At 39.6% G+C, this 144179-nt stretch overlaps 3 protein-coding genes and 1 long non-coding RNA gene across 5 annotated transcripts; 2 read left to right on the top strand and 2 right to left on the bottom strand.

Annotated features, from left to right (window-relative positions):
- LOC102176530 (etoposide-induced protein 2.4 homolog) lies at nt 9132-10902 on the top strand. The gene has a single exon (XM_013965878.2). The coding sequence runs from the start codon at nt 9335-9337 to the stop codon at nt 10355-10357; it is 1023 nt and encodes a 340-aa protein (XP_013821332.1). The 5' UTR covers nt 9132-9334; the 3' UTR covers nt 10358-10902.
- Nucleotides 46836-71907, bottom strand: LOC108636541 (cyclin-dependent kinase inhibitor 2A-like). 2 transcript variants are annotated; one of them, XM_018051900.1, is made up of 3 exons: nt 53097-53430; nt 49594-49900; nt 46836-47002 (listed from the first exon to the last, which is right to left on the bottom strand). In XM_018051900.1, exons 1-3 carry the CDS (start codon nt 53220-53222, stop codon nt 46977-46979), a joined length of 459 nt encoding a protein of 152 aa, XP_017907389.1. In that variant the 5' UTR covers nt 53223-53430; the 3' UTR covers nt 46836-46976. The 2 variants fall into 2 exon arrangements, with proteins under 2 accessions (XP_017907389.1, XP_017907388.1); XM_018051899.1 differs by lacking the exons at nt 46836-47002; nt 53097-53430 and adding exons at nt 71259-71414; nt 71781-71907 and having other exon boundaries at nt 49600-49900.
- Nucleotides 71882-138496, top strand: LOC102173187. Its single transcript, XR_001918424.1, has 4 exons — nt 71882-72214; nt 73575-73667; nt 129574-129696; nt 137528-138496. It is a non-coding gene; the product is annotated as an uncharacterized LOC102173187 (long non-coding RNA).
- On the bottom strand, nt 81644-86706 carry CDKN2B (cyclin dependent kinase inhibitor 2B). Its single transcript, XM_018051898.1, has 2 exons — nt 86178-86706; nt 81644-83860 (listed from the first exon to the last, which is right to left on the bottom strand). Exons 1-2 carry the CDS (start codon nt 86310-86312, stop codon nt 83600-83602), a joined length of 396 nt encoding a protein of 131 aa, XP_017907387.1. The 5' UTR covers nt 86313-86706; the 3' UTR covers nt 81644-83599.

Genomic DNA, 144179 nt, shown 5'->3' with positions numbered 1-144179 from the left:
TATGCCTATACATCAATAATCATGTTAAATGTAACTACATTAAACAATTCAAAGGCAGACACTGTCAGACTGAATTACAAACAAGATCCAACTATATGCTATCTACAGAAGATATTTTAGATTCAAAACACAAACAAAGTCAAAGTAAACAGATGCTAAAAGATATATTATGCAAACAGTAACCACAAGAAACCACAAGTGGCTATACTAATGTCAGAAGAAACAGACATTTAAAAAGTACTGCTAGACAAAAAGAGTAGCATTTTACAATGATTAAAGAGTCAACCCATGAGGAAGACATAACAATTATAAGCCTATGTGCACCTAATAGAACATAAAAATATATGAAGCAAAACTGCATAATGAAGGGAGAAATAGGTAAGTCAACATAATAGTTTAAGATTTCAACACTCTCATTTCTTTAAAAGAACAATTAACTAGAAGATCAACAAGGAAATAAAAGATTTGGACAACACTATAAACCAACCATTATTTATACAACATTCACCACACACCCCACAAAATAGGAACAAAATACACATTCTTTCCAAGTATACATGGCCTACCTCTAAGACAGACCATAGACAGACCAAGACAGACAGACCATAAAACAAATTACAGTGAAGGTACAGAAAATAGAAATGATTAAAAGATTAAGAGGATAAAACTGAAAGCATTTCCCCTAAAGTCAGGAACAAGACAAGGGTGCCCACTCTCACCACTACTATTCAACATAGTTTTGGAAGTTTTGGCCACAGCAATCAGAGCAGAAAAAGAAATAAAAGGAATCCAAATTGGAAAAGAAGAAGTAAAACTCTCATTGTTTGCAGATGACATGATCCTCTACATAGAAAACCCTGAAGACTCCACCAGAAAATTACTAGAGCTAATCAATGAACATAGTAAAGTTGCAGGATATAAAATCAACACACAGAAATCCCTTGCATTCCTATACACTAATAATGAGAAAATAGAAAGAGAAATTAAGGAAACAATTCCATTCACCATTGCAACGAAAAGAATAAAATACTTAGGAATATATCTACCTAAAGAAACTAAAGACCTATATATAGAAAACTATAAAAAACCGATGAAAGAAATCAAAGAGGACACTAATAGATGGAGAAATATGCCATGTTCATGGATTGGAAGAATCAATATAGTGAAATGAGTATACTACCCAAAGCAATCAATGCAATCCCTATCAAGCTACCAACGGTATTTTCCACAGAGCTAGAACAAATAATTTCACGATTTGTATGAAAATACAAAAAACCTCGAATAGCCAAAGCAATCTTGAGAAAGAAGAATGGAACTGGACGAATCAACCTGCCTGACTTCAGGCTCTACTATAAAGCCACAGTCATCAAGACAGTATGGTACTGGCACAAAGACAGAAATCTAGATCAATGGAACGAAACAGAAAGCCCAGAGATAAATCCACGCACCTATGGGCACCTTGTCTTTGACAAAGGAGGCAAGAATATACAATGGATTAAAGACAATCTCTTTAACAAGTGGTGCTAGGAAAACTGGTCAACCACTTGTAAAAGAATGACACTAGAACACTTTCTAACACCATACACAAAAATAAACTCAAAATGGATTAAAGATCTAAAGGTAAGACCAGAAACTATAGAACTCCTAGAGGAGAACATAGGCAAAACACTCTCTGACATAAATCACAGCAGGATCCTCTATGACCCACCTCCCAGAATACTGGAAATAAAAGCAAAAATAAACAAATGGGACCTAATTAAACTTAAAAGCTTCTGCACAACAAAGGAAACTATAACCAAGGTGAAAAGACAGCCTTCAGAATGGGAGAAAATAATAGCAAATGAAGCAACTGACAAACAACTCATCTCAAAAATATACAAGCAATTCCTGCAGCTCAATTCCAGAAAAATAAACGACCCAATCAAAAAATGGGCCAAAGAACTAAATAGACATTTCTCCAAAGAAGACATACGGATGGCTAACAAACACATGAAAAGATGCTCAACATCTCTCATTATCAGAGAAATGCAAATCAAGACCACAATGAGGTACTATTTCACACCTGTCAGAATGGCTGTGATCCAAAAGTCTACAAGCAATAAAGGCTGGAAAGGGTGTGGAGAAAAGGGAACCCTCTTACATTGTTGGTGGGAATGCAAACTTGTACAGCCACTATGGAGAACAGCGGGGAGATTCCTTAAAAATCTGGAAATAGAACTGCCTTGTGACCCAGCAATCCCACTGCTGGGCATACACACCCAGGAAACCAGAAATGAAAGAGACACGTGTACCCCAATGTTCATTGCAGCACTGTTTATAATAGCCAGGACATGGAAGCAACCAGGAGTCCATCAGCAGATGAATGGATAAGAAAGCTGTGGTACATATACACAATGGAGTATTATGCAGCCATTAAGAATACATTTGAATCAGTTCTAATGAGGTGGATAAAACTGGAGCCGATTATACAGAGTGAAGTAAGCCAGAAAGAAAAACACCAATACAGTATACTAACACATATATATGGAATTTAGAAAGATGGTAACGATAACCCTGTATGCAAGACAGCAAAGAGACACAGATGTATAGAACAGTCTTTTGGACTCAGAGGGAGAGGGATAGGGTGGGATGATTTGGGAGAATGGCACTGAAACATGTATAATATCATATATGAAATGAATCGCCAGTCCAGGTTCGATGCATGATACTGGATGCTTGGGGCTGGTGCACAGGGAAGACCCAGAGGGATGGTACGGGGAGGGAGGAGGGCGGGGGGTTCAGGATGGGGAACATGTGTATTACTGTGGCAGATTCATGTCAATGTATGGCAAAACCAATAGAATATTGTAAAGTAATTAACCTCCAATTAAAATAAATAAGTTTATATTAAAAATAAATAACCAAGAAAAACAAAAAAAGATTAAGAGGATAGACATGATACAAAACTATGCTTTTCAACAGTAGAAATCAGTAACAATAAAAAGTAGAAAATTCAGAAACATATAGGAATTAAACTATATACTCCTAAATAATCAGTGGGTCAAAGAAATAAATAGGGAACTTAAGAAGTATGTTGAAATGAATAAAAATGAAGACACATACCAAAACTTAAGGGATACAGCAAAAAGCAGTACTCACAAAGACATTTACAGCAGTAAATACTTGTTTTATGGAAAAAATAAGATCTCAAATCAGTAACCTAACCTTCTACTTTAAGAAGCTGGAAAAAGACGAGCAAAATAAACCTAAAGCAGGGACTTCCCTGGAGGCACAATGGATAGGAATCCAGCTGCCAATGTAGGGGATCCAGGGGATTCCACACTCTGTGGAGCAACTAAACCCGTGCACCACAAGAACTGAGCCTGAGCTCCAGAGACTGCAAGCCACAACTACTGAAACCGTCAGATAACAACTACTGAGTCCCACACGCCTAGAGCCCATGTTCTGCAACTAGAGAAACCATTACAATGAGAAACCTGCACACCACAACGAAGAGTGGCCCCTGCTCACCACAACTAGAGAAAGTCCTTACAAAGCAACGAAGACCCAGTGCAGCCAGAAATAAATGAATAAAAGAAAAAAACCTAAAGTGAAAAGAAATGGTAGATTAGAATGGAAATTAATGAACTAGAGAATAGAAAAATAATAAAGAAAATAAATTAAACAGAAAGCTGATTCTCTAAAGAAAGAAAGAAAGAAAACTGATAAAACTAGCTTTAGTAATCAAGGCAAAAGAGATGGGACTCACATGCTAGAATTAGAAATGAAAGAAGGTACACTCCTACTGATCTTACGGAAATAAAAGGACCATCAAAAAATACTATAAAAACTGTATACTAACAAATTTGACAACTAGATAAAGGGGGAAAGTCCTAGAAACACACAACTTCTAAAATTAACTCAAAAAGAAAAAGACAATCTGAATAGACCTATAACAAAGATATTAAATTGGCAAAAAAAAAAAAACCACTATCCAGAATGATGATTTAAACAGATGCAGAAGCAACTTTGACAATATTTAATAACCTCTTAGAATGAAATTCTCAACACATTAGAAATGGAAAGAAATTATCTTAACATAATAAAGACCATACACAAAACCCATAATTAACATCATACTGAACAACCTGAAAGCTTTCCCTGAAACTAAAAGATGAGGAATAAGGCAAGATGCCCATTCTTGCCACCTCTATATAATTCTGTACTATGAGTCCTAGCCACAGCAATTACATGGGGGCAGAGGATGAGGAGCATCCAAATTTGAGAGAAAGAAGTAAAATTATTTCTGTTTGTAGATGAGACAATCTGATATAGAAAACCTTAAAGACTAAAGGTACACACACACACACACACACATCAAAAACAAAAACAAAAAAACCTGCTAGAACAAATGAATTCAGAAAAGTTGTAGGATACAAAACAAACATTAGAAAATCAGTTCTATTTCTATATGCTAAACAGCAAACTACCCAAAAAAATAAAAAAATCATTTGTAATAGCATTAAAAAGAATAAATGGCTTAGAAGTAAACTCAACTAATGAGGTGAAAGACACTTATACTGGAATCTTCAAAACACTGATGAATGACATTAAAGAAGACACACATTAATGAAAAGGTTTCCTGTGCTCAAAGATGGAAAGAATTAATACTGTTAAGATTATTCTTATTTCCAAAAGTGATCTACCAATTCTGAGAAATGCTTATTAAAATCTCGATTTTTTCATACTTAGAAAAAATATCCTAAAGTTCATATGAAACCACAAAGGACACAGAATGGCCAAAACAATCTTGAGAAAAAAGAACAAAGCTGGAGGCATCACACTTCCTGAATTTAAATATATTATAGAGCTACAGTAATTAAAACAGCATGTTACTGGCATGAAGAAAGATAAACCAACCAACCAAAATGGAGAGCCCAGAAACAAACTCACACATATACAGGGAACTCATCTTCAATAGAGGTATCAAGAATTTTGTTATTGCTGTTGCTCAGTCACTAAGTTATGTTTGACTCTTTGTGATTCCATAGGCTACAGCACACCAGGCTCCCCTATCCTTCACTATCTCCCAGAGTGTGTTCAGATTCATGTCCATTGAGTCGGTGATGCTATCCAACCATCTCATCCTCTGCCTTTTCCTTTTGCCTTCAATCTTTCCCAGCATTAGGGTCTTTTAAGAGTTGGCTCTTCATATCAGGTAGCTAAAGTATTGGAGCTTCAGCTTCAGCATCAGTCGTTCCAATGAATATTAGGGACTGATTTCCTTTAGGATTGACTGGTTTGATCTCCTCGCAGTCCAAAGGACTCTCAAGAGTCTTCTCCAACACCACAGTTCAAAAGCATCAATTCTTTGGAGTTCAGCTTTCTTTATGGAGCAACTCTCACATCCACACATGACTACTGGAAAAACTATAGCTTTGATGGACCTTTGTTGGCAAAGTAATATCTCTGCTTTTTAATATGCTGTATAGGTTTATTATCACTTTCCTTCCAAGGAGCAAGTGTTTTCTAATTTCATGACTATAGTCACCATCTGTAGTGATTTTTTGGAGGCCAAGAAAATATAATCTGTCACTGCTTCCACTTTTTCCCCTTCTGTTTGCCATGAAGTGGTGGGGCCAGATGCCATGATCTTAGTGTTTAATGTTGAGTTCAAACCAGCTTATTCACTCTCCTCTTTCACTCTCATCAAGAGGCTCTTTAGTTCCTCTTCATTCCTGCCATTAGAGGGGTATCATCTGCATATCTGAGGCTGTTGATATTTCCCCTGCCAATCTTGATTCTAGCTTGTGATATATCCAGCTTGGCATTTCACATGATGTATTCTGTATATACATTAAATAAGCAAGGTGGCAACATACAGCCCTCCCTACTCCTTTCCCAATTTGGAACCAGTCAGTTGTTCCATGTCTGGATCTCACTGTTGCTTCTTGACCTGCATGCAGGTTTCTCAGGAGACAAGTTAAGGTGGGCTGGTACTCTCCTCTCTTTAAGAATTTTCTGCAGTTTGTTGTGATCTACATAGTCAACGTCTTTGGCATAGTCAATAAATCAGAAGTAGATGTTTTTCTGGAACTCTCTTGCTTTTTCTAAGATCCAACAGATGCTGGCAATTTGATCTCTGGTTCCTCTGCCTTTTCTAAATCCAGCTTGTATATCTGGAAGTTCTTAGTTCATGTACTGCTGAAGCCTAGCTTGAAGGATTTTGAGTATACCTTTGCTAGCGTGTGAAATGAGCACAACTGTATGGTAGTTTGAACATTCTTTGGCATTGCCCTTCTTTGGGATTGGAATGAAAACTAACCTTTTCCAGTCCTATGGCCACTACTGAATCTTGGAGGACAAAAGAAGCAGGGCAAAGGCTAATAGTTTTGTGAAGATAACACACTAGTCATAAACAACCACCCTTTTTCAACAACCCAAAAGATGACTCCACACACGGACATCACCAGATAGTCAACATGGAAATCAGATTATGTTCTTTGCAGCTGAAGATGAAGAAGCTCTATACAGTTAGCAAAAACAAGACCTGGAGCTAACAGTGGCTTAGATCATGAGCTCCTTATTTAAAAATTCAAGCTATAATTGAAGAAAGGGAAAACCACTAGGCCATTCAGGTATGATCTGAGGTGACAAATATATTCAAGGGATTAGATCTGATAGAGCACCTGAAGCCCTATGGATAGAAATTTATAACACTGTACAGGAGGCAGAGACCAAAACCATTCCAAAGAAAAACAAATGCAAGCAGACGAAGTCGTTGTCTGAAGAGGATTTATAAATAGCTGAAGAAAGAAGAGAAGTGAAAAGCAAAGGAGAAAGGGAAAGATAAACCCAACTGAATGCAGAGTTCCAGAGAATAGCAAGGAAAGATAAGAAGGCCTGCTTCAATGAACAATGCAAAAGAAGTAGAGGGAAACAAAGATTGGGAAAGACTAGAGATCTCTTCAAGATAATTGGAGATACCATGGGAGTATTTCATGCAAAGATGGGCATGATAAAAGACAAAAATGGTAAGGACCTAATAGAAGCAGAGGAGATAAAGAAGAGGTGGCAAGAATACACAGAAGAACTCTACAGAAAAGGTCTTAATGACATGGATAACCACATTAGTGTGGTCACTCACTTAGAGCCGGACATTCTGGAGTGTGAAGTCAAGAGAGACTTAGGAAGCTTTACTAAAAACAAAGCCAGTGGAGGTGATGGAATTCCAGCTGAGCTACTTAAAATCCTAAAGGATGATGCTGTGAAAGTGCTGACTCCATCAGTTCAGTTCAGTTCAGTCGCTCAGTTGTGTCCGACTCTTTGTGATCCCATGGACTGCAGCACACCAGGCTTCCCTGTCGATCACCAGCTCCCGGAGCTTGCTCAAACTCATGTCCATCCTTTTGGTAATGCCGTCCAACCAACTCAGCCTCTGTCATCCCCTTCTCCTCCTGCCTTCAATCTTTCCCAGCATCAGGGTCTTTTCCACAGTGAGTCAGTTCTTCACATCAGGTGGCCAAAGTATTGGAATTTCAGCTTCAGCATCAGTCCTTCCAATGAACTCCATATGTCAGCACTCCATATGTCAGCAAATTTGGAAAACTCAGCAATGGCCACAGGACTAGAAAAGGTCAGCTTTCATTCCAATCCTAAATAGGGGCAATGCCAAAGAATGTTCAAACTATAACCAACAACATGACAATACAAACTGAATTAATTTTTAACATGGTGGCAAGGACTTCCCTGGTGGTCCAGTGGTTAAGAATCCACCTGACAATGCAGAAGATACAGGCTTGATCCCTGGTCTGGCAAGATTCCACTTGCCTCAGGGAAAGTAAGCCTGTGTGCTGTCAATCTACTGAGCCCTCGCTCTAAAGAAGCCCCCGTTTGCCACAACTAGAGAAAGCTGGTGCATAGGAACCAAGACCCAGAGCAGCTAAAAATAAATAAATAAAAATTTTTTTAACAGTAGAGATGGGGGGAGCAAAGGAAAATGAGCTAATTATACTAATTTTAAGAGTTTCTCTCTGTACTATGGTCAAGATCAAAATTTGACCTGAGATTTTTTTAGCTGCCAGGAATAGTAAAAACGAAAGTATGACAAGTGTTATAGTGCTCATTACTAGAAATGAAGCAACATGTTAAGTTCACAATAAATCCCTAAGTAAAGTGTATAAGAAACAGCTGTCAGTTTGGATTCTTACATGCAAGAAACAGATGTCATCTCCAGCTAAGTCATTAAACAGATAGTGGAATGGCTCACAGAATCTACTATGAAGAACTTATATACAGACTCAATATGAAACCACAACATGAAAAATGAATGCAAGCATGTTTCAGAGTTGATATGGAGATAAAACTGCTCCTGCCAGCACCACTGGACACTGTCACTGCCACCGGCACAGCTAGTGCAGCTGTGCAGTGTATCTGGCAGCATCTGATTGGTAGAGCCGAGGTCACATGTCTGTGCTCCAGATGCAAAAGAGAAAGGGAAAGTAAGCATCTGGCACTGTTAGCTCCTATAGCATACTCTACCCTATGAATCAAATAATATGGGGGTAAGGAATTCCTCCAAAACAGATGATATAAATCTGGACAATAACCCTAGCTGTCTTATGAATTTGCTCTATAATAAATGAAATCCACCCTGGGAGGGGCTTAACAAAGAGACAGCTAATTGTTCCTTGTTTCATACTGACTTACTGATCTAACTATTCTCAATCCAATGATGTATTATAATCCTGCATTTATTTACTGTTTTCAGTGGAGGCTCTTAATATATACATGTTTGTAGTTTTAGTGAATCAATTTAACTTGATCAAAACGTAGAACCCAGCATGCCTGCAGGAGTGGCTATACTAGCAATCCTTCTTATCTCAAATGGCTCTTAATAAAACTGAATCCATCAGTTAAAACAGCAAATGATTAGGCTAAGAACAAAAATATCAACATATAATAAGTACTTGTTTACCTTAAAATGAAATTAGCCATTATCCAAATAGAAACTGAAATTCCCACCAAAATATGAATTTCAAAAGTGACAGAGATACATATAAAGAACTGAAAATTGAAGTAATAAAAAAGCTACTGGGGAGAAGATTAATTCTACTACATGCATGACCATCTCAAAAGACAAAGTGGAGCCGCCCCGGCCCTGGCAGTGCCCGGGCGGGAGCGTGCGACCCGGTGCGGAGGGGCTCGGAGGAGACGAGCGGGCCCGCGGTGGGCGAGGGACCCGGCTGGAGCCGGAGCCGGAGCCGCGGCGGCGAAGCCGCCGGGTCCTTCATGATGAGAAATCTGGGGACACTTCTCTCTCCTTTGTGTAGTTGATAGTTTGGGCAGTAAAGAGATGGCTGACAGTGTCAAAACCTTTCTGCAGGATCTTGCCAGGGGAATCAAAGACTCCATCTGGGGAATTTGTACCATCTCAAAGCTAGATGCTCGAATTCAACAAAAGAGAGAGGAGCAGCGTCGAAGAAGGGCAAGCAGTGTCCTGGCTCAGAGGAGAGCCCAGAGCATAGAGAGGAAGCAGGAGAGTGAACCACGCATTGTTAGCAGAATTTTCCAGTGCTGCGCTTGGAATGGTGGAGTTTTCTGGCTCAGCCTCCTCTTGTTTTATCGAGTGTTTATTCCCGTCCTTCAATCAGTGACGGCCCAGATTATTGGTGACCCATCGCTACATGGGGATGTCTGGTCGTGGCTGGAGTTCTTCCTCACATCAATTTTCAGCGCTCTCTGGGTGCTCCCCCTGTTTGTGCTCAGCAAAGTCGTGAACGCGATTTGGTTTCAGGATATAGCTGACCTGGCATTCGAGGTGTCCGGGAGGAAGCCTCACCCGTTTCCTAGTGTCAGCAAAATAATTGCTGACATGCTCTTCAACCTCTTGCTTCAGGCACTCTTCCTTCTCCAGGGGATGTTTGTGAGTCTCTTTCCCATCCATCTTGTTGGCCAGCTGGTTAGCCTCCTGCATATGTCTCTCCTCTACTCACTGTACTGCTTCGAATATCGTTGGTTCAATAAAGGAATTGAAATGCACCAGCGGTTGTCAAACATAGAAAGGAATTGGCCTTACTACTTTGGATTTGGTTTGCCCCTGGCTTTCCTCACAGCAATGCAGTCCTCCTACATTGTCAGTGGCTGCCTCTTCTCTATCCTCTTTCCTTTATTCATTATCAGCGCCAATGAAGCAAAGACCCCTGGCAAAGCATACCTTTTCCAGTTGCGCCTCTTCTCCTTGGTGGTTTTCTTAAGCAACAGACTCTTCCACAAGACAGTCTACCTGCAGTCAGCCCTGAGCAGCTCCACTTCTGCAGAAAAATTACCCTCACCGCACCCGTCTCCTGCCAAACTGAAGGCTGCTGCAGGCCGCTGAGTCGGTCACCCGCCATCTGGAGGGGCCGGGTGGGATCGGAAGGATGCTGTGGCAGCTCTTCTCCTGGTTCACCTCCATCCCCTCCCAGGGAAGGCAGGGCCCACCCTGCCAAGGGCCCTGCCCACATTCCCTTCTCTCTGAGGAATCCAGATTTTTGTCTCTGGTGCATGTAAGGCAGAATCTTCCTGCGACCAGTATGGATTTTAAACACTGGTGAGTCTGAAAGGACCACAGGTTTTTCTGCAGCTCTTTTCTAGCATTTGCCAGCCCCGTGCCTGGACTGATTTGAATACTCTTTCTCCCTGTGCCATTTCCCTTCCATTTTCCCTTTCTGCCTCCCACCACCCTTGGATGAACGGATTTTTGTAATTTTAGCTGTTGTGTTTTGTGGACCTGTTTTTTGTTTTTCTGTGAAGCACATATATTGGATGTGGGAGGGACAGGAGGCTCCGCTGCTCCTGGTCACTCCCTTTATAGCCATCACTGTCTTGTTTCTTGTAACTCAGGTTAGATTTTGGTCTCTTGCTCCACTGCAAAAAAAAAAAAACACAAAAACACAAGCCTGAAGACATGGGACAGAAGAAAGACCTCACAGCCAGATCTCCGCTGGGTTTGAGGAATGACTTTCTTTCTTCCCCTTGCAGGGGAAAAAGCTTTTTTCACTGGTACATTTAAAGCTCCCCAAAGATAGGGAGGTACCAATTTCGGACAAGTGCCACTGCAACACAGAATGCTCAGAGAACCTGAACTTTTAAACTCTGGAGGTCTGATCTTGACTCTTGGCCACTGCTGGGTCTGTCTGGTGTTTCAAAGGAATATTGGGTGCTGCAAATAGGAACTGAAGGGGTAAACTTATTAAACCCATTAAACCTGTAAAAAAAAAAAAAAAAGACAAAGTGAGCTCTGTTGTCTTCCTCCTGAGTAGTGACTGCAACTGATGAAGGAGGAGTCCATAATGGCCTGTTTCTTTCCATGGCGCTGAGTGGAGCCTGCTTTGCTGCTGCTGCTGCTGCTGCTGCTAAGTCACTTCAGTCATGTCCAACTCTGTGCAGCCCCACAGACGGCAGCTCACCAGGCTCCTCTGTCCCTGGGATTCTCCAGGCAAGAATACTGGAGTGGGTTGCCATTTCATTCTCCAATGCATGCATGCATGCTAAGGTGCTTTAGTTGTGTCTGATTCTGTGACCCCATGGACAGCAGCCCACCAGGCTCCTCTGTTCACGGAATTCTCTAGGCAAGAGTACTGCTTTGCTAGGTGACTTCAAATGTAGGCTATTTCAAAAGGTGGATTCAGGGACAGCATATTTTTTTAGAGTATGACTGCCAGTGAGCATGGGTGAGGCATGCTTAGGCTTGCTGCAGGATGATGATCCTTTGATTATACGGACAAATTAGCCTGAAACAAGTAACCTAAGACTGTCTCTCAAAAATCTCAAGGTGCAACTCTGAACCAGAATTTAAAATATCCTCTACTGATAATATGTGGAAGTAGAAGGAAATGCTCCTGGAAAGAGAAGAGATGGAAAATATGAAGCTGAGTTTCTGGGAGAAGAAAGCCTTTTTCTGCTCGCAGAGCTGCTGTCTATTCCAGGGGCAGTTGGCCTTCTCTCTGTACCTTCATCAAAACTGCTTCTCTACTGCTCTTGCTTAACAAACCTAAATGCTGTGAGTCACTTTTACCAGCAATGTAGACAGGTCTTGGTAACTGCTGAACATCCTGAGCAAACAATCGTGACTCACCACAAAGAAAAAATATATACATTAAACACCATAGTAAGGATGAAGCAGAGGAAAAAAAAATTCAGGGCACAGAGAATTATCTGATAATGCATGAGATTGTTTTGGTTGATACTGCTGATTAATAAGGATTTATTTTTAATGCCAAATTTTCAACATACAATTTTCTCAATTCACTTAGAACAATTCTAGGTTTAGTACTATTCAGAGGTTGTTCTTTAACTGGAAATGGAAAATCACTTAGAGCCAATATGAAATTTTGATTTACTTATTATTTCTTAATTAATAGAAACCAAAGTTAAAATCAACAAACCTTCAAAAAAAAATACTGGTTTAGGCTGCTCATATTTTTTCCCCAAATTTTCTGTTAGTATTCCTGATTTTAATACACACACACACACACACACACACACACACAGCCTTTTCCAAGAATATGGAAGACTAAGTAAAAGATGTGAAAATTTTTTACCATAGAAAGTTAGAAATGCTGACAAAGGTAGCACTCTGTTAAGTGCATAGATGTGATGTCAATATAGTGAAAGAATTTCCAAAGGCCCCAAAACAAGAAGGAACAGAAAAACAAAGCAGTGATAGAATGGGGACGGGGAGCATTAGTAATCTGACCTTAGCAATGAAGATTTGGATTTCTGCAATAGCCACTCACTGATGGAGATAAGACTTTGAGACTAAGAAAGCAAGACACTGGAACTGAAATTCTCACAAAAAACTGGATCTCTTAAATAGCTATAAACTGATGGCCAAGAAGTCCTAGGATATATGCATGAGAATGCATAAGATTGTGCCATTTTCTGCCATTAGTGGCTCTGAGTCGAGAGAAACATCTTGTGAGGAAGTCTGCCTTCAAGTTGGTTTGGTATTTACTTAGTTGTGTGGTCTGAGTACCTCCATATAAAGAAATTAACTAACTACAGATTAATCATTTGTGAGACCTGATAAAAACAGACAGAAGTTAGGAATTCCCTTGAGGTCCAGTGGTTGGGACTCCACACTTTGACTGCAGGGGGCATCCGGGTCAGGGAACTAGGATCCCACAGGCCACACAGCATGGCCAAAATAATTTTTTTTAATAAATAGAAAGAAAGAAGCAAAATGCTTTAGAAAGATTCACCTAAAACTCAGGCTACATAGGATTTTTATGGATAAGGCCCCATTTAAAATGAACTCATTTTCCAAAATACAAAGCTCAAAAGGGAACAATCTTCCATTAGAAATGTCAGCAAAGAGAAGTGAAAGTGAAAGTCACCCAGTCCTGTCCAGCTCTTTGTGACCCCCATGGACTATACAGTCCATGGAATTCTCCAGGCCAGAATACTGGGAGTGGGTAGCTGTTCCCTTCTCCAGGGGGTCTTCCCAACCCAGGGATCGAACCGAGGTCTCCTGCATTGCAGGAGGATTCTTTACCAGCTGAGCCACAAGGAAAGCCCAAGAATACTGGAGTAGGTAGCCTATCCCTTCTCCAGAGAATCTTCCTGACCAGGCAATCGAACCAGAGTCTTCTGTGTTGCAGGTGGATTCTTCACCAACTGAGCTATCAGGGAGGAAGAGAGCCAGATCATATTCCTAAGAATGTGAGATAATGGAGAACTTAATTACATAAATCCTATTATAAAAATATTTTTGAACATAATGGAAAATATGCTAATGTATATATATATAGAGAGAGAGAGGGAAATTTTTCTGGAGTTAAATTGTAAAGAAACTAATTATGTAGATCCAATTGCATAAAGGACTTTGAAAAACAAAAAGAGCTGTATAACCAACAGTTGTTGGGCAGAAAATAAAGACTGTAGTGATGGAAAACAGATCAGTGAATTGCCAGGGGTTAGAAGTGAGCGAAAGGTATAACTACAAAGCAAAGTTTTGGGAGTGAAGGCATTGTTTTGTATCCTGATTGTGGTTATGATTCACATGACTCTGTATAAGTGAATGCACTGTACACCCACAAAAAATCAATTTTTCTGTATGGTAATTTAGAAATAAAAGATAAAGAAGAGTTGGAGGGACTTCTCTGGTGGTTTAGTTGTAAAGAATTTACTTGCCAATGCAGGAGGCAAGGGTTTGATTCCTGGCCAAGGAAGATCCCACATGCCTTGAAGCAACTAAGCCTGTGCACCACAACTACTAAGCCTGTGCACCACAACTACTGAGCCTGTGCTCTAGAGCCCAGGAGCTGCAACTACTGAGCCCAGATGCCACAACTAACGAAGCTCATGCGCCCTAGAGCCTGTGCTCCACAGCAAGTGAAGCCACTGCAATCAGAGGCCTGCATACTGCAACTAGAGAAAAGTCCTTGCAGCAGCAAAGACCCAGCACAGCCAAAAATAAATAAATAAATAAATAAATAATTTATAATTATTAAAAACAAATTGTTTTAAAATATACTTTAGAAAAGTAGAAATTTTTATATTTCTAAAATATACTTTAGAAAAATAGAAATGAAGGCTATAAAGATATAGTTATTAAAAAAAATCACTGGAAGGATTAAACAGCAGGTAAACACAATAGAAGAGAGTTGGTCAACTGTAAGACAGACTTAAAGAAATTACCCAGAATGAGGAGGCGGTCCTAAGATGGTGGAGGAATAGGACGGGGAGACCACTTTCTCCCCGACAAATTCATCAAAAGAACACTTAAACGCTGAGTAAATGCCACAAAACAACTTCTGAATGCTGGCAGAGGACATCAGGCACCCAGAAAAGCAGCCCATTGTCTTTAAAAGGAGATGTTTTATCAACGGTGCTGTATAGAAGGAGAAGTCTTGAGACTACTGTAAAAATAAGACTGAAAACCAGAAGCAGGAGGCTTAAGTTCAAACCCTGAGAACACCAGAGAACTCCTGACTCCAGGGAACATTAATTGACAGGAGCTCATCAAACGCCTCCATATCTACACTGAAACCAAGCACCACCCAAGGACCAACAAGTTCCAGAGCAAGACATACCACGCAAATTCTCCAGCAACACAGGAACACAGCCCTGAGCTCCAATATACAGGCTGCCCAAAGTTACTTCAAAACCACTGACATCTCATAACTCATTACTGGACACTTCATTGCACTCCAGAGAGAAGAAATCCAGCTCCACCCACCACAACACTGATACAAGCTTCCCTAACCAAGAAACCTTGACAAGCCACCTGTACAACCCCACCCACAGCGAGGAAACTCCACAATAAAGAGAACTCCACAAACTGCCAGAATACAGAAAGGCCACCCCAAACTCATCAATATAAACAAGATGAAGAGACAGAGGAATACCCAGCAGGTAAAGGAACAGGATAAATGCCCACCAAACCAAACAAAAGAGGATGAGATAGGGAATCAACCTGATAAAGAATTCCAAATAATGATGGTGAAAATGATCCAAAATCTTGAAATCAAAATGGAATCACAGATAAACAGCCTGGAGACAAGGATTGAGAAGATGCAAGAAAGGTTTAACAAGGACCTAGAAGAAATAAAAAAGAATCAATATATAATGAATAATGCAATAAATGAGATCAAAAACACTCTGGAGGCAACAAATAGTAGAATAACAGAGGCAGAAGATAGGATTAGTGAATTAGAAGATAGAATGGTAGAAATAAATGAATCAGAGAGGGGAAAAAATGAATTAAAAGAAATGAGGACAATCTCAGAGACCTCCAGGACAGTGTTAAATGCCCCAACATTTGAATCATAGGAGTCCCAGAAGAAGAAGACAAAAAGAAAGACCATGAGAAAATACTTGAAGAGACAATAGTTGAAAACTTCCCTAAAATGGGGAAGGAAATAATCACCCAAGTCCAAGAAACCCAGAGAGTCCCAAACAGGATAAACCCAAGGTGAAACATCCCAAGACACATATTAATCAAATTAACAAAGATCAAACACAAAGAACAAATATTAAAAGCAGCAAGGAAAAAACAACAAATAACACACAAGAGGATTCCCATAAGGATAACAGCTGATCTTTCAACAGAAACTCTTCAAGCCAGGAGGGAATGGCAAGACATACTTAAAGTGATGAAAGAAAATAACCTACAGCCCAGATTACTGTACCCAGCAAGGATCTCATTCAAATATGAAGGAGAAATCAAAAGCTTTACAGACAAGCAAAACCTGAGAGAATTCAGCACCACCAAACCAGATCTCCAACAAATGCTAAAGGATATTCTCTAGACAGGAAACATAAAAAGGGTGTATAAACTCGAACCCAAAACAATAAAGTAAATGGTAACTGGATCATACTTATCAATAATTACCTTAAACGTAAATGGGTTGAATGCCCCAACCAAAAGACAAAGACTGGCTGAATGGATACAAAAACAAGACCCCTATATATGCTGTCTACAAGAGACCCACCTCAAAACAGGGGACACATACAGACTGAAAGTGAAGGGCTGGAAAAATATTTTCCATGCAAATAGAGACCAAAAGAAAGTAGGAGTAGCAATACTCATATCAGATAAAATAGACTTTAAAACAAAGGCTGTGAAAAGAGAAAAAGAAGGCCACTACAAAAAAAAAAAAAAGGACACTACATAATGATCTAAGGATCAATCCAAGAAGAAGATATAACAATTATAAATATATATGTACCCAACATAGGAGCACTGCAATATGTAAGACAAATGTTAACAAGTATGAGAGGGGAAATTAACAATAACACAATAATAGTGGGAGACTTTAATACCCTACTCACACCTATGGATAAATCAACTAAACAGAAAATTAACAAGGAAACACAAACTTTAAACGATACTATAGACCAGTTAGACCTAATTGATATCTATAGGACATTTCACCCCAAAACAATGAATTTCACCTTTTTCTCAAGCGCACACAGAACTTTCTCCAGGATAGATCACATCCTGGGCCATAAATCTAGCCTTAGTAATTTAAAAAAACATTGAAATCATTCCAAGCATCTTTTCTGACCACAATGCAGTAAGATTAGATCTCAATTACAGGAGAAAAACTATTTAAAATTCCAACATATGGAGGCTGAACAACACGCTGCTGAATAACCAACAAAGCACAGAAGAAATCAAAATATGCATAGAAATGACTGAAAATGAAAACACAACAACCCAAACCTGTATGACACTGTAAAAGCAGTGCTAAGGGGAAAGTTCGTAGCAATACAGGCATACTTCAAGAAACAAGAAAAAAGTCAAATAAATAACCTAACTCTACACCTAAAGCAACTAGAAAAGGAAGAAATGAAGAACCCCAGGCTTAGTAGAAGGAAAGAAATCTTAAAAATTAGGGCAGAAATAAATGCAAAAGAAACAAAAGAGACAATAGCAAAAATCAACAAAGCCAAAAACTGGTTCTTTGAAAGGATAAATAAAATTGACAAACCATTAGCCAGACTCATCAAGAAACAAAGGGAGAAAAATCAAATCAATAAAATTAGAAATGAAAATGGAGAGATCACAACAGACAACACAGAAATACAAAGGATCATAAGAGACTACTATCAGCAATTATATGCCAATAAAATGGACAATGTGGAAGAAATGGACAAATTCTTAGAAAAGTACAACCTTCCAAAACTGAACCAGGAAGAAATAGAAAATCTTAACAGACCCATCACAAGCATGGAAATTGAAACTGTAATCAGAAATCTTCCAGCAAACAAAAGCCCACGTCCAAAAGGCTTCACAGCTGAATTCTACCAAAAATTTAGAGAAGAGCTAACACCTATCCTACTCAAACTCTTCCAGAAAATTGCAGAGGAAGGTAAACTGCCAAACTCATTCTATGAGGCCACCATCACCCTAATACCAAAACCTGACAAAGATGCCACAAAAAAAGAAAACTACAGGCCAATATTACTGATGAACATAGATGCAAAAATCCTTAACACAATTCTAGCAATCAGAATCCAACAACACATTAAAAAGATCATACACAATAACCAAGTGGGCTTTATCCCAGGGATACAAGGATTCTTCAATATCTGCAAATCAATCAATATAATACACCACATGAACAAATTGAAAAATAAAAACCATATGATTATCTCAATAGATGCAGAGAAAGCCTTTGACAAAATTCAACATCCATTTATGATAAAAAACTCTCCAGAAAGCAGGAATAGAAGGAACATACCTCAACATAATAAAAGCTATATATGACAAACCCACAGCAAACATTATCCTAAATGGTGAAAAGTTGAAAGCATTTCCCCTAAAGTCAGGAACAAGACAAGGGTGCCCACTCTCACCACTACTATTCAACATAGTTTTGGAAGTTTTGGCCACAGCAATCAGAGCAGAAAAAGAAATAAAAGGAATACAAATTGGAAAAGAAGTAAAACTCTCACTGTTTGCAGATGACATGATCCTCTACATAGAAAACCCTAAAGACTCCACCAGAAAATTACTAGAGCTAAAATCAACACACAGAAAGACCTTGCATTCCTATACACTAATAATGAGAAAATAGAAAGAGAAATTAAGGAAACAATTCCATTTACCATTGCAATGAAAAGAATAAAATACTTAGGAATACATCTACCTAAAGAAACTAAAGACCTATATATAGAAAACTATAAAAAACCGATGAAAGAAATCAAAGAGGACACTAATAGATGGAGAAATATACCATGTTCATGGATTGGAAGAATCAATATAGTGAAATGAGTATACTACCCAAAGCAATCAATGCAATCCCTAACAAGCTACCAACGGTATTTTTCACAGAGCTAGAACAAATAATTTCACAATTTGTATGGAAATACAAAAAACCTCGAATAGCTAAAGCAATCTTGAGAAAGAAGAATGGAACTGGACGAATCAACCTGCCTGACTTCAGGCTCTACTACAAAGCCACAGTCATCAAGACAGTATGGTACTGGCACAAAGACAGAAATCTAGATCAATGGAACGAAACAGAAAGCCCAGAGATAAATCCACGCACCTATGGGCACCTTGTCTTTGACAAAGGAGGCAAGAATATACAATGGATTAGACAATCTCTTTAACAAGTGGTGCTGGGAAAACTGGTCAACCACTTGTAAAAGAATGACACTAGAACACTTTCTAACACCATACACAAAAATAAACTCAAAATGGATTAAAGATCTAAAGGTAAGACCAGAAACTATAGAACTCCTAGAGGAGAACATAGGCAAAACACTCTCTGACATAAATCACAGCAGGATCCTCTATGACCCACCTCCCAGAATACTGGAAATAAAAGCAAAAATAAACAAATGGGACCTAATTAAACTTAAAAGCTTCTGCACAACAAAGGAAACTATAAGCAAGATGAAAAGATAGCCTTCAGAATGGGAGAAAATAATAGCAAATGAAGCAACTGACAAATAACTCATCTCAAAAATATACAAGCAACTCCTGCAGCTCAATTCCAGAAAAATAAACAACCCAATCAAAAAATGGGCCAAAGAACTAAATAGACATTTCTCCAAAGAAGACATACAGATGGCTAACAAACACATGAAAAGATGCTCAACATCACTCATTATCAGAGAAATGCAAATCAAAACCACAATGAGGTACCTTTTCATGCCAGTCATAATGGCTGCAATCCAAAAGTCTACAAGCAATAAATGCTGGAGAGGGTGTGGAGAAAAGGGAACCCTCTTACACTGTTGGTGGGAATGCAAACTTGTACAGCCACTATGGAGAACAGTGTGGAGATTCCTTAAAAATCTGGAAATAGAACTACCTTATATAGACCCAGCAATCCCACTGCTGGGCATACACACCAAGGAAACCAGAATTGAAAGAGACACGTGTACCCCAATGTTCATCGCAGCACTGTTTATAATAGCCAGGACATGGAAGCAACCTAGATGTCCATCAGCAGATGAATGGATAAGAAAGCTATGCTACATATACACAATGGAATATTACGCAGCCATTAAAAAGAATACATTTGAATCAGTTCTAATGAGGTGGATGAAACTGGAGCCGATTATACAGAGTAAAGTAAGCCAGAAAGAAAAATACCAATATAGTATACTAATGCATATATATGGAATTTAGAAAGATGGTGACGATAACCCTGTACACGAGACAGCAAAAGAGAGACAGATATATAGAACAGTCTTTCGGACTCTGTGGGAGAGGGAGAGGGTGGGATGATTTGGGAGAATGGCATTGAAACATGTATAATATCATAAATGAAACGAATCACCAGTCCAGGTTCAATGCATGATACTGGATGCTTGGGGCTGGTGCACTGGGACGACCCAGAGGGATTGTACGGGGAGGGACGAGGGAGGAGGGGTTCAGGATGGGGAACACGTATATTCCTGTGGCAGATTCATGTTGATGTATGGAAAAACCAATACAATATTGTAAAGTAATTGACCTCTAATTAAAATAAATAAATTTGTATTAAAAAATTTTTATTTGCACACAGGATAATAAGAAAAGAAAAGAAATTATCCAGAATGAGAGAGAGTGAGCAAAAGAGCAAGAGAATGAATATGCAAAAGATGTTAAGAATCCAGGAAGACTAACATAAAATTTAATAGAAGTCTAGGTAGAAAGAACAGAGAAAATGAGAGAACAGAGGACTGACAGACAATATCTGAGAAAAGTAGAAAAGACTGAAATGTTGACCAAAATTATGGAGAAACATGAATATTTAGATTCAGGAAACAAATTAAGGTCCAAGATGGAGAAATTAAATTCATACCTAGACAAACAGTGGTGAAAATGTTGAAAAAAATTTAAAAGCAATTAAAGATAAAAGATTACCTACAAAAGAACACTCATCTGTACACTGGCAGATCTGTGATCATCTGCAATATAAGTCAGAAATCAGTGGAAAAAATTACCAGAATATACAACTGAACTATGCCCTATGATTTAAAAAGTAAATTCTTTTGAGAAGGAAAAAAGGTGAGTCATCTCTTTTCCTGTCTAAGATTGCTTAGCAGTAATTCTGTAAATCAGAAGAAAAACCTGGCAGCTGAAAACTGAACCCAGCAATTGAAACAAATGTTAAATCACAAGTATTTTCCACTAATTAAGGCTATGAAGAAATGTGGTTGGGTTAATGGACAAGTGGAAAAAACTTACTGAAGAAACAGCATATGATATCCAAGTACAATGCCAGACGCTGGGGTCAACTATCCTAGATTTTGACTATTTAGACATGAGATGCAATAGTGGTCAGCAGTGTTTAATTTATATAAGGTTCTAATGTACTGACTTGTAGAGGCTGTCAATAATCTTAATGCGTAATAGTTTGTATATAATAAAACAAAGCTATCAATGTATTTCAAATAGTTTGATTAAATTTTCAGGGCTATTCTTTCTCATCAATGACAATTTTTTTTAAACTACAAAAGTAAATTCTGTGTGCTGCAGAAAATTTTAAAGATATAAGCTGCAAGAAAAAAATATTTGTATTTCCTTTAATCTTACCAAAGAAGACATTTATCGGTTTTTTAGAATATTTCAAGTATACCTTATTTTATTATTTTTTAATTAAATTTTTTATTTATTTTTTATTTTTCAGCTCTTGTGAGTCTTCCCTGTTCTGTGGGCTTTTCCCTAGTTGCAGTGCATGGGCTCCTCATTACAGTAGCTTCACTTGCTGCAGAGCACACGACACATGGGCTTCGGGAGTTGTGGCACCTGAGCTCAGTAGTTGTGGCTCCAGGGCTCAAGAGCACAAGCTCACCAGTTGTGGTGCAGGGGCTTAGTTGCTCCTTGGTATCTGGGATCTTCCCAGATCAGGGGTAGAACCTGTGTTTCCTGCATTGACAGGCAGATTCTTTACCACTGAGACACTAAGGAAGCCCTAATTAAAATTTTCATTCTGAGAGACTTATAGATTCACATGCAACTCTAGAAAATAATGCAGACAGATACTGAGAACCTTCCATCCAGTTTCCCCTAACATTAACATCTTGCAAAACTATAATACAAAACATAGCTAGGATGTTTACAATAATACAGTCAAAACACAAATGTTTCCTTCACCACAAGAATCTTTCATATGGCCCTTTCAAGATGATTAAACCTCAATATTCCCAAGTTTTATACTTAATAGGAAAACCATCACAGAGTACCTCACTATAACATAAGCTTAATTCTACTATGGATTATTTTCAATCTCTCACACTGTCTCTAAACTTTGGACATCTCACTTATTCCTCAACATCAACAATATAAATGGTTTCTTCTATATTTGTGAGTAACTGATCAGTCACTTTCTCCCTTGTTACAAGGGGGAGAAGGATCTATAATAAGCATAAAAATACTAAGTGATAAGCATAAAAATAGCTAACATTCATTCTATAATTTCCATGTGCCAGATAATATGCTATTCATTTAGCAAGTATTAAATACTTTGATTCTTACAACACATCCATGAGGCAGATACTATTAAATTCCCCATTATGTAGATGAGGAAACTAAGGCTCAAGGATATTAGGTAACTTGACCAAGTCACACATAGTTTAACAGTGGCATTAGTTAGTTAGTTCAGTCGCTCAGTCGTGTCCGACTCTTTGCAACTCCATGAATCGCAGCACACCAGGCCTCCCTGTCCATCACCATCTCCTGGAGTTCACTCAGACTCATGTCCATCGAGTCCTTGATGCCATCCAGCCATCTCATCCTCGGTCGTCCCCTTCTCCTCCTGCCCCCAATCCCTCCCAGCGTCAGTGTCCAGGATCAAACCCATAAGGTCTACCTCTAGATTCTGAAAGTAGAGGTACTAGAGAAAAAGAAAAATAGGGTAGGCTCAGCAGAGAAGGGTGAAGGTTGTAAACAATATTAAATAGAACAGTCAGTATAAGAAAATGACACCTGACGATAAGAGAATTAGTCTCCGGGGAAGAGAAGTCCAGAGAGAGGACTTCTAAGACCCTAAGCTGGGAATGGCCTGGCATATTTGAAGAATGGCAAGGAGGCTGGTGAAGCTGAAGCAAAACGATCCAGTGGAACAATAGCAGTAGGTGAGGTGAAAGAGACAGATATAGGAATGGAAGTCACTAAAAAGTTCAGGGATTTTTTTGAGGGATGGTGGTGTCTTTGTGGATTTTTTCTTTGTTTTTTAGTAACAACTTTATTATAATACAATGCACATACCTTAAAGTTTACACTAATAAAGTATATAAGTCAGTGGTTAAATAATACATTCAGAACTGTGCTACCATCACCACAATCCAACTCTGGAGGATTTTCATCACTCCAAAAGAATCCCCATATCTTAGCAGCTGTTTCTCATTCCCCCTTTCCCCTTGCCTCTGGAAACCACTAATTCACTTCCTGTCTCTATGGAATTGCCTATTCTGGACATTTCATATGAAAAGAATCTTACAATATGTGACCTTCTGTAACTGGATTCTTCTGTTTGGCATAAGAGTTTCAAGGTTCAGCCACTCTGTAGCATACATATATCAGTACTTTGTTACATTTTGGGGCTGGATGATACCACATTTTGGTCTATTAATTTGGCACTGGGCTACACAAATGACAAATATGTTTGCTGATATATTATAAAGGATACAACTCAGGAATAACCAAATGGAAAAGATACATAGGGAAAGGTATTGACAGGTGGTGGTGGTAATGAGGGTTTGCTGAAGTGCTGAATAAAGTTTCCACACCCTCTCAAGGCATACCACCTCCCAGGCCCTCAACACGTTCACCAATTGAGCTCTCTGAACCCGACTGATTAGGAGTTTGTATGGAGGTTTCATTGCCTAGACACGATTAGTTCAATTATTGGTCATTGGTGAGTGAATTCAGTTTATAGTTCCCTTCTCTGAAGCGCGGATAGGGGACTGAGAGGTCCAACCCTCTTACTCTGGCCTGATTTTTCTAGCCCTGAATCTGAAGCTATCTAGAAGCCTCAGTCAGGAGTCATCTCATTAGCAAACAAAAGACAATCATCTCTCAGGAGATTTCGAGGGTTTTAGCAGCTCCGTGCCAAGAAGAAAGTGGGGCCAGCAAGGACCGAATATATTTATTATACCACAATGTACTGTGCTGTGCTAAGCCACTTCAGTCATGTCTGACTCTTTGCAACCCCATGAACTGACTATTGCCCATCAAGTTCCTCTGTCCATGGGATTCTCCAGGCAAGAATAATGGAGTGGGTTGCCATTTCCTTCTCTAGGGATCTTCCCAACCCAGTGATCCAACCAGCATCTCTTGTCTCCTGCACTGGCAAGTGTGTTCTTTACCGCTAGCACCACCTGGAAACTAAAATTTTACAATGTACTAATTATGCAGCTAAATTCTGATATTTTTCCCTCTGATTTCGTCTAGTATTTTAATCCACCATCATTTCTCAAACATCTACACAATACCTGCCACCCTACTCCAGCTGGGAAGAGACATCTATTTTAAAAACCCAAGAAACACCTCATAGATTGTCATTCTCTTGTATTACCTTGTCATTTTGTTGTTGTTCAGTCGCTCGGTCATGTCCAACTCTTTACAACCTCACGGACTGCAGCACGTCAGTCTTCCCTGTCCAACACCAACTCCCAGAGCTTGCTCAAACTCATCTTCATCGAAATGGTGATGCCATCCAACCATCTCATCCTCTGTCGTCCCTTTCTCCTTCTGCCTTCAATCTTTCCCAGCATCAGGGTCTTTTCAAATGAGCCAGTTCTTCGCATCAGGTGGCCAAAGGATTGCAGTTTCAGCGTCAGCATCAATCCTTCCAATGAATATTCAGGACTGATTTCCTTTAGGATTGACTGGTTTGATCTCTTTGCTATCCAAGGGACTCTCAAGAGTTTTCTCCAGCACCACAATTTGAAAGCATCAATTCTTTGGTACTCAGCCTTCTTTATATCACTGAGAATTAAGAGTATTTCCTGCCATATCAGTAAACAAAGATGTCATAATCATCAGCAATTCTAGTCCACCAAATGTGAATTTCTCAGCCCCAAGGGAACCAAGGAAGTACAGTACCTGCTATCTGGGCAGCTCCCTGGGGTGAGCACTGAAGAAAAACTGGTCCCAGATAGCTGAGATGCACATGAAAGGAATGATTTCAGTGAGCCTACATTCTTGCATCTTCTCACACACAGAAAAGCACTAAATTCCTTAATTTGAGATATCTGGTTTTCTTTAATTCACAAAAATACTTCTGATGTTTAGATTACTTGCCCTTTGTTGCAAACATCTATATATCCTGACTCTTCCCCCTACCTCCTCGGAGCAATTCTCTCAGTTACTTGAGATACTGTCTCCCGGGCTTGAAGTCCTAAAAAATCCCCACCGAATAAAACATAACTCTCAATTTCTGCATTGTGACTATTTTTTTTAGTGGACATCACCAGGGCATCGTCTGCCCCAAGTTGCATAATGGTGCATCCCTTGGCTAATTTCAAGATAGCACTAGCTATTGTTAGTACCATTTGAAAAAGAGCAAGCTCCCTACATCTAGGGCTAAAAATAATGGTAGGCCATCTACCTCTTAATGTTCTAAAATCTTGACTAGAAGATAAACAAGCCTAAATGTAGGAGTATGGCCAAGACACCATGTAATGGCTACAAACAAATTAAGATGTGACAACAACTGACTAGAAATCTAAAAGTATCTGAGGCAACTGCTGTTAAAAGATAAGATTTTAAAGACCACAGGGTTGTCAATAAAAAATTCAAATCAGCCAGAAAAAAGTCAATAAAACCATCATCAAAAGTAGACAAAAGCAAGAAATAGGACTCAAAAAGAAGCCAAGTGTCATTTAGGAAGCAATTATCTGATAACACAAAACTCAAGAGTCCTTTTGGACCTAACCTTCATGTACATATTAAATATCAGTTAACTGATAAGGTTTGGTGAATTATATTTGCCAAAGGTTATTTGTATTTCAAAAAGGAATTAACTTCTAAAACAATGGAGTGCTTTAATTCATTCAACAAATATTTGCTGAGCACCTACTCTGGGATATGATGGTGAGCACAACAGAAACTTTTCCTGGAGTCAAGGAGTTTTGGAGCAAGCAGTAAAGCCAAATATCAAACAACTAACTTTGGCACAATTGCAAACTGAGGTAAATAAGTGTTCCAAAAAGAATGAAAATCATTCTGTGAGCACTTATACCAAAGACTCTAATCAAGGAAGTAATCTGAAGCAAATAACCATTTAACTGAGATCCGAAGTATGAGCTGGGTTGAATGATCTGAGCCTTAAAGTGAAACAAGATTTTTACCAGAGAGTTGGTGTGTTAATTTGCTAGGGTTGCCGTAACAAAGTATCACAGACTAGACGGCATAAACAACAGGAATGTATTGGCTCACAGTTCTAAAAAGCTAGAAGTCAGGGTGTCTGTAAGGTTGGTTCCTCCTGAGAGTGATGAGGCAGACTCTGCTCCATTCCGCTCCCCCGGATTACGGCAGTTTGCTGGCGATCTTTGGTGTCCCTTGGCTTGGTTTCTGCTTCACCTTCATATGGCATCCTCCTTATGTCCATATCTGTGTCTAAATTTCCCTTTTTTATAAAGACATCAGTCATATTAAATTAGGGCTTCACCCTAATCCTCACCTTAATTAATTACATCTGCAATGACCCTATTTCCAAACAAGGTCACACTTTGAGGTACTAGAGGCTAGGACTTCAACATATGTATTTTGCAGATATAAAATTCAATCCACAACAGTTGGGAAAGATACAAAGTGAACAAAGAGGGGTCTCAAATTCACCTCCTGACTTCAAATGAGTTGCTAATGAGAAAAAAATTGTCATATCAGAGACCTTCAGGAAATTCCATGTTCTCAAGAGAGAGGTGGGTTACATTTATACTCTTCAAGAAGGAAGCAGAAACTAAAAAGAAATTGAGCCTACGTAGCATTAGCTGATTACAGAGTAGGAATATTAGGAACACAGTGGAAAGTTTGGGAGGTGGGAGAGATTTGGGTTAAGGACAAGAGATTATAGAGCATTATGAGCATGAAGGGTAGAGAGAGGAAATTGGTCAGGAATGCTTACTTACACTGAGGTTTCTGACTGATGAAAACAGGAATAAGAAGCAAAGGTGGCTTTAATCCCAAATGCCTTTTTGAGAAAGGCCTAAAGACCTCCCAGTGTAGAGCAATATCAGGCTCAATGAGCATAGTCCATTCTCCTGGACAGAACTAGGATCAAATTCTGGCTCTACCATTCACTGGATATAAATGGTTGGGCAAGGGTCAGCACCTCTCTAAGCCTTTGTTTCCTCATTTATAAGATGGGGCTTCCTTCATGACTCAGTGGTAAAGAATCTGCCTGCCAATGCAAGAGACAGGAGACGTAAGTTCAATCCCTGAGTAAGATGCCCTGGAGAAGAAAAAGGCAACCCACTCCATAATTCCTGCCTGGGAAAGCCCCATGAACAGAGGAGCCTGGTGGGCTACAGTCCATGGGGTCACAAAAAAGTTGGAAAAATTGAATGACTGAGCATACATGCATAAACATATGTATGTATATATATATACATACACATACATACACATACATGTATATATATATATACTTATATATATATAAAACATCAGAACATCTAAATATATAAAGCAAACATTGAGAGTTTGAAGGGAGAAATAAGCAATACAAGACAAGATAATAACAGTAAAAGACTCCATTCTCAATAATAGAGAGAACATTCAGACAGAAGATCAAAAAGGTTTAGGACTTGAACAAAACTATAGACTAAATGGACCTAAGAGACATAAAGAACATTCCACACTGTATCAATAGAATACACATTCTTCTCAAGTGCACATGGAACATTCTCCAGGAAGCTCATATTTAGGTCACAAAACATGTTTTAAGAAGTTTAAGAAGACTGAAATTATACCAAGTATCTTTTCTGCCCACAATGGAATGAAACTAGCAGTCAACAGTAGATGATAGATGGGAAAATAAACAAATGTGGAAATTAAGCAATAATAATCCTGAACAACTAGGTTTAAAGGAAATTGTAATATACCTTGTGATAAACAAAAACACAACATATCAAAATACATGAGGTACAACAAAATATTCAGAAGATCAGTCCTGAATATTTATTGGAAGCACTGATGTTGAAGCTGAAGCTCCAACACTTTGGCCACTTGATGGAAAGAGTCAACTCACTGGAAAAGACTCTGATGCTAGGAAAGATTGAAGGCAGGAAGAGAAGGGGATGAAAGAGGATGAGATGGTTGGATGCTCGATGGGCATGAGTTTGAGTAAGCTGCAGGAGTTGGTGATGGGCAGGGAAGCCTGGAGTGCTGCAGTCCATGGGGTTGCAAAGATTCAGATGACTGAGCAACTGAACTGAATGACAACAAAAGCAGTACAAAGAGGGAAGTTTGTTGACATAAATGCTTATATTAAAAAAGAAGAAAAACCTCAAACAACCTAATTTTATACACCAGGAAGCTATAAAAAGAAGAACAAATTAAGCCTAAAGTTATCAAAATGATGGGAATAAAAAAGATTAAAACATAAGCAAAAGAGAGAACAGATTAACAACGTGAAAAAAACAACAAAACTAAGAGGTGATATCATGAAAAGATAAACAAAATTGACAAACTCTTAGATGACATAGGAAAAAAAATAGAGATGACAAAATTAAAACATAAACGCCAATCCGTCTCAAACTCTTCCCAAAACTCAAAGAGAAGTATACATATCCAAATTCATTTACAAGGTCAGTGCCACCCTGATACCAAAGCCAGGTATCAGAATTACCCTGATAACAAACAAGAAAAGAAAACTACAGACCAATATCCCAGATGAATACAGATACAAAAATCCTAAACAAAATACCAGCAAACCAAATTAAACAGCTGTTTAAAAGGATCATGAATCACAACCAAGTGGGATGCAAGGATGTTTCAACATATACAAATCAACATTTCACACCATAAGGCCAGAATATAGAGTAAAAATTATAGAATCATCTCAATAGATACACAAAAAGCATTTGACAAAAAAAATCTTAATATGAGGAAATTACCTCAACATAACAGAAGCCATATATGATAAGCACACAGGTAACATCATACTAAATGGTAAAAAAAATGGAAAGCTTTTCCTCTAATATGAGTAACAGATAAAGATGGCTGCTATGCTACTTCTATTTAACATAGTACTAGAAGTTAAAGGTAGAGCACTTTAGGCAAGAGAAAGAAATAAAAGGCATCCAAATTGGAAAATAAGATCTAAAATTATCCATGTTTGCAAATGACATGATCATATATATATATATATATATATATACAGAAAATCCTAAAGATGCCACCATAAAGGTGTTAAAACTAATAAATTTGGTAAAGTTGCAGGATACAAAATCAATATATAAAAATCAGTTGCATTTCTATATACTAACAGTGAACAATCTGAAAAGAAAATTAAAGAAACAATCTCATTCACAATAGCATAAAGACATATTTAGGAATTTAGGAATATACATATAAATATAAATATACATATTTAGTGTATTTAGGGATAAATTTAAACAAGGAGTTAAAAGACTTGCACACTATAAAAACTATAAGACACTGATAAAGACACAAACAAATGGAAAGATATTCATGTCCATGAACTGAAGAATTAATGTTGTTAAAATGTCCATACAACCCAAAGTGATCTACAGATTCTATGTAACCGCTACCAAAATTCTAATGGTATTTTTCACAGAAGTAGAAAAAACAACCCTAAAAGTCACATGGAAACACTGAAGGACATGAATAGAAAAAGCAATCTTGCAAAGCTGAAAATACCCCACTTCCTGATTTCAAAATATACTACAGAGCTACAGAAGTTAAAACAGTACTGTGCCTGCATAAAGACAGAGATCTAACCAATGGAACAGATTAAAGAGCCCAGAAATAAACATATGCATATATGGTCAAGCTGATCTTTAATGAAAGTGCCAAGAAAACGCAATACGGAAAGGACAATTTCCCCAACAAATGGTGTTAAGAAAACTGGATATTCACATGGAAAAGAATGAAACCTTACCCTTGTTTTATACCATATACACAAATCAACTCAAAATGGATTAACATTTAAGAAGAGGTAAGAAAGTGTAAAACTCCTAAAAGAAACTGTAGGGGAAAAGCTTGGTGACACTGGTCTTGACAATGACTTTTTTTGTATATGACAACAATACCTCAGGCAAGAAAAGCAAAACAGTTAACTGGGACTACATCAAACTAAAAAGCCTCTCTATAGCAACAGAAACAAGAAAGTGAAAAGGTAATTAGTGGACTCAGAGAAAACATCTGCAAACTGTATAATTTATATATATATACACACACAGAACTCCTAAATGATGATGCTGTGAAAGTGCTGCACTCAATATGCCAGCAAATTTGGAAAACTCAGCAGTGGCCAAAGGACTGGAAAAGGTCAGTTTTCATTCCAATCCCAAAGGCAGTGCCAAAGAATGTTCAAACTACCACACAATTGCACTCATCTCAAACACTAGCAAAGTAATACTCAAAATTCTCCAAGCCAGGCTTCAATAGTACGTGAACTGTGAACTTTCAGATGTTCCAAGCTGGATTTAGAAAAGGCAGAGGAACCAGAGATCAAATTGCCAACATCCATTGGATCATAGGAAAAGCAAGAGAATTCCAGAAAAACATTTACTTCTGCTTCATTGACTATGCTGAAGTCTTTGACCGTGCAGATCACAACAACTGTGGAAAATTCTTAGAAGAGATGGGAATACCAGACCACCCTATCTGCCTCCTAAGAAATCTGTATGCAGGTCAAGAAGCAACAGTTAGAATCAGACATTGAACAATAGACTGGTTCCAAATTGGGAAAGGAGTATGTCAAGGCTGTATATTGTCACTCTGCTTGTTTAGTTTATATGCAGAGTACATCATGCGAAACGATGGACTGGAAGAAACACAAGCTGGAACCAAGACTGCCGGGAGAACTATCAATCACCTCAGACATGCAGATGATACCACCCTTATGGCAGAAAGTGAAGAGGAACTAAAGAGCCTTTTAATGAAAGTGAAAGAGGAGAATGAAAAAGTTGGCTTAAAACTCAACATTCAAAGAACTAAGATCATGGTATCTGGTCCTATAACTTCATGGCAAATAGATGGGGAAACATTAGAAATAGTGACAGACTTTATTTTCCTGGGCTTCAAAATCACTGCAGATGGTGACTGCAGCCATGAAATTAAAAGATGCTTGCTCCTTGGAAGAAAAGCTATGGCCAACCTATATAGCATATTAAAAAGCAGAGACATTACTTTGCCGACAAAAGTCCATCTAGTCAAAGATACAGCTTTTCCAGTAGTCATGATGTTAAGAGTTGGACCATAAAGAGAGCTGAGCACTGAAGAATTGATGCTCTTCAACTGTGATGTTGGAGAAGACTCCTGAGAGTCCCTTGGACTGCAAAGAGATCCAACCAGTCAATCCTAAGGGAACTGAATATTCAGTCCTGAATATTCATTGGAAGGACTGATGCTGAAGCTAAAGCACCAATACTTTGGCCACCTGATGTGAAGAACTAACTCATTGGAAAAGATCCTGATGCTGGGAAAGACTGAAGGCAGGAGGAGAAGGGGGTGACAGAGGATGAGATGGTTGGATGGCATCATTGGCTCAATGGAAATGAGCTTGAGCAAGCTCCTGGAGTTGGTGATGGACAGGGTAGCCTGGTGTGCTGCAGTCCATGGGGTCACAAAGAGTCAGACACAACTGAGCGACTGAACTGAACTGAGAACTCTATAGCCAAACACCAAAATCTGATTTTAAAATGAGCTAAGGACCTGAATAGGCATTTATCCAAAGAAGATATATAAATGTCTATCAGGTACATGAAAAAATGTTCCACAGTCTATAAATGTAAAGGAAATACAAATCAAAGCCACAATGAAATATCGTCTCATACCTGTAAGGATGGTTATTATTTAAAAAAAAAAAGATCACAAGAGTTGGTGAGGATGTGGAAAAACTGGAACCTTTGTGCACTGTTGGTAGAAATACAAAACAGTATAGCCACTATGGTAAACCGTATAAAGGTTCTTCAAAAAAAAATAGAACTACCATATGACCAAGCAATCCCACTTTTAGGTATTTATCCAAAAGAACTGAAACCAAGATCTCAAAGAAATATTAGCACTTCCATGTTCATTACACCACCATTCATGATAGCCAAGGTGTGAAAACAACATAAATGTCTATCAACAGATGAATGAAGAAACAATACTATACACATACAATGGATTATTATTTAGCCTTTCAAAAGGAAGCTCTGCAATATGCAACAACATGGATGAACTTTGAAGATTTTATGCTAACTGAAATAAACCAGTCACAGAAGGATAAGCATTACATGACTTCACTTATATAAGGTATCTAAAATCATCAAAATCTTAGAATCAAAATGTGCAATGGTGGTTGCCAAGGGGCAGAGGGGTGGTATGAATTATTAATCAACAGGCATAAAGTTTTAGTCAAGCAAGATGAATAAGTTCTAAAGATCTGTTATACAATATACTGTTATCTATCCTATAGTTAACAAGACTGTATTGGACACTTAAAAATTATTAAGAGGATAAATCTCATGCTAAGTGCTCATTCTAAAAGTTAAATTTTAAAAAAGAACTCTGAAATGGGTCAGACTGGGTTAAATCAATTCATTTTTGAGGCTCTGAGGGATAATTTGTTTCTTACTTTTTCTACTCTCTAGAGGCTACCCACATTCCTAGGCTTACTGCCCTCTCTATTTCATCTTCAGAGCCATCAACATCAGCCTAAGACTCCCACTGCTAACTCTGGCTCTTTGCTATGCCTCTCGCTCCCATTTATATAATTACATTGGGACCATCTGGATAATCTCCCCATACATGGGAGAGTGACTAATGTCCTCCAAAGATATCCAAGTCTGAATTCCTGGAACCTATGATTACTGCCATATGGAAAGAGGGACTTCTGCATATGTAATTAAATTAAGGATTTTGAAATAGGGAAATTATCCTAGATTATCTGGGTGAACTGTAATTATAAGTGTTCTTAAAAGAGGGAGATTGAAGGAGATTTTATGAAAGAGATATGACAGAAGCAGAGATTGGAGAGATTTATGCTTCCAAGAGAGAGGAAGGGGCCCCTATCCAAGGAATACAAGTGTCCACTAGAAGACAAGAAAAGGGAATTTCCATTCAGAGACTCCAGGAAAAAATTAGCCATACAAACATTTTTATTTTAGCCCAGTGAAACTGATTTTGACCTTCTGAAATTCAAAACTGTAAGAAAATAAACATGTATTGTTTTAAGCTACTAAATTTTAGTAACAATAGGAAACTATTGTTACTAAATCATCTAGACCATCTCAAGGTCTGCTGATTACCAACCTTAATTCCACCCGAAACCTTCATTTCATTTGCCTTGTAACTTAACATACTCAGTTTCCAGGGATTAGGACATGGACATCTTGGGGGAAGGGCATTATAATGCCTATACCACAATTTCACATAAAGGGAAAATGAAGTACAGGTCAACAAAATACGTAAATGTCAAGTATTAACAGCAAACGTAGGAGAATGTATTCACAATCTTGGGTGTGTCAAAGGTCTTAAGACAACAATATTGTTAAGACTGCTTTTTTAAAAACTGATACATTTATTTCCATTAAAGTTTTAAAACTCTGTAATCTAAATTACATAAAGCAAAAGCACAACCAACAAGCTGGCATAAAACATTTGCAGCATATATAACCAAGGATAGGACTTCCCTGGTGGCTCAGATGGTAAAAGCATCTGCCTAAAATGCAGGAGACCCGGGTTTGATCCCTGGGTCGGGAAGATCCCCCTGGAGAAGAAAATGGCAACCCACTCCAGTACTCTTACCTCGAAAATCCCAAGGACGGAGGAGCCTGGTAGGCTACAGTCCACGGACTTGCAAAGAGTTGGTCCAAAGAGTCAGATACGACTGAGTGACTTCACTTTCACCAAGGATTAGTAGCCCATTTTATACTAGTAAAAATAGAAAATGACTTAAGTGTCTATCAGTAAGGGAATGATTAAATGGTGCGTTTACCCATACAATAGAAAGTCAGTTGCACAGTCCTGTCCAGCTCTTTATGATTCCATGGACTGCAGCCTGTCCCACTCCTCTGTCCATGGAATTCTCCAGGCACAAGAACTGGAGTGGGTTGCCATTTCCTCTCCAGGGGATCTGCCCGACCGGGGGATCGAATCCAGGTGTCCCACATTGCAGGCAGATTCTTTTATCAGCTGAGCCACAAGGAAAGCATACGATAGGCTATCTACAACAATTTAAAAGAATAAGCAAGAATTTGTCTGATTCTTTGCAAAAATCTCATTGATATTTTAGATAGTAACAGAACAGTATGTACTGTATAAAGCTATTTTTAGAGGGGAAACAATATGCACCAAACAAAACCATAAATCATAAAGTATTGTCCCCACTTTTATGAAGATATCAGCAGTTACCTCTGGGCAGAAGAGCAGCAGCAAAGTGAAACATTAATTTTGTTCTATATTATTTGAAGGCAGTCACACTCATGTATAAGCTGCATAATATTTTTTAAAGCACAACTTTGTCTTGTTCATCATTGTATCCAAGCAGCCAGCACAGTAATGTTTGTTTAGTGAATGAAATCCAAGGGGATGAGATTTACTGCTAATGATAAATCCTGAGCTGGTGAGAATATGCCTGAATTATGCCTAAATTCTTTCTGCTTCAAGCCCAGCTTGGTCTTCATTTGGAAACTGCTTTGGGGAAACTGGAAGTCTGAGCCAAAAGTGAGTGAGTGAATATGCACGTGTGTGTGCTTTAGTATGTATGATAATTTATATTCTTTATGCTTCCAGACAACAACTCTGCAAAGTAGTCATCCTCATACCCATTTTACAAATAAGGAAACTAAGGCTTAGATAAGAGACTAACTGAAATGACTTACCCTAAGGTTTTCTTTGTTCTCTTCCTGTAAACGCAATTTTGACAGTAACAGAATTCTTACAAAACAGAATGTGGTGAGTTCAACAAAAATACTTCCTTCTACCAGTACTTTATTTACTTTACTAGGTGTTTGTTTTACTTGTATTAGATAGTTCATACCCTTATTTTTTAAACTGGCAGTAAACTGTATTCAGTACAAAGTAAATCTCCCTCCACACAGCCTGTAGTCATCTACCTCCCCCCTCGAGACAATAGTCAGCAACTTTTTCTGTGTCTTTTCAGAAATATTCCATGTTATACAAGCACACACGCAAATATACCTAAAATCTAATTTGAAGTATTTTACACACATAGTTCTGTACTTTTCTTATTTCACTCAACAATGTACCTTAGGAATCATTTCATATTTGCTAGGTCTGCTACATTCTGGTTAATAGCTGAACATTACTAATTTTAGGGAAAACTCAAAATTTAATTAATCCCTCATTTATGGCAACTGCGGTTGTTTAATATCTTATTACAAAGCTACAGTGGCTATTGTTATACATAGGCCATTTTGCACACGTGTAAATGTATCTGCAGAATAATTTCTAGAGGAGCAATTGCTGAATACAAACAATGCCCCTTAACTTTTTCATGGATACTGATAATTTTCCTCTGTAGATGTTATATAATTTTACTGCCCCCCCCCCACTGTTTATTTATACTCCTCTGCCAACACTTGGTAATATTTTCTTTTTTCTCTTTATTTTTTTCCCTCAAGTTAATACATCTAATCTCAACATTCTAAACTCTTGTTACCTAGAATCAGAAGCAGTTTCAATTTGTGAGGATTCTCATACAGCATTTATATATGAGAAGGGTGGATCAGATGGCCTTTAAGGTTGATTTCAACTCTCAGTTCTATAAATTTATAAATAGGCATGTCCAAAGTGATAGTTGAATTCCTTGATAACCACAGTAGCAAATACTAATAGGATTCTGGGATGGAAACTGGAACATATTCCACAAAGCAATGACTTATTTTCTTTTTTAAAAATTAATTTTTTAATTGAAGGAAACTTGCTTTACAGAATTTTGTTTTCTGTCATACGTAGTGTTTTCTTATACAAGGAAAAGGAAAAAAAAAAAAAGAAAAAATTTATTTCATTTGCATTTGGCACCCAAAGGTAGCTCTTTCAACCTTGCCCAGGGGCAAGGTGCAGTTCCATCAAACCTCCATTTCCTACAATGGTACTACTTATCAACTGAAACTGTGAAACCTTTACACGTGATTGATCTACTTCATATAGGTCTGGGCATGGAAATTATTAATTCTACTCTTTCATTTGAAAGATAACTCTCCTTTCAAGGTGATCAACCCCTCACTACCCTGGGTCACTTTCTGATTGAACTCTCCAGAAACATCCACCTTTGGTTCTAGGCTGGACCCACTGCCCCTTCCTGGCAAGTATTTACATCAGGTAATTTTTTCTGGCAAAAAAAATTGCCATCTCTCTCCTCCCTCCTTTCATCAATCTCATCTCAACGGTCCTTGCTGCTGCTGCTAAGTCGCGTCAGTCGTGTCCAACTCTGTGCGACCCCACAGACGACAGCCCACCAGGCTCCACCGTCCCTGGGATTCTCCAGGCCAGAACACTGGAGGCAGTTGCCATTTCCTTCTCCAATGAATGAAAGTGAAAGTGAGGTAGCTTAGTCATGTCTGACTCTTCGCGACCCCATGGACTGCAGCCTACCCGGCTCCTCCGTCCATGGGATTTTCCAGGCAAGAGTACTAGAGTGGGTTGCCATTGCCTTCTCCCCAATGGTCCTTAGGAAAACATTTTATTTCATTATTATTTCAGTTCAGTTCAGTTCAGTCACTCAGTCGTGTTCGACTCTTTCCAACCCCATGAACTGCAGCATGCCAGGCCTCCCTGTCCATCACCAACTCCCAGAGTTTACTCAAACTCATGTCCACTGAGTCAGTGATGCCATCCAACCATCTCATCCTTTGTCGTCCCCTTCTCCTCCTGCCTTCAATCTTTCCCAGCTTCAGGGTCTTTTCAAATGAGTCAGCTCTTCGCATCAGGTGGCCAAAGTATTGGAGCTTCAGCTTCAACATGAGTCCTTCCAATAAACAGCCAGGACTGATCTCCTTTAGGATGGACTGGTTGGATCTCCTTGCAGTCCAAAGGACTCTCAAGAGTCTTCTCCAACATCCCAGGTCAAAAGCATCAATTCTTCGGTGCTCAGCTTTCTTTATAGTCCAACTCTCACATCCATACATGACTACTGGAAAAACCATAGCCTTGACTAGACGGACCTTTGTTGGCAAAGTAATGTCTCTGCTTTTGAATATGCTGGACTTTCCTGGTAATATGCTATCTAGGTTGGTCATAACTTTCCTTCCAAGGAGCAAATGTCTTTTAATTTCATGGCTGCAATCACCATCTGCACTGATTTTGGAGCCCCAAAAAATAAAGTCTGACACTGTTTCCCCTCTTTCCCCATATATTTGCCATGAAGTGATGGGACCAGATGCCATGATCTTCGTTTTCTGAATGTTGAGCTTTAAGCCAACATTTTTACTCTCCTCTTTCACTTTCATCAAGAGGCTCTTTAGTTCTTCACTTTCTGCCATAAGGGTGGTGTCATCTGCATATCTGAGGTTATTGATATTTCTCCTGGCAATCTTGATTCCAGCTTGTGCTTCCCTCAGCCCAGCATTTCTCATGATGTACTCTGCATATAAGTTAAATAAGCAGGGTGACAATATACAGCCTTGATGTACTCCTTTTCCCATTTGAACCAGTCTGTTGTTCCACATCCAGTTCTAACTGCTGCTTCTTGAGCTGCATACAGGTTTCTCAAGAGGCAGGTCAGGTGGCCTGGTATTCCCATCTCCTTAAGAATTTTCCATGGTTTATTGTGATCCACACAGTCAAAGGCTTTGGCATAGTTAATAAAGCAGATGTTTTTCTGGAACTCTTGCTTTTTCAATGATCCAGCGGATGTTGGCAACTTGATCTCTGGCTCCTCTGCCTTTTCTAAAACCAGCTTGAACAACTGGAAGTTCATGGTTCACATATTGCTGAAGCCTGGCTTGGAGAATTTTGAGCATTACTTTACTAGCGTGTGAGATGAGTGCAATTGTGCAGTAGTTTGAGCATTCTTTGGCATTGCCTTTCTTTCGGATTGGAATGAAAACTGACCTTTTCCAGTCCTGTGGCTACTGCTGAGTTTTCCAAATTCGCTGACATATTGAGGGCAGCACTTTCATAGCATCATCTTTCAGGATTTGAAATAGCTCAACTGGAACTCCATCACCTCCACTAGCTTTGTTGGTAGTGATGCTTTCTAAGGCCCACTTGATTTTTCATTCCAGGATGTCTGGCTCTAGGTGAGTGATCACACCATCATGGTTATCTGGGTCGTGAAGATCTTTTTTGTACAGTTCTTCTGTATATTCTTGCCACCTCTTCTTAATATCTTCTGCTTCTATTAGGTCCATATCATTTCTATCCTTTATTGAGCCCATCTTTGCTTGAAATGTTCCTTGGTATCGCTAATTTTCTTGAAGAGGTGTCTAGTCTTTCACATCTATTGTTTTCCTCTATTTCTTTGCATTGATCACTGAGGAAGGTTTTCGTATCTCTCCTTGCTATTCTTTGGAACTCTGCATTCAAATGGGAATATCTTTCCTTTTCTCCTTTGTTTTTCCCTTCTCTTCTTTTCACAGCTATTTGTAAGGCCTTCTCGGACAGCCATTTTGCTTTTGCATTTGCTTTTCTTGGAGATGGTCTTCATTCCTGTCACCTGTACAATGTCACGAACCTCCATCCATAGTTCATCAGGCACTCTGTCTATCAGATCTGGTCCCTTAAATCTATTTCTCACTTCCACTGTATAGTCATTATTATTTAGCTTTGTGTAGTTTCCCCAGTTCCCCACCCACAAAGATAGACTCCTTGATTTCTAAGGCCAAATTTATTTTTTCTTACTATCGCGCCATTAAAACAAGTTTCCTCAGTTCACCACCTACAAAGATAAGATTCCTTGATTTCCAAGGCCAAATTTATTTCTTCTTACTACTGGGCCAATAGAAAATCTATTTATTCTTTCCTATACAAAGTTTGTGGAGAAGGAAATGGCCATCCACTCCAGTATTCTTGCCCGGAAAACCCTATGAACAAAGGAGCTTGGCGGGCTACAGTGCACATGGTCTCGACGAGTCAGACACAACTGAGCTTGCACACTCATACAAAGTTTGAAAATATGGCAAGAAAATCTTTTCATATATCAAAATAGCTTTAAAATTATATAGCAACTAATGGTGACTTGGATGTTATCAAGTGGAAGGATCCTGAGATTTGCTTCCTAGATTGCCAACTTCAAATGTCATCTGCGACAACAGTTTCCTCACTTGAGCTATTAACAATAAGAATCACTTTATTATATAATTTATACTAAGGGTAACACTATTTCTCTCTCTCTCCTCCAATAAAGAAACAGTAGTCTCAGTAACTTCTTCTGGGTAGAGCTAACATGCTGATTTGTTCTCTTATTCACTTAAAAAAAGAAAAACAAAAAACTTTGGGGCAATCTTTACCGAATCAAGGATATTTGGCTTGACTAGAAACAGTTATGATTTCAGTCTGTTAAGAAGTTTGTATAACAGGAAAGATTTTCTCGGAAGGTAGACAGAACAGAATACTGGAAGATTTATGATCAACACCAGTACTTTATGTTTTATTTTTATCTGTCATTAGAGATGGTGAGTCCTGTAGTCCTATGGCTTGGCACAGTGCCTGACATACAAGAGGTATTCAATAATTATTTATTGCATAAATTAATGAACGAGAAGACTACTTACAGAGGCAGAACTCCTCACATTCTTCCCCTTCAAATCTCACATATCTTTTTTTTTGTTTGTTTTTAGTAAACTGGTAGGGTGTGGGGCAGGTACATTGTCCACCTGAATGGAAGCAGAGTTTAGGGAATGATTATTCTGTTTGCTCAGAAATACCTTAAAGATATAAATAAATAGAGAAGATAAATAATTTCAGGTAGCTGTATATGGGGCAGAAAATATAAATGTAGACTTGTTCCTCAACTGTGATGCCTCAATAGAAACAATTCTCTAGGACCAAGCCATCTACAGACAGAACTGGGGCAACACTCAATTTAGTCTGCTATTTAAAGGAAAAGATTACTGAGAATTCAGAAAACAGTTTAAGTTATTGTAAAACAATTCACTCAAAGAAAATTCAAATAGAAAAAAGCAGGAAAACCACACACACACACACACACACACATATCTTTTTGTTTATTGCTTGACCATGATTGCTTAAGTTCCACAGGTGAGTTCTGGGGGTAGGTGTTGCTTGCTCCTTGGAAGAAAAGTTATGACCAACCTAGAGAGCATATTAAAAAGCAGAGACATTACTTTGCCAACAAAGGTCCGTCTAGTCAAAGCTATGGTTTTACCAGTAGTCCTGTATGGATGTGAGAGTTGGACTATAAAGAAAACTGAGCCCCGAAGAATTGATGCTTAGAGAGGATTCCTGAGAGTCCCTTGAACTACAAGGAGATCCAACCAGTCCATCCTAAAGGAAATCAGTCCTGAATATTCATTAGAAGGACTGATGGGGAAGCTGAAACTCCCTCCAATCCTTTGGGCACCTGATGTAAAGAACTGACTCATTTGAAAAGACCCTGATGCTGGGAAAGATTGAAGGTAGGAGGAGAAGGGGACGACAGAGGATGAGATGGTTGGATGGCTTCACCGACCCAATGGACATGAGTTTGAGTAACCTCCAAGAGTTAGCGATGGACAGGGAGGCCTGGCGTCCATGGGGTCGCAAAGAGTCGGACACGACTGAGCGACTGAACTGAGCTGAACTGGGGCCCTCCCACCGGCCGCCAGGGCCATGCAGGCACCTGGGAGACGCGGTCGAGCCCAGGGTTCTCTGCTCTCCGCGAGCCTGGGACTCTCGGTCCGCCGCACCCTGCGGGCTTCCCACTGACACTAGAAACGCCTCAGTCCGGCAGTACCTTTTTTTCTTTCCTCCACGGCCGGATGACCCCGAAGTTTCGTCCGTTATTACCGTTATTACCGGGAAATCCCCTCCGAGCTCCGGTCCCGGGGCCTCCAGCCAGCCAACGGGAAGGGGCCCACGGTCTAGTTAAAAACCTCTCCCTTTCCTCTTCCTCGTTCCCTTTCTCTCACCTTCCTTCTCGCTCTCTTTCGTTTGTTTCTTTAATCAGAGCAAGCCGCCGATTTTTTCGGGCCGCTTGCACGAGGCCGCCGCCCAGCCCCGCGTTTCACTTCCCAATGGCGCCGGCGGCACTGGCTGCGGGGCGGCGCTGTGAGTGCTCGGGAGACGCGCACGTGCACGCTCCGCTCCGCTCCGCTCCGCGAGCGCAGGTTCCGTAAAGAGCCCGAGACCCGCTCCTGTTGGCCCGAGCCTCTTCGGGGCCTTCGGGAATCGTGGAGAACAGGGTGTGCCTGCGTGTGTGTGTGTGTGTGTGAGAGAGAGAGAGCCTCCTTTTACAGTGCAAAAAAGAGGAAGGCGAGCGGGTGGAGAAAATTTTGGAAGGGGCTAGGTGAATGTTCCTGCAGTAGAAACTGGCAACCCACTCCAAGATGCTTGCCTGGAAAACTCCATCGACAGACGAACCTGGCGGGCTACAGTCCATGGGGTCGCAAAGAGTGGCACACGACTGAGTTCGCAGATACAGCTGGGTGTTAGAGGTAGACGGGGCTTCAGAGACGTGGTGGGGGACAGAAAGTGGGAAGGTGGGGAGGGGAAGACTGAGTCCCAGTCGCACAGGATGTATAGAGAACGAAACCTGGCACATCAGAGTCATTTTGCCATTCGGCTGGAAAGCAAAAAAAAAAAAAAAAAAAAAGAAGGCCTATCAGTGGAAATGGCAGACTAGGAAGCTCCATGGGCCGTCCCGACACAGAAACACCAAAATGGTGTCAGAAATGACTTTATGGGAGCTCTGAGAAATAGTTGATCATTTGTAGCATGCGAGTGACAGCATAATGGAGACATTACTAGCGATTTTAAGGGAATAAAAAAGATTATGAGTAAACTATGAACAATGTACACTAACAAATTAGGTAAGCTAGATAAAATGGACATGTTCTTAGAAACATGATTCAGACCATCAAACCTGATTCGAGGGGAAAAAAAAAAAAGAAATCTGAACAGCCTTATAACCAGAAATTGAATCAGTAGTTTTAAAAAAAAAACAAACACCAACTTCTGATGAAGAAAAGTCCAGGACCAGATCAGTGGTTCACTAGTGAATTGTATGAACTGCTTAAAGAACAATTAATACCAATCCTTTTCAAACTCTTCTAAGGATAGAAAAACAGTTAACACTTCTTAACTCATTTGATGGGACCAATATTATGTGATACCAAAACCAGAGACATCACAAGAGAAAAAAACTGCACACCAATATCCCCTAATGATGCTGAAGCTGAAACTCCAGTACTTTGGACACCTCATGCGAACAGTTGACTCATTGGAAAAGACTCTGATGCTGGGAGGGATTGGGGGCAGGAGGAGAAGGGGGCGGCAGAGGATGAGATGGCTGGATGGCATCACTGACTCGATGGACGTGAACCTGAGTGAACTCCAGGAGTTGGTGATGGACAGGGAGGCCTGGCGTGCTGCGATTCATGGGGTCCTACTGAACTGATGAATATAAATGGAAAAAAATCTGAATAAAATCCTTGCAAACTGAATTCAGCAGACTGTTAAAATAATTACACACCATGACCAGGTGATATTTATCTCACAAGGGGTTCCACAAATAAGAACCAATCAATTATAATATATCATATTAATAGAATGAAAGAAAATATAATAATCTTCAGTTGATGCAGAAAAAGAATTTTACAAAATGCAACACTTTTCCATGACAAAAACATTAAAGAAACTAGGAATAAAGAGAACTTCCTCAATCTGATTAAGAGCATTTATGGAAACAAACCCTACAACTAACATCAATAGTGAAAGACTGAAAGAGTTACACCTAAGATCAGGAACAACGACAATGCCTGCTTTCACTGCTTCTATTCAAAATTGTATAGGAAACGTTGTCCTGAAAGTTATAACTTGAGCAATATGTCAAGAAAAAGGAAATAAGAGACATCCAAATTGGAAAGAAAGAAGTAAAACTATCCCTCTTTGCAGATGACATGATCATATATGGAAAATAAAGAATACACACATGCACACAAAGAAAACTATTAGAACTAATAAATTCAGTGAAATTGCAAGATAGAAGATCAACATGAAAATCAGTTGTATTTCTAAACACTAGCAATGAACAATCCAGATAAGGAATTGATAAAATTCAATTTTTAGTAGCATCAAAAATAATAAAATATTTAGAAATAAATTTAACCAAATAGGTGCAATTAAAGAAGACCTAAATGAATGGAAAGACACCCTCCGTTCATAAATTAGAAGACTTAATAGTGTCAAGATGGCGGTAGTACCTAAGGTAATCTACATATCCAGTGAAATTCCTATGAAAATCCCAATGTGCTTTTTTGTTTTTTAGGTAGAAATGAAAAAGCTGATCCTGAACCATACATGGAATTGCAAGGCACTCTAGATCAAGATACTTTTGAAAAGAAGAACAGAAATAGAATATTTACTTCTCAATTTCAAAACATACTGCAAAGCTAAAGTAATAAAAACAGTGTGGAGCAGATATTAAAAATACATATATATCTCAGTGGAATATAATTGAGAATCCTGAAATAAACCAATACATCTATACTCAATTGATTTTTTAAATTTACTTAAAAATTTTTTTGATTGCACTGGGTCATCATTGCTGTGCACAGGCCTTCTTTAGTTGTGGTTAGCAGAGGCTTCTCTTCATTGCAGCGTGCAGGCTCCTCAACGTGGTGAATGTTTTGGAGAATGTTGTGGAACACAAGCTCTAGGGGCACAGGCTTCAGTAGTTGCAATCAATTGATTTTTGACAAGAATTCCAGACCATTCAATTGACAAATAACAGTCTCATTAACAAATGGTGTCAGACAATTGGATATCCACTTGGAAGGGAAGATAGAACCCTACATTACACCACATGCCAAAAGAAAAAAAAAAAATCAAAACGCATCAAAGACTTAAGTAAGAGATATAAAACTCTAAAAGTCATAGAAGAAAGTACAGAGGTAAATCTTCAATAAGGACCTACTGTACAGTAAAGGGAACTCTGCTCAATATTATGCAACAATCTAAATAGGAGAAAAATTTGAAAAAGAATAGATTTGTGTATGTGTATAACTAAATCACTTTGGTGTACATCTGAAACTACTACAACACTGTAATCAGCTATACTTCAATATGAAATAAAAAGTAAAAAAGAAAACATAGAGGTAAATCTTTATGACCTTGGATTTGGTAATGCGACCTTAGATATGACACCAAAAGCATAAACAGCAAACATAAAGCAAAAGTAATTGGACCTCATCAAAACTAAAATGTTTTGTGCACAGGAACACTATTAAGGAAGTCAAATGACCGCAGATAGAATGAAAGAAAATATTTATAAATCATGTATTTGATAAGAATCTAGGATCTCTAATATACAAAGATTTCTTACAACTTCACAGCAAAAAGAAAAGTAACTCAATTTTAAAATGGGCTAAGAACTCAAAAAGACATTTCTCCTTTGAAAACATACAAGTAATCAATAAACACATGAAAAGATACTCAACATCTGCACTCATTAAGGAAATATAAGTCAAACCCAAAATGAGTTCTACTTAATGCCCAATAGGATGCCTTCTTAAAACACACACAGACACACACACAGAGAAAATAAGGAGGATGTGGCGATGTTGGAATTCTTTTACATTGCTGGTAGGAATATTTAATGGTGCAGCTGCTGTGGATAACAGTTTGGCAGTTCCACAAAAGGTTAAGCAGTATAATGATAACTAGCAATTCCACTCCTAGGCATATACCCCAAAGAATTGAAAACAAGTATTCAAAACAAATACTTGTATACAAATGTCCACAGCACTATTCACAAAAGCCAAAAGGTGGAAACAGCCCAACTGTTCATTACCATATGACCAGATAAACAATGGACTATTATTCAACCATAAAAAGGAGTGAAGTACTGACACATGCTGCAACATGGATGAACCTCAAAAGCATTATGCTAAGTGAAAGAAGATAGACACAAAGGACAATATATTGTACGACCTCACTTATCACCAAGTGTCCAGAATAGGTAAATCCGCAAAGACAACCAGATGTTAGTGTTAGTGGTTGCTAGGGTGTGGGAACAGGGAGGGTCCAGTGAACATGCTATGCTTATTGGGTATGGGGGTCTCCTATGCAGATGATGAAAATGTTTTGGAACTGGATAAAAGGTGATGTTGCACATTTGGAGAAGGCAATGGCACCCCATTCCAGTACTCTTGCCTGGAAAATCCTCTGGACGGAGGAGCCTGGAAGGCTGCAGTCCATGGGGTCACTGAGGGTCGGACACAACTGAGCGACTTCACTGTCACTTTTATGTATTGGAGAAGGAAATAGCAACCCACTCCAGTGTTCTTGCCTGGAGAATCCCAGGGACGGGGGCCTGGTGGGCTGCTGTCTATGGGGTCACACAGAGTCAGACACTACTGAAGTGACTTAGCAGCAATACCACATTAGTGGATTATAAAATTTATGATTGTTGGTCTTACGTGAATTGCACCTCAATAAAAAATGAATAAGCCACGGAGGCCAAGGCAGCCCTAGCTGAAGTTGGAGTCACGTTCCTGCAGCACCCTTGCTCTGACAGAGAAGGCCGAGCCGGTTTTGGCTTGGGTGGTGGTCAGAGCAGCAGACTCACGCCCCCGCCCCGCCAATCCCAGAGCACTGGGCGGGCACTGAGGGCCCTTTCACGCAGGTCCCCAGCGCGCTGCAGAAAGAGGCGGGTGGCTGTGAGTCACGTTCTGCTGGCTTCGGCACCTATTGGCTGTAACACTCCGTGCAAAATACCCAAAACCTTACCGGACTCTGATTCTGGGGCCAGGTAAGTAAGGGAAATCTCAATCTGAGGTCTCCCCTGGAGTTTCCATTTATCAATTTTTAACCCCATTTCATCAATCTAACTTTGCTGCTTTGGCGATTTCGTCATCTGAAATCTGGATTTCTTATTGATCTATGGTATCATGGCAACCCACTCCAGTATTCGGTGCCAGGAAAAATGCTACAGACAGAGGGGTCCATGGGGTAGCCCAGAGTCCGACTGGACTGAAGGGACTGAGCGGTGCACACGCACGTACACACTATTAACTACAGCGGTTTTCCGAAGAGGTACGTGAAACAATGGTGAGTGTCGGAAACAATGTTGCATCTACGATTCAGTGAAACAGGCCTTAAAATTTCCTTATTATTTGACGTCTGTCTCGCCTCCCTTCCCAACTATACTCCTGGCAAGATGCCATAATAGGTGCTTAATAAATGTTGACTGAACGGAAAGAACATGTTTTTAAATTTTTTTATCCTTGGCTCCACCCCTCACAGGCAGTTTGACACAAGTCATGTAATCCATTTAAGCTTCGTTTTCCTAGTTCACAAAATGGCTGTAATAAAACCAGAGCCTGGCGGGTGCGAGGCTTGAAAGAGGAAGTGTCCTTTTTAGACCTGTTCTCTGGGCACGAGTACTCGTTTCATAAAACCCGATGAAAAGACAAGAACGGTGTCAAATTTGTTTTTTTAAGAAAACTTTTATAGCAAAATGTATATGAGAAATTTAAGGGAAAGGAAAATCGAAGCCGTTCCATTTTTTTTTTTTTTTTTAAAAAGCTTTATTTGATTCTTGCCTGCTAAATCTCTTCAGTCTTGTCCGAGTCTTTGCGATCCCATGGACCGTAGCCCGCCAGGGTACTCCAGGCAAGAATATTGGAATGGAGGGACCTGGCATTAAGACAGCTGGGAAGAAGTGGTCGTGAGTGATGTTCTTTCTCGTATTCCAATGATTTCAATAATTCTTTGGGTCCGAGCTGTCTGTAGATGGCAGAGAGAGAGAGAGAAAGACATTAGAAAACGGAAGTCAAAGACTGTAACACCTCCCTCCTCCTCTCTGCCCCTACCCCCTACCCCCTCGGCAATGCTGACGCCTTGTCCAGGGTCTGTCTAGGGCGTTTGGACCTTCCCAGCCGCCGCGGCACTGACTAGCCTCCGGAATTTCGCAGCGCGTCCGCTGCCAGTCTGGGCTGCTCCGGGCTCCCCAGGCACTCCCGAAGCGCCCGACGAGGGCAGGGAGACAGCGGTTGAACAGCCCGCGGGGTTGAGAGAACAAAGCGGGTCTATTACTAGTGCCAAGTTGTTTACCACACATAACTCCAGGCGACTGGGGGCGAAGGTGTCGCCGCCTTGCCTTTCGAACGTCCCCAGGTAGCTCTTGCAACTCAGAGCGATTCAGCGAACTGGCGTAAGCAGAGAGATCAGGGTTGCTCGGGCTCAGGGGTGCTCTGCAGTCCTATTGTCTTTTTTCCCAGACACCCCTTTCCCAAAGCGGCTAATAGCTCCCTAACGTTTCTAGAACAAAATCTGTGTATGTGTTTTAATATTTATTTATTTGGTGCCCAGGGTCTTAGCTATGACATGTGGAATATTTCATCTTCACTGTGGCATGCGAACTCAGTTGTGGCATATGGAATATAGTCCCCTGACCAGAGATGGATAAAATCGGGGTGTCTTGCATTGGGGAGTCTCAGCCAATGGGAGAGCAGGTTGATCTAACATCCTTTTTTGGATTTACTGGTTCACTACCTTATCTGGTCTCTACCCTTCTCTTTGATCTCTCTGTGCTTTCTCCATCTGGCCTTCCCATCTTCTTAACCTGCCACGTTCTTTTTGGAGTTAAGTCTTTGCACTTGAGAGTTTCCCTGCCTCCAGTGGCTAATCTCTTCTCATAAGTCTGGTTCTCTGACCACTCTTAAGATAGCCTCGCCTCCTATTCACACTTCTCTCTTATCCACCACATTAGTTTTACAAACTCACTCTTCCAGATACACGTTATGTTGCTTAAAAAGTCTAGTTTCCCGGAATATAAGCTCAGGGAGGGCAGGACTCCTGTTTTGTCTTGTTCATTTCTGTGCCCTACCTAGACTGGGGCTGATCACACAGCAGAACTTTGAAAAAGATAAGAAAGAAAAAAGAAAGGGTAGGAAGAAGGGGACGTGGTAGGGAGAGAGGAAGGAGGGATCATCCCTACTTGGGTTAAATATCTTAGGCTTGATTATTCATTTGCCTGTGGCCCAATTTGATCATCTAAATCCTTCTCCTCTTCAGCTCCTCCCAGTTCTTACTGCGCTCAACAGCCCTCTGATTGGCCTCTGATCCTTCTCTGGACTTCCCTGGTGGCTCGGACAGTAAAGCGTCTGCCGACAATGCGGGAGACCCGGGTTCAATCCCTGGGTTGGGAAGATCTCCTGGAGAAGGAAATGGCAATCCACTCCGGTTTTCTTGCTTGGAATGGCAATCCTAAGAACAGAGGCCCCTGGTAGGCTGCAGTCCATGGGGTCACAAAGAGTCGTACACGACTGAGCGACTTCACTTTCTTTTCACCTTCCTATGCCACTGCCTTAGGCAAGCTTCAATTTCAGGAGAGAGAGGGTAGCAGGCTAAAGATGCGCGTGCCTCTCATACCCAAGGCGCAGCGCTCAAGACATCTCCCCAAAATCCAGAGCTAGCCTCTACACTCTGTCCTCCTAAGCTCCCCTAGAGCACGAGGAGCCTAGTACCCCAGTTGTGAGCCAAAACAGGATAGGGTTCGGTCTCTTTGAAGTTATGGTTTACCTTAAATTTTCGTGTAATTTCGTATTGATATAATGCTTTAGATAGATAAAACAATTCTGTCTTCAGAAAACTAAGAGTAAAGTTGGTATTTTAGGCAGGTAGGAATGAGGTGGGGGAAAGGGGGCCAAGGGAAAAGAAGTTCTTGTGGTTGTAGAAAAAGGGAAGGAGGACCACATTCCCATCATAACAGAATGCTCAATCAAGGGAGGGAAAAGCGTAAAAGAGTGTTTCTCATAGAATGCAGCAAATCCCAGTGCGCAGAGGTGGGGAGGTATCCGCTCCAGTTGCCCTCAGAAACCACTGGGGGAGCTCTGGAAAACTCCACCGTATTTCGCAACAGCGTCGGGAATGACAGGTGTCTGCCAGATGATGCCACGAGACGCTGACTTTGGAAATCCCAGGCTGGTTCCGCGATCTTGGTAAACTAATGGGAAAAGTGAGAGCCACCGAATGGATGCGGCTGCAGCTCATTTCCGGGAAGAGGGGCCACTCACTAGACCTGGAGCCTCCGGGGTGTTCAGTTCTCCTCAATCTAGTCTAGCTGTGCAGTGTGTTTAGGGGATGGAGGCCCGGTTTCTGCGATGGGCTTTAACGTGCGGAAATCCATCTTGAGATATCCCCGTCCGCAGCCCTAACGTGGTGGCGCGATCGGAGACTGGGGTTGTCCCACAGGTTGGCAGGGTGAGCTAACATCAAATAGCCTACTCTCCTGAGTCCAACTTTCTCTTCTGAAAAGTAAATGCTCTGGGAAGCGGAAGCTCTCTGAGTTCAAACTCGTGGATCCACCACCTCACCTGCGGGACCTTCCGCGGAGTCTGCGCGGGCGTGGCTACCGCCTTCTGTGCTCTCCGTGGCCGCGTGCAGGTACCCGGCGACGTCGCGGTGGCCCCGCTCCTCGGCCAGGTCCACGGGCAGGCGACCCCAGGCATCGCGCACATCCAGCCGCGCCCCGGCTCGGTGCAGGGCCACCAGCGTGTCAAGGAAGCCCTCCCGGGCGGCGTCGTGCACCGGCCGGGTGAGGGTGGCGGGGTCCGCGCAGTTGGGGTCCGCGCCGTGGAGCAGCAGCAGCTCCGCCACGCGGGCGCTGCCCATCATCATCACCTGCCAGAGAGAGCAGAGTGGTCAGGACGGCTGGGGGCAGGGGCAGGATTAAAGAAACTACTTGTAGAACCCGTACTCCCTGCAGATGCGCTTACGATCCGCAAGAATCTAGTTACTACTTTTTTTTTTTCAGTTACCGACTCGCTTAGCCAGTTCTCCTACCTATTCCATTTTTTTTTTTCTGTACACACTGTTATATTCTTCAGCATTTTGCGGGGTTCCAGCCACGAACAGAACACTACCAGAGTCATAGATAACAGCAAAAGGGTGAGGAACAAACTGACTTCTACTACAGCCTAATCTCCTGTATTTTATTTTGATATGAAATTATGCAAGGCCCAGAGACTTTGTATGGTTCACTGCTGTATGTCCAAGCCCAGAACATGGTACTTGTTTAAAAGTAAAAATGAAAAAAAAAAAAAACTTAATTCTTGTAAAACGTTAAGCTACCCTTGATTTCCCTGAACGTTAAACTTCAATTTCTTGAAGTATAAAATGAAAAAGTTTGTCTAACCAGTCCTAAAATTCCTTCTTCTGGTAAGCTAAATAATGTTCCCCAAAGATGTCCATTTCCTGATACTCAAAAGCTGTTAACATACTACCTTATGTGAAAAAAGGGACTTTTCGGATATGATTAAATTAAGGATTTTGCGGGCAATTAACCTGTACTGTCAGGGTGGGCACAATTTAATGACAAGTTTCCTTATAAAAAGATCACAGTCAGAGAAGATATAAGAATGGAAGCAGAGGTCAGAGAGAAAATGCAGGGGCCAAGAGCCAAGGAATGTTGACTGTCACTAAACGTTGGGAGAGGCAAGGAAATGGATTCTTCCTTAGAACTCCCAAAGGGAATGCAACCTTGTGGACCCATTTTAGAATTCTGATTTACAGAACCATAAGATAATAAATTTATGTTGATACTAAATTTGTGGTAATTTGTTATAGCAGAAATAGGAAGACACCTTCCAAGATCACACTCTGAGACTTCATTAAAGAGGAGGTGCTCACTTCATTTGGTTCCTAAATAATCTTTGATGATACAAGAGCATTACCAAAGAGGAATTTTGAAATATTGTTCACAATCACAGCAACTTTGCAATTTGAGTGTTATACATTGGGTGGAGGTGATAGAACATTCTTTTTTAGGGTAACCATTATTTGGTTACATTAGCTACACTATATTGAGGAATTATTTTTTAGTTGAGTTCTGTATTAAACTTGAATTAATTTGTTCAAACCAAGGAATCTTAACAAGTTATACTATGCTTGTTGAGTTCTATCCTAGAGAAAGTGAAACTGATTTAATTTTCAAAAAAAAACCCACAGAGAAAATTTAAGTGAACCAACTTGCAGCTACAAAAAGAAAAACTAACATAGTGCATTAGAAGAAAGAATTTTTTAAAATAAAAACTGGGGAAATTTACACTATTGGATTTCTCATGGATTATGAATTAATTTCCAAAACAAAGGGGCCACACCCAAGGACACCATAATCTTTTGGAAACTCTACTATAAGTGCCAGAGCTCATATATATATATATATGTATGGCTCCTTCCATGCTTGTATATAATGCAGGTGAAAATATATTACATGGGTTGGATAAATGAAGTCCTTGGTCTTAGTCATTAAATTGGTTAAAGGTATTATTATATGCTACAGTATTAAAGTATGAAAAGTAACATAATATTTAAATCATAGTAGCAATCCAAAGCAAAAAGAAAATCATTCAAATGAATATTTCTAGGGTACTTAAGTCAAACTGAAGATATAAATTTAATTTAGTCATTAAAATTTTTCTATAAACTAAGTATTTTTAAACACAAATTTGGTTAGGGTTCAAAACTAAAATCATATCCCTTTTGTCGATGCCCTTATCCTATTTAAAAATAATTTAAAATTAATTATCTAACTTTCTTTTTGTATTTAAACAATAAAGTCTAATATAACATCTTTCAGAACTAGAAGGCTGTAACACCCAGTCTGCAAACTGCTGGTAAAACTTTAGAGATATCCAATTATGAATCATGCATGCATTTTTTAAAAAAAGAACTCATGCTTCTCTTCTACAACCATTCAACCTTTTTATCTCCAAATCTCTCCACATTTCAAATCCCAAATAATCTCAGATTTGAGGATATTTTATTTTTATTTTTGTATCTAAAAGTATATAAAATATATCTGTTCTATGTAGCATAGTTTGAGGAAAGGACGATTCACTTGTGAAATCACTTGTTAAGTTCCAGGTTGAGTTACTTTCCCTTTGTCTTGTTATGCTGGAGTTTTTGCAGTGTACATTTCATATAAATATTATTTTTCAGAATCAGAAATCATTGTCGAAACCTGGAATAAAACTGGAGTGACGGCCAGGAAGAATTTATTTTTAGCCCCAGATTTAGGAAGTTAGTGAAGGCAAAAAACACACACACACACACACACAGAAAAACGAACTCACAACTCATCCTCACACATACAAAACTGGAGTGGGGAGAGGAGAAATGACATTTTTTAAACTATGAGGAACTGAAAACTTCCCAGGAAATTAATGTATACCAAGTAAGTTTAAAATACCCCAAAAGGTAAGAGACACTCAAGTGGTAACTAAATTGGCAGCATTATTTCAGGCATAATTGCATTAATTTTTTTTCATATATGTCTATTTCCTAAACAAGCATATATGTTCCTTACTCTGTTAAAAAAAATAATAAACACGATATATGGTTGCTTCTGAATAATTTCAATCGACCTTTATTCCAACTTACACAGCAGTAGATTTCCACTGAAATCTCCCTCTCACCGCCCCTCCCCCCCCAACAAAGAAGTCGATCAGCTCCATTCACAGTTTTATAAGTTCGGGAGTAAGTGGTCCAGCATGTCTTACTGTCTTTATACTCGTACTCCAGACGTTCGTCAATTTCGCATATCGGTCTATATTAACACACGTAGGTTCTCCCTTCTAGATCTTCACACCGTTTTAGAGATCTGAACCCCACGCGCCTTCTCAGCCAGCTCCGCGGCCGTCCTGAGCCCCCTGAGAGTCGCCGAGAGGTCTCCGATCCCGAACTCGGTCTGAAAAGTCTCCCCTTTACCAAGAAACGCTTACCTGGTTCCGACTCACTGGCGGACCTCGTCCTCCAAAGCCTCTCGCCATCCACCCACCCAGCCGCCCACCTTTCCGCGGCAGACCTGCTGACCCACCTGAATCGCGCTTCGACCGTAACGGTTCGGCGCGTTGGCCGACGCTCCCGCCTCGAGCAGTGCCCGTACCTCGTCAGCCCGGCCCCGCGCGGCGGCGGCGGCCAGCGAGTCAGCCGAGGTCTCCATGCTGCTCCCCAACACTCGCCCCTCGCTCCCTCCCTTCCTCCCGCCTGCGTCGAGCGCGGGCGGCCCGCCCAGGCTGCTCCTGAGCAGCCCGCCCCTCCTCTTTCCTCCTACGGGGCTGGCGGAAGCGGCCCCCAGACTCGGCCCCTCGACTCCTCCCGAGGAGTCTTTCCACCCGGGGAGCGCCCTCCGCGCGCTCTTCCAGGAGGCGCCCTTTGCTCCTAACGAACAAGACGTCTATGAAGTAGCCCCCGCCGGGCCTCCTCGGTCACAGGTCTGCCGCCCGCGCGACCCGAGGCACCGGCCGGAAGCTGTCCGCTCCGGTAGCGCGACGGGACCGCGAAAGGAGGGCTCCCTGGGACCTCCTCCCCGCCCCCCGCCCCGCGTCCTCGCGGCCGGTCTCCGCGCGCAGCGCGCCCCCACCCCCATCAGAGGCGCACGCGCGGCTCCGAGCGAGTTCACTCCAGCCAAGTGAAAATTCCTCGCGTATACACCCTGAGTGGCATGAGACAACTGCATAGGATTCCTAACTGCCAAGTTCGAACCAGTGTGTTTGGAGTCATAGGCAAAGTTATTGCTTCCTCTTTTAATCAGAAGAAACAGCCAGCTTGTCCTGGCCCCGAGCGCCCAGGATAGGTATCAGCCATTCCACCATGAGGCTTTCCTTCTTGGAGAGGATACACTCCCCCTCCAACGCTCAGCACCAGGTTTTCGAGCGCTGGCTCGATTATGCCAGAAATTCTAGCTCAAACGTCCCTTCTGGAGAACTGGCTCACGCGCCAGGCTGTGCCTCCCTCCCTCCACAGACATGTAAAACGGATGTCGGGGGAGAGCGTTTCCTAGGCTTGCACAATGCCTGGTACTAGTGCCCAGTATACGGGCTGGCTCCGAGCAGATGAGGTCAATTTAAAAGGGATGGTGGAGATTTCTACCTGTACGCAGACAGGAAAGTGGCAAGGGTATCCTTGGGCTTAGTAGGCTCTGTTTTCAATAATTTCTCCTACACCAGAAATCATGCTCATTGCTCTAGGGACAGGGCTGCATTCGGAGATGATTCAGAAAGCAGGCTCACACACTGTCTTGGTGCCACTTCTGTCCACCTTTCCTTCCTGTTGGAAAAACCTTACACTTTTCTTAGTTATAAAATGGAGGGGGGGAATAAGAGGTGTCCCTACTTCCTAGGACTGTTTTGAGTTTTAAATGAATTGAAACACACATAAGCATTTAGAACAGTATCACACATCCTAAGCTAATGCCTGTTAGCTCTTAACTTATCCATTTTGAAGATTTTGTTGCAATCTAGGAGACAGAGAAGGAAATGATTTAGGTAGAATTATCAATATTACATATAAAAGGGCAGGCAAGAAAACCTTAATCACTGAAACAATGATGGACATCTTCCAATGACCGACATATTTAATGAAAAGTTAATGTTTAATCTGTCTGCTAGATAACCCAGCTCTGTTTTAAAAGTTATATTTCAATTCCTACTTGACTCCTCTTGAAGACCCATAATACTTGACTATACTTTCAGTGGCTGTTAGCTTAGGCAACACATGAGGTTTTAAATAATGACAATTAAAACACTTATGGGACTGGGACGTCAAGTCCATTATAAAATCCACAATGCATCACTGTGTTATTTATATTTTCCTCCAGGCACCTCTCAAGTATGAGAGCAACAATGATGTGGAAATGTAAACATCTTCTAATGTTGCTTAAGGTATTGTATGATAGAGGAGGGGAAAACAGCAGTTGTGGTAATGAGATGGAGGGAACAGATTTCCCTTGTAATATGTCTGGCTTTTTAGACTAATATCAAAATTAAATTAAACCATTAAAAATAATGGTTCTTAATCTTAGGGCAGGGAGAATAAGCTGTTGAAAGCTATATACCCTCTCCTCCAAAAATAAAATATGCAATTTTATTTAAAAAGTGTGTTCACTGGCACATGTAACTTTCAGGGAATTCAGTAATTCCTCTAAAATTCAACTATAGATTCCTACATCAGGAACTCTTTAAACTCTCATGCAATATATTGGACTGTTGATGAAGGAAACGGGTGCTCGAACAATATAAAAACATCCACTGGATGCATTACATATAGATATAGAGGTTGATTTTCTTCAAAAGCAGGTTTTAGACAGGTATGCACTAGCTCCAACACTTACAGTAGAGTTCGCTAAAGACATGGCATCCTTGAGTGTGGCCCCCTTGTTCTAGAAATTGACCCCATACTCAGCCAGCAATCTTGTATAAATAGGTAACTAGCAATAATATGAAAGATTGCCTAGTTTTTCTTTTAAAGAACTACCAAACTCTCAACTTACTCATGTATATTAGATCAGACCTGAGGGGAAAAAATCTCAGAAGAAATAAAATATAAAACCCAGGATCCTTGTGCTGGTTATGCTAGTCTCAGATCCCCCATCTGTAAAATGGAGTCATATTTTATGGATTGATAAAATAAGATGATACATGTCAAAGAGCTTTAAAAATTCTAAAGTTTGTTGGTTAGTGTTATTACCCTTCTCAAACTTCCTTCTCTTCCTTGAGAATGACATGGCCTTATTTAGGTTTGTGCTGTGCTGGCAGTTTTGAAAATCTACACGATGAAATAAAAATCTGTCTCAATTCTCATCTTTTTTTTTTTCACGATTGCTCACCTCTAAAAATGAATGTTCATTCAACAAGCTCAGAGGTTAAGGGTAGAGCACTGAGTGTGGCGGGGGGCGGGGAAGATATGAAATGTATGGTGCCTGAGTTAGAATGCCTGGGTTCAAACCTACACTTTTCACTTAATCGCTCTATAACAAAGTAACTTAATGTACTTGGAGCTCAGTTTTTTCATCTGTGTAACTGGGATAATAGTACTTGCCTCAAACAGTTGTTGTAGAGATTAAACGAAGTATTATATGTAATATGTGTAGAAGAGCAAAGAGAAGCGGAGGATGACACAAGAAAATGAAAATGGAACCAAGCTCATTCTGTGGCTTAGGCAAAGTATCCATGGATGATGAAAGCTTATCTTAGTCTTAAAAAATGTGAGTATAAAGATATAAAAGTATAAAGATGTTCCAGGCAGAAGTGAATGCAAAGAGGTTTGGGAAAACAGAAAGTAATTTACTGGGATGCATATGAGAAGCTACCCACTCCAGTGTTCTTGCCCGGAGAATCCCAGGGATGGGGAGCCTGATGGGCTGCTGTCTATGGGGTCGCACAGAGTCGGACACGACTGAAGCGACTTAGCAGCAGCATGTGAGAAGCTGGAAAAGTAAACTCCTGAAAGAAAAGCCTGCAAAGGAGTCTGTTAAATGCTGCTTACATGGATCAGAAGGAAAACCAAGAGTGAATGGGATGTTAAGGAAGTGGAGACACTGTGTAGGCCACTCTTTCACAGATTAGCTGCGATAGTTCAAGGCACGTGTGGTAAGAGGAGGCAGAGGGAAGGTAGAAGAGGCCTGAGCACACATGTGCACTAAAGGAAGAGTACCAGGTGACAGGAAGAAGTGTTAGGAGAAGAAAAAGAGAGAGAGAAATTGAGGACACAGGCAAGATAGGGTATTTCTGGGGACCTGAGGCACCTAAAAAGTCAGGAAGAAATGGGGTACAAAGCACACGGAGTGATCATAAATTTGACGCAGGAGATTCAGCTAGATGTGGGAAGGGAGAAAAGGTCAGGGCAGGAAGGAAGTTGAAACACTTCCTTCTGTGAACAAAGAAGCCTGGCTTGTTTACAGTGATGATAAGATGGTGGATTAGGAAGTGAGAGTGGTGAAGATTTAGGATATCTGTTGGGAAGAAAGAGGGATAGGCTAAGACAGACTTAGAAACTGAGAAGCCTTTCCTTCAGCCTGGAGAACCCAGCTGAGGGTAAGTGACACTACCAGAGCAGTAGGTGACTCTTTTATTTAAATTAAAGGAAGTCTTGTGATGATGGTGCTCCTGTGACCCTACAAATCAAAGAATAGTAATTCTAGATGTGACTATTAATTCAACACACCACCAGAAAGAGAAAGAAAGACATTTGAGAAGGTGTTAATAGTATTCTGAAATTAGGTTCTGGTTCTTACAAGCCACTGCAGGATTCACAGGGTATGATATGCATGATATGCCCACACATCACTTGAAATCATTATTTTATCAGGAAAACAGAGGTTATTGGATACATAACTCTGACTTGGTGACAGGACTGTCTGACAACTGAAAGTCTTGATTTCACTAGCTGACATGTTTTTAAAAATTATTTTTAATTGGGGGATAAATGCTTTATAATACTGTATTGGTTTCTACCATATAACAACATGAATCAGCTATAGGTATACATATGTCCCCTCCCTCTTGAACTTGCTTCCCACCTCCCACACCAAACCACCCCTCTAGGTCACAGAGCACCTGATTTGAGCTCCCTGTGTCATACAGCAAATTTTCACTGGCTACCTAATTTTACATATGGTAATCTATGTCTATGTAATGACATGCTTTTCCACTGTGAAACCTTTTGAGACTACTCTTAGCTTCAATGTCCACATCTTTAAAATGGACTCTATTTTGCTCTACCTTTCTATCTCATGAGTGTGTTATACCAAGTGAGGCAATATGCATGAAAGCATACATCTCTTTACTGTATTTAATATTAGTATTGTTATAAAAGAACCATTCAATATACAGCTTGAGGTTAAAAATAAAAAACATACAGAATACCCTTGGACAGAAACAAAGAAGCCTGTTAACTGTAGGGAGAAGAAAAGGGGTACGAGGATAAGCATGTGATTTTCTTTTCATATTCTATGACTTATATCGTTGGAATTTTGTACTATATGCATATATTAACCATCTAATTAAGTAAACAGTATCTTTTATTAGACAAATAAAAGTTGTTTTTCGGAAAGCCATTATTCATAATGTTATTTGACAAAGATTAACTGAGTTTGTACTATATGTCAGGCACTTGGCATATAGTGGACACACTATAATTGTGGACACACAAAAAAGAAGGGTCCTTAGTCAAGAGGGTAAATTGGTAACAACCATCAACATGTTTGATTCTCTGGAGGAGAAAGGTGGTCTGGAATTGGGATGTACCCTTCAAGGGAGCCTACATTCACGGCATAGGAGGAGGAAGACACACTCTGATCTGTGCACGTCAGTGTGCACACTGTAGTGTGCTAATACACTTCAGACTTGTATTATCAGGAAAAAGATGTTGTGTTTCAGGGCCTGGAGAGGTTCCAATCATTAAGGTGATCTCAGTAGGAAAAAGCTTATCAGAGCCGGTATGCTCAGTTAACAGTGCTTCTAGACATATCTGGGTTGAGCCTGAATAAATGGGCTCCAGGGTTGAATGAATGCAGATGGTGACTGCAGCCATGAAATTAAAAGATGCTTACTCCTTGGAAGGAAAGTTATGACCGAGCTAGACAGCATATCAAAAAGCAGAGACATTATTTTGCCAACAAAGGTCTGTCCAGTCAAGGCTATGATTTTTCCAGTGGCCATGTATGGATGTGAGAGTTGGACTGTGAAGAAGGCTGAGCGCTGAAGAATTGATGCTTTTGAACTGTGGTGTTGGAGAAGACTCTTGAGAGTCCCTTGGATTGCAAGGAGATCCAACCAGTCCATTCTGAAGGAGATCAGTCCTGAGTGTTCATTGGAAGGACTGACGTTGAAACTGAAACGCCAATACTTTGGCCACCTCATGTGAAGAACTGACTCACTTGAAAAGACCCTGATGCTGGGAAAGATTGAAAGTAGGAGGAGAAGGGGACGACAGAGGTGAGATGGTTGGATGGCATCACCGACTCAATGGACATGAGTTTGAGTAAACTCTTGGACAGGGAGGCCTGGTGTGCTGTGGTCCATGGGGTCGCAAAGAGTCGGACATGACTGAGCGACTGAACTGAACTGAACTGAAAGCAATGGAAGAATAATTTCAGGCACTCCTTTTAATATACAAAGAGATAGTAAAGTAAAGAAAAGCCCAGGCCTAGCTCCACCACCAACTTTATCACCTTGAGAAAGTAATACTTTATTCTGGTGTTGATATCTTCAAAGTGGGCACAATAACAGCTGTACCTCAAAAGAGATTTGTTCAGCCAAGAAAACTGCCCCTCAAAGTGCCCCCTGGGTAAGAATTCTAAGAGCTTAGTGTCCAAGCTTGGCATTTTAAATGGGAAAGAACTTTCTTGGGTGAAAAATGACAAAGAACACAAGGTTTTCCTTTAATTATTTATTTATTTTCCCACAGGGATAAAATGTAACTTTAGCAGAAGGGGAGATCTCTGAGAAATGAAGCAGATCTCTGTAACAGGTTAGTTAAAAATAGGGAATGTGCCCCCAGAAATGATATCTTTGGAAAATTCAAGATGGAGGCATGTTTTCTTCTCCCCCTCCTGTTTTAAAAACTATTCTCTAGTTAAATTCAATACAGCACAATTACTGAGTATCTGTTATGAATAGGGCACTCTTTCAGGGACTCTATGATTTTTCACTTGCACTCTGAATTATTATAAAATTTATCTTCCTGCTCAAGCAGGATGTGGGCAAAGAGCACAAAACACAAATTCTCTTTAACTTATTATAAACCCGACGCATAATTATAGATAAGTCCCAATTTCTCAGTCCTGGTTTCCAAAGTATTAATTGGGTGTAGAATCTGCAGTACCTATCATCATTTTCCCAAGATGATTTTGAGGACACCTTGTAAGTATATGTTATACAGCAGCTGTCTTTTCCAAAGTGTGTGCAAAACATATGTGATTTTAGATCTGTATAAGGAGTTTACTATTAAAACTATTTCTAGAGTGGACTCTTGTGATATGAGGACTCTATAAATCATGAAAATGATTAATCTCTAACTAAATTGTTTTGTAAATGTCTGTTTTAGTTTGTTGATAAGTTTCTTTTGTTGAGTTACTTATGCTTATCTGTGGCTACTTAGCAAGTTGAAAAAACTAAAAGGTAGCACTGTATGTGTGTGTATGTGTCTCTCTTTATATATATATAGTATGTGTATATATAAGTATATAATATGTATTTGTGTGCATACATGAATAATTTGTTTATATGCACAGAATATGGAGAATTAGAATTAGCCTCATCCTGAGGGACAAAATAAGTAAAGCATATAATTAGAGGAGAGAGAAAGAAGGAAATAGAAACAAGAGAAAATTCATTCCAAATTGCCAAGAAAATCATAATGGCTACCATTATTGAACCCCAACTATGTGATAAGCATTAAGCAGCTTTAGATACATCATTTCTAATCCCACCACTATCCTGTGGGATAGAGAGTATTATCCTTCTTTCCTAAATCAGAAAAAAAGAAGCTCAGAGTGCTTAACTCACAATGCACAAAGAGATGCGGTTCCAGCTCAAGGTTCCCAGTTCCGTCTGAGAGATGCACTAGGTCTCCCTGCTGATTGATTTGTACAGTATGTAGTGGACAACTCAGCAGTGCTTTCTCTTCTTTGAGAACTATGCCATCAGGCAGGTTGTGAATTCTAGACCAAGGTGACAGGATCTCCACTTTTGGGAATTACCATGCTTCTGTGTGATTATTCCTGGCCAATAATACACATGGTGACAGAAATTTGGATCTTGAAGTCCCCTCAAAATCACTTAATCCAGTCCTCTCATTTTTGAATGACTTTTTCCTGATTATAGTTCACATATGCAAAAAAGGTAAGAAACGAGCTTTATAAAGAAAATGAAAAATTATACTACATAGAAACAAGAACAACATTTTGAAATATTTCCTTCCTGTCTTTTATCCTTGCTCAGTTCTTGTGCATATAACACAGTTTTGAAATGAACTTTTCCTCTTACTCATCGTTAGAGCATTTTCCCAAATTCTCCAAAATCACTTTATAAACACTACTTTTAATTTGCTGCAGCATACTCTACTTGGGAGAAAATGTTTACCTACTGATGCCCCTGTTGTCAGATATTTAAGGTTTTTCAAAAATTTTGCAATAAATAGTATTGCAGATATTCAAAGTATAAGTCTTGTGACACATTAAAAAATTGTTTTTCAAAAAGTTACCCCTTTTATTTATAAATGGAGGGGTAATGCATCGCCATGGTTACTCAGCAAGTAAATGTTTCCTGCAGATCTTAAACCCAGTCCTCCTTCATGTTCTTTCTTGGGCCACAGCAACTTACTCTGACCGTGACAAATGTGGTTGGTGAGGATGTCAACCACACCCTTAAATAATGATCTTGGAGAAGACACAAGTGCAACATGGGTAATGGAACAATCTTAGTTTTTATACTCAGGTAGCCCTCATCCTTCACTGACCAGTTCTGTGGACTTGAATAAATGACATAAACTTTCTGAGCCTCCATTTCCTTACCTCTCGAAGTGGGGAATAAAACATATCTCATAGGGTTATTATAAAGAATATAGAATGTCAGATATAGAAAAATCCAGGTACACAGTAGGCTCTCAATAAATGGAACTTATTTTCTTTTTTTTAAAAAAAAAGGATATGACATTTACTATCATCTTATTCATTTAGACCATCTGTCAAATTTTTTTTTTCTCATTACTGTACGTTCTGGCAGGTATCTGTGGATTGAACAAGCAAACTCCTTTCCAAAAGGTGTGATTAATTCTGTCTTCTTTGAATTCTAATCCCATGAAAACAAAGCTTCTTTGTAATCATGTTGGCTGTATTATAATAAAAGTACTTCCACAAAATCTTTCATTAAATCATGGGAAGTAACAAAGGATTGTGTCCCTATGTTCATTCAGTGTTTCCCCTGCATTCATTGCCACCCACCACCATTCCCTGGATTGCAGTTCAAGCAGAAAGTACAATGGAGAAACTATAGGCAAAATTGTAAAGTTTACCTTCTCTAAGCTTCTGTTCCCAACCTCCCTCTTTTTTCTCCTTGATGGGATAGATTTTCTCCTTTCAAACATGAGTTGCTGTCTTAATTGCTAACCTTGAAGACATATAGTATTCCCGCATACAGTATGCTGACGCTTGTATGTGCTAGTATCAACTTGAGAAAGTGAAATTCACAGAGAAGTAACATTGTGTTTAGTTTTTACTCTTGGTGGAAGTTGAGTGTTCATGGTTGATCAATAGGGTTTAACGATGATACTCTAATTTCCAGTAGCCTAATACTTGAGTATTCTAATACATCTATATTGAAGCTTTCCTCTTCAAAGGGAGACCTATTTACCACCCTCCCCACAACTATCCTTTAAGAGCAGACTGTCTTCTTGGGGCTCTAGAGTCTAACTGTTATCTTCATTTTTTTTTTTTTCTTTCCTGGACTTCTGAAAATTCTGAAGCCAAACTACCGTCTGATATTGTAAAAGATCATAAGAAAATTTTCTGTGTTGGATCACTCTTCCTGGAGTCACATTCTTTGCCCACTATGGGATTAAACTGCTCTGGAAGGAATCAACTTCATGATCATATACGTCAATTCTGAATAAATTATAAAATGCTTTCTATTCATGTTTTAGCACCTTTCACTTACAGATTTAACATTCCCACTTATGCTTTTCCCTTGAGACTCTAGATTGAAGATATACTTTTATAGTTCTCTATCTTATGGTTAAGATGATAACTCTCAGACTTTATTTTTCAAAAAAATGATAATGGGATTTTTTTATGTTTACTCTGCACTAATTTTATATACCTAAGTCAATTTTGCCCAAGGAAGTATATTCAGTATATTTTGTCTCTTTGATAGCCTACTAAACGTGAATAAGAATAGTTGGAAGTTATCTTCCAAGGCAGACATTTTGAAGGTTTTGAGGATGACTTTAACGTTTCTTCCCCATTTTCTGTCCACCACACACACTCACACACACTGCTGCTGCTAAGTCACTTCAGTCGTGTCTGACTCTGTGCGACCCCATAGATGTCAGCCCACACACACATGCTCAAATACACACACACACTCACACACACAACCCTATGCATGCACATTTTTTACCAAAGAACTTTTAGGAAAATCTGTGCAAAAACTATTGATTCAGATACACTGCAGCAACCTTTCTGAAGGAATCAAGAACCCATTATGCGTGTTCCCTCCAAAAATTATTTGGGGTTATTAAATTTTTTGATAAGTTAAAGGCAAGCTAATAACTTTTTTCAATTTTCTAAAACCAATTTAATTTCTTATTTTAGAAAACAGAGATTCATGACTATTGTTAATATCTATTTAATAATTATGAATACTAGAAAAGTTTGGGATCACACTACAAAGGCCATCATGCAGGGATTCTTTAAACCTTTATACTGATTTTCTGCATAAACTTACCTGACACCTTGGAATACATCAGGGATTTGAATAAATATACATATGTTTATTATGATATGCATATCCTTTAAAACAGAGTTCAGGAATTCCTAGCTACTCTAAATAATTATAGTTAAGAAGGCATTTACTGTAAAAGTAAACTAATGTGCTTTTAAGGATGTAGTTTAATTAGGCACTTTAATAAAAGCTGACCAATGTATGTGATGGATTGAAAGTTTACAATGCCTCTTTACATATGCTATTTGTACTAGTTCTTACTGGATGAGTACTAGAGGGTACCACCTCAGGTTTACAGATGAGAAAATGGAAGCACTGCGAGTTTTCAGTATTAGTCCTAATACCACACAGCTAGTAAGTAAAAGAAATCACATACCACATATTACAAGAAAGTGACATTTCTACTTGGTGCTTCAACTGATCCCTATGCTGGTTGCATAGGTTTCCTAGTTATTGATCTTAAATTGAAGCGGAAGTGAGTAATTTAATTTATAAGGAAGTTTTGAGTTAGTTTTATTCTGGGCAAGATACAAATTTCTAAAACAAGTTAATCTTGTTTTATTATGAGATTCAGAGGCTTTTAGAGCCTAAAAGGGACTTCAGTTATTAAACTGCCTTATTTTTCAGAACTTTTTCATTCACCTAATCAATATATATTTGCTAGAATATATGTAGCTGATGCTGAATAAAATGTAGATCCAAGAGAGTTAAGCAATTTACAAAATAACTAACTATAAGAGATGGAACTGAAACTATATGTATAGTTATATATAACATGTATATATATAATTATATATAATACACATATATAATATGTGTATATATATATAAAACATGTATTCACTCAAGAGGCAGTTATAAAGGGCTAAGTTAGGGCATTTAGTGCAAGAAGCACACCTGGTTGAATTTGGCATGTTACTAGTCAATGACTTTTGACAGACCATTTGCAACCCAGTCTATGAAATAAGAGAATAAAACCCCTAGAACAAAAGGAAAATGTGACAATTAAATGAAATAATATAAGTTGATGTGCTCTATTACTGTTAATAATCTCCTCATAATTATTTTGAGAGAAAAAAGAAAGCAAACTTGACCATATACTTTTAGAAGAAAGTTTTAACAAGTTTCTTTTCAAAAATTGTGTTACATAAAATAAATTCAGTTTCAACTATTCAGTATGTAAATTGAATGGAGTAAAATTCAAAGTGTCCATGTTGCATGTACATGTAACAATTATTTCAGAGTTAAAATATACTGCTAGTTCTATAGGCTGGTAAAGATTTGCAACTGGGGGGATACCCTGTTTTGGGATAGTTGCTGTTTCTTTAAATTGGGTGAAAGAGTTGTACAATTGCTGAGTCAGATGATCTGGCAGCCAGAGAGATTCAGAGCAAGAAAATGGTGGCACTCAAAAAAAGAAAGTAAAACGTAAGTTCCCCCCCAATAAACCAGCAAACTAATAGGTGTAACATTAGAAAAATGTAGTTTAAAAGCAGAAAAATTATGACTATAATTGGGAAAGCATAATATTGTAGTTTTACCCATAATTGCAAATTCTTTTTAAGCTTACACTATTTCTAAATATATTTTCTCCTCACCAACGTGTTTTTACAGACACAAAGACCCATCATTGTGTCTATAAGTGCTTTATTCTGTTATGGGTACATTTTACTGTAATTTGCCTTGATCATAAATAAATATAATTTAAACCTGTAAAATACTTCTATGTTTTCTTTTCCTTCTCTTAGATAATTTTATTGTGTTATGTTTATTGCTTGGTTTCCGATTTGGAAAATAAAATAAAATGGAAAAAAATCCCATATTACTTATTACTCTATCTATCTAGCACTATCCATCCTATGTAAACAACCGTAAGTATATATAGTGCTTCAAAAAGATATCATTAATGTCTTTTGTGGAAATTTTCTGTCTGGTGCTACAAGCTTTAATGCACAAGTATATCCTATTACATCCTTTCCCCTCAAATGCGTTCTGATTGTAGAGACCTGGCATCTAAGAGATGATCTTTTCCAAGTCACATGGAGAATCACATAATACTAATAAAGGGTCCCCTTCATTTGGTAAAATAGCTCCTCCAATGATTTATTCAGATTCTCAATGTCCTACCTGGGACCCAAAGTGTGATTCTAAAGTTTTAAATCTTATCTAAAAGTCTGAATTTCAATTTAAAAGTAAATAATCAAAAATAAGTTAAAAAAAAACCAATGTTGGCCATATTTGTCCCAAGGAGCTATATCTTAACAGAATCCCTCTCAAATGCTTTAAAATGCAAGTTATTGGGACTCCAAAGCAAATCTGCTCAGTTAGATATTCTGAGAGTGAATTACAGAAATATGTATTTTAAAGAGCAGTCTAGGTAATGATGCTGCTGATAACCTTCGCCTTACTTCTTGAACTTCACTGATTATTCTCATGATTAATTTAAGAAAAGACATATTGATTTACACCACTCTGATGGCATAGCTTTGTTAGTTTCAATTTGCTTAAGAGATTACATATCTTTGTTCATACAATGCTGAACCTCCACAATCTGCAAAACTTTCCTTCCTTGAGAAAAAAAAAAAACACCTCTGGCTGTGCAATCATTTAAATAAATTCTGAGATTTTCTTTTTAAAGGTAAAGGGGGAAACTGAGAGCTAGTTGAAGAAAAATTAAAAAGTCATTTGTAATAAAAATTTAAAAATCAACTTATTCTTTTCCAAAGGACCTCTGAGGCACTGTAATTTTCAATCTTGTAGTTGACACTTTAATTCTTCCTTTCTATTACTTCTTTCTGATTATGTAGTCCTGCCCAACTGCAACAATCACTCCAGTTTTTATGCAAACTGCACTGACAAGCAGAGATTATCTTTGCTCCTTCTTTCTTTAAAAAGCAAATGTTATTGACATATAGTAAATTCAACAATTGTCAATGCACATGGGATTGCTGAACAAACTTTGAAAGACCATGAATTAGGATTCGGAGCCTCTGCGGAGGCCCCCAGTTGGTGGGCATTTTCTAAGGTAGAGTAGTCTTTAAAAAGAACTCCTTTTTCCTGCTAAACAAAATATTTATTACTAAGGTTGTCTCCATCAGTTGGCTTGCTGACACAGAAGCTGACCTTATTTTCAAACTTACTTTTTTTTTTCATTCTGATAAATATCTTTTCAGTGTTTTAACGAAGGAGAAAAGTTTTCAAATACCAGGAAAGCTTCAGTATAAGAAGAAACCTACTGCGAGACCATATCACTGGAATATTACGGACCGTTCTTTATACCACCTTGCATCCCAGACAGAGAAACAAAGAAACCCAGGCCTGTCAACACTCTGGCCGCCCCCTAGCCTGGAAGGTAAAGGAATAGTCACCAAAACTTGGAAGTGCACCTCGGAGTGAACCTGTCCCATCTCGCTCTCACTTTCGCGGGTTGGGGGGCGGGGGGGAGGCCTAGTCAATTTCAAGCTGGAGAGGAGACCCAGAGATGTCCCCTGTCATGCTTTCAACCCTCTGAAAGCCACGAAGCCCACTCAGACTCCACTTGCCCTCACGCCTCTCTCACCTCTGTCAGCCCGCGCCCTGCTCTGCGTTTAACCCTTGCTCTGCTCTGTTACTTTGATGAAATATTACATGCGGAAATAGCTGTGGTGAGGAGGAGCGAGGCCCAGGGAAGGCTAAAAGTAGAAAGGGCGCGTTCGAGGAGTTGGGTGATAAATGGGTCAGCGTCTAGCTCTGGCTGGAGGGTCCTACCCCAGCGGCCAACAACATCCGAAGCATCTCTAAGAATTGATTCGGTGGGGATATGAGTCAAGGATGGTGGCTGGGGTTGAGAAGCGAAGGGGCCGGTACAGAGCAACTTCGAGTCTCACTTCCTTCTAGACCTCACGTTGAGGTCCTGGCAACAACCGCGGAGACCCCAGCCTAGCTTTGGGAAGTGGCAAACCCCACTTTGAAGTCGTCTAGAGAGGACTTGGGAGAAGGGATCCGGAGAAGGAGGCAAGTGCTAGAACTGGAGAGGCCTAACATCCAGGCGCCTTGAAAACAGGTAGAGCCACCCATTTATCAGTTATTTAAAAACGAACTACATTGTGAATAGGGACAGCGTGCCCTAGAGTCAGAACCCTTGCAGACTCTCTCCAGACCTGAAAGTCACCTTCTTTTTTTTTTTTTTTTAGTTTTTTATTTTTTTAATTTTCAAATCTTTAATTCTTACATGTGTTCCCAAACATGAACCCCCCTCCCACCTCCCTCCCCATAACATCTCTGTGGGTCATGAATATTTGTGCAACAGAATACTTTCCTCATCCTTTCTAAGTAAGGTCTTAGTTCGCTGTACTATAGGAAAATAAGGTTTTTATCTTTTCTTTCTTTTTTAACTGGTGATGGTCATAGCACTTTGGAAAACTCAAAAGTATAATGAAAAGATAAAAGACCACCAACCATCTTGAGGAAGCCACTATAAATATTTTGTTATTGTGTGTGTGTGTGTGGAGAGAGAGAAGCAAGAATAAGAATTGTTTACTGTTACTGCTTTAAATCGTGCTTTTAAAAAATCACTTAATTTTATAATGTAATAATTTTACATTCTATTAAATATTCTTAAAAAACATGATTGCCTATAATGATCCAGATCTGAAATATTTCAGACCTAATTCCAGAGTATAATTCAAAATAATTTAACAATGTGATTGCTAGAATTTTAGGCAATTTTCAATTTCTTGCTACTATTTGTTTGTATCAATTTTTGTCAGAAGTTTTCTTTCCTTAAAATGATGCCTACTTGTAGAAAAGCTAAATAAAAGTGTATGGGTATTTAGAAGCTCTTGATATACAATGTAAAAAATGTTCTTGCTGGTGAGGTGTTTACGAAAGTGCATTAATCTTCAGTCAGTAAACAGACACAGTATTCATCATCAGGTATGTGAAAATCAGAATCTAGAGAGCTATAGGTTTTTTTTTTTTTTAAAGCTATTCAATATTAGAATTTTATGTTTAGAAAATGAAACTATACCCATTGTTTACATAATTTAAACTACAGAAAGAAAACACCACTAAAACTTTTTATCAGGCTGGATTTTGGAGCAGAGAGGATTCTCTGGCCTAGAGTGTTTTAGGATGGAGTAGGGCAAATGAGGTTGTTATGCTTTTCAAAAAGGACTAAAGGTTTTAGAAGCAAAAACACTGGGCCAAATGTTTAGCCTTCCTTGAAGAAAGTATATTTTGAGATGATACAGATCACTTTATTATCAGGAGTCACTCACATGTTGGGAAAATGGTTTAGCTTAACTCTATCATGGTAGTTACTAGTGATAAACTAATACGTAATTAGCAGACCTGTAAAATATTGTGGATGCAGACAGCAATAGGCTGTGTTGAGAATGGATAAACTAATACATAATTAGCAGACCTGTAAAATATTGTGGATGCAGACAGCAATAGGCTGTGTTGAGAATGGACATTTTAAAATTCGAGTCCCCAGAGAAGTAAATGAATATTGTCTTATTTCTGATAGCTAAAGATCATGTACACATTGGGAATAATGGTTTAAGCTAACTGTATAGTGCTTACCGTGAGAGAACACTGTGCCGTTAAAGGAGGGGAAAACCCCTAAGAGTTCCCAGATAGCAGTAAACAAATAAATATTTAATTTCAGAAAAGTATGACTATTTTATAAATACACCAAGGTAGAGGTAACAAGTCAATTAGTGTAATTCATCAGGCATGTATGGATAAGAAACTAGTAACATGAAATTTTATTATATACAGTTTCCAGTCATATAAAAAAGTCATAATGAATATATTTGCAAAACTATAAAACTATGTTAAACTAACAATACCATACAGGTCAGCATTAATGTTAAATAATTCATACAAGTTATATTTTTAGCCCTGTGGCTCTCAAGGAATTGTATGAGTCCCAACATAATTACCATCCACATATATTGTTAAATCAGCACAACCGTAGACATAATATATATAATTGTGAAATATAGAATTACATGCCATTTATAATGAATACTTCCAGATGTTTTTTATATATGTGTAAAATTTCATATACGAAGTTGGAGAATTGCACATATTTTCAAAATATTCTATTTTATCCAAGCCATGTGTTCTGACATCAGATATTTGCTGAAAATTGGGCTTTTCATATGATCATTGCATTTTTAAATAGCTTTCATTCCTGAAAATTGACTTATACTTAATAAGAAATAAATGGCTATTTTCAATGAACCTATCATTTTTATATTTTAACTCTTTATACAACAAATATATTATAAAATGAATATTTCTCTAACTTAAAATAATCACAATATTATCTTATGTACTCCTAAAATAGAAATCAAGTAATTACAGTATTTACATAGGTTAAAAATTTCTATCTCATTACTATAGGTTTTTGGATGCAACTTAATAATTTAATAAAATAGCTTTATAGAGAGAATAAAATTAAAAGTGAAGATATTAAAAAACATATCATAGTGGCTAAATGCTTGCTGGTACAGATAAAGCACCGTTTAAAAAATGGGATTCTGTTAGTGTTTTAAAATGAATTGAAATCAAATCCAGCAACACCCCTTGAAATTTTTTACAAGCTACTTCTACCAATGCTCAAAAATAACTGAACTTACAATAAAAATATGAAAAAGAAAATGTGTACTTTCCCTATCAATTGTTGTAGATTTTCGCCAATAGAATTGAGACACCTAATTAAACACGGATAGTGTTAACAGTTTTACATTTACATGTCAAAAAATCTACTAACGTTAAAATAAAAAAATTAATTCCCCCCATGCTGGCCTTTGCTTTTTTCAAAACACATATTCCCAGGGAAATAACGCCACAAAGAAGGCCACAAAAATGAAGCCTCACTAAATTGTTTTTGGATTTTTTATCCTGGTTCTAATTAGGACTCTCTATATTGTAACTATATATATATATTTCAACTATTCTGGTCATCGACTGTGTAAAGAATTATCTGATGTGAGGACACAACCTCCTAGATTTCTGTTTTTCAAGAAGTAGGCCTCATTTTGGGCCTTTTAGTTGGGGCCTGAGATGATTAAAATATGATCGATGCCATCCTTGGGCTCCACACCGTAGTTCTGGCTTCTTCTAAACATATGGGCATTGTCCCGACTCTAGATAACACCAGGCCGCTAAAAAAGAAATCTCCATCTCACTACGAAAGTCAATCTCTCCTTTGACTTGAAAAAGCAAGTGATTGCTCCTCTTAGAAGTTACTGATCCTGCGATCAATATTACTATTTCGAGAATAATAGTAATATTTGAGGGCGCGAGCCCCCACCCTCAAACTTCCCCCACTACTGCAAGGAGAAAGGGTTGACCCGGCATGAAGAAAAAAGGCGGCCTCCAGAAATCTAAGACCGTTAGTAATACTTTCCTTCAGGGCACAATAAAGTGCTTTTGAAATACACCTTGTGTGTGGATGTGTGTGTTTGTTTATTGATTCCCAGTCAGGAGTGACTGACTTCTAGAGTAGGTTTGGAATCTCCCGGTTTCCCCCAGAGTTTCAAGAACTTAAGGAGGTGTGTGAAGGGGGCTCTGGGCTCAACATGCTGGGAGAACTGCACCTCGGAGAAATTGTAACCCGTATGCGGAGAAAGTGGAAGGAGCCTCCAACCCCCGTTACAGCCTCCTCCAACCTCGTCCGAGGTGACTTATCTGTGCAATAGATTACATCAAACAAAATCACCCAAGGGCCGAGTGCGCCCCGGGATTTTCGAGGCCTTTCCTACCTGGTGTAGGATGCGGTTGCTGCGCTCTGCGCTGCCTCCTCACTAGCATCAGCACGAGGGCCACAGCGGCCAGCACACTCGGCGCTGCCCACTCACCCGCTGGCCGCGCGATGTGCACCGTGACTCGTGGTGGGCCGCCCGCGCGCGGAATCCTCACTGTAATCGAGAACCGGCGCACCATGTTCTCGCCGCCTCGGAGCTCGGCGACCGCTGCGCCGCCTTTTGACTTCAGAGGTAGGCAGCTCGGCGCCCGCCCCCCGAGGATCGCAGAGACCCACGCGCAGCAGCCCGCCCATCCCCGCCCCGCAGGCGCGCCCCCGCCCGGGCCGGCGCGCGCTCGCTCGCCCCCAACCTCCTGGGAGCCCAGAGGCACTGCACTGAGCGCGCGCGGGAAAGGCGGGCTGAGGCGCCGGGCGGCGCGCGCGGGAGGCTAGCTTCCTAGGTTTCTCTCTCTTGCCCGCGAACCTCTCCTTTTCCGACCTGTCCACACTGCCCCCCTCCCCTACCCCGCCACCTTCCCACCCAGCGCGGGGGAGCGCCACGCGGTGACAGCTCTGGGTTCCTGACGCCACAACGCATCTCCAGGCAGCCCGCCCCCCTCGCAACATCCGTCACCTGACCCGGCCATATCAGGAACCGCCACGGTCCGGCTCGCGTCCCTGCTTCCCTGACCTCCTTCCTTTATTCCTCGCGCCCCTCGCTGGGGTGGGGGGTCCTCCCTTTCTTCAAACCGGATTATTTAAAAAACAAAAAGAAAGGAAAAAAAAAAAAAACCCGCAAAGTCATCTCTTGGCTCTATCCGCCATTCAGGAGGCTGGATGTCAGTTTTTGAAAGAAATGGCGCTACGCTCCACTTCTAGATTTGGGAAACCAGCGGAATTAAAGGAAACTGTTGAGACATCTGGACACTGCGTGGCGCTGGCGCCACTGGAGCGGCGGGCCCCGCGCCGGACCAGGTAGGCGGAGCCGAACCCCAACTCCCGCTGGGTCGGTGCGCCCCTTCCCCTCCCAGCTCCACGCGCTGAGGAGGGTTCTGGGCTAGGCCAAGAGTCCATTCACCAGGCAAATTTTATTTTCGGTTTTGACATCCCGCTCAGCGAAGCATCTGAACGCTTCTTCCTCTTTCCTCCTCCCGCCGTGCTCCCCTCCCCCACGGCTGATCCCCGCTCTCCGGGTGTCCCTGCGTCCACCGGTCCTTCCTCCCGCAGCCTTACCCCCCTCCTCCCTCCGGCCCCACGCTCGGACGCGCTTCCCTCTGGCTGCCCGACTCCCCAGCGTGGTCCCTCTTCTCTCTCCTCGCCTCCCTCCCTCCCTCCCCCCTCTTTTCCTACACATCACTGATCCTTTCTTTCTGGACACCCCCCAACCCCCTCCCGTGCTGCTGTGGTCCACCCGGCACAGGAAAGCGGGGGAAGGAAAGGAAAGAGCCGCATAAAGGAGGGGGGGGGAGGTTGAGTCGAGGACACCGAGGCGGCCTGGGGATACTCAAGAGCCAGTTCCGGAGCGCAGTCGGACTGGTCCCGGCTCCCGGGCTAGAAAGAGCTTTGACGCGGGCTCGCCGGCTCCCCGAAAGCGAGTGGTCCAGCCCAGGACGCCGCTTGCAGGCGGGCGGCGCTGACTCGATGTCCCCAGCTCCTCGGCTCCGAAGTCGGTTTCCATCGGCCCAGAGCCTCGCGGGCTGGAGGCGCGGCCTGGCCGCTCGGCGTGGAAGAGAGGGTGTGGGACTAGGCCCAGCCTTCCGAGCCTGAAAGGTGGACCACATTGAAGTGGCTTCTTTCTTTTGCTTGTGCCCGAGCCTAGTGGCCGAGCTGCAGAAGTGGATCCCTAGTGAGACAGCCGACAGATCCCCTGGAGCAAACGCCGAGCTCTTCACTATTGGAGGAGGCAAGTGGGACTCGGATGGTACGAGCCACCGTACTGTAACGGTGAGGCCAGGTCCCTCTGCACTCGGGCTGCTTCCACTCCCCATCCCTCACTTCCGCACAGGACGCAGCCTCCTGACTGGCCAGCTGAAGTGAGACTCAGGGGCCAGGCTTAAATGTTTTTGTTTAATCGCTAAGTCGCGTCTGACTCTTTGAAACTCCGTGGACTGGAGTCTGCCAAGCTCCTCTGTCCATGGGATTTATGAGGCAGGAATACTGTAGAGGGTTACCGTTTCCATCTCCTGGGGATCTTCCCGACCCAGGGATCGAGCCGGGGTCTCCTGCGTCTCCTGCATTGGCAGGAGTATTCTTTAGGATTGAGCCACCAGGGAAGCCCCAGGCTCAAATAACCACTCTAAATAAATTACAAATGCACCTCTCTTCTCTCCTTTAGGACTCCCTCAGACTTTCCCGGCCATCCAGGCTCCATGCTGAGGCTGCTTGCCACTCTTGTGTGACAGAATGAATGTGCATTCCTCTTCACAAGGTTAGCTCCTTCTTCTTCAGGTCTCTTCTCAGGTATCCGCCCTCAGAGACTCTTCCTCTAGGCACTGTATCCACCCCCCCCCCCCCCACAGTGCTTACCCTACAGAAGTTATCATGAGTAATTATTTGTCTCTCAGTATGCAACCTCCATGGAAGGTGGATCTTGCTCTGTTTTGCACTATGCCCATGATCCCCTCCTTCACTTCCCCCCGCGCCAAAAAAAAAAAAACAAAAACAAAAACAAAAAAAAACTTCGTAGGAGAGATGGGCTTGTAAAAACTTTAAATTATAATGAGGAAATTTCATTTTATGGAAAACAGAGGAGGGGTACTTTAGGAGATGGGGGATAAAAGAAAGAATCCTGGAGGAGAAATATTGCCCAATTGCAGCTTGAGTGAGTGAGTGAAAGTCGCTCAGTCGTGTCTGACTCTCTACGACCCTGTAGACTACGCAGTCCATGGAATTCTCCAGGCCAGAATACTAGAGTGGGTAGCCTTTCCCTTCTCCAGGGGATCTTCCCAACCCACGGTCGAACCCAGGTCTCCCGCATTGCAGGCGGATTCTTTACCAGCTGAGCTATCAGGGAAACCCAATTGCAGCTTAGTATCATTTAAGAACCCTGGAGACATGGAAGAGTGAACCCAGGTAGTGTTATTAGCTGTGTCAGTAAACTACGGTGGGTGAGGATGAGAAGACCTGTATTACGCATTTCTCTGTTATCATTTCTTGAAATTATTAGTCAGGGTTCTCTAGAGAGACAGAACCAAATGTGTGTGTTTCTATGATTTGTTTTAAGGAATTGGCTTACCCCAGTTGTGGGGGCTGGCAAAACTTGGAGTCCGCGTGACAAATAGGCAGGCTGGAGACCCAGAGAAGAGTTGATATTGCAGTTTTGAGTCAGAAGGCAGCAGCCTGGAGACTGAATTCTTTCTTCTTTGGGCAACATCTCTTTCACTTAAGGCCTTCAACTAACTGGATGAGGCCCACACACATTATGGAGGATAATCTGCTTTACTTAAAGTCTATGGATTTAAATGTTAATTATATCTTAAAAATAGCTTTATAGCAATATCTTGACTGGTGTTTGGCCAAACAACTGGATACCATAGCCTTGCCAAGCTGACACATAAAATTAAACCTCACATTATCCTATTATTCCTGCTGCGCTTCAGTTTCCCAAAGGAAGTTTTAGACTTCAGATCCCACGTTTAAATTCAGGGACTTGTCTGTGTTGATTTGGCCTGTATAGCTTCACCCATAACCATTTCCTCTCCACCTAAACTTATTCTGGGGATAAGGAGAGTTACCCACTTCAGAGGAATGCCATTTGAATGACAGCACAGAGTAAAATGATAAGCTATACAATAAGCTCTATATAGTAGTGAATGAACAGTTCAATGAATATAAAATTAAAAACTCAAACTCCATCTTGGTTTTCCCTTGCTGCCCAACACCTGTGTTTTTTTAGTTGTATACAGGGGAATTCTACCTAATTTTAATATTCAGACTAAGCAAAATATGATTATGAAGGTGAATCTTTGCCAATACAACTAATTTGTGGCATTCCAAAGACGTTTGGAGTTTCACATGACTTTAGCTATGTGCTCTTCAAAAACAGTATGACCAAAAGCTTGGCAGTGTTATTTGCATGCACTTCGGCTTCTTTTACCTATTTTATCCTCACTGTGGCCCTTTGAATTTGGGATTACTACCCTGTCTTACAGGTGAGAAAACTGAGGCCTAGACAGACTAAAATCTTGGATACTTTATGACCTGCAAGTGCCAAGGCTGGTCTCATTAAAAAAGTCTTTGGGCTAAAATCCTTGTGCCCTTTCTGTTGTTCTACAGGCTAGAGTCAACAGGAAGTGAGCTATTGATGGGTCATTTTTGGCCTAAAACTGGACTTCACAGATCTGAGTGTTTGAACAGAGGAAAATGATGTTTTATTTTAAAAAAATGATTTCTATTTTGGATCAGCAAATTCATTCCACAGGCAGAGATAGGAGTGGTCATTTTACTAATGATTTGTCTGTACCATCCAACTCTACTACCCCCAGCCATGATGTCCTAGAGACAACTAGCTTTTTCCCTCAGCCATCTCTTGATTATCAAAATTCTGTGAAAAATTTTCCATGCTCAAACTAAAAATCCCAAAGGTGTAAGACACAGGACACTATAAGCAAGATTTTAAAACTATTATTTGAACATAAATGACAAAAGATTAACTCTTAGAATACATGAATACATAAGTGAGTTAGAAAAATAACCCAGTAAGAATGGTAGCAAATAATATAATGGGCAGTTTAGAATAGAAGATATTAAAATAGTCAAATGGTAAAAAACTATGAAAATATATTCAACTTTATTGATTAGTAAAGAAATGTAACAAAAACACTGACATATACCTATAGGTATGGCAGAAATAAAAAGAGTGATAACATTGGGAAAGTTATCAGAAAACAATCATCCTTACATACTATTGTAACTTGGTACATTCATTTTGGAAGGCAACTTTATAGTATCTACTAAAACTACATACATATACATACCCTTTGACTCAGCAGTCCCACTAAGTTTATGTATGTACATATACACGTACATAAATATAGGTATGGAAGTATGTATACTATTTGTGTAGGGTTTATATGTGTATGAAAGAAATACATATTACATATATATGTATATATGTACTACCCTTTGACTTTGCAATTGTACTCCTATAACTCATCTAAGTATGAGAAGTATATATACATATATATGTGTATATATTATTGGAGATATACACACACACATATATACAAACATAAGTATGAAAAGATTTTATACACACATATGTGCAGACATATACTGTATGCGTGTGTTTGTGTGTGAGAGGAAAAAGAGATGTACCCTTAACCATAGCAATATCACTTCTATAAATTGCTACAGATTGCTCATATAGGGGTGACAAAAAGGTTCTTTGTAGCATCATATGTAGTTGCAAAAAAACAGGAAACAATTTACATGTTTGTCAATAAGAAACTGATTTTTAAAAATTTGGGTTTATCCATAAAATATAAACTATGCAACTATACAAAAAACAAAGTGCATCTTTATTTCCTAATGAAGGTTGTCAAAGATCTACTACCAAACAAAACAAGTTGCAGAATGGTTTTCTAAATGTGTGTGTTGGGAAGGGGTGTTTACAATTATATGTACTTATATTTCTGGAAAGTTGATTAATTTAAAAAAAAAAGTAGTTACTCCTGGATAGTGAGAATGGTGGGTAGGAAAGCTTCAGGAGGTATTTACTTAATTCTGTTTATTTTCTGTACTGTTTGAAAGTTTACTATGAACCAGAATTTTAAAATAACAACTACAGAAATTTTCATCTTCAAAACTAGAGATTCTAATTTTGTAGTCCTGAAGTGGTCAGTGACTTCAAAATTTGGAACACAAATGATTGAGAGTCAGGGTTGAGAATCACTTCCCTACATGTTGGTCTCAAATGACTGGTGGGGAAAACACAATCATTTATACAGATATAATAAATACCTGGGGCACATATAAAATGAAATGTAATTTTCCCCTAGAAAGGGGATGGCATAGTCTTCTGTTCAAGATGGAATTTAAATAGATCAAAAGGCTCCTAAAGCTCTGGAATAGATCCATATATAATATCTTTAACTATCAAAGGCAGTCCAGAGATTAGAGAGCAGTAGAGGATGACAAAATATTTTAGGCAAGGCTATAGCTTATAATTCTAAATTGGCATGTTGGAAGCAGATACAGAAGACGGTACAGGGTACTTACTCTTGTGTCCTAGGAGAGGTGATAGAATTTAGTAACTCATAACCCACAGACAGAATGAGAAGCCAATTTCCCAGAATTCACAGAAGAAAACTCTGTGTGTTATTGATAATCTGTTGACCTACCTGTGGCTTTGTTAATAGAAAAAGTGCTTACTATTTTATGTTTATATGTTATCTCTTACAAACATATCATTAAAGATGTAATGGCACATACTAAAATTATTTACAGCTTAATCTGATAAAGAAAACAAAATGCAATTATTTAGATTAAGAGATGAGTGAAAACTGAAGAACAATGGATAATTTTTACCTATCTGGTTTAGGGGTATATTGAAAACCACTCAAACAGCAGGCACTCATGACTGGTTCTAACTCCCACTCTTAGCCACACCTATTATCTTGTCAGAAGAAAGTGGAATTATCAGTCACATGCAGTTTTCAACTAAAGCAAAGGGATGAAGAAATTTGTGCTGGGATAGGGAAGTAGAGAGGAGTTTGGTTAAAATGAAATGGAGACTCAGAGGTCACACAAGAAAAGAGTTCAAAGGAAGTAGCTCTAATCCTGTCAGAATATAGAGTATGCCAAAGAGAAAACAGATTATGCATTTTGGGAGAAGGCCAAATTTGAAACGGAAATGAGGCATGTTTTAATTACTGTAATTGGTCTTAAAAGTTTTCACCTTAACTCTGTGGTTAAACATTTTACATGCCTGCACTGACTATATAGATCTGCTGGAGGTCTAATGTCAGGGGCTTCTGAATGGGAAGGGGATTAACCGGTGTTTGGGGTTCTTTGTAAACTTCAAAGAAAATGTAGATGTCTGTGAGACAGTCATCGAATCATCTTCATACTTCTCTCTCCATTTCTTTTACCCCCAGAAAAATATTTGGTTTATATTGATTTAAAACTTCAAATTAGAAAACCAGAATTGGGTGCTCAGTTGGGAAATACTGTGCTTAATATGTAGTCCATGCCAGTTGTGTGTTATTTCATCAGTAGTATTGGCTTCAAAGCAAAATTTTCTATATTACATAATTAACAAAGGGGTGATATATACAAGTTATTTCCACAAAGTAAAAAGGATTCCTACCCTAGTGGCTTAGATGGTAAAGAATCCATCTACGAATGCAGGAGACTTGGGTTTGATTCCTGTGTCGCAGTGATACTCTGAAATGGCAACCCACTCCAGTATTCTTGTTTGGAGAATCCCATGGAGTGAGGAGCCTGGCAGGCTACAGCCCATGGGGTTGCAAAGAGTTGAACATGACTGAGGGACTAACACATGCACACATACCATTTGTAAAAGCTGATCCTGAGAAAAGTTTTATAGAAATTCCAGACAGTAGCGTATGAGCAGATTCCCATTATTTTAGGCCTGGAGATATTTCACAAACCCTACCAGCATGTAGATCATATACAGTTTGTTTTGGTTTGATTTGATTAATTCTGTTGAGCTACTCACTGATCCATCTTCACAAAACACCACATGCCTCTCCTCCTTCTATTCCTTTTCATCTCATTCTCTGCCCTCCTGAAATGGCTGACTTATACATATTCAAACAAAAATCATGGCATCCAGTCCCATCACTTCATGGCAAATGGATGGGGAAACAATGGAAATAGTGACAGACTTTATTTTCTTGGGCTCCAGAATCACTGCAGATGGTGATTGCAGCCATGAAATTAAAAGACGCTTGCTCCTTGGAAGAAAAGCTATGACCAGCCTAGACAGTGTATTAAAAAGCAGAGAAATTACTTTGCTGACAAAGGTCCATCTAGTCCAAGTTATGGTTTTTTTCAGTAGTCATGTATGGATGTGAGAGTTGGACTCTAAAGAAAGCTGAGTGCCTAAGAATTGATGCTTTTGAACTGTGGTGTTGGAGAAGACTCTTGAGTGTCCCTTGGACTGCAGAGAGATCCAACTAGTCAATCCTAAAGGAAATCAGTCCTGAATATTCATTGGAAGGATTGATGCTGAAGCTCCAATACTTTGGCCACCTGATGTGAAGAACTGACTTATTTGAAAAGACGCTGACGCTGGGAAAGATTAAAGGCAGGAGGGGAAGGGGACAGAGGATGAGATACTTGAATGGCATCCTTGACTCAATGGACAGGAGTTTGAGCAAGCTGTGGGAGTTGGTGATGGACAGGGAACCCTGGCGTGCTGCAGTCCATGATGTTGAAAACAGTGGGACAGGACTGAATGACTGGACTGAACTATACCTATTCAGGTGATACTAAGCTCTTCTCTGACCAGCTGCTTCCTACTATCACCTAACACTTAGGGACCTAAAACTTCAAACAAATGAGAAAGTGCAGACCTTTAGAAACGGGTTTGTAAAATCCGTGACAGCTATTTACAGTTATTCATCTTCTAATGACATTTCTACATATTTTAGCATTCTCATGCTTCGCACTTTCTTTTTCCTTCCAAAATCCCCATCCTTTTTTCTTGGTTTTAACTCCTATTACCAACTCCTTTTAGGTCAGAATCACTTGTTATAAGCGTACTTAAAAAACATCATTCCTTTCAGAGCATTTAGTTGGCAAATACCTACTTCAGCATTATTTTAATAAATTTATTGGATTTACCTGCTTATCTCACTTAAAGAACTGGGTTCTTTTGGTGGCTCTGAGTGACATGAGATAAATGCAAAATGTGACAACAAAAAATCAGGTAAGATGGAGTAAGAAAGAGCTTAAAATTAAACTACATATTTATTTTACAAAGCATCTTTTTTTTGTGCTAGTTCCCACAAACTTGTCTCTAACTTTTCGATTAACTGGTAGAGGTGGTACTTATAAAGATCCCCCATTCCCCAGGGCTCCAGAATTTAAAAACTATTGACTATTACATATTAACACACAAGTAATTTGTTTTTTAACATTTCCCATAAAGGAAGGGCAATATAGAATCTCAATGTGATTGGTGTAAGTTAAATAAGTTTTATTTATTTGCTGAAGGTCAGCAAATAAATTTCTTCTGTCTCTTCCCTTATATAGCTTTTCTTGGCTCAGACAGACCATGGCAAAATCATTACTAATAAAATATAAGACCCTATTACAGTCATGTATATGACAAACTTATAAAGGGATAAAATGTTAGTGCTGATTGGGAGCTTAAAAATAATCCAGTACCACTCCCATTTTTTATAGATGAAGAAATTGGGGCTAGTCATGTCATTTAATTTAGTAGATCATATATTGAATTAGTTGAAGAACCAATATCAGAATCCAGGTCTCCTATCTAATTTCTCTTTCCTTCATTCCCTCTTTCTTCCCTGGAATTTTAAATAGAACAGGAAAAGATGTTGAAAGTATTGTGATTCAACTCTTGTTGCTTCTTCAAGTAATTAAAAAAAATAAAATATTCTTATTTTCTTATGTATTTACCCTCCCATCTTTTTAAACTTGGTAATTGAATGCAATGAAATTACACCAACCTAGGTTTTCACAAGATAATGAAATAGTTTGTTAATAGTGAAAACCTAGTACTCATATCAGATTTTGGTTATGATTAACTGCTGATGTAAATACTGAAACAGTCTTCTTATATTGTAGATGACACTCACTTTTCCATTTGTTTCAGAAAGTAATCCACAAGAGTGTTACTAAGGTTTTAGAATCACTAAATCTAATTGCTCTTTTTATTTTTTTGGTAGAGTGGCAACATCTTGAATATTGGAAAAGAAAAATAAGCATGTGTTGGTTTTTTTAAATAATTAATAATTACAGAGGTGGTAAAAAAAATCCCTATTGATTATTACATATTAACACACAAGTAATTTGTTTTTTAACATCTCCCATTAAGGAAGGGCAATATAGAATCTCAATGTGATTGGTGTAAGTTAAATAAGTTTTATTTATTTGCTGAAGGTCAGTTACCTAGCTTTATAAAATAAACTTATTTGGTCCTGGACACCATATTCATGTTGTTTTTGTCATAACACAGAAATAAAATATCATTAAGGCATTCCTATGAACACACTTTCCCAAAACTGTTAGGAGCTGTATGGATCTTGAGCTCTCAGAATTTATTTCATTCCTTATATTTGAAATCACTAATTTTAGCCATTAGAACATAGGAAATTTTAAACAGATTTTGCTTTCAGAGTAAAGCATCCTCGTTTTCTCATCCATTCACTCGGCTGAAAAAAGAAATAAAAAATGAGGCCAAATGAATATATTATTGAATTATAAATTTATTTTACTTCCAGATCTTGCAGTGAAGGTCAGGTGATAAAGATTTTACAAACCTTGGTAATATTTTAGATTTAGATACAGAAATTAGCATATATATTTTTCTGTAATTGTAAAATGGAGCCAGAAGCAGGGCTTATGTATATAGAGCTATATTTATTTGCATGTATCCTTCAAAGTAAAATCTTAAACAGAGTCAACATATGTATTTCTTGTGCAGCTGATAAAACACATTGGCCATACCTACCTACCAGGTGGATTTGAAATCTGAATTTATTTTTACATGCATCATAAATATTTCAGTTGCAACCTGGTGGTACTTGATTTTCCAATAATGTATGATGTTTTGGCACACACACACACACACACACACATATATATATATATATATATGTGAATCTCACAATACCCTGTAGTACCCAACCATATTTTCTTGATTTACTTTCCATTAATATAAGGTTGTCACCAGATTCCACAGCTCCCTTAAATTAGGAATGGAATTCACATGTTTTAAGCCAAAACCTTGGTGTCCAATCTCAACTTTTCTTTTTACCATTAAAACAGTGAAATGTCAGTTATTCCAATGCTGTAATGAATCAAGCAACACTGGAAATTAAATCCCCAAACAGTACACCTTTAGTTTGTTCAGCAGATATTAAGACATTTCACGAACCATCATTATGTATTTTCAACAGTTTCACACTCAGTGTACTCTTTCAGCAACCCTTTGGGAAATACCCTGAGATCATTTACTGGGTAAGGGCATGGATCCTCTAAGAAAAACATTTGTAATATTTCATAGTTTGACCCTGGAGACACTCCAGTAAAGGAAACAAACTTTAACAAAGAAATAAATAGGTTAAAGACTGAAGTAACCTGGGAGATGGCACTGTGCCACAGCTTCGCATAAAAGCTGTAGTACTTCACTTCCTTCCCCAGGGCTGCGAGTTACTTTGTTATTTAAAGTCTCCGAATTAAGACTGCTACTGAAGAACAACCCAGAAGTACAAAATATCACGAAGTCATTTCAAGTGGCAATTTACAGGGGGCTCTCTGAATCCTACCGTATAGAGATCAAACAAATCTTTACAGTTAACAGTCTCCCTACAGTCGCTCTCGCTACAGCCCGGACTTCAGTCTGTGCCAGGAGGGAACACCGCAGGAATCTCGCCGTAACAACAGCAAATGAGCGCCCCTTTCGGAGAGCTGTTCAGCATCACCTCGACCTGGGGACTTTAGAATAAGCTGGCAAATTGAGGTGACTTCCGGGTCCTCTCTCACCCATCGCTCTCTGATGGGGCTGGGCAAGAGGCCCCAAGGCTTCCAGTAGGTAGCTTTTTGCTCGCGACCTGCCCCGCTCCTCAAGCCTGTAAAGAAAGCGTTGGTCGCCTACTGAGCCCGTGTCGATCTTCGTCCTCGTCATTGCGTGGTCCTTCATCTCCAGATTTTCCCTCAGGGCCCGACGCCCGACGTGGGGACTTGCAGGGGAGGTCCTTCACGGTCAGTGGGGCGATCGTTATCATCTGCCTCCCACCTGAAGGCTAGTTGCCGCCGCCTCCCACTCCGCCCCAGCACCTCGTGTGTGTGTGAAGATTCACAGCACTTGGGTTTGTTCATGGACTTGTTCACAGGCCGCTTTTCACCAGAACACCCTGAAAAACAAACCTGGGAGTTCCACACTCGGCTCCTACTGGAAATCCATGTGCCCCACCTCTATTCATTTTATTCACGGTGAGTGCCGAGGGGCGGTATCCGAGGGGCGGTATCCGAGGGGCGGGGGGGTGGGGAGAAAAAATTATTCCCAGTCAGCTCCTCCTTCGCTGCCGGGAATCCAGTCGCCCTGGAAGACTTCCGCTGCTCCACGTTTGCAGCCCTCTTTGAACTAAGTTGGGGTGGCGAACTGGAGAGAAAGTCGTTGTGGGCGGTTGTGTACGCGCGCCCTCAATCTCCCGCGGCCGCGCGCAGGTACCGGGCGACGTCGCGGTGGCCCCGCTCCTCGGCCAGGTCCACGGGCAGGCGGCCCCAGGCATCGCGCACATCCAGCCGCCCCCCGGCTCGGTGCAGGGCCACCAGCGTGTCCAGGAAGCCCTCCCGGGCGGCGTCGTGCACCGGCCGGGTGAGGGTGGCGGGGTCCGCGCAGTTGGGGTCCGCGCCGTGGAGCAGCAGCAGCTCGGCCACGCGGGCGCTGCCCATCATCATCACCTGCCAGAAAGAGCAGAGTGGTCAGGACGCAGGGGCAAGTAGAGTCTTTTCCAAAAAAAACCCCTATTCATCCAGGCCCTTACAAGCCTCGGAAATCTGCTGCTGCTAAGTCACTTCCGTCGTGTCCGACTCTGTGCGACCCCATAGACAGCAGCCCGCCAGGCTCCGCCGCCCCTGGGATTCTCCAGGCAAGAACACTGGAGTGGGCTGCCATTTTCTTCTCCAGTTTATACTCTACTCAGACCTAATTCGTACAGTTTTATTCTCCGAACGTGGGAAGACAAGGAAGAGCTGATAACAAAGTGCTTATTGCTGTTGTCGGAAATTTTAAAAAAAATTTCCATTGAAACAGGGGAATCTATGTTGTTAAATGATGTATGAGCATAGTTAAGTTTAAAGACTTAAAGTCTTAAATTTATTTCGCTTGCTCTCCCCTCTCCCCCAGCCATAGTCCCCATCTAAAAAATTTACTAGGCAGTCAGCTGATATATTTATTTTAGGCGTTAGAGTAATGCTTTAGGAGAGAAAATAAGAAACAACTACGTTTAAAACAAGGTTTACTTTGTTTATTTCTTGTAGTAAATCCCCTGTGGGAAGGCTTTTGCTTTTCACTGTTATATGTCTTTGCTCATAAAGTGCGTATATATGGTCCCATAATTTGAGCCACAGTGGGAGATAGAGGGGGGAAAAGTAAAGTCGTGCATAGTTTTATAAGACGATGAAAACAAACTATTTGTTTTCAATCAATGATTCACCACTTTTAATATTTAACATTATAGATAAGGGCTAAAGTTCAGAGGATATTTGATGTAACATAAAATAGATACTATATTTGCATTGTACAGGATTTTATAATGTGCTAGTATTTTATATTGTTAAATAGTAAACATTTTGCTATCTAAAAAGGATCTTAGATTTTAGCAGTCAAATCAGAGCAATGCATAACTTAGAAAAACAATGTTTTGAAGCAGTAATCCTACAGTATCCATTTGTGTACATGTACATTATGCCAGCATTTACTTTCTTATTTTAACAATTTTTGATAATTAAATATTCAAAATGAAATTATATGTTCTTGTGAGTTTATGCTTTAAAATGTACCATGGAATCAAAATATAGTATGCTAATTTTTTCATTGTTCCATGGTTATTGAAAACATCCATCTCCTCCCTTAAAAACCATGATATATTTTCTATTAGTGATGTAAAGGGCATTTCATATATAGAGGAGAAAAAGTGGCTCTTAATATCTCAGAATATGGTGAATTAAAATGACAAATAAAAGCCCCCCCTTTTACAGTTACTAATATAATTGAAGTCTTTAAGGACTACTTTAAAATATTTTTGCTGCTTTTAATAATCCCTCATTTCTTCCAACATTTTCTATGAATTCAAAATGAATACATATATAAAAATTGCACGATTAACAAGATTTCTTATTAATGACTTGGTTCTGGAAGATGATTGTGAAGTGAATACTAATTTTTAGTATTTAATACTGCTGAGGGATAACAGACACAAAGTACTACCTTAAATTTTAAAGAAATTAAAAAGATATATCAGCACTGATTAAAGTGGGATTAATAGTTAAACATATCGAATAAATGAATTTTAACAATGAAGAGGCTAATTATAAAGACCCTTTGCCATTTAACAAAGCTGAAGGAATGTATATGTAATCCAAGCATTCAGTATGATAAAAATCTATAGAAGCATATTTTTTCTTATGTAACACTCAAGAAACACTGCTAACGTAAAATAAAAGGAATTAAGTACTGTGGTTGAGGAATCCTGACATTACTTTGTATTCAATTCGCCTGCATGAGGAAAGAATATAACATTTCATATCGCAGCTTAAAACTTGAGGATGATTTTTTTTTATGTGCTGTGAATGTAGGATTCCTTAAATCCAATCCAAATTGCGTAACTTGAAATTTAATTATCTCTGTCGTTGAAAGTTGATCGCTATTTGTTTAAAGACAAACAGATAAGACAAAGCAGTTCTCCCCAAATAGCCTCTCATTTTCCCTTTTCCTGCCCAGTTGAACCTATCCCATGCATCTCTTATGAGATGGGACAGGCAATACTGGCCTCCCTCCCCCCCTCCCCGCCCCCATTAAAAAGAAAAGCAAACTAAAGTAGTGGGGTTTCCAGTCCCTTTCTTTAGAATTTTTGATGAGTGAAAACCTGCTGCTCCATACTCCAGCAAAGAGAGACACAGGTCTGTTCGTGGAGATCTCAGTTCCAGCCGCGTCCACGGAGGCGGCGGCCCCGTGTTTGTGCGCCCCCTGCCGGCGAGGCCCGGGGCCCCCAGCTACCTGGATCGGGCGTCTCCCGAAGCGGTTGAGTCTGTTGGGATCCACACCGGCTTCGAGGAGCTGCCGCACGGCTTCCACTTGGCCCCGCGCCGCGGCGTTGGCCAGGTCCGCATCACCGCCACCACCACTGAGCATGCCCTTGTCCTCTTCGCTCACTTCGCAGCCCCCAAGCGCAAACTATCCGGGATAATCCACCGCTGGCCGTGAACTTCGCAACACCCTACCCTCCCTTCCCACCTCGCCCTGGAGGGCTCTCCCCACTCGGGAAGAGCTTAGCTCAACTTCAGCCCCTTTGCCGTCCTTCTGCTTCTAGAGGGGTCGGTACAATGGCCGAAAGGTAGTTAAAGCCGGCCTTTTCCCGGATGGCTCCCAGGAAAATGCGCCTCGCGCAGCAGCAACCTTGCGCGAACCCGCTCTGGGGGGTTGCACAGTGCGGGCGCCTCAGAGTCCTCACCGCGGAGCTTCCCTCCGGCGGAGCGGAGAGCCGGCCGGGACTGAACCCGTTCCCAGCTGGCCTGTCGAGAGGCGCTCTCCAACCTCCTTAGACTCCGCCCCCTGCGGGTCCGGGCACGTCCCACTGTGTTGGCGCGGAGGCCAGGCCCGCGGCTGACGTTACAGCCCAAGAGGGTAGGGGCGGGGGAGAGCAGTCCAGAAGGTGCCCGGCCGCATGCGCCGGACAACGCCGAGCGGAGCCCGCTGTGCTACTGCCTGTGGGGTATCCAGCAATTCTAGGTTAAGTTTTTTGGAGCAACTGAAGCAGTGTACTCAGCTCCTGATCTCCTCCTTCCAGCAGGCGGAGCAGAGGATTTCTAGTTCTTCAGTCCCTGCACAGCCGCTCTCACTTGGAGATGTTAGTCGCTGCCTGTGTAATCAAAAGGCCGGGCATTTGAAATAACCTTGTCTCAAGATGTCTTAAAGAGACAGCTCTGCCCCTCTCAGGCAGGTTAAATTCATCCTCAGGCCGTACTTGAATTTCACTTGCTTCACATCTTCCATCAAATTTAGCAATTGGGAAGGGGATGTCTGTTTGACTCAGCCAAAAATGGGTCTGACTGAAAGATCCCGCGAATCATATTCTGAAGGTGCTTTTAATTCTTTTTATCTTTAAATTATGGATGCAATACTAAAAAATAAAAATAACCCACAGAAACAAACAAAAAACTTAGCCAACTACACCCCCGCCCCCTCCACACACACACACACCTAGTTTAGGAGTTGCAGAGCTTGGTACGACGGACACTTAAAAAATATAAATATACATTTTTAAGAACTTGAGATCTCAGTTTCATGATATTTGAACTATTTTTGTTTGCACTCTTACCTATTTAAACCCACCTCAGCAAGTATTTGATTTCCATTTATCATGGGTAATAAAGGAAATTATGCAGTAATAATGAAACATAATAAAACAGGGGTGTGGTGCTGAGCCTGTCATTAAACAGGCTGAACCTGTCATTAAACCCGCTTCTGAAGATTTAAAGGCCAAGTGCTTTGCTTTTCTTCCTAATCTTCGTGAGTTTGTATTAACAGATGCATTGCTTTAAAGGTTAAAAAAAATTTACTGTTGATGCGCTATTGAAATAAGAGAATCACAAGTTATGTATTTGTATTTCCTCACAAAACGTTGGTGAGGAGCTACATTATAATGCCCCTAACAGTTAACAGCTCTTATCTTGGACATCCTTTTAGGTTTAGAGTGCTGAGAAACACAAAGGGAGGACACTTGAAGTAAGAGACTCCACATGTTTCCTCTATAGTGTATCTTATTTTGGACTCTCTTGGTTCCAATCCACTGTAGAATAAAGAAGAGCTCTTTATGGACAGGGTTGGGGTCGGGTGGCATGGAAGTGTGGTGATTAGGCCTATAGATTTGCTGACTGAGACTCAACAGGGTTGAAATTCACCTGGATGGGGAAAGGAAGGGGGCAACATTAATAACATTTTATTTTCTCTCTCACCACACCCTCATTTCTTAGTTTTCACAGTTTTAATTCCTCTTTCACTCTTATTTGAACCTCTACTCTTATCTAGGGGGAAAAAACCCACAACCTTGTCCTTTTATTTGTTGGTGATGATTCTATTCCCAGTCTGGCCAGAAGAACAGAAGTCTGCTGCTGGATGAAAAACATGAATAACTCTTTTTGTCTTAGGAGCCAGTTCTCATGCCCAGTGTATTGAGATTACAGGTGTGCAGGTTGAATGGGAGAAGGAAGAGAAAAGATGGACAGTAGGGAGCCAGAGACTTTGAAATGAATGGCATTGGGTCTCTGCAAGTTACCTTGAGGAGCTGAATCACTAGACTGATCTTGGCGGATATGGTGGCAAATGGGCTCAGACAAAAATATCTTCATCAGAACAGCCTGATTACTCTGAAATTTAGTGCACAGCCAGATGCAGCAAGGCATTAGAGGGAAGAGTGTTGGATCTTCCTGCTAATGAATCCAGCAATTAAATTTAGTTCAAGAGTACTTAGTTCAGCATATGCTATATACTACTTGTTCACAGTTGAACAAGATATTGGTCCTAAATTTTAAACCAACAAATAGAGAGTTTGAGAATCAATGCAATCCCTATCAAAATCCCAATGGCATTTTTCAAAAAAATAGAACAAATAATATTAAAATTTATATGGAACCACAAAAATTCCAAATAGCCAAAGCCATCTTGAGAAAGAACAACAAAGCAAGAGGCATCACACTTTCCTGATTTCAAACTATGTTACAAAGTTACAGTTATTAAAACAGAATGGCTTTGGCATAAATAAGGAAATAAAGATCAATGGGATAAAATTGGAAGCCCAGAAATAAATCCATAGTTATCTGGTCAATTAATTTATGACAAGGGAGCCAAGAATATACAATGTGGAAAGGAAAGTTTCTTCAAAAAATGCTGTTGGGAAAACTGAAAAGCCACATGCATAACAATGAACCTTGACAGCTGTCTTACACCATACCCCAAAATTGACTCAAGATAATTAAAGACTTGAATGTAAGACCTTAAACCATAAAACTCCTAAAAGTGGTAAGGAGTGGTAAAACTCATAGGTAGTAAGCTCCTTGACATAGGACTTGGCAATGATTTTTTGACTCTGACAATGAAAGCAAAGATAACTAAGTGGGACTACATCATACTAAAAAGCTTCTTCACAGAAAAGGAAATCATCAACAAAATGAAAGGCACCCTATGATTGGGAGACAATATTTCCAAACCATTTATCTGATAAGGGACTAACATCCAAAATATATAGAGATCTCATACAACTCAATAGCAAAACCCCAAGCAATCCAATTAGAAAAGGTGCAGAAAGTCTGAATAGACATTTTCCCAAAGACATACAGATGGGCAACAGGAACATGAAATGATGTATAACATCACTAATCATCAGGAAAATGCAAATCAAAACCACAGTGAGATATCATCTCAAACTTGTAAAATCACTATTATTAGAAAGACAAGAAATAACAAGTGTTGGTGAGAATGTGGAGAAAAGGCAAGCCCAGTACACAGTTCATGGGATATAAATTGATGCAGCCACTGTGGAAAACAGTATGGAGCTTCCTCAAAAAACTGAAAATAGAACCACCATATGATCCAGCAATTCTACTTCTGTATATTTATCTGAAGAAAATGAAAATACTAACTCAAAAAGATACATAAATCCCCATGTTCACTGCAGAATTATTTACAATAGCCAAGATATGGAAACAACCTGTGTGTCCACTGATGGATATATGGATAAGCAACTTGTCAAATATATATTTTAGCTACAAGGAGATTTAAATCTTGCCATTTGTGATACTATAAATGGAACTTGAGGGCATTATGGTAAGTGAAATAAGTCAGACAAACACAAATGCCGTATGATCTCTTTTATATTTGGAGTCTAAAATGAAACAAAATCCCTCCCTCAAAAAACAAAATAGAAATAATCAAACTCATTACTATAGAAAACAGATTGTTGGTTGCAAGAGACAGGGAGTAGGGGCTGTGTGAAAAATGGGTGAACTTTTTTTTTTTTAAGCTTTAAATTGTTTAAATAAATGTAAAAAATGTATTCCTACTTTTATTGTAACAGCAGTCTCATCTTTGTCAGCTCTACAATTTCTCCTTTGGTATAGCCTCTTGTTTGAAGTCTTGTTCACCCCTACAGCAAGTTAGAATACTTGTGAAGTTAGGGGGACAAAAATCCAGCCCTTCTTGCTGCAGCTGTTTGCCCAGCCAGTACTAATAATCCTTGTCTCCTTCTTCGAGTACCCATTCTAGATTCTCTCCCTCTGAGCACATGTGGTGATCTAGGTGTCTAACTTAGCAAGTCAAGTAGACCCCCCTTTCCTGAGAGCTGTGACTAGTCCTCATGCTCTTTTCAGAACAAGGTTGGTATATTTGTATATTCACTGTCACAATTGGGCAGACAAATATCAAGAGACATTCCAGTGGATTATCTGAATATCAAATGCTTTTTTCCTTTTCTTAGATTCAGAAGTCCCATCTTCTTCTGATAAACATGATCAATTATCCCCTGTAGGAAAGATGATTCCTTTACATCCTAACTGGTCTCTTAGCATGAAGGGTCTGAAGTGATTGGGCAGCATCTAGAATTTAACTGGGACTCTTCCAACATCTCATGGTGAAATTGTTCTCTCTCTAGGAACCTAGATTTCCAGGCCACAGGTATTAGAATTGTAAGGGTGGAAAATATAAATTTCTCATGTGGGTTACAAAATGTGATAAGCTACTCCTGGCAATGGTCAGAGAGGTAGCAATGTCTAGGTTTCAGAGGAGGGCCATCCAGGATGAAATAGAATCCTAGTTCATGAATAGACACAGAACTGGGTAAGAAGCATTGGGATTGAGGAATTGAAGGAAATGCTACTAGTGATGGATATGATTATTCAGGTACTCAAGAATTCAGATGTAGAAAAACAGATTACTTTCAGATTTCCTTTTTGAAAAGGTAGATGTAGGGATGGATGAAAATAGTGCTTGAATATACTACTATGACTATCACTGCTATTATATAAGTATACAATTTTAACTCTATTCTAAAATGAATGCTAGTATGATTGCATAAAAATATGGCAAAAAATTACAAACCCAGTTGGCCATGATAGCTAAGTTCATAAATTTTCCTTAAACTGGATAAACTTTCTTAGTCTAGTCTTCTGAAATTGCATGCTTCATCAGCATAGGTAGATATGACCTGTGGAGAAGAGAGGGAGAGTGAAGTTGGTACAAGATGGCCAGAGCTTAAAAAAATTGAAAAAGGCTCCTAGATTTTAAGAAACTCTTTCTAGTGACAGTCAAAACTAACAAAGAGCTTCCATTTAATGTAATAACCTTACTGAGAGATGCATCTATAAGGTACCCTGGGAGTTAGGAATAGGGGAACTTAAGAAGTACAGGGAATTTTCTTAGAGATGTTGCAGCTGAAGAGAGTCCTTAAAAATGCATTGGAAGTTGATTGTTTCCTATATTCTTGCTTCAAGCCTTAGATTTCTCTAAAATTTAACAAAAGATTAGTAAAATATAGCATGAGCCAATTTTTGAACTGTCTTCTTAAATGGTAAGGCACGGTCAAAGTGTCTAAAAAATAAAAACTATTTGAAGTTGATAAGGTGGAAGAGAATTGTTGTTGTTGTTGAAGAAGATGTAGATAAAGAATGTTAAGACAGGAAAAGTCCAAAGAGCAGAATGACTGATAATCTTCCGATAAGCAGATATGTGCACTAAACAGATTGACTGGAAAAGAACTTTGCACAGGGAAAATATTGCCAGGGGTATGCGCGGTTACTAGCACCATGGACAGCACTTCTCTATTAAGCAAAATCTGGGTGGTCCTAACCCACTCCAGACTGAGAATTCCTGAGGAAGCTGCAAACTTGGTTTTCCAAAGTCCCTTGCTCCCCTGAAATTTAAAGGAAACCGATGGAAGCTCAATGGACGTCTTTTACAAAACCAACCTGCTCAGCCTGGTTTCCAAGTATTATTGGATAATCTACACAGAGAATTCTATGTAGACAATATTAAATATCCTCTATATTTGAAAGATGAGAGGAGAAATTACACTTATTGTGTACTATGTTGCCAATGCTTTATGAGTATTTTATTCAATCCTCATAAAATTCCTATGCAACATACACTTGTATCTCACTTTTACAGGAAGGACAAAAGAGAAGTTAAGTCACTTGCATACGAGCTAATCATTGGAGGTATGGTCTAACCTGTGTGGCTTCAGAGCCTCTACCATTTACACTACATAGGGTTTTTTGCACCTGTCATGATAGGCTTAACTGGAAAGAAAGCACAACAAACTGGTTTATAATTATTTTTCAGTCTACACTGTGTTTTCCAGATGGCTCACCTCATAACACAACCTTAATAGACTTCAAAGATGATATTTCACACATAATACAGTAGCACATTTGTCTTGGGCAATAGAGGGAGATAATGAAACATTTTACCTCTTCCTGAAACCCAGCTGTCTCTAGGATGAAATATAACTTGCTGTTAATGCTTTGAACACATTTAAGAGATGAAATGGATGGGAACAGAGTGGGCAATTGAAATTAGGAATTAAAATAGCTCTGCCTTTTAATAGAGTGGATTATTTGCAAGTGAAAAGGGAGAGAAAGTAAACAGTAAATTGGCATAGAATTTTGGAAGTTAATAGAAGGGAAGGAGTAGAATCAGTTCCAATATTGTAGACAATTCAGATCCCTAGTGAAGATGTTTGTATTCTAGTTCGTGAAACTACAGGGTTTCCCAGGTGGAGCTACTGGTAAACTACCCGCCTCCAATGCAAGTTAGACATAAGAGATGCAGGTTTGATTTCTGGGTCGTAAGATCCTCTGGAGGAAGACATGGCAGCCCACTCCAGTATTCTTGCCTGGAGAATCCCACGGACAGAGGCTCCAGGCAGGCTGCAGTCCACAGGGTTCCGCAGAGTTGGACACGATTGAAGCAACACTATATATGAACTCACTTGAGAAGTATGAATAAAATCAGTTGAGTGACCAAGAGAAGTAGTGACATAATTATGCCCTCATAACTGTCTCTTTCTTTTTTAATCTAAGACGGTTGTTCTATGTTGGGAGAGAAAGAAATACAGAATCATATTCACAGCTTCTTCAAGCTACTGTGTATATGACCCACAGCTCACCAGGAGACTTAATTCTCTCCATTTCACCAGTTGAGATTTATTGCCTCAGGACCCACAGTACCGCTCCTTCTATATCCCCATATATGGTTATAAGTTTAATTGAATGATGGGCATATATATCATTTTTGCATCAGTATTAGTTTTCTGGGGCTGTGTGTGCATTCTAAGTTGCTTCAGTCATGTCTGACTCTTTGGGACCCTATGGACTTGTAGCCCACCAGGCTCCTCTGTCCATGGGATTCTCTAGGCAAGAATACTGAAATGGGCTGCCATGCCCTCCTCCAGGGGATATTCCTGATCCAGGGATCAAACCTGCATTTCTTATGTCTCCTGCATTGGCAGGCAAGTTCTTTACTGCTAGCACCACCACAGACAAGGCGGCTTTAACAACACGGTTTTTTTGTTTGTTCTGGTTCACTCCTCTTGCCTTGCAGATGGTCTCTTTCCTACTGCTGCTTTACATAGTCATCCTGTGTACATGCAAGTCCCTGGTATCTCTTTTGTGTGTCCAGGAATCCTCTCCTTATAAAGACACTAGTCAGATTGGATAATAGTCCACCCCAGGAGCCTTGTTTTAACTTAATCCCCTTAATGCGCTGTCTTCAAATACAGTCATTCTGAGATACTGGGGGTTAGAGATTTAACATATGAACAGTTCAGTTCATATGGAGTCTCTTCCAAGTTTTACACATATCACTTTTCATTGTTTTATAAAAAACTGTTGTTAGTAATTTATTTATTTGAATAAGGATGAAAGTAAAATCAACACATTGAAATTGGTTGAAGTTTTTACTAGTCTCTTTTGTCTCTTCTAATTTATCAGCTCCCCTCTTTCTTTCTTCTTTTTTCCCTCTTTCAATTTATTTATTACAGTAATTGGTTTGCTAATTTTGTAGTTTTCTAAAGTCTGGACTTTGCAGAATGCTTCTTCATGATGACATTTAACATTTTTCTCTGTCACTTGTATTTCTTATCATTTGTTATTAGATCCAGAGTTTGGGTGTCATTCAGGCCTGATATTTTGGCAAAAATACTTCATAAGTAGAATTATAAACTTCCACTAAGAGGCAGATAATCTGATTGTCTCTTTTTCTACAACTTCGACAGTCATTAATAATTATTTCTTATATCTGTAATTTCCTTAGGGGTTGCAAAATGGTGATATTTTAATCCTTTCAATACTTCTTCATCTACTAGCTGGGCTACTTCTATAAAGAGACATTTTTCTTTATTATCTACTTGGTTGCCCTCAGGTACATCTAAGAGACAGAATGAATACTCTATTTTCAAGTTTTCAAAATGATGAGTTGAGTCCCTAGCCTCTTCCAAAGGTGATTACTGATTTTTAAATTATTGTAGATGTAGGCATTTAAACATAATTGGTTTGTTTCAGTTTATTAAAATTATCATTCCTACTGATGCTCAAGCCCTATCTTTGGCCAATGGGAGCTCCTGAATGTTGGCTCCTGAGTCTTTTTAACATGACTTCAGTAGTCTTTGACAGAATCTTTTATTTCTGGCATGATAATATATTCTACTTTTATCTTGTATATTTCCCTCACTATACATGATATCAACCATTTCTCAAAGGAGCACTGATTATTTTTTAGTGGCAATTGGAATTTTAAAAATACAGTCTGAGTGCTACGGATTTTATTGCTACCCAGTCAGTGATTATATTTTTAGGCCTTTGTGTTTATACATTAAACATAGTTTCTTAGATCAGAATATTTACATACATTTTCACCAACATGAATTTACAGAGGACTTACTGCTCAAGTTAGACATGATGAATAATACAGCAGTATCGGAGTCAGTAATTATTTGTGACATGAAGTTCTCTCTCTTTCTTTTATATTGACTGTCTAGTTTTAATGTTAGTATCTAGTGAATTTCACAGCTCTTACTATTGTAGATGGAATATCAGGAAAGGGAATGAAAGGTTGAGTTACCTGAAAAGCATTTTCTCAAAGTAGAGATAGTTGCTAAATTTCTTGAAATATGCTAAAAAAAAAATCAATGAATTGAGAATTTTACTTTATCTTCATTTTCTCTTGAATATTGGTATTTAGCATAAATTACATATTTAACTGTTTTTTCTCAGAAATGTGTTATTTCTGAGCTATATGTAGTACTAATTTTCATTAGGGATAATTATACATTTCTGATAAAGTATATTTTTTCTTTATACATATTTGGCAGGTATATATAAAGGACTCTACATAAAGGCATAAAATTTTATAGTGATTTTTTAAAACTTAAAATATAGTGATTTTTTTAAAACTTAAAAAAATTACAAAAGCTTATTTGTTTAAAAAAATGCAAGTGCATGTACAAGCACATATAAACATATCTCAGCAGAATGAATTGGCTTGAAGATTTTATTAATCTGATATGTGGTGGATACACCTCTACATTCAAGCCTCCATCTTTATGAGTTTTTGTGAAATGAAAAGTGGATCTTTTTCTCATCTACAAGAGCAAGAAAACGTTGCTCTTGTAGATCTAGTACAGACACAATCAAATCATTACCCTTTACATTGTTGCTGCCGCTGCTGCTGCTAAGTCACATCAGTCGTGTCTGACTCTGTGCGACCCCATAGACGGCAGCCCACCAGGCTCCCCCGTCCCTGGGAGTCTCCAGGCAAGAACACTGGAGTGGGTTGCCATTTTCTTCTCCAATGCATGAAAGTGAAAAGTCAAAGTGAAGTCGCTCAGTCGTGTCCGACTCTGTGCGACCCCATGAACTGCAGCCCACCAGGCTCCTCCGTCCATGGGATTTTCCAGGCAAGAGTACTGGAGTGGGTCGCCATTGCCTTCTCCATGAGAAGCTACTTATTCAGAATGTAAGCTCTTTGAAAGAGGAATGTTATTTCTCTTTCAATTCATTCCTCAATCTTCTGCAATCTGGCTTTCATTCAGAATCTACATAACCATTTGTGAAAGTAATCAATGATTTTCTTGTCACTTAATTCAATAATCTGACTATAATTTTTTATAATCTTCATTTGACTATAGTTTCTTCCTACAGTTTTGTATCCGGATTAATTCTCTTTTCTTGTGGCTTTTAAATTTCTTGCCTCTCACAAAACCATCCTCTCATATATTTACAATATGTCTTGTGTGTGGTGTAAATAATACCAACATGTTCACATATTCCAACAAATGTATGTGTATGTATGTATGTATGTAGTTTGTTTGCTTGTGCCTTGTGGCATGTGGGATCTTAGGTCCCTGACAAGGGATGGAACCCGTGGTCCCTGCATTGGGAGCATGGAGTCTTCACCACTGGACTGCTGGGGAAGTCCCCTCAAATATATTCTTATTTCACATTTAACCCATCCATATTTTTAGTGATAACAACAAAGTGAAATCTTGAATTATTAGCTCTCTGTAAAATATCTACTTATCCATTATGAAATTTTATATTGAGTCCCTACTAAATATCAGGTACTATGGGCTAGGTATAAGTGATGAGCAAATCAGAGAGTATAACTATAAAATTTGATAACTGCCATTATGTAAAAGTCCTGGATGCTCTCTGAATGCATAATGAGGGAATTGATCTGGTCTGGTGGTCAAGAAAATTAAGGGATATTTGGGTTGAGATCTGTAAGATAATGTTGCTATTAATTAATCAAAGGAATGGGGCTGTAGTTGCAAGGAGGAACATTCCAGGCTGAAAGAACTGCATGTGGCAAGCTCTGAGGTAGGGGTAAGTATGGACAAAACCACTAGATCATTCAGGTATGGCCTAAATCAAATCCCTTATGATTATACAGTGGAAGTGAGAAATAGATTTAAGGGCCTAGATCTGACAGACAGAGTGACAGATGAACTATGGAATGAGGTTCATGACATTGTACAGGAGACAAGGATCAAGACTATCCCCATGGAAAAGAAATGCAAAAAAGCAAAATGGCTGTCCGGGGAGGCCTTACAAATAGCTGTGAAAAGAAGAGAAGCAAAAAGCAAAGGAGAAAAGGAAAGATATAAGCATGTGAATGCAGTGTTCCAAAGAATAGCAAGGAGAGATAAGAAAGCCTTCTTCAGCGATCAGTGCAAAGAAATAGATGAAAAGAACAGAATGGGAAAGACTGGAGATCTCTTCAAGAAAATTAGAGATACCAAGGGAACATTTCATGCAAAGATGGGCTCGATAAAACACAGAAATGGTATAGACCTGACAGAAGCAGAAGATATTAAGAAGAGATGGAAAGAATACACAGAAGAAGTGTACAAAAAAGATCTTCACAACCTGGATAATCACAATGGTGTGATCACTCATCTAGAGCCAGACATCCTGGAATGTGAAGTCAAGTGGGCCTTAGAAAGCATCACTAGGAACAAAGCTAGTAGAGGTGTGGCATTCCAGTGGAGCTATTTCCAATCCTGAAAGATGATGCTGTGAAAGTGCTGCACTCAATATGCCAACAAATTTGGAAAACTCAGCAGTAGCCACAGGACTGGAAAAGGTCAGTTTTCATTCCAGTCCCAAAGAAAGGCAATGCCAAAGAATGCTCAAACTACCGCACAATTGCATTCATCTCACATGCTAGTAAAGTAATGCTCAAAATTCTCCAAGCCAGGCTTCAGCAATACTTGAACTGTGAACTCCCTGATGTTCAAGCTGGTTTTAGAAAAGGCAGAGGAACCAGAGATCAAATTGCCAACATCCGATGGATCATGGAAAAAGCAAGAGAGTTCCAGAAAAACATCTATTTCTGCTTTATTGACTATGCCAAAGCCTTTGACTGTGTGGATCACAATAAACTGTGGGAAATGCTGAAGGAGATGGGAATACCAGACCACCTGACCTGCCTCTTGAGAAACCTGTATGCAGGCCAGGAAGCAATAGTTAGAACTGGACATGGAACAACAGACTGGTTCCAAACAGGCAAAGGAGTACGTCAAGGCTGTATATTGTCACCCTGCTTATTTAACTTCTATGCAGAGTACATCACGAGAAACTCTGGACTGGAAGAAACACAAGCTGCAATCAAGAGTACCGGGAGAAGTATCAATAACCTCAGATATGCAGATGACACTACCCTTATGGCAGAAAGTGAAGAGAAACTAAAAAGCCTCTTGATGAAAGCGAAAGAGGAGAGTGAAAAGTTGGCTTAAAGCTCAACATTCAGAAAATGAAGATCATGGCATCTGGTCCCATCACTTCATGGGAAATAGATGGGGAAACAGTGGAAACAGTGTCAGACTTTATTTTTGGGGGCTCCAAAATCACTGCAGATGGTGATTGCAGCCATGAAATTAAAAGATGCTTACTCCTTGGAAGAAAGGTTATAAGCAACCTAGATAGCATATTCAAAAGCAGAGACATTACTTTGCCAACAAAGGTCCGTCTAGTCAAGGCTATGGTTTTTCCTGTGGTCATGTGTGAGAGAGTTAGACTGTGAAGAAAGCTCAGTGCCAAAGAATTGATGCTTTTGAACTGCAGCATTGGAGAAGATTCTTGAGAGTCCCTTGGACTGCAAGAAGATCCAACCAGTCCATTCTGAAGGAGATCAGCCCTGGGATTTCTTTGGAAGGAATGATGCTAAAGCTGAAGCTCCAGTACTTTGGCCACCTCATGTGAAGAGTTGACTCATTGGAAAAGACTTTGATGCTGAGAGGGGTTAGGGGCAGGAGGAGTAGGGGACGACAGAGGATGAGATGGCTGGATGGCATCACGGACTCGATGGACGCGAGTCTGAGTGAACTCCGGGAGTTGGTGATGAACAGGGAGGCCTGGTGTGCTGCAATTCATGGGGTCGCAAAGAGTGGGACACGACTGAGTGACTGAACTGAACTGAACTGAATGAGTTATGGTTAAGCACATAAACATAGCATCATTAACTCAATAGACATAAATTTGAGCAAACTCTGGGAGATTATGAAGGACTGTGTGCTGAAGTCCTTGGGGTCACAGAGAAGGACATGATTTAACAACTAAACAATAACAATAGTTAAGCATAGGGATGGAGGAAGAGAGTATGGCTAACTGTGGTTGGAAAATTAAGTACAGCAAAATCTTGTAAGGGCAGTATAGGCCATGATAAGAATTTCTTCTTTATATTAAGAAAAGGAGAAGCCATTGATGTGTTTAAGCAGAGCAGTGATGTGATCAGATTTTCAGTTAAATAAAAGAAGAAAAAAATTACTTTAGATGCACATTGGAAAATGGTTTGGAGAAGAAGCAAGAATGGATACCTGTGGGCTGGCAGTTCAATGGAAAGATTATGGTAGCTTGAACTAAAGTGTTTGTAACCAACATGGAAAGAAATAGAAGTCTGTAAGGTATATTTAATATTTAAGGATTAACTTCAACAGAGTTTAGCAATAAATTTGAGATAGCAGATAACAGAGGAAGATATGCAGATGTGTACAACTGAAGAAGTTGGTGATCATGGTCATCAAAATAAGGAATACTGGAGGAGGATGCAGAGGTACAGATCACAAGTTTGCATTCAGAGAACTTGAACTTGAGACATGGTGATGTATCCAGAGTGGAGATGTCCAGTATTAGAAAGATGGGTCTGGAGCTCAGTTCAGTTCAGTTCAGTCGCTCAGTCTTGTCCTACTCTTTGCGACCCCATGAATCGCAGCACGCCAGGCCTCCCTGTCCATCACCAACTCCCGGAGTTCACTCAGACTCACGTCCATCGAGTCAGTGATGCCATCTCATCCTCGGTCGTCCCCTTCTCCTCCTGCCCCCAATCCCTCCCAGCATCAGAGTCTTTTCCAGTGGAGCTCAGAGAGGAGTGCAAATTTTAAATGCAGACTAATTTATACTGACAAATGTAGAAATGAAATTTTATGTCACAATTTTAGCCTGGAAAGTTTATTTTTCAGAAAAAAAAATAGTAAAAGTTATAGCAAATAATTCCGAAATATTTCCAGCAAAAATGTTGATAAATACATTGAAACCACCTCTTCCAACTTTAAATTTGCTTGATCATTCCGAAGACATTTTTTATACATCTTTACATTGATAATGTTTTTTGTTTATTTTTTAAAATTTAGGCTTAACTTTTTTTTTGATTGTTTATGTATAAGGGCTAGTTCCAAAGATATCAATGCACAGGCATACTTGGAAAATATCAGTTCAGTTCCAGATCATGGCAATAAAATAAATATCATAATAAAGCATTTGCACAAATTTTTTTGTTTCCTAGTACATATAAATGTTATGTTTATACTATAGTCTGTGAGTGCATGCATGCTCAGTCTCTCAGTTGTGTCTGACTCTTTGCAACCCCATAGACTCTAATCCATCAGGCTTCTCTGTCCATAGAACTTTCCAAGTAAGAATACTGAAGTGGCCTGCTATTTCCCATTCCTGGGGATCTTCCCTGACCCAGGGATTGAACCCATGCCTCCTGCATCTTCTGCATTGGCAAGAGGATTCTCTACTGTTGTGCCACTTGGGAAATCATACTTAGTCTGAAAGTGAAGTGAAAGTGTCACTTGCTCAGTCGTGTCCAACCTTTGCGACCCTGTGTACTATATAGCCTGCTAGACTCCTCTGTCTCTGAAATTATCCAGGCAAGAATACTGGAGTGGGCAGCCATTCCCTTCTCCAGGGGATCTTCCCTGACCTAGGGATTGAACCCGGGTCTTCTGCATTGGAGGCAGGTTCTTTACCATCTGAGCCACCAGGGAAGCCCCATACTGTAGTCTATTAAGTGCTAAATTGCATTATGTCTTAAAAAAAAACACAAAGTGCATACCTTAATTAAAAATATTTTATTACTAAAAAATGCTAAACATTGTCTGATTCTTCAACAAGTCATAATCTTTTTACTCATGGAAAGTCTTAGCTCCAGGTTGATGGCTTCTGACTAATCAGGGTGGTGGTTTCTGAAGATTGGTGAGAGTGTGGCAATTCCTTAAAATAAGATAAAACGAAGTTTGCTGCATTCATTAACTCTTTCTTTCATGGACGATCTTTCTGTAGATGCAATGCAGTTAGTTTGATAACATTTAACCCACTGTAGAATTTTTTTCAAAATTGGAGTCAATCCTCTCAAATCCTGATGCTGCTTTATCAACTAAGTTTATGCAATACTCTAAATTCTTTGTTGTCATTTCAACAGTCTTCACAGCATCTTCATCAGGAGTAGATTCCATTTCAAGAAGCTGTTTCTTTGCTCATCCATAAAAAGTGACTCCTCAAAAGTTTTATCACGAGATTGTAGCAATTCAGTTACATCTTCAAGCTGCATTTCTAATTCTAATTCTCTTGCTCTTTCCACCGCATTTGCAGTTACTTCCTCCACTGAAGTCTAGAATCCCTCAAAGTCATCTGTGAGGATTGAAATCAATTTCTTCCAAACTCATGTTAATGTTGATATTTTGCCCTCTTCTCATAAACCATTGATGTTCTTAATGGCATCTAGAATACTGAATCCTTTCCAGAAGATTTTCAGTTGACTTTACCCAGAAGAATGACTATCTATGGTAGCTGCAGCCTTATGGAATATATTTCTTAAATAATAAGACTTGAAAGTCAGAATTACTCCTTGATGCATGAGCTGCAGAAGAAATATTGTGTTGGCAGGCATGAAAACGATCTTAATCTCATTGTTTATCTCTGTCAGAGCTCTTGGGGGAGCAGGTGCATTGTCAGTGAGCAGTCATATTTTGAAAAGAATCTTTTACTGTCATACAGAGTCTGTTGTTTCATTTATAGAGCTGAAACAGAGTAAATGCAGCATGATTTTTAAGGGCCCTAAGATTTCTGGAATGGTAGATGAGCACTGGCCTCAACTTAAAAGTCATCACTGCATTAACCCCAGGCTTTGAATTTTGACTTCTCCCCTCTAGCTGTGAAAGTCCAAGATGGTGCCTTCTCCTAATACAAGGTTTTATGTATAAATGAAAATCTGTGTTTAATAGAGCCACCTTTGTTAATTATCTTAGCCAGATCTCTGGATATCTTGCTGTAGCTCCCATATCAGTTCTTGATGCTTCACCTTGCACTTTTACGTTACAGAGACGTAAACCTTGTGAACCAACTTCTGCTACCTTCAAGCTTTTCCCCTCACCTCTCTTAGCCTTCACAGAATTGCAGAGAGTTAGGGCTTTCTTTGGGTTAGGCGTCTTAAGGGAATGCTGTAGCTGGTTTGATCTTACATTCAGACCGCTGAAACTTTCTCTGTATCAGCAATGAGCCTCTTTTACTTTCTTATCACTCATGTGTTCAGTGGAGTAGCAATTTTAATTTCCTTCAAGAACTTTCCCTTTTCATTAAAAAATTAACTATTTGGCACACAAGGCTTCCCTGGTGGCTCAGATGGTAAAAAATCTACCTGCAATGTGGGAGACCCAGGTTTGATCCCTGGGTTGGGAAGATCCCCTGGAGAAGGGAATGGCTACCCCTTCCAGTATTCTTGCCTGGAGAATCCCATGGACAGAGGAGCCTGGTGGGCTGCAGTCCATAGGGTTGCAAAGAGTCGGACATGACTGAACGATTTCATTTTCTTTCTTTCGGTGGGGAAGGCCTAACTTTTGACCTATCCAGGCTTTCAACGTACTTTCCTCTCTAAGCTTAATCATTTCTGGCTTTGCTTTAAAGTGAGAGACCTGCAACTCTTCCTTCCACTTGAATGCTCAGAGGCTATTGTTAGGTGATTAATTGGCCTAATTTTAATTTATCTTATCTCAGTGAATAGGAAGGCCTGAGGAGAGGGAGGGAGACAGGGAAGGGCAGGTCAGAGGAGAAGTCATAATACACAGGTTTATCCGTGTATTATCCGTGAATTATTCAGTCTGCCAACTTTATGTTGTTACAGTTCATGGTGGCCTCAAACAATTACAACAGTAATATCAGAGATCACCGATCACAGATCATCATAACAAATATAATACTAACCCCAAAGTTTGAAGTATCATGAGAATTATCAAAATACGACACACAGACATGAAAAGAATAAATGCTGTTGGAAAAATAGTGTAGATTTGCTTGCTGCAGGGTTGCCAAAAATCTTCAGTCTGTAAAAAACACAAGATCTGTGAAGCACAATTAAATGAAGTGCAGTGAAACAAGGTATGCCTGTAATTCAAATTGGAATAATCTATTGGATTCAACCTTGGAATAATCTATTGAAGCAGATCAGAGAACTACATAAAAACACCCAGAAACAATGCCAAGAGAAGGCATTTACCACATAATACCCCTGATAAGAGTTTCTTCTGAAGTTTCTCTTTATAGGTGCATTCTTACTAAGTGAAAAAATAGCGAGCAAGACAATATCGTTAGAAAATTGTCTAAAAGTAAGGCCTTTTCTGAATGAGGAATACCTTTCTTCATGGTTGCTCATTTCTGTGTGTGTCTGTTCTGATTTTTCAGTTCGTCTAATGGTCACTCGACAAATAGTTAATGAGTGTCTGTTATGTGACAGGCACTCTTGGAAGCTCTCTAGATGTATTGGTGACAAAATAGTAAAAGATCCCCATCCTCATGGCTGTTACATTCTAGGAAGAGTAGCAATTTTTGTTGTAAAGTTAATCATGTTATAGAAATAGCATGTAAAAGAAGTTATTTTAAAATTGAACATACTTCATATTTTATACTATACCCTCAAATACACAAAGTTTGTTGTTCAGCTGCTCTGTTGTGTCCAACTCTCATGCAGCCCCATGGACTGTAGCCTGCCGGGCTCCTCTGTCCATGGGATTCTCTAGGCAAGAATACTGGAGTGGGTTGCCATTTCCTTCTCCAACACAAGATTTAGCTTATGATAAATCAATACCCCATCATATAAAGACTTCTAAAAATTTTTTTGTTACATGAATGAATCAATAATGAGACCATTTCTTCAAAAATCATAAACTGAATGCAGAGTTATTTTCATCTTAAAGAAACCTTGGTAGATTTAAAGCAATTTTTTAAGAAACAGACCTAGACACCAGAATAAGGCATGTCAGATTTGGGTTACTAATTTTGCTATTCCCATATTAAATGAGTACCCCTAATTCAGAGTTGAAGAACTAGATGTGGTTATACACCAAGGCATAGTTGAAATGAAAGTTTTATGAAAGTGTCATAAGTCAAAATTCAGTATCGGTATGATGGCGGTTTAGGATTTTAATTTTGACAGTCTAGTCTCAAATTGTGTTTGATGTGGTTATAACCAAGGCAGTGTTGAAATGCAAGTTTCAAAACAAATTCAAAGAATTATCAGTAACATAATCAATATAAAGGCAATGTTAGGATTTTAAAATTTGGCACGTAATCTTAAATTAGCGCTTGGAATTTAACAGTGAAGTATTAGACAGGCTTATAGAACAGTGTTACTAATTTTGATGTATACTTTGTGAGTACAGCTTGAGGTTCATCTATGTGGGGTTCCTGATGGAACATTTGATATGAATCCAGTCATAGAGAAGATGGTCTAACCAATTCAGATTGTTGAATATTCTCCAGGAATCCTGGCCAGGACTGCTTAAAGGATCCAGAGAAGAGAGAATGTAGGTGGTCACGCTCTGATGGCACCTCCCATCTTGTCTCTGACCCAACCCACAAGACTCTGTGGTAGTCAGGGTGATATGTGCCCGCGAGAGACACCGTACTGCTGTTTGGGGTCATCTTCCAGGGCTACGTGGGAAGAGAAGACTAATGGGAAGACATTTCTGCTAAGTTCAACCTGAACATTCTTAGAGAATATCACAAGGGCTTGCTTTCAGGTTTTTAAAAACAATTTTCCATATTCATGTGACTTTCATGTGACAAGTTAATTTTGTCTTGTTTGTAGTTACTAGGGTCTGAATCTTGTGATATTAATACTCCATGATTCAAATGAGCAAAAACTTGCTTCCTGTTACAAAATGGGGAGTGAATAATATAGAAGAGTAATATTTTCCTCATAGGACCATTCTATTCTGTACAGTCTCCTGAATTCTAATTCCCGCCTGTTCATGGGCTATAACTTGAGTAATATTTTCTCAAAGTAGATTTTGCAAGTCTATTTTTCTTGATCTAAAGACATAAAGCTCAAAGTTCTTCTTGGAAAGAGAATTAAAGACATTTTAGTTACCCTTATCACTTAGAAAATCACATGTCAGTCAAAACTTACATGTCATACTGAAAAAGCAAAACTCAGATGCTGTCTGGTCTTGAGAGATTTCTTTGCAGTTACACAACCCACCAGGTATTTGGAGCCCATGAGTAATGTGCTTCTCCTTTGTTTGTAGAATTGTTCTTGGTTGGAAGCACATGCAGAAGAAGTGGTGAGTGGTAACATCCCTGCCTGGAAGGAGCCCTAAGAAGTGCCTGAACTGTACCTTTTTGTTTGCTCCTCTGCCCTGCGGACTAAGTGGGGCAAAAGAGTTTGGGCCAGGAAGCAATTGCTTCCTTTATTCTGCTTTATGTGTATGTCCTATCTGGGGATTTGGCAAAAAAAAAAAAAAGATTCATTCTCTGACCTTGTTTTGAATGCCCCGGTGTTGATACATTTTCCCACATTCCAGAGGAAAAAAATTAGAATGCTAAAAAGTAAAAGTGTAAGAAGTCAAAAAAGATGAGGTGTGGGCATACTAAGTGGAGGGTCAGTCCTTTAAAACATTACTGGCAGAAGTAGACTTAAAACAGGGTTTAAAGTTAGATAGACCTGAGTTTAAATTCTGCTTGTCAGTGTATGGCAAAACCACTACAAAATTGTAAAGTAATTAGCCTCCAATTAAAATAGGTAAATTAAAAAAATAAATTCTACTTGTCTTATTATTTTGCTGAGTTATTTTGGCCAAGTTATTTAACCTCTTTAACGTTCTGTTTCCTCATTCAAATGAACAATAATATTAATACATCCTTCCTCAAGGATAAATGTTAGTTGAAATTGTATATGCAGATTTTAGCATCAGTCAGTAAGTTCAGTTGCTCAGTCGTGTCTGACTCTTTGCGACCCCATGAATTGCAGAATGCCAGGCCTCCCTGTCTATCGCCAACTTTTAGCATATTGAGCTCCTAATAAGTGGAAGTTATTATTAATACATCCTAGGACAAGAAAAAAGACATAGAGAATGAATAATGTTTTATTAATAAAATATTAATAGATGGATTATTTGTGGGCAAACAATTTAGGATTGGATTTTCAAGGAGTCATCTCTTTTACCAGGTGTAGTTAGGTTTGCTCTGCTAGTAATAAGGATATATCTAGCTACCTTCTTCAACCAGAGTCATGGGGCAAAAGTTAATGAATAAGATTCAATGTATTTACTGAGCATTCTAAATTTTATGCAGTCATCGGTATACCGCTTTCACAATGTTTGTCCTATTCTTAGACCACCTAGTATAGTCTTTTCTTAATATTTGTTTTCAGTTTGACTCACACTTTCCTCAACTTCCTTTAAATCTCATTTAAGTAACATTAGCTATGAAATCATGGGTTTGCTATCCACGTTATATTTTTCTAATACACTCTAAAAACATACACTTGAGAAAAGTTCCTCCTATAATCCATGGGCCACTTAAAATCATCTCACGCACCTCTGGTGCTACGTTACTGTGGTTTGGAAAATATTGACACATGTGATCTTCCTTAGTCCTTGTTACAATTATTTGAGGCAAAAAGAGAAGGCACAATTATTCCCATTTCTAAGATGAGAAAATCAGGTTCATGGATAAAATTTTACAACCAGTAAATTTCCAGAAAATGGCAATTTAGAGAAGGTATCATTTCCCTGATTAACTAATCTTTTGTAATTTTTTTAATCAGGGAAATTGCCGCATTCTATTGGTTCAAAGTAAGTTATTCAAGTGGAGGGGATTACACAGGCATGACTCCTAAGAGGCTGAGCTAATCCAAAACTATCTGAGATGCTGCCGACCACCACTTGGCAATCTATTCTCAGTATTTCTGTTTGCTAATTATTTTCTTTCTGGTTGCTATTCAAATTACCACCAAATTCCAAAATAGTCATATCTAAATAAAAAAAGAAAACTTTACTTTTAGTTCTAAATTTGTCTTCCTTAGAAGCATTCGTAGTACAGTAGAAGAATTGGGTTGATATGGAGAAAGCATGAGTGCCAGGCCCATTTCTGGAAATTTACTGGCTGTAAAATTTTATCCATGAACCTGTTTTTCTCATCTTAGAAATGGGAATAATTGTGCCTTCTCTTTTCGCCTCAAATAATTGTAACAAAGACTAAGGAAGATCACACGTGTCAATATTTTCCAAACTACAGTAACATAGCACCGGAGGTGCTTGAGATGATTTTAAGTGGCCCATGGATTATAGGAGGAACTTTTCTCAAGTGTATGTTCTAAGACTCTCTCTCCTGCTGATTCTGATGAAGAAAAGTTGCCATAGGAAAGAGGAACTGAGGACAGTCTCCAGCTAAAGCTCGCAGGGAACTGAAGGCCTTTGTTCACCCTCTTCTCAAGGAAATTAATCCTGCCAACAATCAGGTATATTAACTTGGAAGCAGCGCCTTCCCTAGGTGAGCCTTCAGATGAGACTCCAGCCCTGCTGGACACTTTCACTGCAGCCTGGTGAGAAACTGTGAAGAGGAGGACCTGTCACACCATCCTTAGAATCCTGGCCCACAGGCATTTTAAGCCATTCATTTTGGGGAGGGGGTGATTTAATTTACTAGTCAGCAACATGTAACGTGAGTCCATAGGGGTCCTTTTAAGAAGTGACTCAATGAGGTGGGATCAAGTGAAATGGTTGTGTGGGGGCCCCAAGTGTTTGCATTTTTAATGGATTGTGATACCTAACACTGGACATCTTTTCTACCTCTTTTATTCTCCCATTCTTTCCTCTTTTCCCTCTCTTTTCCCCTCCTCTTCATTTCTTCTACTCTTTCTTATGTTTTTAATTAACAGAGCAGTTGGAAGCTTAAAGACAATAGTAACACTAAAGAGAACTCCCATCTGTAAAACATTATCATGTAACCTTTCTACAATGCCTTGCCCTGGGCTTCATATGCAGGTTTCGTGTCCATATGTGGGAAGTGCTTGACAAAGGTTCAACTCTTGCTATCATTTAATCATCATGGAGTTGTTTCATTACTGTCCATTCCATTTCGTTTTCAGTTTTCTGTTTGTGAGAGTATCTTTATTCCTTGTGGGTTTTGTATAATCATCTTTTCCCTTTTCCTCTGAGTGAGATTTATAGCACTGACCTATCAGTATCATTTGCTGACTTTGATGTGAAGATGGTTTTTTTCTGCAGGTATCCTTTCTACAAAATTAACAACATTGCGAATGAGGAAATGACATGCCTGCTTTACATCATAATGAGTCCCCTTGGATTTTCTATTCACCACATTACCTAAAAGATTTTCGCTTTTTTTTTTTCTTGGCGCTACTGTGCAGTGTGTGGGTTCTTAGTTCCCCCATGAGGGATCAAACCCATGCCCTCTGCAATGAAAGAGTGAAGTCTTAACCACTGAACCACCAGGGAAGTCCCCTCCCCCTCCTTTTTCTTTTTGAAAGATTTTTACTTTTAAGCAGTGTTTACTTCTATCTCATATGCACAAGTAGCTAAAGAGAATTAGGCAAGGACCATTCCAAGTGATTCTATCTGTCTACATCCTGGAAAATAATCTGAAACTAGTCCTTGATAAATGGGGGAGGGGTGAGTTGTGTGAAGGGACAGAGTGGGTGGTGGGGAAGGTGTATATACAGACAAATTTGAATCACAAATTCCTCACAGTATGTCAGCAAAGTTTAATAATAGCACTACTCCTAAACACACACACACACATGTAAATGAATCACATAAAAACTTCCAACAAGTGCTGGCAAGTCAGATCGCAGACTCACCCTGAAACCTGTTTCTCTAATAAAAACCTTGTAATTAAAAACAAGGTTGTCCATAAATTATAACATATAATAACAATTATATGCACTGGTACCAGGCTTGATTAGAAAGCTAAAAGTTAGCTTTCTCAGGTGAATTCTTCAACTCGACCATAGGCAACTAGCAGTTATCATCTATACTTGAACAGTGAGATGCCACGTGGTCCAAATGCTAATACCTATGGACCTTGTTCCAAAAAGAGACCGAGGTGATGCACTTTGACTCATCTTGTAAGAACAATACTAGTGTTTGCCGTATATTCATAAAGTTCTTACTATGTGCCAGATACATTGTTAGGCATTGACTGTGCTATTTCAGTTTATCTTCTTTAAAGTCAGAGAACAGCTTACCATGTTTTATTTATATAAAACTGAGGCTTAAAGTGGTTTACTGGTTTTGCTAAGTTTACACAAGCAATGAGTGACCAAGTCAGTGTTTGGATCTAAGTCTGCCTGATTCCTCAAAGGTACTCTTTCCATCAAAGTTGTGGCCTTGATAAAGGACATGAAATTAGTGAATATATTAGTGAATATATATGTATAGCATATGGCTGTGGCCTTACACCAGACACTATTGAATGCACGGTAGATTGGATGTGCGTGCTAAGTCACTTCAGTCGTGTCTGACTCTTTGTGACCCTATGGACGATAGCCTGCCAAGCTCCTCTGCCTATGGGATTCTCTGGGCAAGAATGGTGGAGTAAAAGAGGCCTTTTCTCTGTTCAGTTCAGTTCAGTCACTCAGTCGTGTTCGACTCGTTGTGACCCCATGAATCACAGCAAGCCAGGCCTCCCTGTCCATCACCAACTCCCGAAGTCCACCCAAACCCATGTCCATTGTGTTGGTGATGCCATGCAACCATCTCATCCTCTATCATCCCCTTCTCCTGCCCTCAATCTTTCCCAGCATCAGGATCTTTTCAAATGAGTTAGCTCTCCGCATCAGGTGACCAAAGTATTGGAGTTTCAGCTTCAACATCAGTCCCTCCAATGAACACCCAGGACTGATTTCCTTTAGGATGGGCTGGTTGGATCCTCTTGCAGTGCAAGGGACTCTGAAGAGTCTTCTCCAACACCACAGTTCAGAAGCATCAATTCTTCAGCAATCAGCTTTCTTTATAGTCCAACTCAAAATTCTCCAAGCCAGGCTTCAGCAATATGTGGACCAGATGTTCAAGCTGGTTTTAGAAAAGGCAGAGGAACCAGAGATCAAATTGCCAACATTCGCCGGATCATTGAAAAAGCAAGAGAGTTCCAGAAAAACATCTATTTCTGCTTTATTGACTATGCCAAAGCCTTTGACTGTGTGGATCACAATAAACTGTGGAAAATTCTGAAAGAGATGGGAATACCAGACCACCTAACCTGCCTTTTGAGAAACCTGTATGCAAGTCAGGAAGCAACAGTTAGAACTGGACATAATCTCTGACAAGTCACCCAGGTTTGCTGAGTTTTTGTTTTTGTTTTCAACCTGATAAATACTATAATCTAGCTAATATGCCTTCCATATTAAAATACTATTCTAGTCTATAAATTCATCTACTCAGGTGCACCAAGCTAACAAGCCTAAGGCAAGTGAACCCTGTAATGTGGCATGCTGTTCCTTTGGAGTTGCCCTGTGGCAGGGGGTCAGTGTCAGAATGGATGGAAGTTCCCTGAAACTATAGCATTATTTTTCCATTGTGTTTCTCCCTCTCTTTCTCTTTTAGGTGCCCAGTTTGGTAAGATGTTCTGTGAGAACCTGAAGTGTGAAGGAACTGAAAGCAGGTCTGGGAAGGATGTGAAAGAATTCCTTGATAAAATTCAGGTTCTAAATTTTGGAAACACAAATATGCTTTCCCCAACTGAGTTTTTAAGGAGTGGAAGAAAGATCTATGCACAGGCAGAGTTGAGTGCAGTGTACTCCCATTTCTTAGAATTTCATAATTCTCCAAGAATATTTATTATACTCAACCTTTTAAAAATACTTAATGGCATACTGCATTGCAGAAGTTGGCGAAATTGTTCTCTTAAAGGCCAGATAGTAAACTCTTTACCCTTTGTGGGCCAGATACTCAATTTTGCTGTTACAGCACCAAAGCAACCATAGATAATACAAAAATGAATGAGAATGTCTGCATTTCAGTATAGCTTTATCTACAAAAACAGCAGGACAGATTGGACAGAAGGGTCACAGGTTGCTGACTCCTGGTATAGTGGAGACAGTTCAGGGGGAATCTGAGTATGGCTCTTTCACTCTAACTAGGGGGAGAAGACAATGTCATGCCACTAGTTAAAGTGAAAGAGCCATACTCTTGCCTGGAAAATCCCAAGGCGGAGGAGCCTGGTGGGCTGCAGTCCATGGGGTCGCTAAGCGTCGGACACGACTGAGCGACTTCACTTTCACTTTTCAGTTTCCTGCACTGGAGAAGGAAATGGCAACCCACTCCAGTGTTCTTGCCTGGAGAATCCCAGGGCTGGGGGAGCCTGGTGGGCTGCCGTCTATGGGGTCGCACAGGGTCGGACACGACTGAAGTGACTTAGCAGCAGCAGCAGCAGTATTCTTGGGAAAGATATTCAATTTGGATTTGATGTAGCTTTCTTATCTGTAAAATTGGAAAAATAAAACCTACTTCAAAGACTATTATGAAGATTAAGCCATGTAGCTAAATACAGCAAACTGGCACCTAATAACTGCTTAATAAATGGTAACTATAATTATTATCATCATCACAGTATTATTATTTTAATTTCTCTTAGTTTTTTTTTTTTTTTCCTAGTTGTTTCAGCAGTCTAACTAATGTATTTACAGCAAACCAATAAATGCTGTTGAGGGCAGCTGGAACTGTCTTTTGCTTGTTCACCATTGAAAATTCTTCTGCTGGAACTGGAATGTTGCTTAAGAGAGTGTTGGTGCTTATTTCATACTGAGCTAACACCATTCTCTCTTAGTTCTGGTTTCTCTGCCTCAAGATCTTTGAAAACAATTGTCTAGGAGTGGGTGTAGATGTGCTTTTCCCCCTTTATTCTCCCTGTTGGGTAATCATGTACATGTCGATTGACACCACACATAGCTCTCACCTCTCCTCATGCTGCAGGCTTCTAGTGGCTGAACTCGGACCAGCCCTGGTGGCTGAGAGTGGGAGAGTCTGGGTGTGTCTGGCTTGGGCAGTGGCACCAAGGGAGGGTGGAGATGCCTGCTCCACTTGTGTCACGTGGACGCTAACCACGTGCCTGCTTCTCTGCCTATTTGCCTTTGTCTTCTCTGTGAAACAGCGTTGGCTGATTTGAGCTGCTGGGCTGGATCCCACATCCTGTACACATGCCGTACTGGCTTTCTCTCTGTGGCGTGCAGCCTCATTTCTAGAGGTGAATTTGGCTCATAAAAGTGAGACTCTGGCTTTTTATCTTTGTGAATTTCCCTAGAAGGTGAAAAGGTGATGATCACAGCTGAGGGTCTTGAGTCATCGCAATACTCAAAGGCAATTTTTTATTAAAGGAGAAAATTGTACAGTAAGGCACAAGCCATAGAATGGAGCCTGGGATGTTGACCCGCCGTGAACATAGGGGCTACATTTAACAGATGACTTTCAGTTCCCGTTATTGAAAGGATAATCAGTTATTTTCTCTTTTTTTCTTGACCTTTTCCCCATTCTCACCTTTTCATTTACCTTTCTTATAATGAAGAGTAAAGACAAATGATAACAAATATGCTGTGGGCTGGTATGGAGGCTAGATACATACTTAACATCTGAAGTTGGGTCAAAGTTCACTTTTCTTTTTGAATTAAAATTATAGTGTGCACGGGTTAATTAGATTGAAGGCTTTAAACATTAATAGAGATAAGGCTTGCAAAAGTGACTCCAGAGAAAGTGTCTAAAACAACCTAGTAATACTTAAGGATAATACCAAAAGTTTTCACACACTGTACTTTAAAACAAAATTATTTTTGGTAGGTAAAATAATACAAACACTCAAAAAAAATTTTTTATTAAAAATTCACTCTAAATCATTGTAATTTTGGAGGTAAAACATAATAGTGATAAGTAAAGAATGCATAATTTCATACTTTATTTACATATTTATGCCTTTTTCTGCTTTTGCTTAATCTTTAGAAAAAGTGTTTCAGTTCAGTTCAGTCGCTCAGTCATGTCCAACTCTTTTTGACCCCATGAATCGCAGCACGCCGGGCCTCCCTGTCCATCACCAACACCCGGAGTTCACTCAGACTCACGTCCATCGAGTCAGTGATGCCATCCAGCCATCTCATCCTCTGTCGTCCCCTTCTCCTCCTGCCCTCAGTCCCTCCCAGCATCAAAGTCTTTTCCAATGAGTCAACTCTTCGCATGAGGTGTCCAAAGTATTGGAGTTTCGGCTTTAGCATCATTCCTTCCAAAGAAATCCCAGGGCTGATCTCCTTCAGAATGGACTGGTTGGATCTCCTTGCAGTCCAAGGGACTCTCAAGAGTCTTCTCCAACACCACAGTTCAGAAAAAGTGTTTAAGTTGAGTCAAATAACAAAAAAAGTTTTAGCCTAGGCTGTTTCCTCCTGATTGTTTTCTTTCACTTCTATACACATGGACATGTCTGTATGCTAAGCTACCTCATTCTTTTAACATCACTGTATGAGATATTCTATAATTTATTTACACTCCCCTATTAATGGGTTCTTATCTTGTTTCTTATTTTGCTTAGAAAGGTTTACACTTGTGTACTCATGCAAAGTTAGAAATTGTATGCTAATTTCATGGGTGGTGCTTTCTTCCATAGCTCCTGCTTCTTGCATGCTTTTGAGAATGATCTTATGAAAAAAGCCCAAATTGCTTTTGGAAAGATGTTTTATATATATTTATATCTTTTTCCAGGTCTATTCCATGATTTAGCTGCATCAAAGACCCAGCAGTATAGGTTTAATTTGAATTCCAGCAAAACCTAATACTATGGTTGGACTCTGGTCAGGCAACTTGCCACTAACTCATCTATGGGATGGGATTTAAAGGTGACTCTTCCACATTTTCACATCAACATACTGATTTGGCCTTAGTGCCTACTTGCTGTTCCTTTCTCTTGAAAGAGCTCATAAAACTATTTGTGTACATCTCCCTGTCTTCCTCACTCTTCTAAGGGTAGGGACCATACCTTATCATCTTTGTAGTTCTGAAAGTTTTGACCACAGGGCCTGGCCCAGAGTGGTTACTCAAGAAATGTGTGTTAGAGAAATACTTATGGTGGTTTAGTCACTAAGTCATGTCTGACTCTTGCGACCCTACAGACTGTATGTAGTCTGCCAGGCTTCCATGTCCATGAGATTTCCCAGGCAAGAATACTGGAGTGGGTTGCCATTTTCCTTCTCCAGGGGATCTTCCCAACCCAGGAATTGAACCCTGGTCTCCTGCACTGCAGGAGGATTCTTCACCACTTGAGTCACCAGGGAAGCCCCAGAGAAATGATTATACTCAGCTAGAAATTCTCATTCCGATTTCCATATCTGAACAACTGGCTTTCAGGTTTGTGGGTGGGATAAAGAAGAAATATGGCTTTTCGGTACACACTACACTTTAATGTAGAATTTAAGAGCTGCCACATATAGCTCAGAATCCTCTGTGGCTTTCCAGAATTAACCTCACTTCTGTACTAGCCATGTCTCAATGCTTGGTGACTCTTCTCCTGGCGTGTTTTGGCAGGAAAGAACTCTTCACCTGGTTTGCCTAATCTACATTGGCTTCTAGTTTCAACAGGAATTGTTTACATGCATTTAATTTTAGCTCTTGGGCTATAACATGTCATTGTTCTTTTTACTTATCCCCTCCCCTTGTACTAGAAACAGACAGGCATCTTCAGTTCCTGCTGTTCCTGTTTGGTGTGCTCTCAGGTGACTTTTAGCTTTGCCTTTTAGATTTCCTGGCACTCCGACATATTTTCCAGTTGTATTTCTTCTGTAAGGAAATATAGACTATGTCATTATAAAAGGGAGTGGAATTTGGGGGACAGTATTTAAATCATTCAGGGAACTCATATCCTGGATTTAAGAAAAATTGAAGTATTTGATGAACTTATCTAATTGTTCTGTATTCAATTTACAGGATTCTGTATTCAGCTCTTAATTTTATCTGTTCCTGTCACAATGAATCTAGAAGAAAAAGCATATATTTGGAGCTTAGTTTTTAAAAAAGTCATTTTTAGTAGAATTACTTTTATTAATTTTTTCTTATTTAGGGGAAAAAGCATTCCCTAGAAAAATAATAATGAACTTTGGAAAAAACGTTTTCCTAACGTAAGTACTCCATGAAAATTGAAAGTGCCCAAAACAATCTTGTACAAGTGCTTTGAAAACTCTCTTGCACAACTCAATTTCTTTACAGTACTTACACAATCATTATTTCTGAATGATTTTCTAGAAACAATTTTTTGGGGACAAAAAGCTTAAAGATGTACAGAGATAACTTTAGAAGGAAATAGATTTATGATTGTGTACTTCTACACTAGGACAGACATAAAATTGTGTACTTTTTAAAGTACAATTTTCATGTCAGTTGCTGAGACAAGGAAATGCAATTCACTGTAGGAGGTAATAGTTTGCCACCTAGAGGAGAGATATGAAACAACAGTCCTTCAAACAACTTCAGCAGAATTCAGTCCTTAATTATTTACTCATTTAATTATCAAAAAATAAGTATCTACTAGGCTTAATTATCAGAGAAGGCAATGGCACCCCACTCCAGTACTCTTGCCTGGAAAATCCCATGGACAGAGGAGCCTGGTAGGCTGCAGTCCATGGGGTTGTGAAGAGTCAGACACGACTGAGCGACTTCACTTTCACTTTCCACTTTCATGCACTGGAGAAGGAAATGGCAACCCACTCCAGTGTTCTTGCCTGGAGAATCCCAGGGACGGGGGAGCCTGGTGGGATGCCACCTATGGGGTCGCACAGAGTCGGACACGACTGAAGTGACTCAGCAGCAGCAGGCTTAATTATTGTGCTAGTACATATTTGATAAACTTCTAAAGAGGTATGAGCTCAAAGAGACCACAAAGTGACGGCTGCTTCTTTTTAAAAATCTTATATTTTTAAGACTATAATTCAAATATCTGGACAACTCCGAATATCATATTTGTGATATGCTACTTTTAGCTCTTGGGATATCTTTATTGGTTTTTACTCACCCCACTGTACAAATTAGGAAATGTAGCCTGAGAGAAATTAAATAACAAGTTTAAGGTGTTACAGCTGTTTCATTATAGTGCCAGTGTGACTCCAGAGTGACATCACCCTGCTCAATTCTAGTCCAATCCAGAGGCTCACAAACTATCAGATTGTATCTGGGGTGTGGGCAGTGCTTATGGGTTGAAAAGGAGCATGGCCAGCATTGGACTGTCAAGAAAGCAAGCTGGGAGAAGCTTGATGAAGTCAACCAACTAGTCAGAATATAGATGGTAGGATTGCTCCTATATATTGGTACATAGATTCCTTGTTCTTTCCATATAATCAGCTCCTAAATATCCCTGAGTTAGTCCAGTCTAGGCCAAAGTAAATAGAAGGCTGTGACAGTTGGTGTGCATAATCACCCCCTTTGCAGCTGGGTATCTAATATCATTAAGAACCACATCTCATGCAATGCAGAGATATACACTTTATAAATGAATAAAACGTCAAACTATTTTGCTGTCTGATTCAATGTTGTTATCATTTCTGTCAAGTAGACAGGCCATGCTGATTATGTAGATGTGGAAACTGAAATACAAGAGGTTCCCCGAATTCAATTCTGGCACCAGATAATCCTTGGTGCTGGAACCAGTCCCTAGGTTTTTGAGGTCAACCCGGCATATTTTCTATCATTTCTCATCGCCAGTAGAACTGGCTTTGCTTTCTCTGACTTTTCTTAGTCACTTCTGTGGTTTTATACCATTCCCTCCTTGTCATTAAATAACTCTCAAGGCAAGGCAGAAATTCTCATGAAAACAGAAAACAATGTACTAGAAAGGCTGGTCTTACAAGAGATAAAACAGATAAGCAGAAGGCCTGTTGTGAAGTGGTGTCCATTGCTGCAAAGGAGAAAATGGATATTTGGGAGGAAATGAAAAGAGAGAAAATGAAAACCTCTGAATTAGTTCTGAAGTAGTGAGGAGAACAAATGTTATTTGTATATCTGAAAACAGGTGTCATCTGTTGCATCTAAGGAGGAGTTGCATCTAAGGTGAACAAAAGTGCAATTGTAGAAATTGTCTAGCTGTTGAGATTCTACTGGGAACCATTTTTCAAAGTAAAGAAAACTCTGATCACCCTCTAGTTTGTTTATGGAGAGGACTTTGTCCAGCTATACCTAGAAAACTTGAGAATATCACACCAGAACAACCCTGAGACAAGCTGTGTTTACCAAGGGGATTTTCTTAAAGAGAAACATTAAGAAACAGTAAACAAAATTTGTTTAATTCTGCTGCCGGGAAATGTGATGAGTGCCTGATGACTTTCTATTGTAGACTGGCAAGACTTAACCTTTCTGCATCTACTGCTCAGGTAGGAAGGAAAGCATTTTCTTAGGGTTTTGAACTTACTTCAGTTGAAATCTAACTGAAAAAGGCAGCACCAGAGACTATATCTTACTTATTTTGTATCATTCTCTGTACCTAACAACGTTTTGTTTTTTCTTTGGATGATGATTAATAAAGGGTGCTATATTTTAGTTATTTATATTTAGAAATAATATCCAGATATTGTTATTCAATAAATTTGAATGATTTTAATAAAGACATCTGAGGACAATTTACATTCAAGAATTTGACTTAAATGAATTCTTTTTAACGGCTGAGTAATACTCCATTGTGTATATGTACCACAGCTTTCTTATCCATTCATCTGCTGATGGACATCTAGGTTGTTTCCATGTCCTGGCTATTATAAACAGTGCTGCGATGAACATTGGGGTACATGTGTCTCTTTCAATTCTGGTTTCCTCGGTGTGTATGCCCAGCAGTGGGATTGCTGGGTCATACGGTAGTTCTATTTGCAATTTTTTAAGGAATCTCCACACTGTTCTCCATAGTGGCTGTACTAGTTTGCATTCCTACCAACAGTGTAGGAGGGTTCCCTTTTCTCCACACCCTCTCCAGCATTTATTGCTTGCAGATTTTTGGATCGCAGCCATTCTGACTGGTGTGAAGTGGTACCTCATTGTAGTTTTGATTTGCATTTCTCTAATAATGAGTGATGTTGAGCATCTTTTCATGTGTTCAGTTCTGATGAGATGGATGAAACTGGAGCCGATTATACAGAGTGAAGTAAGCCAGAAAGAAAAACACCAATACAGTATACTAACACATATATATGGACTTTAGAAAGATGGCAATGACGACCCTGTATGCAAGACAGGAAAAAAGACACAGATGTGTATAACGGACTTTTGGACTCAGAGGGAGAGGGTGGGATGATTTGGGAGAATGGCATTCTAACATGTATACTATCATGTAAGTATTGAATCGCCAGTCTATGTCTGACGCAGGATACAGCATTGGGGCTGGTGCATGGGGATGACCCACAGAGATGTAATGGGGAGGGAGGTGGGAGGGGGGTTCATGTTTGGGAACGCCTGTAAGAATTAAAGATTTTAAAATAAAAAAAAAAAAGAATTTGACTTAGACTCACAGGCTCCAAAGCAACTGTTTTCTGTTTGAAAAAAAAACTCAAAAATCACCCAGAAGCAATGACTCTGATCCCCATGCTTTCATTTATGTATGGTTAAAGTTCAAATTTCTCAACATACCATAATCTCAGTGTAATTGGCCAAATTCCATGGTGGATAATTAGATCTAGCCTAGCAGGGCAGATTTGGAGGAAGAGAGCAGTCACACTGTACTTCTGGTAATCTATGAGCCAAGTTTACTGTGTTTGACATGAGTGGTTGGATTCTCCTCACTTGCTGACTGGACTAGCCCAGCAGGTTCTGCAGGTGAGATCACTGCTTGGCTTTCTCATTGCCAGGTCTTGTAGGCGGAAGGAGACAAGAAATAAATGGACTGACTTTGGATTTCAGAAATTCTCTTTCCTATTTCCTCTCCCAAACCCTTTCTTCTGCCAACTGTCTAGGGACTGAAGCACTCATTTACAAGTGCATGCATTCATTCATCCAACAAATGTTTGCTAAGAAGCCATAATGTGTCAGGCACTGACCTAGGCTCTAGAAATATAATATATATATGTACATACATATATATATATAATCAGACATTTCCTGCCTTTAAGTACTTATAAATTAATAATTGCAATACTCAGTGGAAAATAATAATAATTCAAGTCTCTTAAAAAGCAGAAAGTGCACAAAGGTATGGCATGGAAGTGTATTTATAGATGGGAACTCATTAAAGTTATGGATATGTGAACCTGTTTTTCCGTTCCACTGTGCATTCAGAATAAGCCCTCCCTTTCCTTCTATACTCAGAGGCTGTTTTGGCTAAGGCCACCACAAGCACTGCTGGAAGCTCCACTCTCAAGCTCCACCCACACTCTTTCTGAGTGTCTTCCATGTGTTGTCCCACAGGTACTCAGACCCAGTAGTAAGATTAAAGAATTTTACTATGACATTCACTTTGACCTTATCATGTTAAAGAAAAGAAAAGAAAAAAGGTATGATTGAACTTCTCAAAAAGCCCTTATGTTTCAGCAAGAGTCTCTGAAGTGTCTTTTGTTGCATAATCATATAAGGATTGATGTTAAATGATATGTTTAAACTCCCCTAATCAATCGAATTATAGTCTTTATGGTTAGGTAGTGTGTTGCCTTGCTTATGACATGTATACATGCTTTGAAAATCTATTTACAATAGAGTTTTTATGCTATTCCTATTAATAGGCTGTCATTGTAACACTGTTATAGCACTCTTTACATAGGGGTTTTATTCAGCCTGTTTCTTTCCATTTTAGCTTCCTCCCTGACCAGTTGTGCAGGACTGTCAGGTCAGCATTATGATTATGAAGCTTTAGGTTATTTGTTGGTATAATATCCACATTAATCATTCATTCAACAAAAAATTATTGAATGCTACCATGTGCTTAGACTTTTCAAACCAGTCAATCCGAAAGGAAATCAGTCCTGAATATTCATTGGAAGGACTGATGCTGAACCTGAAACTCCAATACTTTGGTCACCTGATGCAAAGAACTGACTCATTTGAAAAGACCCTGATGCTGGGAAAGATTGAAGGCAGGAGGAGAAGGGGATGACAGAGGATGAGATGGTTGGATGGCATTACCAACACGACAGACATGAGTTTGAGCAAGCTCTGGGAGTTGGTGATGAACAGGGTGGCCTGGTGGGCTGCAGTCCATGGGGTCGCAAAGAGTCAGGCATGACTGAACGACTGAACTGAACTGAATGTGCTCAGACTTTTCCAATGTTGTGAAGAGTGAGTGGTTAAAAGTTTCCCTACATGTGTTAGAAATTTAAGATTTTTTTAACCCGTGCATTTTAAACATTGGTAAAGTGAAAAGTAAAGTCGCTCAGTTGTGTCTGACTCTTTGCAACCACATGGACTATACAGTCCATGGAATTTTCTAGGCCAGAATACTGGAGTGAGTAGCCTTTCCCTTCCTCAGAGGATCTTCCCAATCCAGGGATTGAGCCCAGGTCTCCCACATTGCAGCTGAGCCACAAGGGAAACAATGGTAAAGACTGTCTCCTATTCATAGGTTTTCTCAGTAGTAAGAAATCCTTGGTGTTGAATAAGGTATGACTCACGGTTTAAGCCCTTTCCATATTCACTGCCTTTTTATTTTTCTCCAGTAAGAGCTGTCTGAATAAGCGGAATGTTCTGATCAAAGACACACACACAGAGTTTTAATTATCTCCAAATTTAGGTAGCTTTCAGTCACTGAGCACATATTAATGTACTGACATAGATGAAGACTGAATTTTCCCTCGAGAGATCTGTAATCTAGGATATGAGAGATTTGTTTCTTTCAAAATGTGACACTCCTTCCTCACTCCTCAGATTGTGAAAGTGGCTGTTTATGCATTGTTTCCCAAACTTCAGTTGTTGCTCATAATTTTCATAATTTTGCTGTATTCACGTACCACATACCACCTGTACAATTGTGCTTCTGAAGATACTACTGTTTTTTAATTAATGAAATTTAGTTAATGATAATAATTGTTAAATCACTAGGTTACTATGCTAGCTGTAAAATTTTCAACTGTACTTTAATATATATCAACCTAAGTTGCTTCAGTTATGTCTCTTTGTGACCCCATGGACTGCAGCTCGCCAGGCTCCTCTGTCCATGGGATTCTCCAGGCAGGAATACTGGAGTGTGCTGCCATACTCCATTCCAGAGTATCTTCCCAACCTAGGGATCGAACCCGTGTCTCTTATGCCTCTTGCATTGGCAGGCAGTTTCTTTACCATTAGCACCATCTGGGAAGGCCTAATATGACTTCTAAATTAAGCATGACTGCTAAATTAAAATTTTTGTGTGTGTGTGTGTGTATCCCCAAATCTTCTCAAGGGCTCTTAGTACTAGACATGTCATACCTTGGGAAGCTTTACATGTAGGAATTACCTTTGAAAGTGAGGAATGGCAGAAAAAAAATAAAATGCATAAATAATGATAATAACCATAGCAGTGGTAACAAGAGCTATTATTTATTAAAGGTTTTACATGGTCATTTAATTTTATCTTACTTAATCTCTGCAACTCTCATAGCCATGCCTATCACAACGTGAAACAAAAAGGCAGGAAAGAGAGAATAGTGGAAGTGAAGCTTCATTTTGCCTAGAGCAGCTGTAGCTAATAATATGCATCATCATATTTTAGTATTTATTCTTTATTTAGATGAGATTTCATACCTGGTTATTTTATGAAAATTGGGGAGTGATGGTGGCAGATTAAAACACTTTTATTCAAATATGTTTGCTATATTTGTTAGTCAAATGGAATAATCACAGAAAAAGGATGTTAATGTCAATTAAACCCATTCTACGAAAGCAGGGAGAAATCAGACTAAAACAGTTTTGTTTATATACTTTTTGGCTAATAGTTTTTTGTTTCTCCAGTTGCTCCAATGAGAATACCTTTGTCCTACTGAACCAAGGCATATGTTCAAAAACCTCTGCATTCTCTGGTACAGTGCCTAACTTAGTAAAGGCAAAATTCTTCTATCTCTCTGCAAAAAAATAGTGAAATAAATATTTTTTATAAACATATAACAAAATATTAAGTTTGAAGGAGACCTGAGGAGACTAAGACAACTCCTTCACTTTATGGAAGGAAAAAAAGTTCAAACCTGGCAATAATTAGAAAAAATTTCCCCGTGTTTGCATGATTGGTATTGCCATCCTTTTATGACAGACACATGTTCTATTTGCATACCTGAATTTTGATTTCTAGTATATTGTGAATTCCCAGCACAAACCATGCCTTGTTTCTTACCTGAATTTTCAGCAGAATTCCTTGTATTTAGTGGGTCTGAAAGAATTGATTTTTGGTTAGCTAAATTGGATAATATACCCCATAAAGCTTGCTTTTTAATTCTTTGACATAAGCTTTCTAGATACTTAAACCTCATTTAATTATTTATCTTCCTTATAAAAGTGTAAAAAACGTGTACTTGAGAGATACTTTGGTGTGAAATGTACTATAAGAAGTGCCTGTAAAGTTCAATGCATCTTGCTTTTCAATCCTCAAAACTGCTTTTTTTTTTTTAATAGCTTGATGGAATATAACATGCTTCTCCTATCTCCCCCTTCTTCCTGTGCCCTTTTCACTACCAGGTTTTTTTTTTCTCCTAGTCTTCTTGGCACTTGGAAGACTTTTTCCGCCAGATGAGTCAGTTAGAGTGGAAAATTTTAACCTGCATTTTCTTTATTGGCTGGGAAAAGAGGCTTGAAGGCAAAGACGTTTGAATTTGCTTCATTAGGCTCTTCATACCACCCTCCTGACCCTCTCCTGAGAATACCACTTTATATTCAAGTTAGAAAACCCCAAATCACCTGCCACTGTGCAAAAAAAAATCACCTGATCTTGAAATCACAAGATCAATAGTCAATTTAGAAAGTTTTTTTTGAAGAACGAGAAAAATGTTATTGATTTACTTGTGTGTGTGCATTTTTCTAATTCCACAAAGAATTTAAGGAGGTTTTACAAACACAAATAATACTGTAGGATCAAGAGTGGAAAGGAAAAAATATGTATATTTTGCAAAAAGAGAAAAGGAAAATAGAAGAATTGTTAAGTTGAAAATAAATTGTATTCTAGCACAGAGTAGCTATCAGCTGTCTAGTGTTTATTATAGGTAGAACACAACACTATCTCATCAAAATATGTAGTCTAATATAATATGTAGCCACTGTTTTGAATCTGTTTAGATTTGGTAGATGTAGAAATTGAAGCTTGAGCTGGTTGATTTATTGAACTCCACACTGCTAATTAATGGCAGAAACAGGCTTTTGAATCCAAACCAATTTATGGCTTGCTTTTTGCAGAGGTATTTATTATTAGTAATGGTAATACACCATACTATCTTAACAAATATACAAATAAATTAGCTGCATTAAATCAGTCAATATTTTCCCGTAACTGTCAATGCTTAAGAAGTACAATAGGTTGGAGATTCAGTAATTGTTGGGTACTGGTGGTAGTTGTGGTTTTGATGTAGTAAAATACACAGGTTGTCCCTGTTCTTTCCTACAGTGCAGGTCAAAAGTAGATCATTTAAAGACTAATGTTATCCTTGGAGGCTGTATTCTTCACCAAGATATTGGTGTTAAATAAACCATATAGACTCAGCCATCAAGAATCTGCCTGCAATGTGGGAGCCTGGGGTTTGATCCCTGAATAGGGAAGATCCCTTGGAGAAGGGAATACAACCCACTCCAGTATTCTTGCCTGGAGAATCCCATGGAGACAGGAGCCCGGCAGGCTACAGTCCATGGGGTTACAAAGAGTCAGACACGACTAAGCATCTAACACGTTTTCCTTCATATGCTGTAAATGTGAAGATACAACACTAAAAAATTCTACCATGAGGTAAATTGCTCAAAATTGTGGTTAAAGCTGTTTATAATCTCATAAATCACCATGCACATTCATTAAACACTATATATACACACACACACACACACGCACACGCACCATACCGCAATATCACAAAATCAGGCCTAAAATTAATTTTTTGGCTATATTAAATACTAATTATTTAATAGGATGCATTTTGTTTGCACTAGACTTAAGACATAGGAAAAAAAATTGGGACAACTTGAATATTTCAGGTCTCTTAAGAAAAGTCTCTTGAGAAAGTATTTTGAACAGCTTCTTTACCTCCAGATAAATTTCCCTGTGGCAAATGGAAGCCATCAGAATAATTCCCTACACCTTAAAGCTACTTCAAAGTACTATAATTTGTCTCCTTGACAGCTTATTGAGTTAGATCAGAGTAATGATTCAGGAAAAATGTGCTGACTCTCTATGTCTTAGGCACCATGCTAAGATATTGTGCACATAATTTAAAAATTTTAATAGCAACTCCATGAAATGTTATTATCCCCATTTTAGAGATTGAGAAACCACAGAAAGATTAGAGAAGTAAAACAATTTGCCCCAGGGCCACATCCATGATGGAGCCTGAATTTAAACCTAGACATGATGCCAAACCCCATAGACTTAACCACTTGGACTGTCCCCCTATCCTATAAAAGAACAGCTAAGGTTGTCATAGAGACTTGACTGTGTATAGACAGTTGCTGTAAGAGAGGAAAAAGGCAAGAGGATTTGGAGCATAGGTTTCAGTTCAGTTCAGTTCAGTTGCTCAGTCATGTCTGACTCTTTGTGAACCCATGGACTGCAGCACGCCAGGCCACGCTGTCCATCACCAGCTCCTAGAAATTCCTCAAACTCATGTCCATTGAGTCGGTGATGCCATCCAACCATCTTGTCCTCTCCCTTCTCCTGCCTTCAATCCTTCCAAGCATCAGGGTCTTTTCAAAAGAGTCAGTTCTTCGCATCAGGTGGCCAAAGTATTGGAGTTTCAGCTTCAGCATCTGTCCTTCCAATGATTATTTAGGGCTGATTTCCTTTAGGATGGACTGCTTGGACCTCCTTGCAGTCCAAGGGACTCTCAAGAGTCTTCTCCAACACCGCAGTTCAAAAGTATAATTTCTTCTGTGCTGAGTTTTCTTTCTAGTCCAACTCTCACATCAGACATGACCACTGGAAAAACCATAACTTTAATTAGATGGACCTTTGTCGGGAAAGTAACATATCTGCTTTTTAATATGCTGTCTAAGTTGTTCATAACTCTTCTTCCAAGGAGCAAGCATCCTTTAATTTCATGGCCACAGTCACTATCTGCAGTGAATTTGGAGTGCAAAAATAGTCTCTCACTGTTTCCATTGTTACCCATCTATTTCCCATTAAGTGATGGGACCAGATGCCATGATCTTAGTTTTCTGAATGATCAATTTTAAGCCAACTTTTTCACTCTCCTCTTTTACTTTCATCAAGAGGCTCTTTAGTTCTTCTTTTCTTTCTTCCATAAAGGCGGTGTCATCTGCATATCTGAGGTTATTGATATTTCCGGCAATCTTGATTCCAGCTTGTGCTTCATCCAGCCCAGCATTTCTCATGACGTACTCTGCATGTGTGTTAAATAAGCAGGGTGACAATATACAGTCTTGACAAACTCCTTTCCTGATTTGGAACCAGTCTGTTGTTCCATGTCCAGTTCTAACTGTTGCTTCTTGACCTGCATACAGATTTCTCAGGAGGCAGGTCAGGTGGTCTGGTTTTCCCACCTCTTTAAGAATTTTCCACAGTTTGTTGTGATCCACATGGTCAAAGTCTTTGGCATAGTCAATAAAGCAGAAGTAGATGTTTTTCTGGAACTCTCTAGCTTTTTTGATGATCCAGTGGATGTTGGTGATTTGATTTCTGGTTCCGCTGCCTTTTCTAAATCCAGCTTGAACATTTGGAATTTCACAGTTCACATATTATTGAAGCCTAGCCTGGAGAATTTTCAGCATTACTTTGCTAGCGTGTGAGATGAGTGCAATTGTGTGGTAGTTTGAACATTCTTTGGCATTGCCTTTCTTTGGAATTGAAATGAAAACTGACCTTTTCCAGTCCTGTGGCTACTGCTGAGGTTTCCAAATTTGCTGACATATTGTGTGCAGTACTTTCGCAGCATCATCTTTCAGGATTTGAAATAGCTCAACTGGAATCCCATCACCTCCACTAGCTTTGTTCATAATGATGCTTTCTAAGGCCCACTTGACTTCACATTCCAGGATGTCTAGCTCTAGGTGAGTGATCACACCATCATGGTTATCTGGGTCATGAAGATCTTTTTTGTACAGTTCTTCTGTGTATTCTTGGCACCTCTTCTTAATATCTTCTGCTTCTGTTAGGTCCGTACCATTTCTGTCCTTTATTGTGCCCGTCTTTGCATGAAATGTTCCCTTGGTATCTCTAATTTTCTTGAAGAGATCTCTAGTCTTTCCCATTCTATTGTTTTCCTCTATTTCTTTGCATTGATCACCGAGAAAGGCTTTCTTATCTCTCCTTGCTGTTCTTTGGAACTCTGCATTCAAATGGTTATATCTTTCCTTTTCTCCTTTGCCTTTTACTTCTCTTCTTTTCACAGCTATTTATAACCATTTTGCCTTTTTGCATTTCTTTTTCTTGGGGATGGTCTTGATCACTGCCTCCTATACAATGTCACAAACCTCTGTCCATATTTCTTCAGGCACTCTATCAGATCTAATCCCTTGAGTCTATTTGTCACTTGTACTGTATAATCGTAAGGTATTTGATTTAGGTCATAGTACATCAAGGCTGTATATTGTCAACCTGCTTATTTAACTTACATGCAGAGTACATCATGAGAAATGCTGGGCTGGAAGAAGCACAGGCTGGAATCAAGCTTGCCAGGAGAAATATTAATAACCTCAGATATGCAGATGACACCACCCTTATGGCAGAAAGTGAAGAGGAACTAAAAAGTCTCTTGATGAAAGTGAAAGAGGAGAGTGAAAAAGTTGGCTTAAAGCTCAACATTCAGAAAACTAAGATCATGGCATTTGGTCCCATCACTTCATGGGAAATAGATGGGGAAACAGTGGAAACAGTGGCTGACTTTATTTTTTGGGGCTCCAAAATCACTACAGATGGTGATTGCAGCCATGAAATTAAAAGACACTTACTCCTTGGAAGGAAAGTTATGACCAACCTAGATAGCATATTAAAAGCAGAGACATTACTTTGCCAACAAAGGTCCATCTAGTCAAGGCTATGGTTTTTCCAGTGGTCATATATGGATGGGAGAGTTGGACTGTGAAGAAAGCTGAGCACCGAAGAATTGATGCTTTGGAACTGTGGTGTTGGAGAAGACTCTTGAGAGTCCCTTGGACTGCAAGGAGATCCAAGCAGTCCATCCTAAAGGAAAACAGCCCTGAATATTTATTGGAAGGACTGATGCTAAAGCTGAAACTCCAATACTTTGGCCACCTCGTGCAAAGAGCTGACTCATTGGAAAAGACCCTGATGCTGGCAGGGACTGGGGGCAGGAGGAGAAGGGGACGACAGAAGATGAGATAGCTGGATGGCATCAATGACTCAATGGACATGAGTTTGAGTAGACTCTGGGAGTTGGTGATGGACAGGGAGGCCTGGCGTGCTGTGATTCATGGGGTCTCAAAGAGTCGGATACGACTGAGTGACTGAACTGAACTGAATTGAATGGTCTAGTGGTTTTCCCTGCTTTCTTCAATTTCAGTCTGAATTTTGCAATAAGGAGTTCATGATCTGAGCCACAATCAGCTCCTGGTCTTGTTTTTGCTGACTGTATAGAACTTCTCCATCTTTGACTGCAAAGAATATAATCAAGCTGATTTCGGTATTGACCATCTAGTGATGTCCATGTGTAGAGTCTTCTCTTGTGTTGTTGGAAAATGGTGTTTGCTATGACCAGTGCATTTTCTTGGCAAAACTCTATTAGCCTTTGCCCTGCTTCATTCTGTACTCCAAGGCCGCATTTGCCTGTTACTCTAGGTATTTCTTGACTTCGTAGTTTTGCATTCCAGTCCCTTATAATGAATAGAACATCTTTTTTCTGTGTTAGTTTTGGAATTAGAACTGTTCAACTTCAGCTTCTTCAGCATTACTGGTTGGGGCATAGACTTGGATTACCGTAATGGATACCATGAATGGTTTGCCTTGGAAATGAACAGAGATCATTCTGTCATTTTTGAGATTGCATCCAAATACTGCATTTTGGACTCTTTTGTTGACTATGATGTCTAGCTCATTTCTCCTAATGGATTCTTGCCCACAGTAGTAGATATAATGGTCATCTGAGTTTAATTCACCCATTCTAGTCCATTTTAATTCACTGATTCCTAAAATGTTAATGCTCACTCTTGCCATCTCCTGTTTGACTGCTTCCAATTTGCCTTGATTCATGTACCTAACATTCCAGGTTCCTATGCAATATTGCTCTTTACAGCATTGGACATTACTTCCATCACCAGTCACATCCACAACTGGGTGTTGTTTTCCCTTTGGCTCTGTCTCTTCATTCTTTCTGGAGTTATTTCTCCACTGATCTGGAGCATGTTGGGAACCTACCAACCTGGGGAGTTCATCTTTCAGTGTCCTATCTTTGTGTCTTTTCATGCTGTTCATGGATTTAAACTAGCTGAAATTCCTGAAATTGGAAGGTGGAACTCTTGTATTTTAGTTACTGAATGGAAGTATACTATATTCAATGTATTTCTCTACTCTGCACACTGTCCAAGTGATAAAGGGGCTTAGGAAGTGGGGATTAGGAAATATCTCCTGTGTTTAGGCCAAGTCACAAGATTTGTGAACACTTGCCTCTTCTTTCTCCTACAATCATTCTCTCTTTTGATGAGAGGAAAAATAGCCTCATTCTGAATCAATGAAAAAACTTCTGTCTTCTTGCCAGCGGATATATGTTATCTGCACTTACAGAATTGAAAGTGTACCTCAAAGGAGCATTCTCTTGGGAAGAAAGGTAATGAGATAAAAGAGAATGAATATTTTTAAAATCATGGACACCTAGGATCAAATCCTGGGGTTGATGCTTTCTAGTAGCATAACCTACTTTACTTCTTTGAGCACTGATTTCTTTTTCTGAAACTTGAGGGTGATCCAAATTACCTCCAGAGTTATAATAAAGATATAATGCATATAATACAGATAAACTCATGATCCTAAAAGACATAAAACAAATGAAGTCTTTTCATCTCTTATATTTGTCTAAGAGCTTTTCACTTCCCTTCCCTTCTCCTCTCCCTCTCCTCCCTTTTCTTTTCTTTCTCTTATTTTTTCTGTAGCAGTATTTCACAAGCCCGAGTTTTGTCTATGTATATTGTTGCTACAGTTTTGTATAAAAGGAGACCTTGATCCTTTGCTTGTGTTTATGTATTAATATAAGTGTCTCATCTTCACAGGTTTTAGAGGGGGAACTCTGGATGCTGGTGGATCGGTGAGAAAAAGCACTTATTTTACCCCTGACCTGAGCACTGAAGAGATACCCTTTCACCACTGTTGCAAATTCATGCTTCCAAAAACTGGTGAGTTGAAGAACTTATCCATTGTGTCTGCATTAAAGAAAATATATTGTAAGACATAACTAATAACATCAACAACAACACCAACAACACAAGTAGAAACAAGGACCTACTATGTAATGCCTTCCTAAATATTTTCTCTTTAAGGAAATTTTGAGATCCAGCTTTTCTGTGGTTAGAATCTGGGTAAGAAAATATTAAGCTGGAAACGCCAAAGATGATGTAAGTCATTGGGTATATTTTAGAGGTGGATTTGTTCAACAACCACTTGTCACTGTCATCCTGTAAATGTCTCTCTGTACTGACTCCATTGCCCCAGGCGGTCGTGTGCCTCTCTAAGACATCTCTCAGCTGTGACCTTCTCTTGGAGGGAGGGAGCTGGCCAAAGGGTGCATACCAACCAAAGCTCTTCATTGTATTGGCCCAACTCTCCTGGTCCTACATTTCTCAGCATACATCTCTTTCTCCTTTTCTATTGCATAAGTCCAGTGGAATCATTTCCATTGAATTACATGGAAGAGTCTGTTCATGGGGCTAGTCTGCAGTTCTTCATTGCATACTTAACTTTCACAATTTCATAATTTGCATAATATACTGTTTTCTTGAAGTCATAGTTTATTCTCAGGTCCTTTAAACAGTTAAATTTCTTTAATTGCCTCTTTATGGTTTTACTGGTTTTTTTTTTCCCTCTGGATAATTTTTGGGGATATTTCTAGTAACCAATCCATGTCAGGGAAGCAGTAGGACAAATGATTTTGAACCACCTTGGCTGACTGAATAAGGTGTTTGAGAGAACACTGGGGAAGTAGGGAGGTTGCAGGGGATTATGCTAGAATGTTCTGTTGCTCTCATCCCAGCTTTACCCCTTTGTCATTTTGGTGGCCATTGGATCATAAGAAATATTAATGACAAATCTAGTTTTGTTTGAAGATGAAAATCTTAACTGTTTACCTCATAGGGATATTGTAAAGGTTTAAATGAAATAATCTGTATGAGAGGTATGGCACTATGCTTTCCATTCTATAATAACTCAGTATCAGCTGTACAGCTATTATTACTCTCAATTCTGAAATTCTGTTGGTCAACCTTTCTCTTAAAGTAAAATCTAATAATTAAGCTAATATGTTATATGGTTCTTCCAGGGTTCAAGCATTATTGTGAAAGATAGAAACCTTTCCTGAGTCAGTACTACTTTTGAGGATAAAATTGGGATACATATTTAAAATGTATTTAACTCCAAAGAAACTATCTGAGGTAACCGGTGGGAGATGGGATGCAAAAACCTATTAGACATCCAAACTGAACTAATCTTAGTTGAATAAAATTCCTGAACAGCTCATTGCCACGTCTGAGGAACAGTTTTGGTCTAAATGAGAATGACCAGAGATTATAGAAAACGTTCCTTCCTGCTCTTTTAAAAAATGTTTGCTTGTATATTGAAATATAGATGGTGCACAATATAATGCTAGTTTCAGGTGTACAACCTAGTGATGCTACATTTTAAATGATTATGAAATAATCAGCATGGCAATTCTAGTAACCATCTGTACCATGCAAGGTTATCATAGTACTATTGACAATATTCCCCATGCTGTATATTACATCCCTTTGGCTTATTTATAAGCAGAAATTTGTACCTCTTAATCCTCTTCACCTATGCTTATTTTGCCCAACCTCTATTCCTTCCCCTCTGACAGCTACCCATTTGTTCTCTGAATCTATGTGTCTGTTTTCATTTCATTTGGTTTGTTAGAGTTCACATATAACTGAGATCATGGGGTACTTGTCTTTCTTTACCATTTCTCTTAACATAATACCTTATAGATCCATCCTCATTGTTGCAAATGGCAAGATTTCTTTTTTCATAGCTGAGCAATATTTCTCTCTGTGTATGTGTATGTAAGTATATATATACATATAGATCCTCATCTTCTTTATTCATTCATCTATTAGTGAATAATGCTGTGATAGTTCAGATGGTAAAGAATCTGCCTGCAATGCAGGAGACCCCAGTTTGATTCCTGGGTTGGGAAGATCTGCTGGAGAAGGGACAGGCTACCCACTCCAGTATTCTTAAACTTCCTTGGTGGCTCAGAAGATAAAGAATCTGCCTGCAATGCTGGAGACCTGCAGTCCCTGGGTTGTGAAGATTCCCTGGAGAAGGGAACGGCTACCCACTCCAGTACTCTGGCCTAGTGAATTCCAGGGACTGTACAGTGCACGGGGTTATGAAGAGTTGGACATGATTGAGCAACTTTCACTTTCACATTGGTGGATAATGCTGTAATGAACACAGGGGTGCATATATCTTTTTGAATTAGTGTTTTTGTTTAGATAAATAACCAGGAGTGAAATTGCTGGGTCATGTGGTAGTTCTATTTTTAATTTTTTGAAGAACCTCCATACTGTTTTCTGTAGAGGCTGTACCAATTAACAATCCCACTTACAGTGTTGAAGGTTTCCCTTTTCTCCACATCCTCATCAACACTAGTTATCTTTTGTCTTTTTGATAACAGCTGTTCTGACAGATGTGAGATGATATCTCATAGTGGTTTTGATTTGCGTTTCCCTGATGTTCATGATGTTGAGCATATTTTTGTGTGTCTATTGGTCATCTGTATGTCTTCTTTGGAAAAATAGTTATTTAGATACCCTGCCCATGTTTTATCAGGTTATTCTTTTGCTATTGAGTTGTATGAATTATATATATATATATATATATATATATATATATATATATATATGATATTAACCCCATATTGGACATAATTGTTTGCAAATATCTTCTCCCACTCAGTAGGTGGCTTTTTCATTTTGTTGATGTTTTCCTTTATTGAGCAACAGATTTTTTAGTTTGATGTAATACTATTTATTTATTTTGGCTTTTGTTTCCCTCTTGTCTGAAGAGACAGATCCAAAAAAATATTGCTAAGTCCAGTGTCAAAGAGTATACTGCCTATGTTTTCTCCTTGGAGTTTTATTGTGAATTCTTATAATTGTCTCTAATCCATTTTGAATTCATTTTTGTATATGCTGTGAAAAAGTGGTACAGTTTCATTCTTTTGCATGTAACTGTCCAGTTTTTCCAACACCACTTATTAAAGAGGCTGTCTTTGCCCCACTGTATAGTCTTGCCTCCTTTGGTGCAGGTTAATTATGTGTGTGTGTTTCTGGGACTCTTTCCTGTTCTGTCTAAATGCAAACCTGTGTGGCATTTACCCAAGAAATATAGCCTTTCAGATATGAGTGTGAACCCCACAGGTCCTTTCTCGTGAAGCTTCTTTGCCATTTCCTTTTAGAACACTCCCTCACACCACCCCCTCTCTATGGGCCTCCATGTGGGCCTCCAGCAACCTTCAGCTCTAATACAAAGGGCGCTCCAACCAGCCAGAGCACACAGGCCAACTTTTAATAGCAACTGCAAGAAGCTGGGGCAAAAGAGAAACATGATTTCCTTTACAGAACTGAAATGGCTCTAAGACCAAGAGCCCTGAAGTGAGACAGACCTGAATTTAAATACTAGTTCTAACAATGAATTTCTTCCTAATGTATAATATTATTAAATGATACATATTTCATGGGATCAAAATGAAGAGGAAGTGAAGTCATATTTATAAAGAGCTTCACAGATCGGCCAGCATATAGTAAACATTTAGTAATCAGTAGCTATTATTATATTTTCCTCAAAATATTTTTTTTGCCAGCAATCATGAAAGTCAGTCTTTGTATAGATCCCATGACTAGGACTTGGAGAAGAAAAATGGTCTGAACAATTTAGACAATTATCTTTCTCCTTAGGATCAAGAGAGGCATTTTTTTTTTCTTAAATATCCAAATGGTCCATGTCACTTTACTTATCCAGGGACTTGCCACATCTATCCTTACTTTTATGCAATGGGAAACATTTAAAAACATGTATATATACACATAACTTAGATGTTAATATAATATATGAATATACTTTCTGTAACATTTTGCTCATCTGTTCTCTCCAATGACTGTAACCCTGTAAGGTAGGTTTTATATTATTCTATTTTATGATTAAAGGAAAAAAGAAGCAACTTGGCCTGGCCACAGGCCTTGCAGCTGATTAGGGATAGAGCTGGGGTGTCCTGACCCTTTTCCAGTTTTTTTTCCTTTGTACTGCTCCAGTGACCATGGAAACGAAATGCACTGGAGCTTGGCTGCCAGAGAAGTTTCAGCTGATAGGTAACCAAAGGAAGGAGCATGGCTGAAATCCAGTTAAAAGTTAAAATCCCGTTGGGCAGTTCCTTCTTAACTGACGACAGGAATTGCTGTCACATCCCTGTCTAGCCACTTTGCAAACAGCGGAGATGTTAGCAAGAGCTAGCAGTGAACGGTGAATGCTTCCTAAGGGAGCTGTGATTGCTTTGGCTGGGTTCTGCCGTAGCCGTTTCCTGGTGATGAAGAGACTGTAGGCAGACAATCAGAGGCGGTTACCATTTTCTAATAACCACCTCAGGCTTTTGGCACCTAATTCTCTGGCACTGTTTAGGGAAGCTTTTTATGTTATTTTATGCTACTTGTCAAGTCCAACTGCTTGTCTAATTTCTCTGGGAAATATGACACTGTCCATCAAATCGCTCACCACAGTGGGATCCAGTGTGTGCTTTACATAAGTGAAAAAATGAGTTAGTCACTCAGTCGTGTCTGACTCGTTGCGACCCCGTGGAATGCAGCCTGCCAGGCTCCTCTCTCTGTCCACGGAATTCTCCAGGCAAGCGTACTGGAGTGGGTTGCCATTTCCTTCTCCAGGGGATCTTCCCAACCCAGGGATCTAACCCAGCTCTCCCGCATTGCTGGTGGACCCTTTACTGTCTGAGCCACCAGAGAATTGTGCTTTACACATGGGGTTGTCAGAGGAGTTCTGGTCATCTCTGACAAGCAAACAGCAAAGAGAGAAAATTTTTTAAATGGCCCCATTTTACCCAGTTTTCCCATCTGTGGTCCCATGGTGTTTTGAAATCGGGTTGTGGTCCTGAGTGAATGACACAAGGAAACACTTTGCTGCTTGTATTGCCTACTTGGTTTTCATGAACCTCACATGGACTGGCTTCATCCTGTCCCCAGGTCCATAAGCCTCTATCATTCCCCCCCGCTTCCTGTGCAGGCTTCCTCTGGTTTGTGGGCTGTGTACTTCGTCTTGTTCCTTCAAGGCGAGGACTGAGCTGCTGGTCAAACAGTTTCTGTGGTGGCTTCTGCCATCTGTTTATCATCCAGTCCCAGGCTCAGGTTTTCCTTCCTTGTTTTTTTTACCTGAAATAGCTCTTTTCCCAAATTTTTCTATAGCTTTCTCTTTCCACTTTCTTTCCCCTCTTCATAGTAATTAAGCAGAAATAATGCTCCCTTTCCACACATTGACTTTGTAATACTTTTTTTCCTAAAGAGTTATGTTCATGAGACTAACCAAAACATGTTAAACTTGGTATTGATTCGATGACTTCATAAACCCCAGACTCCTTGACAGCTTTTTTCTGTGTATGTATGTGTGAATGAGCTGGCTTGAATCTCTTCCAATCTACCTGAATTTCCTTCTTAAGGCAGTTACATATAATGCCGCTTAAAAGGAATCATCTATATAAATTTGCAGTTTGGCAGGCAGGTTCCTCCTGGAACTCTGGAGGATTAATAATAAGTCATGGAGATTACACATTCATGTGGGAAATAGGAAGGCCCCAATGTGGGTAAATACTACTTAAGAAGACCCCACATCACAAGGAAGGCTGGAGGTTTTTTGGAGACTCTTAAAACACTCCCTTTGTATCATTTACCACAGTGAACTTTCTCCCTCTAGTGTATGTTATATTCACATTGAATCATTCCAGTGATTTTGCTTTTAGCCTGCATATACCATGTATGGTCTGATCTGGGTAGATAAACCAGCCTTATAGGTTTAAAGGAGATTGCATGAGCTGTTGCTGGGAAGTTTTTCTTGAGTTAGTTAGGAACCTGTGAAACTTAGTCCTTGATATTTCAGTAGCTGTCATTGGTAATAAAATCTGGTCCTTAAAGAATGGTGAGGGACCCTGGTGGACAAATAGAGGGAAACCCCTTATTCTTTTTTCTGAAGTCCCCACAAATTTATGCTGTGACCTTAATTTAAGAGCTTATTGCTTCTTTCACTAAAAAATTACAGATTTTAATACTTTCTGTTAAACAAAAGTAAAATTATAAGAATGTAATACTCTTCCAATGCCCTGGAAATTGTCAAAGACTGCCCAGGGATTCCCCAAGAGCTGGACTGGGACTGATTCAGAGACTGTTTCATCCATAGAAACTTAAATTGTTTCTGTATGCTGGGAGTATACAGTGAATGAATGAAGGCACTCAATGAACAAAATGAATGAATGAAAGGAAAAATAGAACCAAAGTCATATTTTAGTAGCCTAATTATATATTTTCAGAGTAATGTATTTAAAAAGGGACTGTGATAACACATTTCTAAAAGGAGCTAAATGGCATATTTGACACTTTCCGAGAAGGGATTCTGCTTCTATCACTTGATCTAGGTTTTCAATTTTGGAAGCATTGAGAATTCCCTGTGGATGAATACTGGTGAATTTTTAAGGCAAGCTGAAGACCCAGGCTGCCCTTGTGGACATTAATACTCCCATGGCGCACTTTCCATGAAGAAGAAAAGTGTGGGTTTGCTGTCTTTGCATCAGAACTCCTAGGATTTGGCTGACTGCCTGGTTTATCCCAAGACATTAGTCAGCCCACAAATTCCACATTTGTTTATTCAGACCAGAGCAAGTGAATACTGCCATTCTCCCATCTCCTTTGTTGGCAAATGCTTTGTTAACCTGAATTGAGTTCTGCAACACAAAATAAAGTGATTAACCTTTTGGGGGTTCCCCCTCCCAGGTTCTTGTATGAGCAACTGAATCTAGAGACCACAAAGTCCCCACTGTCACTTTTCCTCGCACTGTCCTTTTATTCTGATGCTTCCACATTGTACTCTGGGAAACCAATACCTTCCAGAGTGTGGCTGAACTGGTGCCACCATTAAGAAAAGGAGGTTACTGGACTATTCAGTGTTGCAGCAAAGGGCAGCTAGGTTGATTATTCTCATACTCTTTTTAAAAATCAACTTCTATATTTGGCTGCATTGGGTCTTAGTTGTGGTGCCAGCTCTCTAGCTGTGGTGTGTAGGCTTAGCTGCCCAGTGGCATGTGGGATCATAGCTCTCTGACCAAGGATTGAACCAGCATCCCCTGCATTGGAAGGTGGATTCTTAATCACTGGACCACCAGGGTAGTCCCTAGATTGATTATTCACTCTTATGTAGTCTACTGCTGAGCGTCTGCAAATCACCACCTTGTACTCGCAAAAAATAAAGTTTTCTCCCTCTGAATATGTGGTTTGAAGATACAGGAAGTAGAGATATTAACAAAAAACAACCAGTTTGGATGATCACAAATATGTGGTCGATCTGGCATATGCAACTAAAAAGAATGTGTACTCTTATTAATCACCAGGCTATTTGTTTATCTTCGAATATCTGTAAAGACCTAAGTGTTTTAGAGGAGGTCTGAGGGTCTAATTTGTAAATCACCATTGGCTACAAAAGAGTGATTAGTTAAAAAACAACTGTTTTGCAACATGGTTCAACACAGAAGAGATGATAAAGGAAATCATAAAAATTAACATTTTTGTCATTGAGTCGCAGTTGTTTTTATAGCAAGTTGCACATGGCAGCTTGGCAAATAATTCTCCCTTGTTAGGCCCGTAGGAATTCTGTTTGGTATATCAAGTTTGGACTGTGACTGTGTTTACCATGGGTAACCTGTTTTTCTCTCTTCTCTTCCTCCAGCTCTTAGCCAGAACTACCTTCCAGATGCCCTCTTTCTACCACACTCCTCCTCCTTAGGATAAGAGAACAAGCACGTGATGTTTGAAGCAAGAAGATTGAAGAATTGTTGCCTGCTAACCCAGCTCTTGGATTAAAACAATCTTTTTAGCTCTTTAATGTGAAGCTCAGGGATCACTTTTTTTTTTTTTTTCATTCATGAGACTTTTGCAACTTGTTATTTTCATACCTGAAATCTGGAGGAAAGCTTAGTCTAAATAGTTTCTAAAATAGCCATTAGCTCAGGAGATATGCAGCCAACAGGAGCTATGTGACAGGAGATATGCGTGTGACAGGAACTTTGCCTACACTACACTTTTTTGATCACATGTTTTTTTAAGGTGTCATTTAAAAAGTTTGTTTTTTGGAAATGATTCTTCCCACTATTTTTCTATAGAGGGTCAGGGAAATGTATAAATAATTTCTGGGTTAGGTGCAGAAGATACATATGCTGGCAAACAAATGTACAGTATTAAAGCAGATTGTCCTTTGGAGATACTTTTTCAGGCTTGAGTCCTTTATTTCTGGATTTGACTCAATGGAAATCTTTACTGAGTTCCTAGCACATGCACAGCACTCTGCTGAAATAATAGGAGTTGGGGGACTACAGTCTAATTGGAAGACAAGGATAAAGAGAGAACATCTATACATACAGCACAAAGCAGAATAAATTATAATATACAACAAGCTATGGAATATTGTGGAGCAAGAAGGCATTTTTTATTAATGGAGATAGGAAATGCATTACCAAGGTGATGGCATTCTTGCTCGGTCACAAAAGACAGGTAGGATTTTGGCAGGTGAAGAGCCATTCTAATGCAAGAGAATAATAATAGAAAAAGCACAGTGGTCCATTAAGGGCAGAAGCAGGGAAATAAAGGGTGGCTAGGATTATAGTGTGATTTCTGAGCTGCGTGCACACAGCTGTCCATGCCCTCCTCCTTTTTTTAAAAAATTAATTAATTTATTTTAATTATAGGCTAATTACTTTACAATATTGTAGTGGTTTTTGCCATACATTGACATGAATCAGCCACGGGTGTACATGTGTTCGCTCCATCCCAAGCTTCCCTCCCACCTCCCTCCCCATCCCCTCCCTTTGGGTTGTCCCAGTGCGCCGGCTTTGAGTGCCCTATTTCATGCATCGAACTTAGACTGGTCGTCTGTTTCACATATGGTAATATAAATGTTTCAGTGCTATTCTCTCAAGTCATCCCACCCTCACCTTCTCCCACAGAGTCCAAAAGTCTGTTCTTTATAGCTGTGTCTCTTTTGCTGTCTTGCATATAGGGTCATTGTTACCATCTTTCTAAATTCCATATATATGTGTTTTTTTTTTCTGTTTTTTTTTTAGTGTTTTATTTTTTTAATTTTAAAATCTTTAATTCTTACATGCGTTCCCAAACATGAACCCCCCTCCCACCTCCCTCCCCATTACATCTCTGTGGGTCATCCCCATGCACCAGCCCCAAGCATGCTGTATCCTGCGTCAGACATAGACTGGCGATTCAATACTTACATGATAGTATACATGTTAGAATGCCATTCTCCCAAATCATCCCACCCCCTCCCTCTCCCTCTGAGTCCAAAAGTCCGTTATACACATCTGTGTCTTTTTTCCTGTCTTGCATACAGGATCGTCATTGCCATCTTTCTAAATTCCATATATATGTGTTAGCATACTGTAATGGTGTTTTTCTTTCTGACTTACTTTGCTCTGTATAATAGGCTCTAGTTTCATCCACCTCATTAGAACTGACTCAAATGCATTCTTTTTAATAGCTGAGTAATATTCCATTGTGTATATGTACCACAGCTTTCTTATCCATTCAACTGCCAATGGACATCTAGGTTGCATCCATGTCCTGCCTATTGTAAACAGTGCTGCGATGAACATTGGGGTACACATGTCTCTTTCAGTTCTGGTTTCCTAGGTGTGTATGCCCAGCAGTGGGATTGCTGGATCGTATGGCAGTTCTATTTCCAGTTTTTTAAGGAGTCTTCACACTGTTCTCCATAGTGGCTGTACTAGTTTGCATTCCCACCAACAGTGTAAGAGGGTTCCCTATTCTCCACACCCTCTCTAGCATTTACTGTTTGTAGACTTTTGGATAGCAGCCATTCTGACCAGTGTGAGATGGTACCTCATTGTGGTTTTGATTTGCATTTCTCTGATAATGAGTGATGTTGAGCATCTTTTCATGTATTTGTTAGCCATCTGTATGTCTTCTTTGGAGAAATGTCTGTTTAGTTCTTTGGCCCATTTTTTGATTGGGTATTTTAGGCCCTACTCCTTGAACTCTTGTTTGCTCCAGAGTCACAATGCCCCCTGACTCTTTGACAATCTTACCAGCCATTGCTTCTCAGTTACCCTTCCTGGCTGTCCTTCCTCAGCCTGAGCTCTACACGTTGAAAGGTTGCAGCATCAGTTTTTTGTAGCTTTCTTCGTCTGGGTTAGTAATATTAAAAGTGTTAGTCACTCAGTCGTGTCTGACTCTTTGCAACCCCATGGACTGTAGCTAGCTAGGTTCCTCTGTCCATGGAATTCTTCAGGTAAGAATACAAGAGTGGGTATTCCTTCCCTTCTCCAGGTGGGAGAAGGGGATTTTCCAAACGCAGGGATCAAACCCGGGTCTTCACCTAGCTTGCTATCATTTAAGTATTAACATCTAAATGCCAGTAACCTGCAATTGATTAATTTTCCCCATGATCCATGCCCTGACCTCTAGGCTGTATATCAAATTGTCTATTCAGCATCTTCACTTTTGAGGCTAAATATCAGGTCTCTTGGTTCTTTGCCTGCCCCCTCTGTGGAAATCCTGCTCATCTGCTAGTGTTCCCCATCTTAGTTAATGGGCCTGCCATCCACCTAGTTGCTTAGTTCCTCCCCATCCCCAAACAAAGACTTATTCTAGAGACAGCCTTTTATCTCACTCTCACCATATATTAACAAGTATTTTGAGTCCACTTCTACCCCACACCAAACAAGTGTCCATTGTTTTTTGTCATGTTTTATGTTAGTAAGATTTGACTCAAAATATACATGAATTATTTTGATAAAAATAAGCATTAAATTAAAATATTACTTTTATAGAGATTGTCTCTTGATTCCTTTCTAGAAATTAGCTCCTAAATTACCCAGAAGACCCATGTATTCTTAAGTTTGCACATGCATTGAAATTTATTTTTCCTAACTTCTTTAAAGGCCTTCACATTTTCTTACCCTTCAGACCTAGCTGCTGTGGATTACAGAACTATATGTCCTTTTTAAAATTTTGTTTCATAGTAAAAATAAAAACAATAATTACAACAATAGTATTAATAATACTATTAATAATTAGCACCTATTAAGACCTGTGGGCACTACAGAAAGCACTGTAGATTCATTGATGGTCTAGCCCTCACTGTGACACTGGGATGGATACTATTACTGTTCTTGTCTTAGACCTGCCCAAGGTTACACAGCTGGAAAGTGGCAGAGAAACTGGATACAGGCTTATTTCTGCCAGACCCCAAAGCCCATGTTTTTAACCAAAAATAATTTAAAATTTGGAACCACTGAATCTTCTCATGCAAAGAATATTTTGTCTGCCACACTCAGTAAGATATAAAGATTAGCTCTAGAAAGATCATACAATATAATAAAAAAGACCTTTTTACATCACTTTTCCGTAGGCCTCATGGTATATTTTTACATAATTTCCAAGGTAATTTCACTTTGTGGATTCTGAAAAATTGCCATTCATTTATTTTTTTCCTCTAACATTCATCTCTTCTCAGTCTCTCTAATGGACAACTTCACTGACTTCAAAACTGTAAAGGGAGAAACCAGGGAGAAACATGAACCTAATGAGAGGATGAAATGAATTCTTAGAAGTTTTTCAGAGGAAGAACATTCATTGCAGCCATTTCGATCTTTCTTTCTTTCTGTACTTGACAGTGAGAGTACCACAGAAGCCTTAATGAAAACAAAACGAGATTGACTTAGGATAAACCAGGTTATGCTATGTTAACAAACAACCTCAAAATCTCGGTGCCTTAAAGAGTACTCACTCACTCATGACATATGCCCATCAATGGCCACATTCTATGATACTTTCTCCATCTATCCAGCATCTGTTTGTACGCCCTATGTCTTCATTCTAGGCACAAGGGCCATTTTTTAGCTTCATGTAGAAACTACCTCAGGAGAAACCCCTGCACACAGAAGTTCTTTGATTGACTGATTTTGTTTGAGGCTTTAAATGCTTCCTTGGAAGACTGGTTACCCCCAGTGCCTTTTTTCCCTTGGTTTTGGGCTACTCTGCAGTTGGGATAGTCTAATTTGTACTTCTTTGGCTCTGAGAGCCCCCTCCAAAATTCTCCTCCCATTTCTATCATGGGCTTTGGAGGCAGATGAGTAGGCTTGGTCACTTTCTAGTTGTGTGGCATTTTACAATGTCTTAACCTCTCTCAGCTTTAGTTTCCTTGTTTGAACAGGGCTATTGTTCATTATTTGAACAGGGAAAAGTGGCTGAATTTGAGAAAAAGCCAGGAGATAATATTAGTAGCAGTTGTTGATGACTTGGGTGAGGCAGAGGCAAGAGGCAAGAGGCAAGGATGTCTACCAGGTTTCTGTCTTGCCAAATGGGTGGTGATGCATTTTGGTGAGGAGGAGATAAGAGAAGCAATTTGTGTGTGTGTGTGTGTGTGTGTGTGTGTGTGTGTGTGTGTGTGTGTGACAGAGACAGAGATCAATTTCAACATAAGGATTTGAGATATTCTCTAGATGTATAAGTTGAAATGTTGAGTTTAAGCTTTAATGATACATAGGCGTGTGACCTGGACTGATAATAGAGGTTTCAAAGTCCTTTGCATAAAGAAGATAATTGAAACTGTAGAAGTAGGTGAGAGATACTTCTCAAAATGAGCAGAGAGGAGAGCTCAGGGTGAGCCCTAAGGATTTCTTTATTTAAGGAATAAATAAATACTCTATAGAGAGTAGAGGATTCTTCCCTCAAAAGTTAGCTTTTATGTCACCATATCCCCTCCTTTTCCTCTTCTGTCTCTGGACATCTTTTTTTCGGGGGAGGGCAGTGAAGAAAAAGATTATAGCCTCAATAGAGATGTATAGGATAGTAGGGAGGAAATTTAATCAAGTGAAAAGATTGAGATGAATATTAAGGATTTAAGATCAGAGACCATATGTTTATTATGATAATAATCTGAATGGCTTAACATTTTACTTAGGAGTGTTCAACCTTCTAGGTACCAAGATGGCATTGATCCTGTGTTGGGAATTTGCTAGGTAAATGCAGTAGAAGAAGAGACATCCATCTGAAGGTGCTGGTGGTGAGTAGTTCATATAGCCAACTACTTAGTGTCCTTTAGGGGAATGCTCATGGACTCTGATGAAATGAAGACCCAGGAGCCGGAGGACTCAATGAATTGAGGCCAAGGAACAGCAGATTGAAGGTACTAGGTGGATTGCTCCCAAAGACACTGAAGTTCTCTAGAAAAATGGCAGAAGTTGGGTTTGAGGGGAGGAGTGTTCTGTCTTAAAGCATGTGACCAGAGGTCAGTAGATGATAGAAACATGTAAGTGTACATAGTAGGATTGTCAGATGTCAAAGATGCCAGGATGGAGCTGTGGTGGTTCTAAAGTGGCATTAATGGGTTAATAAATTGTCACCCCTATCCTTAGTTCTGTGGTAGGTGAAATGTACAGTTTAATGTGGGGAGATGCTGTTTATTGGTTCTTTTTCTTTTACATAAAGGATGAAGATTCCAAAGGGTTTAGTGGTTTGAGGAGAGAAGCCAGACAGAAGAGGTACAGAGCATGCAAGGGGTTAAGAACAGGGGAGGGAAACTGACTTCCTTTTGGCATATGAGGATTATAGGGACGGAAGCCTTAATTGGAATTAACTGACCACAGACATTCCAAAGGTGGAATTAGTCATAACAAAGATGTCGGGTCTGAGGTGGGGTCTGGCCCAGTCATGTGTGGGTGAACTCACTGTGTGGGGACTGGGGTCATCAAGCATCTGAACATGGACCCCCTTCTGTGTGCAGGATGGGGGACCCGGCCTCTTTTCCCTGGGGTGGTCTCAAGATGCACTGAGTGGCCACATGCAAGGTAGTTGTCATTTAACATCTCATTTCCAGCCTCACAATAAACCTGTATCCCTGGAGTTGTGAAGATTCAACACAATAATTTGCGGGAAAGCGCTTTAACTATAATCACAGTAAGTTTGCTGAGTTTTAGTGTTCCCCACACCTTTGATGTATTTCTATGTTTTTCCATGTAACTGTAACATACTCCTTAAGATAATGACTTCCCTCTAATAAGGACAAAGCCAAGAGACTTTATTTACAATGTTAGCCTGGCACCTGGGCTGATTCTCTGTAGTGTTTATGTAGTCTTGATGTGGACTGGCATCTTTCCCTGGACCTTTGAGTATCTTCCTCAGCAGCTTCTCATGCCCAGATGCACCATCACTGTGTCTTTTTATTACAAAGCCCAGACTCTCTTCTAGGCCACCCACCAAGTTCTTTGCTCCAGCCTGAGGGGTGCCTACAGCTCCAGGCTCATTTGTAGAACAGAGCTGACTGAAACACCCTAAGCAAGGGGATGCCA

This window comes from Capra hircus, chromosome 8 (assembly GCF_001704415.2).
Source record: "Capra hircus breed San Clemente chromosome 8, ASM170441v1, whole genome shotgun sequence".
NCBI classification, from domain to species: domain Eukaryota; kingdom Metazoa; phylum Chordata; class Mammalia; order Artiodactyla; family Bovidae; genus Capra; species Capra hircus.
Note: the sequence above shows the minus strand (reverse complement) of the source record. Positions and strands in the feature narration are given on the sequence as shown.

Excerpts from the sequence above, each read along its gene's own strand:
- LOC108636541 (XM_018051900.1), bottom strand. The coding sequence starts at position 53,222 with ATGGAGACCTCGGCTGACTCGCTGGCCGCCGCCGCCGCGCGGGGCCGG. Across the intron at positions 49,901-53,096 it reads ACGGTCGAAGCGCGATTCAG|GTGATGATGATGGGCAGCGC; the intron begins GTGGGTCAGCAG and ends TCTCTCTGGCAG. Across the intron at positions 47,003-49,593 it reads CTCCGCGGAAGGTCCCGCAG|ACAGCTCGGACCCAAAGAAT; the intron begins GTGAGGTGGTGG and ends TGCCATCTACAG.
- CDKN2B (XM_018051898.1), bottom strand. The coding sequence starts at position 86,312 with ATGCTCAGTGGTGGTGGCGGTGATGCGGACCTGGCCAACGCCGCGGCG. Across the intron at positions 83,861-86,177 it reads TCGGGAGACGCCCGATCCAG|GTGATGATGATGGGCAGCGC; the intron begins GTAGCTGGGGGC and ends TCTTTCTGGCAG.
- LOC102176530 (XM_013965878.2), top strand. The coding sequence starts at position 9,335 with ATGGCTGACAGTGTCAAAACCTTTCTGCAGGATCTTGCCAGGGGAATC.